The sequence below is a fragment of the Rissa tridactyla genome, chromosome 5, assembly GCF_028500815.1.
Source record: "Rissa tridactyla isolate bRisTri1 chromosome 5, bRisTri1.patW.cur.20221130, whole genome shotgun sequence".
Classification (NCBI taxonomy): domain Eukaryota; kingdom Metazoa; phylum Chordata; class Aves; order Charadriiformes; family Laridae; genus Rissa; species Rissa tridactyla.
The window spans coordinates 31,383,669-31,527,847 of NC_071470.1; the positions used below are offsets into that span (position 1 = coordinate 31,383,669).

The 144,179-nt window shown below is 39.5% G+C and overlaps 3 protein-coding genes across 29 annotated transcripts; 1 reads left to right on the forward strand and 2 right to left on the reverse strand.

Moving 5' to 3' along the window:
- The first annotated feature begins 2,433 nt into the window (after positions 1–2,433).
- MFSD10 (major facilitator superfamily domain containing 10) lies at positions 2,434–29,591 on the forward strand. 2 transcript variants are annotated; one of them, XM_054201880.1, is made up of 13 exons: positions 2,434–2,701; positions 5,216–5,405; positions 6,623–6,719; positions 11,431–11,534; positions 12,535–12,693; positions 14,498–14,686; positions 19,169–19,277; positions 20,297–20,408; positions 21,814–21,922; positions 24,062–24,152; positions 25,937–25,984; positions 27,427–27,516; positions 28,753–29,591. In XM_054201880.1, the coding sequence occupies exons 2-13, from the start codon at positions 5,235–5,237 to the stop codon at positions 28,857–28,859; spliced, it is 1,386 nt and encodes a 461-aa protein (XP_054057855.1). In that variant the 5' UTR covers positions 2,434–2,701; positions 5,216–5,234; the 3' UTR covers positions 28,860–29,591. The 2 variants fall into 2 exon arrangements, with proteins under 2 accessions (XP_054057855.1, XP_054057856.1); XM_054201881.1 differs by lacking the exon at positions 2,434–2,701 and adding an exon at positions 2,820–3,066.
- A 2,106-nt stretch (positions 29,592–31,697) lies between these two features.
- On the reverse strand, positions 31,698–95,627 carry ADD1 (adducin 1). Of its 17 annotated transcripts, none has more exons than XM_054201850.1 (18): positions 95,410–95,547; positions 74,949–75,048; positions 62,644–62,856; positions 61,213–61,375; positions 59,955–60,106; positions 56,681–56,761; positions 54,886–55,035; positions 53,746–53,889; positions 53,522–53,620; positions 52,961–53,137; positions 50,830–51,174; positions 47,694–47,795; positions 45,796–45,885; positions 44,829–44,921; positions 38,918–39,074; positions 37,630–38,004; positions 36,730–36,825; positions 31,698–32,412 (listed from the first exon to the last, which is right to left on the reverse strand). In XM_054201850.1, the coding sequence occupies exons 3-18, from the start codon at positions 62,836–62,838 to the stop codon at positions 32,060–32,062; spliced, it is 2,772 nt and encodes a 923-aa protein (XP_054057825.1). In that variant the 5' UTR covers positions 62,839–62,856; positions 74,949–75,048; positions 95,410–95,547; the 3' UTR covers positions 31,698–32,059. The 17 variants fall into 17 exon arrangements, with proteins under 17 accessions (XP_054057825.1, XP_054057826.1, XP_054057827.1 ...); XM_054201855.1 differs by lacking the exon at positions 74,949–75,048 and adding an exon at positions 35,934–35,967 and having other exon boundaries at positions 32,272–32,412; positions 95,410–95,552; XM_054201851.1 differs by lacking the exons at positions 74,949–75,048; positions 95,410–95,547 and adding an exon at positions 95,575–95,627.
- Positions 95,628–100,472: 4,845 nt separating this feature from the next.
- On the reverse strand, positions 100,473–141,814 carry SH3BP2 (SH3 domain binding protein 2). Of its 10 annotated transcripts, XM_054201871.1 has the most exons (16): positions 141,663–141,786; positions 130,184–130,277; positions 125,254–125,311; positions 122,988–123,067; positions 114,596–114,735; positions 113,400–113,502; positions 110,865–110,982; positions 110,174–110,244; positions 109,684–109,772; positions 107,633–107,698; positions 106,458–107,046; positions 105,235–105,343; positions 104,838–104,893; positions 104,338–104,419; positions 104,032–104,091; positions 100,473–103,562 (listed from the first exon to the last, which is right to left on the reverse strand). In XM_054201871.1, exons 4-16 carry the CDS (start codon positions 123,038–123,040, stop codon positions 103,425–103,427), a joined length of 1,674 nt encoding a protein of 557 aa, XP_054057846.1. In that variant the 5' UTR covers positions 123,041–123,067; positions 125,254–125,311; positions 130,184–130,277; positions 141,663–141,786; the 3' UTR covers positions 100,473–103,424. The 10 variants fall into 10 exon arrangements, with proteins under 10 accessions (XP_054057846.1, XP_054057845.1, XP_054057847.1 ...); XM_054201870.1 differs by lacking the exon at positions 130,184–130,277 and having other exon boundaries at positions 141,663–141,814; XM_054201872.1 differs by lacking the exons at positions 130,184–130,277; positions 141,663–141,786 and adding an exon at positions 141,346–141,627.
- Between the last annotated feature and the right edge of the window lie 2,365 nt (positions 141,815–144,179).

The window sequence follows — 144,179 nt, forward strand, 5'->3', positions numbered from 1 at the left end:
TCAAGTCATGAGACACAAAAAAGGAAAATTTCCATTTTGCCTTTAGTTCAGCTGGCAGTTCAAGCTAACTTATCTGTCAACATCAGCTATCCCAGAGAATAGCTACCCTGAATATGAATACTGTAAAGAATAGGGTGAGAATAAAACTGTTCAGCTAGAATTACCTTATATATGACAGCATGAAAACCTTTCTTATCAGTTTGGTCTTTTAGTTGTCAGCTGAAAGCTGGTGTGCAGTTTGATATTCTTAGTTGTGCCTTGCAGAAGTTATCATCTACCGTGGTGTTACCGTTTTCTGTGTTAAGCCATCACTTTTTGCCTTCAGCTTCTGTTGTGTGGAGGTTCGGAGGCTGCTCCTCAGCTCAGCAGGTAGAGTTTATTGTGAAGCAAAAATGGATCTCCTATGGCTCTGTTGGGCAGAGGCTGGTGTCTCCAGCAGTGCAGCCTGTTCAGCTGTAGGAACTGGTGGGGCTGCTTTCCTAAATATTATATTTGTATATATAAAACACGTGCCTTCTGGGCACATCTGGAAAATGTAAACAAAAGCTATGACATAAAACATTTGGCAGCTTTATCACAATGGCATTATTCATAATCTGAGACTGAGAGGTGCTATTTATTCAGGGGGCCAAAACCTTCCTGCAAGATGTGCTCCTTTTGGTCTCTGATGCGAGTTTGTCACCTAAGCTAAACAGGTACATTCTTTGTTTATGAGAAGGTGCAAAGGAGTTTAGCAGTCCCCCGAGACTGCAATGTTAAGAAGGGTGTTCACTGACATGAGGATCATGTCTACTTCTGATCTTCCCCATTTTGTCAGTTGTTACAAGACAAAAGGCTTAACAAAGTTTTTAAGTCCCCAAGTGTATTGGCTATGCCAACTTGTATAGTTAAAATGTCTGGTTATTTTTAAGGGGGGAGTGCGTGTTGGTTTGTTTGGTTTTTTTTCAGTAAACTTGGTCTGGTGTGGATAACTAAAATTTTCCATGCAGTCTGAACACTGCACTGAATACAGACTAAAATGAAGACCCTGTATGGCATTAAATCCTTTAAAATATTAATGTTTGGGTTAATACTATTGCTGTTTAGCAACAGAGCAGAAAAATAAAAGCCAGAGTGGAATAGGTGTTACTTGAATAAAAAAAAAAAAAACAAAAAAAAAAAAAAAAAACCAAAAACAAGACTGACATAAGAAAAAAATTATGTTAATAAAAGTAGTCTAAATACCAAATTTAAGTTATTGTCTGTCAAACCTGTGAGGCTTTGGACTGGCTGTCCAGTGGGGAAGGGTGGGCAGTGACCTATCTTGTTCTAGAAACAGCGCAATGTGTTCTCATGCAGGATTGTATGATATGGTTGACTGCAGTAACACAATTGGGCTCAGTGATGTGCAAAAGCTTTAGGCTGGTAAGTTTAACAACAGGAAGAGCTGGATTTTTTTAATTTTATTTTTTTTTTAACGCATCTGAGTTCAGATGGTGCCTGGTCAGTTATATGCAATGATTCAGAGCCAAAAGAGTATATCTACCTATATTTTCCAGACATTAAATGATTATTCATGCTTATCTGGAGCACCTTGAAGCAGAAGCTTGCCTCCAAGTCAACAGCAATCCTTGTGTAGATCGAGGTTCAGAGTATGAACCATATCTACCGCATTTCTTTTTTCACAACAGATTGGGTATGTGAAATGCCCAGGTAAACAAGCTGCTCGCTGTTTAATCTAACTGGCAGGTTAATCCTGATGTTATGCTTGGATAAGCTGCTCCAAATGTAATCGCTTGGGGAATCCGTGACAGAGATGTCACTGTTGAGTGAAAGGCTCTCATCCAGGTGTTAATAAATCCACACCACCCCCAGGACTCTATTACCTTGAAGGGAACCAGAAGCCCTTTCAACAACTTATGTATCGGCTTTAAACACTTTATTGGCAGATCCTTATGTATTTCAGACGATGAAGGCACATGTGCCTATTCCACTTGTGACCATATACTCACATTTTAATTAGGCAGCTTGGACACCTGGAGAACGATACTGGAGGGTGCTATCAATATCAAATTATTCCATGTTCTCTGTGTTAAAAAACTTAAGTCTTTCCAGGGAGCAGTTTGTTTCAGGAACAGTCGCCATCTTCTGCAACTACCTTTTTCTGTTTGTCAGATACCAGGAAACTTCCATTTAGTGAAGCTGCTGCTCTCTGCTGCTGTAATGGGGCTGTGCGGCAACTAACAAAAGAACGTCCTTCTCTTTTTGGAACTAAAAAATCCTTAAGGCAAGAGGGAACTGCTGTGGTTTGAGGTACGAGATACCCAGTTAAACTGTTAATTTACGAGGACCGAGGCTATTTTGACAAGGCCCCTTCCCTCAGCCCGGGTTTCAAGACCCTCTCGGCGGCCGGGCCCTGCCTGGCCGCTCCCTCAGCCCCCAGCCGCGGCGCTTCCCGCCCGCCGCGCTGAGGGGAGCCGGCCCGGCCAACGCCATCTCGCTCACAAGGCGGGCTCCCTCCGGCTCCCAGCCCGGCGGCGCCCGGTACGGGGCCAGCAGAGCTGCTCCATCGCCAGCCGGAAGAGGAAGGCCGACGGGGCGCTGTGGAGGGCCGGGGAGGAGCTGCCGCCGCCCGCAGCGTCCCCAAGGGAGGGGCTCTTGGCAAGGCGGAGGGGACCCACCCGCGCACCCGGCGGGCCCGGCCAGCCCCCCCTGAGGAGCGGTAGGTGGCCCCGATCGGGGCAGGCTCTGCCGGCGGCGTGGGAGGGCGGGCGGAGGAGCGGGTCTGGGCCGGGCAGGGCGCGCATCAGCAGGGCTGCGGGTCCCCGGGTGTCCGCCCCGGCGGCGGAGGGTGCCTGGCGGCGGGGACAGCGGGTCCTGTCCGCCGACACCACATCTCTCCGGGGCTGGCCCTTTCCCGCTCGGCAGCCTCTCGGTCCTCTGGGATTTGGCTGCTGTGGGAAATTGTGCTTTTTCGGTTTGGTTGGGTGGTTAGTTTTTTTTTAGCCCTCCGATTGAAACTTCTGCTCTTGACCCGAATCGGGACTTTGTTAAGGAGCCAGAGGAGCCTTCCCGAGGCTTAGCAAGGTAAAGGCGGGCCTAGGACATTTCGGAGAGGGGGTGAGGAAAGGGGCGGTAGGGAAACACCAGAAGGATGAAATTCTTCCTGCTGGCTGATGACAAATCTCTGTGCGTTAGGGCAGGGCCAGCTTGGCGGCTGATCCCTTCCTGAGAGGTACAGCCTCAAACCCCGTCCCGGACGGAGCTCGAAGGCAGAAGCGATAAGACACAGATGGGGAGTCCTGAGGGGATGGCTGGGACACAGGTGTCCAGGGAAACAACTTCCCTAAACTGAAAATCCAACCCCCTCGCCCCCCTTTCAAACATGTCTCATAGAAATCAAATGTCATGGTAGAGGTGAAGTGTTTTGTTTTTGCTGATGGGATGCCAGGGCCTGTAAAATGTTTGGTGGTTTCCTGCCTAGCAAAAAACATGGAGAGGTTTGAACAACAAAACTGATGGAGCACAAAGGCAGAAACATTTCGTACCTGGGGATATTGCGTAAGCCAAGAGCAGAGCTGAATGAAAGGTCAGTGCTAGCATCAATAGGTTCAAGCTGCACGCCAGCTGAAATGGCCCTGAGGGTAAGGTGTAAAGGATGTTACCCTGTGTAAATAATCCTAAAATAAAGTTCAGCTTGGTCATGCAATTCAGTGGATGAACAAACAAATTGGGAGGAAAAACAAGATAGAATCTCCTACAATGAACCTATCCCTCAACTCTTGGCTGGATAGACTTAGGGCCACGGAGGATTTGTCTAAAGGAATGGTTGTTTTGGCTCCAGATGCTCTTATACATTTGGGTAAACAAATAGTGCTAAATATTTGTAGCAGTGATGACTTACTATTTTAAATAAAAGGATCCTGAACTTAACCAAACTGCTCTGTTCACTAGCAGATTTAAGAGTGTTATGCCAGGAGTTTAATAAATGCATTGCAGGTGGCCCCCTTCCACGTTTACTTCATAGTGTTTGAATTTTAATAATGCTTCAGTGCTAGTAAACAGAATCCACATGTAAAGAAATGTCACAATATTTATTTCTGAGCATAACAAAGGCTTATGATCTTCAGTAAGTGTAACATGAAGTTATATGCACCGGTGCCCTGTATACATAATACGGTATGTCTTGTCTGGAATAGAATTTATACTAAGAATTGCTCAGTGTTTTCAATCTTGACTTATCAAAGTCAATGGGTATTTTGGTACTGATTGACTTTGGATGAAATTCTGTCTCCTTTTTTTACTATTCTAGTGCAACAAACGTTCAGGGATTTTTGCAGTAGAAGGGACTGCAAATTTGTTTTATGATTGAGATACACTGTAATGTTTTACAAGTCTGAAGTTTGCAGTTTCATTATTTATGTATTCCTCCTTGATTTTGAGAACTGTTGAAACGGAGGTTTTTTTCAGGATACGCAATGATTTCTTTATTTGTTAAATACTGAACGGGATATGGCCTGCCTCCATCTTGAAGACAGTTTTGGAGGATTATCAAAGTTGATAGTTCTGATATTTCTGACAAACTAAAACGCTGCCTTAATCACTTGGTGCCACAACTCATATAGCCTATCAATGGCTGTCATCTAGAGAAAGAAAACAATTTTTCAGATTTCAAAATTTTATTGTGGTGTTTCTTGAGTTGCTGTTGCTCTCCAGGATTTATCTTGAAGACAGCATTCCTACAATAGTTAGGAAGTCTGCCTTTTTTTTTTTTTTTAATTGTTATTGCTTTAGTCATTTCTAGTATACGCCGAAGGCATAAATAACCTATTAGCTACTTGAATGTGGATATTCAAAACAAGAGTGCCCTTTCTTATCTATTTTATTGTAATGCTGAGTTGAAAACATTTGGGAAAGTTGTATTAGCATTGCTCACGTGTTAACAACTTTAAATGCTCTTTAGTTCAGTGTTTTATTTGGGATGCTCCTATAATAGAGTTTGTTATCTTATTGCCCTTGTAGCCTGTTCTTGACACGAGCAAACTTGGTGCTGAGCTAATAACCAAGACTAGACAGTTGACATTCCTGTTTCCTTGAAAACCAGGTGGCTTAATATAGCCATAGCTTATATTTATTTTTATGAAGTCTGTAGAGAGCAAGAATGAATCAGCAAGATACTCTTAGGAAAGGCCTGCAAAATGCTTCCTGTTGACTGGATGTAAATGTAACTTTTTAGAACCAGAGCACCTGGGAACATGGCCCTGAGAGAGAGAGAAACCAGCAGCAGCTCCATCAATGACAAGCAAGAACAGAACTGCAGTCGTGTTATTACAATTGTTTTCCTGGCACTCTTCATCGACTTGTTGGGATTCGCTCTCATCTTGCCACTGTTTCCTTCTATCCTTGATTATTACGGCCAGACTCAGGTAAGCAGAGAAAGTCAGCCTGCTGAAAATGTTAGGTATGAGAGCTTTAGGGAAGGATGGAAGAAAAATCCCTTGCCTTGGGGCAAACCAAATAGCTGTAGGCAGAATAATAATATCCAGCCTATTTAAATGGTTCATGGGCTGAATTTGTTTGTGAACCTGCATGAGACTCTTCCCTCTTGCTTTTTCATTAAAATGAGGGATTTGTTTTGGGGAAAATTCAGGTATTTCTTAGGGGCTAGTCCTTGTTATTACCAGTGCATTTGTGACCTACACTGATGTCACTGGTGAGACAGAGTAAAGACAATCCATAATGGATCTGTGTACTGGGGTTTATCTAAGAACTAAAGAGATAAGAGCTTTAACCCTACTTGAATCTTTCACACACTCTCTTGGTCCCGCCCCCAGCATCATGTTCACTAGGTCTCAACTTCCATTCTTAGCAGGGAGCTGGCTGCTGGTCTGGGAACACAGGGCATAAAGTTGTGTTGGCTCCCTGCTGCGCAGCTGCTCACAGTTACTGTTCTCAGGTGTTACTGGACAAGATGAAGATGGTGTCAGGGTTGAATTATTTTTGCAGCCCACACCTCTATCTTGCAGACCCTTTCTAACCCCACTCCAACTGCAGCTGTAGCCTTTGTCTTTCTTACAACCCTATCTCTAACCTTGATCATGGGCTCTGATCTCTAGGATCTTCCCACATTTCCAGAGTATTTCCTATAGTCAGGATCTTCACCTTCCTTTCAGGTCCACCTTCTTCTTTTCAAGTCCTCCTCCTCTTTTCAGAAACCATTCATTTTTGCACAACCTTTTCTTTCTGGACCTACAAGCACCTGGTTCTCCCAGTCTAAATAGTGTATGTGCAGATGGATGGAGTGTGTCTCATATTGCTTTATTAATTGAAAGATTCAGGATGTGCTACTTTTGTTTAGTTCAAGTTTTAGCAATTAGCAGGCCTGATGGTTTAAAAAAGTTCAAATTCAGACATTACCCCACCCAAACACATACACCCAATTATCTTCTGGCTGTTAGCCTTCACAGTTTAAGCTATTTTTAGCCTATGACAACTGATCAGCCAGATCATTTTCCTGAGGAGGAGGGAAGGAATCATCTGGCATTACCTCTAGTTCACTAAGCTCTGATGAAAAGAAAAGTCTTTGAAAATAAAACAGAGAAACTGTCTTCCTGCTTCTATTTCCCAGTTATCTGTTTTGCAGGATGGATTCTATTTGTCATTGCAACGCGGTGTAGACTGGTTTGCAGAGATGGTTGGGATGCCACCAGAGCGGAAATACAACAGTGTCCTGTTTGGAGGTATAGAAACTAAACAAACAAGCTAACAGACACCCCCCCCAAAAAAATAATAGTGTGCTGTTTTCAAGTTATTTGCAATGTTGATGTGAGGAATGATGTGATAAATGACCAGAAGTACAAAAAGCATACTTGCCTGTTACTAGATTTAGACTTAAATAACACAGAAAATGTCTCTTACAGTAGGCTGTAAATGATTTTATTTTCACCACACTGATAACAATGGAGAGTTGGACAGCCCCATCTCTGTCATTTGGAAACAACTAGACAAGCAGGAGGAATGAGCCAACAGAAACCTTCTGAAATTCAGTACAGACAAATGCAAAGTCCCGCCACTGGGAAGGAGTAGTCCCTTGCGGTAATACAGTCTGGGCACTGGCTGGTCAGGAGCAGCTCTGGACAGCGCTGGAGGTCCTGGTGAGCAGCAAGCTGAGCATGAACCAGCCCTGGCAGCTAAAGCGCCAACAGCACCTGGGCTGTATGAACAGAAGCAGAGCCAGTAGGTTAGAGGAAGCAATTGTCAACTTCTACTCAGCACTTATTATACCACATCTAGAGCATTGCATCCAGTTTTGGCCTCCCAGTACAAAAGAACATTCGTAAACTGTAACGAGTTCAGCAGAGGGCCAGGAAGACAGAAGGTCTGGGTAGCCTTGGCTTGTTCAGCCTGGAGCTATTAGCATCCTTCCAATACCTATGGGGAGGTTATCAAGATGATAGTGAGGCATTTCACTGGTGCATGGTGAGAGGAGAGACAACGGGCATAAGTAGAAGCAAGGGAGGTTCCTACTAGAAATAAGGAGGAATTTTTTCACAGTGAGGATGGCCAGTAAAACAGATTGCCCAGAGAGGTTTTGTAGTCTCCATCGTCAGAGGCTGTCAAACCCTGACTGGATGAAACCCTGAACAATCTGTTCTGACCTTGTAGCTGACCCTATGATCAGGCGGTTGGAGTAGGTGACTTCCAGAGGTCCCTTTTAACCTGAATTATCCTATGATCTTGCCCAATTTGTTCTACGGATTGTTACAGAAATACAGACCTGCTGTTCCTTATTGTCAGACTGCCAGCTGAGGGTCAGGAGCCTGCTGTGCTAGACCCTGCACAGTCACAGAAATTACTCTCCCTTCACAATTGATCTGCACGTGATTGGAGATCAATCAGTAGGAAACACTGGAATTAGAAGCTTATGAGTTCAAGTCTCACCTTCCTGCTGGGCAGTTATAGTGCAGCACTGCTTCTAAATCTCATTAGGCCTGTTAAAAGCAGGAGAGCTGCTGACTTGCAGGGTCCAGAAGCATTTGCTGTCACAAGGATGCTGGTGTGGGTGAGCTCCAGTGGCGGTAGTGCAGGAAATCCAGCAGCATTTATGTCACGTTACACAGCAGAGGCTTTTTTGTCTCCTTGCAACCTTAAGAGTTGTGAGGAAACTGGGATTTTGGAGTATGAAGGTATGAGGGTGTCTGGGTTAATTTTAATTGGAAATGCCTAGACCCTCTCCTTTTAGTGAGCTGAGGCCTCCCTCAAAATAAGCAAAAGGCTTTTAAACTAAAAAAAAAAACCAAATAAAAAAAGAAAAACTTTATTAGAATATAAGTGTGAATGTATTGTTACTATTTAAAGTAGGTTATGGGAGTTTAACAGACATTAGAAAGTTTATAAACAGTTTTCCTCTTTCCCACAGCATCCTTGCAGGCATGTTGTTGTTTCTGTGCTCATTACTGTCTTTGAATGATAGGAAACGGTTTTCTTTAATCCCTGAGAAACTGCTTTCTGTCTCCTCTAAGGCCTGACTGCATGCCTGCCCCTTGTTCCTTCTCTCTATCTCAGACTCTTTAAACAAGAGTCTGGGAGCTCAGAATTGTGTCCAGCTTGTTGCCTTTCCTTTTAGCTGCTGTGTCCTGTATTCTTGAGAGTACAGTATCCCTTGGCTTGGCTCACTTGCTTTCAAGGGGAAGGAGAAATCTCCCTGCTCCTTCCAGAGGAGCCCAGCTGACTCTTTTGTCCTTTGAAGAAAATACAGCATCTAACTGGAAACATGCAAATAAAATAGACACTGTTTGTCTCAGAAAGGAAGCTGGTATCCCTTGCTGTTTTCTTTCTGGGAGAAAAGTATTGAGAGAAAAATATTTGGAAGCAGTGTTGAGTAGTGATGGGAATGTTCAGTAATTACCTAGCAGCCACAGGCAGTGAGGATGCTGACAAGGTGGCTGAATTAACATGATACCTGTCACATTCAACTCCATCTCTTCTGCTGTCTTTGATGACAGCTTTTCTTAATGAGCCATTTAATTTGCTAAACCAGCAAAAAAATTTTTTTTTTCCTTTTCTTTTTTTCTGGATTATTTTTCTGCCAGACTGAGTTGAGTTAGCTCACTGGAGAGTTGACCAAGGCTGCAGAAGCTGGGGAAGATGAATGAGCCATCTTAGTTGTAGTAGACTCCCGTCTCATTCCATCTTATCTGATTGCACCTTAAATCGTTATAGTAGCAAAGTTCATTATACCAGTGATGTTAAGCAGAGGCCACTGCAGTCTTCCTGCAGTCTGCATTCCTTCATTGCCTTCATCTGCAACAAAGAGCATAGGATTGGAAAGATACTTGCAAGATCATCTTGTTGCTTCTCCCAGTGCAGGATATATTTTGCTCTCTTTCATCTTTGCTTAGACTGCAACCTCCTCAGGGCAGAAACCTTTCTTGCCCTTGCCAAGGCCCTGCAGGCACCAATAGTTAGTTGCAGTGATCAGGCCTTCACCCACACACTTTCTGCCCAGTGATTCAGGAGCTGTATTTCAGCTCAGGCCTGGGCCTTGCCTGAGCTGTATCATAGGTATAGCCTTGCCTCCAGGGCTGTCTCTGGCCCTGCCTCTTGGATCAACCTTGGACCTACATTGCAGGTGTCTTATCTCCTGAATGGACCTACGTCATAGACTTGTTTCTACTCCTTTCTCTGACCCTGTCTCTTGTTGGTCCTGACTGGACTCCCTGGGTGGACCTGATGTATAATTCTTGCCTTGTCTGGGGTTGTCAGTGAACCCTGTTAGCAGCACCCTGCTCTGCACAACCCATCTGGATAGTGTGGGACTGCGCCCTGGTTGGTGAAGGCACTGCTAGTGTTGTGGTCACCCTCAGCTCTTGGCTCGTTCCCCTGTGTGGAACAGCCCTGTCTTTGCTGCTCCCTGGTTATGAAGTTTTTAGCATGTCTGGTGTTTTTACAGTGGTAGAAATACAAGAAGGAAAACTTGTCTCTCTCACATAAACTGCCAGTGTACCAATCTGTAAGATTGTGGCCAGCAGGTCAAGGAAGGTGATTCTACCCCTCTGCTCTACTCTGGTGAGACCCCACCTGGAGTGCTGCATACAGCTCTGGAGTCCCCACCATAAGAAGGACATGGACCTGTTGGCGTAGGTCCAGAGGAGGGTCATGAAGATGATCAGAGGGGTGGAGCACCTCTCCTATGAGCACAGGCTGAGAGAGTTGGGGTTGTTCAGCCTGGAGAAGAGAAGGCTCTGAGGAGACCTTATTGTGGCCCTTCAGTACTTAAAGGGGGCCTACAGGAAAGATGGGGACAGACTTTTTAGTAGGCCCTGTTGCAATAGGACAAGTGGTAATGGTTTTAAACTAAAGGAGGGTAGAGATATATGGAAGAAATGTTTTACCCTGATGGTGGTGAAACACTGGAACGGGTTGTCCAGAGAGTTGGTAGATGCCCCATCCCTGGAAACATTCAAGATCATGTTGGATGGGGCCCTGAGCAATCTGATCTAGTGGAAGATTTCCCTGGTCATTGCAGGAGGGTTGGACTAGATCACCTTTCAAAGTCCTTCCAACCCAAACTATTCTATGATTATTTTTTTTTACACAGTTTTGGGGGCTTTTGAGCTATCCTAAGCAGCTGTTCTCCATAAGGTGTTCAGTATCAATATTCTGCCTTCCTCAGAGTTGATGAGCGTAGAACTTCTGGTCTGTCTCTCCTGTGCCTTTTAAAGCTTTGATAGCTGAATGATCGGAGATGTATAACCCAATTTTTCCTTTAGAGAAAAACTGTGACAGCGAGGCATTTTTTTGCCTGTTTGTTGAGAGTATAGTGCAAATTAATAAGCATGTGAAGCTAGAAATGGCAAGAGAAAAGAGGAATTAAAGATCAGAGAAGCTGGAGGCAGATTTCAAAAGGCTCTTTGAGTCGTTGGAATCGCTCCTACCTCTTAGGGTGCCTCACTAACAGCAGTGCTTATGTCCCTCTTTCAATGATAAGAAGGAAAGAAAAGCTAATTTAGTGTGACAGAATCCGGTTCAAACCATCAAAAAAAAAAAAATCTTAAAAGAACCATGACTATTAAAGCTGCCTTGTATCTGCTTTAAGAACAGAAAATTTATGTAGTCAGGTGGGGAAGCATTGAAGAATCAACACTCCATTATAACCAGTGAGTTTCAACCCCCTTCTCACCAGTGAAACCACCAGTGAATCATCCAGTTTATGCCTGTTACTCTGGTCTGTCTGTATTTGCCACCGCAGTTAAATAACAATGCAAGATCAGTGTTTTGAGGGTGACTTAGTTTCGGAGACAAAGCTGTTTTGCATAACTATTGTTTTACATCTAATTGCGTATTTTTAAAGGATGGGATGAAGTGATAGGTCAGGAACCAGGTTGGCTGTTTTTGTATTTAAGGTAAAGGCAGTAAGTCTAATGATTTTTTTTTTTCTTTTTTTTTCAGGTCTGATTGGCTCAATCTTTTCCATCCTACAGTTTTTCTCCTCTCCCCTCACTGGTGCTGTGTCAGACTGCTTGGGCAGAAGACCTGTCATCTTGATGACAGTGGTATGTGTCTCATGCTGATTTCAGTCATGCCATCTCAATACACAGTTGAAGGCATGATGGTCTTGTGGTTAGCAGAAAGGATTGGGAAATTGAATGTTCCAGGTCTGATGATTGTTGGCTGCTTCTTGCCAAGTCACTTGGCCACACTTCCAAATGCAAATACTTAAGCTGAGCTTCCCAGATCCAGAATTGTACATAGGAGGCACCAAAATACCTGTTGCTGGGATTTTCCAAAATCCCTTTCCCCTGTGTATGGGAGTATTACTTCAGATGTCTGTTTAGAAATGTTAGCCTGTATGTTTTAGTTCACCAAGTTACTAATGAGGGCTGATCGTTTCATGACCGGTTTCATGGAGCCTGGGGATTGGTGATTAGGAAGTGCTGTACAGCAGTGTAAGATGTGTTTCTTAGGAACATTAACATTCCTTAAAAAGTTTTCTCTGTTGCTGGTTAGAGTATGGGGTTCTAATTGCAGGAGCAGTGCAGAGCATGTGCATACGTACATGGTGGAACCTGGCGGCAAATGAAATACAAATCCCCCTATCCTGTAGGCTTGTGGAGAGTGAATTAAATAAGCACACATGCTTACGATTGATTATGAAATTTAAGGGCTAAAACTGTGAATTCTTCTTATTTTGAACTTGTAATTCTCTTGAAGTTGAAAACAAGTGAAGCAGGATGTACAAAAATGGTTTTGAGCCCAGGACTGATTTAGCTCCCTTCGAACTTCCCTTGCTCTTCTAATTTTGTTAGTAATCTCACATTTATATGCAGCTTTTATGGATTTGTTTCTACTTCTTTTATATCACTTGTCCAGGATATGGTGCAGTATTTCAGGCATTTATTACATAGTGGTTTTGACTAACTGTTAAAAAAAAAAAAAAAGCCCACAAAAAAACCCAACCAACCAAACAAAAAATTCAAATGTTTAGCTGGGAAATGTGCAGAAATGAGATCAACTTTGCTCCGCTTTATAAAGAACCCTTTCTTGCTTCTGCAGATGGGTTTGATAACATCATATGCGCTGTGGGCTGCCTCTAGGACTTTCGGCGTTTTTCTTCTCTCCAGGATTGTGGGTGGAATAAGCAAAGGGAATGTCAGCCTCTCCACAGCTATAATTGCTGACTTGAACTCTCCAAAAGCACGGAGCAAGGGCATGGTGAGTTACACGTGTGGGGTATATGTTTGGATTTGCTGGGTAATTTTTAATTGATTTTGGGTGCTCAAAATGGCTTCCTCAGGGATGTAGTCATTGATCAAATGAAAACATGACTTTATATGCTACCTCACTTCTGAAAACATGCCAGATTGTTTTGCTGGTGAGCTCTCAGACTTCACTTATCAATGACTTTTACCTGCAAGTGAAATGCAGATGCCCTAGAGGTGGAAAAACTACCTGTGTAAGTGTTATAACTGTTATTGCTGCCGGTAACTGTAATCCTCATTATAATAGCTTAGAAATCAAAAGGTCTTACGGCACAATTTTGGCAGCTGGAACCCAGTTATAGGAGACCCTGTTTTTCTCACCTTCCCAAACTGTGTAAGCACAGCAGCACTCCACAGCACAGCGTGCCTCTTGACTTTCTTGGGTGCTGCACTGGCTTCGGGATCTGAGCTCAGCGGGTAAAGGATGTGGCATTTGGCTGAGTGAGCAGCAAGTAGTATGAACAGCTGCCCTGTCCTCTTCCAGAAGGCAGTGAACCAGATGGAAACACCCTGCAGGCTGAACTTTGCCTGTGAATTACCAGTTAAATCTTTTATCTTATAAAAACCTTAAGGACACAAACTTCTATTAACAGATTGTTATAAGCCACTATGTGGGACATCTGCTTCTTGGGAGGAGTAAGCTTTAAATTTCACAGGAATAGCTAATGAATTTTCCAAGCAATTTATTATAATCCTGGTGAGCCAAAATATATTTTTATTTATGGGGAGGGATAGCCATACAGCACTAGTAAATAAAATGGGCCAGGGCCTATTTTGAGGGCTTGAGAGCAAGTCACTTAGTACAGCGTGGCTCACATCCGTATGGCTATACTCTCTTCTTTTCAGAGCAGAGTAGGCATGTTCATCTGCTTTCTGGCAAGAGAATTGCGTCTGACTGATGCTATTCCCAAACTGTGATGGGGCATTGCCTGGGAGAGTGCTAGCTGAGCTGGCTGAAACAACACTGCAGACTGTGACATGACAACTAAGTGTGTCCTGGCCTTGTTTAGTGTAGTACTATAGGTATAGTCAAATAGACTCTGGAAAGCAGGAGGATAGTGTCCTGCATATGTGAGTATACACCTCTGAGTGTCTTTTAAAGAAAATTACTTAGATCCTGCACTGTTGTGTTCTTAAGCAATTTCACTGAGGCTGATGGCTCAGATTGGTGCTCTTTTAAGCTCCCATCCAGTGTGTACAGTTTCTACCTCTTTTCTTATGTGCTCATTTCACATTGAGTTAATAAATTCTTTTTAGTACCTGCGCTAAATTCAGGTTGTTCTGGGAAGCCTCTCAGCTTATTTGCTCTGTGAGACAAAAATTCCTAAATACAGAAATTGCCAAAGCATTTTATAAGCTGTAGACATCATGAATTCCTATCATGGTGCTGTCCTCCCGTCTCCAGTTTTACGCTACAAAAGTTTATCCTATGGCTGAAGGATCTGCTGGCTGAGCAGTCCTTGAGGTGAGAATCATTATTTCCTTTCCCAGCTTCCTTTCACTCATAACCAGGTTGCAGTTTGTTCCTGCTACTTTCCTGACTAGACAGAAAATAAAATTGGTTATTTGGAAATAACATTTTTTTCACATTTAACACTTGTTGCTGTGCACTCCCTACATCCTCGGGGTGGTTACATGCTGTACCTGGTTGCATTTCTTTAAGTTAAATGCTGGGAAATCCAAATTGTTCTAGAACTGAGCTACCCGAACAAACTTGTGTCTAAAACTTCATGTCTGTGTTCATTGTGTCACTGCAGGCAATGATTGGTGTTGCTTTCTCCCTTGGTTTTACCCTTGGTCCCATGATCGGAGCTTACCTAGCCATGGAGACAGAGAAAGGAGAAGTCTTCTATCTTCGTTCAGCCTTGTTAGCACTCATGTTTGCTGTGGCTGATTTAATTTTCATCTTCTTCCTACTTCCGGAGACACTTCCCAAAGAAAAACGGGTAAATGTACTATCAATATGAAGATCTACGTTTAATTTGAGAACTGTTGAAATACTGGAAACAATGAAGAAGGGGCTGAGCCAGGATCTCCAGAATTTAGATCATTCCTGGGACTAGGGTTTAATATTATTATTCAGGCTGGTGTCAAATTTGTTGCATGGTGGTCCTGTCTCCTAGCCCAGTCTAATAAGAGAAATTCTTTCTAGCTAACATGTCTGCTTAATTGCTGGTTTTGGTGTGTTAGGTTTAAATTTCTCAAAAGCTAATGGGAGCCTAGGAGGAAAGGGGTGAATTTTAAACTATGATCACAATGACTCCCTGGGGATGAATTTCAGCTAATCATAAAAGTAAATGCATCAGAGACTGGCATTTATTTCATTTAGCCAGTATATATTAGAAATTTTCTTAACTATTTTCTTGTCTTTGCGTGATTGTTTTGAACACTCAGGTAGCAAATGACTCTTATCTCCGAGCTGTGCTGTCTTCCACAGATACAAAATATCTACATGTGCTGAAATGCAGTGACTGTTTGGATTTGTGGGGCCAAACATTTATTAACATTATGATTTAATATTATGTGATCAGACACGGTCCAAGATCTATCTATTAAAAGTCTTTTGGAGCAGTCTCCTTTGGTAGTGTGAGAGAGACTGAATTCAGCACTAGGTATCTGGGTGAAACCTCGATTTGAGGTTTTCAGCTGGATTGGATCTTTCCTATGGTCCCTTGTTTCTAAGCAGCACTCAACCCTTGAAGCATGCCTGGTTTCTGGATAGCCAAACCCATTTGATGCTGAGAATTGTTCAGGAAACTTTTGTCTGCAATGCTCCTGCTGCGGCAAAACTTTAGACTTTCCCTGAGTGTTTCCCAGTAGGTTGTGTATCATGTGAAATTGGTTGCTCATGTTATTTTCCCAAGCGCTACAGCTATTTTATTATTATTTTTTTTTACAACAGCTCTTCCATGTGTCATCTGTTCCCCTTTCCTATTTGGCTGTTTCTAAACATTCCAGATAAAATCCTGTTATTGGTTAGAGCTGCACACTCTGGGGTGGTGGCAACATATTGACGTAGGGGAGTGCTGTAGAGCGAATCTGTATTCTATAAACAATTCCACCTTTGCTGTAGAGCAATAAATGGCTTCAGCGCCTTTTAGGACTGTATGATCACTGCATACCTCCCTCCCCCTTTTATTATCCTCTGGAGAGTTCTTCTGATAAGCTAGTCTGTTAGCCAGCATGACTGAATTTTGGTAAGAAAATAAATGCTCTGGCCCTGCTTTTTGGATCTTTGTCTCTGTGCAGCAGTGGGTATTTTGTGAGATGGATTAATAGGTGCCTCTGAGGGTCAGGTCCCAGTCATGCAAAATACACAGGGTATTTGATTGCTGATGAGATAATGGTTTGTCTGGCATTAGAGCTTCTTGTGATCAGTATCGGTGTCTCCTTTCAGCCTGCATCTGGGGAGTGGCCACATGTGATTTATGTGTTCTAGGGTATTTATAACTTCACTTATTAGGCTGCTTTGTTCTTTTTGTTGGATAATTCTCTCCACTTTCTGAGTGGGAGAAGAGCAGTTTTCTTGGCCTGTGGATGACAGAGGAAAGGCAGGTATGTTGGCTGCCCTTCTGGAACTTGGCTGAACTGAGCTGAAGCAGGTGCTCCTGGAGCATAGGAGTGTATGCATTGGAAGGACAAAGCTGTAGAAAGAGGGGAAATGATAACGATCACCGGCAGGAGGATGTGCCAGTGGCATCAGACATCTGTTTCCTTGAAACATGCTGTGTTCTCATCATATTCTTGTTTTGCTATCAGTCCTCTTGGAGAAGTATTTCACATTCATTCATGTTGGAATTAACTTGTAGAAAGGGGAAGGTGGAGGGGGACAGAGGGAACAAGGATGAGTTTTCATGTAAGGCGAACAGAATTTTTGCTCTCCTTCTTCCCTTTTTTTTTCAAGTGTTCCACAAGTTTTATCAGGTGAAGAGTGACCAGAGAACTGTACCTTTCACCTGTCAGAGACACTGGTCTTATGTGAAGTGGCCAAAACAGCTCCTATTGTGACCTGCTTGGGAGAAGGGAGAAAAGAAAGGTTTCTAGTGGAATCTGTCCCCTTTAAGAGCTTCTGAGTTAATTTTTAGCTAAGCTAGTTATGGGTAAGGCTGCCTTGCTGGAGGGAGGCTCTTACAACTCTTTTTTTTGGTGTCCAGCTAATCATGTAAGGACTATGGATAGGGTATGCAGCATCACTAGCAGACTTACGGAAAAACAAGGCTTTTGCTCTATGCATACTAAACAGTGTCTGATTTGAAGGATAAGGCTGGGTCTTGAAAGGCCCAGGCTGCATTCCTAATTTGGACTGACTCTGTGCCTTTAAGACATGTTACTTAGTCTCTCTGCATTAGAGGAAAACAGAGTAAAAAAAAGACATTGTGAAAAACGTCTACCATTCAGAGTAACTTTTGGGGTGATCATGAAGTAAAATTGAGCGATTTTGGAGTAATTAATCATAAGCATAGAAATTAAATGCAAGTTAGATATTGCAGATTTTGAACCTGCAGAGAATCTGAACTCCATGCAGCTGGTGACATTGACTGAAATTGACAGTTTATACTTTGTTACTTGGGGGTGGTGAAACACTTCTGTCAGTTTCAGGACAATGTTTTCAATATCAATCAGTGGATGAAGTCACTTCTAGGGCAAAGATAGGAGAAATTAAAAGAAATTTACATGCACACACATGTATATTTAAAAGAAATAAATCTAATGCATATGTATATTACATAAAACACTTAATATTTTATACATATACATATATAATTTATATCCTCAGGACCAAACTAAAATCAGCCTTGCTAGCATAAAGCAGCTTGGCACCCTGTCTGACATGGATAATAATTCAAAACAGGTACAAACTACAGGCTATTTATTACCGGCAAACATGCTTGAAGAGAGTTGCCTGTTACCAGATTCTCTGTGCTGTAGTACAAACACCATCATGCCAACAAATGCAGGAACTGAGGATTGCTACAAACCAGCTTCAGGAAATCCTCTTACAGACCTTTTAAAAGCACGAGGAAACTTCTTGGGAGTGTCTGTTTACTCTCTGCAGTAGATGCAGTTAGGAGGAAATAAATATCCCAGTGTGTTCTGTGTGGATCAGCAGCTTTATGGCTTTGTACAAGACCTGCCTGGTATATTGAACTGGTTGCTGTTGTTGGACTAGATGATCCCTAGAGGTCCCTTCCAACTCTGAAAAATTCCATGATTCCGTAATTCCGTTGTGAAACTAGTGGGCTCCAGAGTTCTGCTATCGTACACTCAGAAGCTCTGACTATCAAAACAAGACAGGGGTCACGATAATACCATATTGAAAGTTGATTGGTTTACAGCTTTATTAAATCCAGTCCAGTCAAGTCCTCAGTTTATGCACCGAGATTAAGTTCCACTGATAATTTGACCTTTAATCCCTGCCTTCAAGGGAGTAATAGCACCCTCCCTGTCTGGGAAGAGAAAGTTGTTCATGAGATAAAGTCTGTGCAGTGCTTTGAAGATGTGAAATACTAAGTGTGATTATTCAGGATTCTTGAGTCCATTTTACCTCTTCCTGGGACTGTCATGTAAAGCGACAGTCTAAATTCTCCTACTTTAAAAGGAATTGTTTCCTTAAGAATTTAGACGTTAGTATTTTCTTTAATTTTCTGTACCTTAGAATAAAAAATAAACAAATTAAAAAAATTAAATTTCCCTATAGGTGAAAGAATAAGCATCTCCTAAGCTCCTGTTGTTAAGGAGCAGGGAGAGTACCACTAGATGCATAATTAGGTTGAGATGTACAGAGTACAAGGACCAGAAGTGCTACAAAATAAATTTTCCTCTTCAAAAAGCCACGCAGTGTTGCTGGGCAGAATGTCTCTAGAAATCTTTCTCAAATGTCTCCAAGGAATCTCTCTAAAAATTACATTTTCCTTTTCTTCCCCAGGAGGTGTCACTGGCTGGCTAAAAGAACAACCAGTACCAAAACGGACTGCTGTTTGATGTGCTACACTTACTGTTCTTGGACTTGTAGCACACAAGCAAATCCCCAGCTTCCCATGAACTTGCAGGCAGATGTGCCATTATTTTCCCAGTAAAAGTTTCATTGGACATGAAGGATGATGCAAAAATTGAACCAAATAAAGCCACCTTCGAGGCTGTGGAGAATGAGCCTCTTCTGCTTTTTAAGAACCTAGGGAAGAATCTGTTTTCTGTCTTCGGTGAAAGCTGCTATCAGTGCTCTACCTTCTGGTTGTAGTGCTGGAGCCAGTTCTGTGATCAGAAAGTCTGGGATGTTCTTGGGGGTCACTCACACCCTAGTGCCAGTTGCCTCGTTTCGTCTCAGATAATTTCTGTAGGTGTAGAAGCACATTTGATGGTTACTATCAATTTCTTGCAGTAGGTATTGCATCTGGTTTTTAAATAAACCTCTCTCTTTCTCTGATCAGGTCTCTTCTGTGGTGTCTGGATTTCAGGCAGCAGTTGACTTGCTCAGTCCTTTGGCTTTATTTCAGTTCTCTGCAGTCACCCGAGGAAAGGAGTCCCCTTCAGAGAAGAGTAAGTGTTAGCTGGCATTTTGTATCATTATTGTATGTCTTTTTGTATGTGGCGGTGGTTTCCAAGCTAAAACTTTACTCAAACCATTTCAGAAGCAGCTCTCTGTTCACTCATTTAAAACCCACCTTACTGACTTATGAACAGGGAATTGCAAGTTCCCTTGGCTGCTGGTCCTGTTATTCCCAAAAGAAGGTATGAAACGTTAGTGTTTTGAAAATTTCTGACTTGCTACTTGCTTTTTCTTCAGGCAGTGGCTGCAGCATGGGGTAGGCTGCAGTAAGTGAAATGATTTAAAAAGACAGATCAAGGTATGGGTAAAGGATACGTGAGTTTGCTCATCCAGGCTGCAAACCAGGAAACTTCAGACTAAAATTTTATTTCTCAATTCAGGACTTGGAGATGTAGATTTGAGCTGGCCATTTCTCTACATGAAATTATTTAACCCATAGAAAATAAATCGTGTTTGCCAGGTACACCAACTTATCATTCAGTTCTCCTTACTGCTACATCAGGAATAGAGTAATATTTGCCACTTCGGAGAAAACCTGTTAAACCCTACATTGGCAGAAAAAACAAGTAACGTAATTTGTCATAGACCATTTCTGGCTTAGAAAAAGACATGCTGTGTTTTAGCCAATATCATCCTGTGAGCAGCACCAAGGTATTAGGTGGAATGCAGGTATTGATTAACATAAATAAGCTAAATAAATAAATCCCCATATAGGTGGGGGTGCGAGGCAGAGGGGCTGGACTGGGTGAGTGAGACCAGGGTGATCCTGAGAGAGACTAATCTTTTTGGCTCTCTTCCCCTCATAAGAAGGGAAGTAGTGGGCAGAAGTCATTTTGTGGCACGTCTTGTATGGATATTTAAAATGAGCATCTGAGGTAAGAACTTCTCCCTGTACAGCTGATAAATGTTATACTACTGTTATATTCTCAAGTTATGCTTGAAAAACACCACTGTATTTCTCCCTTTTTTTTCCCCTTCATGTGTGTGTGTTTGTTTTTTGTTTGTTTAGATCTTCAGAATCTCAAAATGTTGGGCCTGGTTTATTTCCTGTACCTCTTCCTGTTTTCTGGCTTGGAGTATACACTGAGTTTTCTCACTCACCAGAGATTCCGGTTCAGCAGGTAGAAGATAAATGTCATATATTTTGTCTAGGCTATTTTCCAAAATCTTGATCTATGGTCTCTTCATTTATTTTCAAGAGAGGCTTTATGAGGTTAGTAAAAACTCAGAAAGCAAAGCTCAGCGATACTTGGGCTTTGTGGGAAGAATTTATGAAAATACAGGCACACTGTTTATCATGAAAGGAAATACTCGTTGAATCTACAACTTCTAATAACTAGAGAAAATCAATACACAAGATTAAATTAAAGCTCTTGAAATATGTATAGCTGGGCTAGTTGTATTGATTATAATAAAACCTTTTCTCTTCTAGTCCAGAAGAGTTCTTCCGTATCAGGACAAATCTTGAAGCTCAAAAAAGGCAAAGGATGGAGGATTAGCTATGTGATTATATTTGCTCATCAAAGTTCTGCATTGCATATGGTGTACGGTCATTACACCATAAAGTTTGATTTCCTTTAGTCAAACACTAGAGAAGAAACAGAACAGAATCCACTAGCAGCGGCTCAGCTTGAAATACTTTTCCTGCCAACTCATAGGAAGATTTCCAGCCAGGAACGTGATCTTGCAGCTTGATTCCTTATGTGTGTCCCTCCCTTTGAGTAATTCTCAGGGGTTTGTCTCATCTTTCCCTGTCTGTCTTTCATTATAGTTTGTGTGCACGTCTAGGAGAGGTTTTCTAGTGTATTAAGTTTGCTTCTGTGCAGTCCTTTCAGAATAGCCACGCAGTGAGATAATACAGCTTTATGGCAACAGTACAGGCCGTGTGACAAACAAGCTTGTTATGGAGGTGAGAACTTTTAGTTGACAATATCCACATAGTTTAGTAGATAAGAGAGGTGAAAGAGAGATTTTAGGAAATATTTAAGGGTGGAGGGAGTGATGTTGCAAGCTTCCCAGTGCAATACATGATCACCATGATGCCCATGTTGTGCCTTGGTGACCTTGGTCAAACTCTGCGTGAATGGTGGCAATGCTTGCGAGAAAGCAAAACACTTGTTCCTTGGAAGCCAACAACTCCTGTTGGCACAGACTTCCATGGCACAGAGTAATTAATGTGTTGACTCTTTGTGGGCCACCTTAGAAACAACTGAACTACATCACAGCAATGGTGATGATTGCAGAGATCAATTCATTTGCTGCTGGCAAATGCTACAATTGGAGATGATTGCAGCATTTCCCAGCAGTGGTCCTATCTCTACGCAAGACCTCAGAGGTTTATCTTCTTGCTGTCTGCCTGCCATGGAAACTAATGTCAGCATATTAGGAACCTTGCACTGCTCATGTGAGCACCAAAAAGCATTTTCTCTCTCTGGTTCAGGAAAGGGTCTACACTGAACCTGTGAATCCCAGGGTGGAATGATCTGTGCGTGACTCCATAATTTGTGTTTTTTGCCTCCCTTCTAGCATGCAGCAGGGCAAGATGTTTTTCTTTATTGGAATAACAATGGCTGTGATCCAGGGAGGTTATGCTCGCCGAATCAAGCCAGGAAATGAAATAAGAGCTGTAAAAAGGGTAAAAAAATATGTAATTTTTTTGTTGTTGTTTTCTCCTACAACTCTGATATGTTAATTTTCAACCTAAAGTGCAACGCAAGGTAGTTGGAGGCTATAACTGTATGTGTCAAATCAAAAGAAATTTATGTCTCATTAATCTAGCTAAATGACTTCTCAAGACCCTGGTTGTTGGGCATTTGTCAGTCTAACTAAACTTTGGAACATCAGAGCCATTTCTTACCATATCAGCTACGATATTATCGAAACTTTGAGTTCTTCATCTATAACTGTGTTAGGGAATGAGAACAGTGTCTGTCCGTGCAAGCTAGCTAAAATACTTGAAGATTATGCTTTGTTTCAGTGATTTCTCTTGCAGTGCAGGCATTGAAACTACTAAAGCTGCTTCAGAGCTGATCTGTGACTCTCTTTCTGGCAAATGATTTTTAGGAACATCGTCGTCAGTCTGGCCATCTCCGTGCTTGACAGGCTTTCCCTAGAATATATTTCACTGGTGGGCAGGGGGAAGTAGATTCTTCCTTGGATTTGTGATCATCAGTATTCCATGTAACAATAGCATGTACCAATGTTCAGACAGAAGTTTCACTGACGAAAGTGTGCATTTCTTTGTTTCGCTTGCCTCTTTCTTCACAGAGATGCTGCTGTACTGGGATGACAGGGAACAGTTCCCTGCAGCTTATACAGCCCTGGGACAAGTACCACATGGCTTGTAATTTACATTTGTGCATGGAACTAAGCAAAGTGGGTTTTGAGTGTTTCTGAACTTTTGTTGGCTGCTTGGTAATAAGTATGCTTAGACTGTAAAAGCCGCCATCAATTTATTATACATTATTTTGAGACCAGTGTGATTTCAATGGTGGCAGGGTAAAAAAGATTACCAAACTGCACTGCATTCCAGTGAATTGACTCGGCTTTTCTTAAAGTTCTTTCTGCTGGTAAAGCCATCTTCACCCTGCTCCCTGGCAGGCAAAAGCTAATGGCACATTTGTTGTGTCACATAGGAAGCATTTCCCTGGGAATAAAAACTCAGGCTGCTGCATTAGTGCTACTTTATCCTCTTATCAGCTTCCTCCACATGCTCTGCCAGCCTGCTGTGTTTGCTGTCACTGCACTGCAGTTTATGCAAACTGTGGTTTGCCCCACTAATTTTTATACTCCTTGCACTCCCCTGCACTGAGAAGTGTAGTTACCTCAAAATACTCTCTTTAGTTGGTGTGGGCTGATCCCTTCTCATAAACACCCGTGTGCGCTACGCAGAGACCCACTGGCCCCGGGGCACTCTTCCTGTGGATGTATGTGGCTTGAGTGGCTTTTGTGGGAGTTATTCTGGAAATTTGTTCATGAGTTTGGATCATATGGCAAATGTGGCTTCTTTTAGCACATGGTGATTACAGTAGCTCGTTTATAACTGAATCTTGACATTGAGACATTTGGTGGGAGTGAACACCCTCTTTTTATGAAACATGCAGCAGATCTTTAGTGATCTGTCTTTTCAGCGACAGCTCTGTATGCGAGGGAGACATCACAGGGGAACTGAAGTCCAGGCTCTTGGGGGAGATGAAGAATGTTCTTTCTCTTTGGGTTTGAATGTCAAATACCATTCCCACCCCATCTTTTTTTTTTTTTGTCTCCAGAAGTATGGGCTCTGAAAGCTAAAGATAACAGTCAATACTGCAGATAAAAAGCAGAGGAGCTGTAGTAGTGTTGCACACAAGCTTTTTGATTTCTTGTGCCAGCTCAGCAGATAGAGTTAAAGCTAGATTTCTGCCTAGTTCAACACAGAACAAGAGAAAAAAATCGCCAAAAAACAGTAGATCATGTGAGAGAGAGAGAGAACTCTGCAAAAATCATCTTTTCCTCAATTGTGGGAAATCAATGGTGGGATAAATCCAGCCTATGTTACAGGTGACTCCAGCCTGCATGTGGTCGGCAATCATGTGATAATGAGAGAGAACAGAAAAGTAAATTGCGCTGATATGTGGCCATCCCGGTGAATTCGAAATTTGTACGTGGGAAGAAAGGGCTTTCTGCTACTAACTTCAATGTAGTCCCACCAGCGGAAGAGAACTGGCAGGACACCTAGAATTAGGCTTTAACAAGCAGGGCTTAAATGTAACCGTGTGACTCATTCATTTTGCAGGCTATTATGGTGCTGATTCCAGCTTTCTTGTTAATTGGATGGGCTGCAAATGTGACCATGCTGAGCGCTGGACTGTTGCTGTACTCTTTCGGTGAGCTATTCACAATGCACTGAAAACTAAGCACAAGTAATTTTTCTTCATAAATTTATTCAGCCCCGTTAAAAAAGATGCACTTCTAATTTCAAACTATAAGTAAAAGAAAGTTGACATTTCCATTTATAAAATACGGAAGAAATAGTGTCTGGGTTTTTTTTCTGATGCTGTTTGTATCGCAGCAAGTTGCCATGGTGATACTGGGAAGCATCCCCAGTGCTCCTGTTGTCCTGTCTCACTGGGGAGCTCTTGAGGGTGGGTTTTTTCCCCCCTCTTACCAGACCTAGAAGCAAAATATTCACTAACTAGCTCAGCTCAGGAAAAGAAGGGAGACAGCATGTCTTTGTATTTCTGTGGTGGCTGCATTATTTCTTAGGCAACAGGCTGAAGAGACCTGTGCGCTCTGAAGCTGAAGGCCGGAGTGTGCGTCCAGGTGGAGCAAGAGTGAGGGTAAATCAGCGTTGCCCTGAACGTGGCATGGGGCTGTGCTGGCTGGACACCGCACTGCGCTCTTGCATTGCAAGCTGCTAGCTCAGGGAGGGTGCAAAAATCCCCTTTTTGATAGGTGCAGATTGTTTTCAAAGATGTTTAGGTGTTTTACGTAAATACTATTCTGACAATTTAAGCTGTTATTCAGGGAAACAATTATGAATGAAATTTTATTGATCTACTGAAGTGCCTATCTGAAAAGAGATTTCAGGTATTCCCAATGCTGCTAACTATTGTTAAGAAGCTTCAAATATGACTAATTACAGAAGCAGACTGCTTCTCTTTTGCACGATACAGCTTGCTTTAAGAGAAAACTGTAAACCACAAAATGCATCTATTTAGTAGCTTGCTTGTCTTAGGGACAGCTGTGTGTTTGACAGGTTTCAAAAATCTACATCTTATCTACAGATTAACTTGGTTTTGAAGCCCGCTGGGTGAGGAGGGGTGAGAGGAGGTACTATTTTTCTCTAACTCAGCTTCTAGGTTAGGAACCTCGCCTTCCTGGGCTCTGTGCCTGGGCAGAAGGCCCCATCTCTTCCCCAGTTAAGCCAGCTAGAAATGCCTCTGGAGGGACTGCTCTTCCCCCCTCTTCCTCCCTCTGCCCCAGGAGTTAGGGCACCTGCAGTTAAGGCAACATGTCTATCATTCCCGCTCTCCAGTTGTCCTTTGCTTCCCAGAAAAGATTCTGCTTTGTATGCTTAAAGTACTTCCTTCTTGGCAGAAAAGGCCCCTGTTCCGGTAAGAAGGCAGTGATTGCTGAACAGCTTTTGGCTTTTGTGTCCAAAAATTTTGTAATCTCTTCTTTTTGGACTTGACTGTCTTATTCCCCAAGACAGAACATAGCTGCCTCTTTCATCCGTGAGCTCGGTAAAGCTGTAGGCACAGGGACAGCGTGATTCTGTGTACAGCCACCTCACTGTCCATTTGAAATATGAGCGAGTCCCTTTCCCTGCTCCACCTGGTGAGACCAAAGCAATTTGGAAAACTACCAGTCCACTGAGCTGACCTATCTGCCCCTTTCCCGTGGGCTCACAGAATGAGAGACGCTGATGTGAAACATCTGCTGGGAGCGCTCGCAGCGCTGGGCTCTTTGCGCAGGTTGGCTTTGAGGGGGCGTTTTCGTTACTGAACGGGATTGAACCTGATGATTCATTGTTGGTGCAGTGCCCCAGAGCTCAGCGTATTTCTCTGCAGCAGTAACGAGTTTGGGCCACATGTTTCTCACTATTGCTCTTGTAACTGTTTTGAGGTCTCTACTCTTGATTGACGGTCTCTTTTATGGATTTTTCCAGCTGCGGCCATTGTTATCCCGTGTTTGTCAGCAGTGGTGTCGGGCTATGGTGAGTGTCTTTCCTGCTTTGAGTGGTAGCCCTTGGCCCTGACCTTAGCTTAGATTTGGCTCCAATACAGAATTGACATCAACTTTAGCAATGCATCAATAGGAACGCTCGTGGCATAGGTCCACCTCAGATTGGAATGTTGTGCCGGTGCCTCTGGCTGCTGCTTGGCTTTATAGAAAGCCTCTTCCCCTGCCAAAGGATTAAGAAGGAAAGCAGAAATGCTGAGTGCTGCAGCGAACTGCTACTCCCTGTGGTGTGTTTGTAACCTGACGCGGTAACTACCCCTGCAGGAGTGAGGCTGAAGTCTAGCAAAGGGCCCTTCCCGGACACTTGTGTGCTGCCCCTTGTCAGCAAAGCCAGTGATCCAGGACTGTATTTACCCCCTGCTCACCTCACACTTTGCTGTGGTGGGAAGCAACCAGCTGTGTGATGCTGGAGGTGCTACAGCCTTCAGCCTCGTCCCTTCTTCAGAGAAAGGGAGCAAAGTGGGGCAGCTGGGGAGAGGAAGACAATATCCCGACCCTGGGAAACACAGTAACATTCTGCAAGGCAGCACAGGAAAATCCAAACTGACTTGTACCTGTTTCTGAAAGCTGTCAGCACTCTGTAATGGGTAGTTTCTGAGCTAACAAACTGCAGTGATCTGTTCAGGGCGGACATCACCGTCACACTTCAGTTCTGTACTGTGTAGCGCAGCTTGTTCCAGTGCGATGGGGAAACTTGAAGCAACCTTATTTCTGGTTACAATTAGAAAGATGGGGAACAGTGGGCAAAGAATTAATATTGTGGGCAAAGGCCACAAACAGCACTGAGCCAGGAAGGGCCTGGGTTCTCTGAAAGAGACACCAGCCATAGCTGACAGCAGTAAAATCATTTCTTCCCATTTCCTTAGAAAACACCTTCCAAGGAACTTTCTAAACATTCTGGGTTTGTGGCACTGGTTGCTACGAAACCTGTAGCTGTGTTGCCATCTGTGGATGACACAGTTTGTTCTTTAGCTTTGGTTCAGCTGGTTGCCAGCACTGCAGTGATTGCTGAGGCAAAAAAGTAAGGCTTTCCTCATTAATGTCACTTGTACGTTGCTCTTATTTAATTTGCTTCCATGCTTCTGTATTTATTATCCACCTGTGCCTCCTCAGCACTTTGGTGTACGATCTAAAGCTTTTTTTTTTTTTTTTTTTTTGGTGGTGGGTTTTTTTTTGGGAGTGGGGAGAGTGCACCACAAGTTGTCCATGGCCAAGCACTTGTGACACGCCCTGGTGTTTTCTCAATGAAGCAGCCGTGTTTATCTTGGTGGAGGGGCCCTAACTACAGCTTGGGCAGTGAGTGTGAAATGGAAGGAGGGGGAGATGCATGTGGGAAGTTCCTCCAAAAGGCCAAGGCTCTGAGCAGTACCACAGTGCTCTGCCCCCACACCGAGTAAGGGCTCTCTCCTCGCGCAGGCTCTGCCAGCCAGAAGGGACGCGTCATGGGGATCCTGAGGAGCCTGGGCGCCCTGGCCAGAGCCCTGGGACCCATCCTCTCCGCTACAGGTGAGTGCCACCTCCTGCTCCTTCCTGCCTTTGCCAACACACAGTGTCGCTCTGGGCCCCCACAACCCGGCTGGGTGGGAAGGGGAAGCGCAGTCCATTTCAGAGTCGTAAAGTTGTCCTTGCAAAAGTAGGTACCCCTGAGAGCTGCACTGGGGCAGGACACAGCCCTTGTTAGCACCAACAGAAGCTTCATGGATGAGTTAAAAAAGTTCCTACGAGCAGAGATCAGTTAGACAGCGGGCAGTGCCTGACTCATCAAAAATTCCAGCTGCAGCATCAAACTAACGGAGCCCCGTGTGTAGCTGTGCGAGCAGAGGGGCACCACAGAGGGTCAGCCCCAGGGTGCAGAGGGAGCCAGAGGCTGACCAGGAGCCCATTAGCCATTTTAAGGAGTAATCGCACCTGCCAAGGGGCAAGCAGGAGTCAGTGAAGGTCTGCAGTGCTGTGGTACCTGGTTCCCTACCTCTCACGAACCTGCATCCCAAGATAATATAAATTAAGTAGGGACAGTCCCTCATGTGCAATAAAGAACCTTTCAGCATTAAAAGCATCTGTAACCTATAAAAGGAGACGAAAGAGCCCACGCTCCACTACTGCCCTGGAGCTCAGGGCGGGTGGTGCCTCATGGCCCTGTCTCTGGCCAAGCCCAGACTGTCCCTAAGGAGCAGGGGGTACCCCCTGCATGGCGTTCAGTGCCCCTGAGCCATTACAGGGTGAAGGGACAGAAAAAGAGGACGCAGACGGGCAGCAAAAGTCAGAGCTCGAACTCAGACCTAATGTTACACCTGAGCAAAGCCAGAGCCCATTTCCTGGGCCCTGGAGTCCTGAGTGTTTCCCATAAGGAGCCAGATACCAGCAGCGAGAGACCTTCAAGAGCAGCACAGAGAGCACCGGGAGCAGCCCTGGAGGAGGTGCTGGGGCAAAGAGTTAAAGAGTTTCCTAGTGGCTAAAGCTGAATGTGTCAATAGGAACATACCCAGTGCCGTATCGGCAAGAACTGAAATACCCTGTTTAAAATAACCACTTTTAACATGCTGTTTCCTTGGACAAGAACCAGGACTGCTATTTGCTACCTCCTCCTTATAGCTTGTGTGCCAGCAAGGCTGCGCGGTGAAAGGAGTAGTTCTGTCTTCCCCAGTTGTACCACCAAGTTGTGGAGAGCAGCAGCTTTGAAGGGCTGTTTACGCAGATGCAAGGACAAGGATACTAACGAGATAAATCTTGTTCCCGTTGCAGTTTACTGGCTGGCAGGGGCAGAGGTTTGCTTCACTGCCTGCGGAGCTTTGTTCCTCGTGCCCTTGCTTTTACTTGGCTCTATAAAGCAGCAGACAAAGGAGGAGTAGGCAGCAACCACCCCACTGTCACTGGCTCCCGAGGACCTCTGCAAGACCGGACTCTTGGCACGCAACTCTGCTGATCACAGGAAGAGGAGGATGTTGTTCTGGAAGGGGATACGCGATGACCATTTGCAGCAACAACAGACAAGGGTTCTTAGGGCCTGCCCCGAGCCGTTATGTTTAAGACGGCTGCCCAGCCAGCTTGGCCAGTTCTGCAAATAGAAAGAAACCCACAAACCAGTTGAGTAAAGATCGTTAAGATCATCAGAGGAGCAGAGATGGGTGTGACAGCAGCAGGGCCCAGTGCAGCCCCCTCAGCATCGTGTGCTGTTGAGCACCGCACAGTGGGGTGCAGAGAGCTCGTCCCTGCTCCCGTCCCTTGGTCACCAGCACACGCCTGACCAAAGCCACTGCCCGACCCCTCTGCCAAGAGGGCGACTGGCAGAGACCAGCTCCACGGGGCAGCTCCACTGGAGCTTCTGTACAACTGTCGCATCCCCACAGCTGCTCAGCAGACCTGGCAAAAGCTGTATCAGCTGCCTTAAAACATGATGATCAAAAACAAAAGCGCAAAGCGTACTACTGGCTTCCTGAGCCTGACCACTGCTTTGGCACGGGGCACTGTTTTTAATATACAATTAAATTTTGAGAGATGTTTTATATTTCTAATGCTATGTGATGTTTTTTGATGACCAAGCACTGTTCTCTTTTGCATTACAAATAAACTGTTACATCATGCACTCGTCCGGTCAGTTACTTGCCCCTCTAAGCCAAACCTGGCTGCTGGGCCCAAACCTCCACGCACAGGGCCAGAAGCCTCCTGCGGGGACCCTCCCAGGGAGGCGCCTGGGGCTCTGGCTCCAGGTGGGGGTGCCCAAGGTGGGGAGAAGGGTGGGGGAAGGACCCTTCTGCTCCCCGGCGACACTCTGGGTAGGGAGCCCCACAGTGGCCAATTTGAGTGTTTTCTGAGAACACATTAAAGCAATCATTAATCAACACATCAATCATTAAAAGAAAGTGGTGCTAATTAAATTCAACAGGCTACAGCTGTAGAATAAAACTGTACACATTTTGAAAGCAGAGCAGGGAAAGGCTTTTTTTTTTTTAAAGAGTTTTATTTGTGAGTAGAACTTAATGATACAAGAAAGAAAGAAAAATACAGGACGTTATTCTGCCCCAAAGGGTGTAACCATACCATACATGACTACATTTCATATTGTAATACAAAGAATTAAAAGAACAAACTACAAAATTAGAAATCAAGAGTCATTGCATATGTGGTCAAGGTAAATGGAGGGACTCCATTAAAGAACTGAAACATAGAGCAATTAGTCATTTCATTACGACCCTGCAATAAAACACAATTTAGCAAAATAAGTACTGTATGCTTCCTAGTGTGCAGAGGACATACAAGGTTAGAGTAGAAGCTGAAAGCCATTGGTGCCATGCACTCCTGCCTGAACGGCGCTGCCCAGGGGCCTCTCCTGCGCAGTGCTGTCCCGCTGCTCCCGTCCCACCCCGCTCCGCAGCAGGGGACATCGCATTTCTCCCTGGAAACGCCTTTCCTCTCGTGAAGCCTCACCGCTCTCCTTCTCCTTCCAGCTGTTTTCCCTTCCCTGCCTGAGAGCAGCCCCGGGTACTGGCACCTCCCAGCCTAACCCAGGCCTTGGGCATCCAGAGCTGCCTCCAGCCGCTCAACCCACCTCTCCTTTGATGCTTTCTGCCGCATGAAGGTAAGGCATTAGTTTTCTGCTAATTTACCAATTGCAATGTTTAATAATTGTCCTAAAAGGTTACATCCATATCCTGGTTTGTTTTACAGACACTTACTGTGAATCAATGGTTTTCCCACCCTGGGTTGTCCGTGTTTTCTGCTGGTAACACCAGAAACGCTCAGACTAGCACCCAGATGCGGTTACCCACCTGCCCTGCTTTTGCCTGGGGTAATTACTACTTTTACACAATTAGTGATAGACAGAAGCATGGCCATAACTGTAAAATAGTGACTTTAGTGGTGAAAGTGATTTTTTCTTTACCATGCTACATATTAAACAAACATTTATAGCAAACTGTGAAAATACACCTTTAAGGTTACTTGGGATTTCTGTACTTTGCCGCTGGCACCACTAACAAAAAATAATTAAAGAAATGCCAGTTTTTGTAAGTGAAGAGAATTAATATAAAAAAGGTTAAACATTCAGTGTAATGCATTTACATTTTTATCAGGGGAAGGAACAAACACAAAAGGCCGCAAACAGGGTTTCTGTGCAGCAGGTTTGTGTGTGCACCCGAGGGATTTTTAAGAGGGTGAAAAAACCCTGTGCGAAGGCCCAAAATCCAACTGCCCCTGCTTCACACCACCAGCCAAAAAACTTGTGAAATACTTCTAATACAGTTCCTTTTCAACCTTTTCTAACAGCCAAATTCCTGTATGACCGATTCTTAGGGAGGCGAGATTCAAAGACAGCTTTCCCTTAAACTGTATTCACTAGAAAAATAAGGTCGGGCTCTTTCAACACATACCATGAGTGGAACGCGCCACAGTTATTTCAGTCCTAGACATCAAAGACGATTTCCAGTGCCAGTTATAAAACCAAAATGAAAAATCCCTTCATTTGGTTACAACAGGCAGAGGGGAGAGAGACAGAGGAAGGAACGGATCGCCGCAAAGCCTGACTAAAACGTGATGGGTAATCGCAAGCTTGTAGAAGTTACATGTCGGTTCACGACTGCATCCCCCCCTCCCCCGCCGTGAAATCACCACTGCAAAAGCCTCCTCTCTAAAAGTCAGTATTGAAGAGGAAATTTACTTGTGACTTGGAAGAGAATATTGGAAAAGAACACTTCTTGTGGTAAGCAATGTGGGTTTTATTTTCAAGCGTGAAATTTTTTTCATTCTTTCACAAAGCAGTGCGGGCTTTAAATTAAAAATCGTAATTCAGTGCCTTCCACGTGGAAGTTGTTTACATTTGATTACAAATTAGGGATCAGATCTGTGGTAGCTGCTGAAAACACAGGATTAGCACCTTTTTGGACATTAGTTTCTGGTTATAACTTTAAACAATCAAGCCGTAAACTTGAGGGGCTGGTTGGATTACTTGCTGCATTCATTTACGCAATAAGACAAAACACTCAGTACGATCTGGTACATTCTAGTGGTTAATGAATTTTAAAATATGACAGTGTTTCTGCAGTGTGTTTGGCCTTTAGGAATCACTCTTCTTTTTGCTCTTCTTCAGGAAGGAAGGAGTGCGAAACTTCTTTTTCTTTTTCGATGGGGACTTCCCTGGAGATTCATCGCTACCTGCATCGGCTGCTGTCCCCTCCTCAGCGGTCGGTGTTACTGGCTCTTCAGCGGGCTGAGACTGGGGTTCCTTATTTTCCACTGCAGGCGATTCCGTTGGGCTTTTGGGCACATCTTCATCGCATCTCCCTTCCTCCTTTCCTAAGGGAGGGAAGCCGAGTGCTTCTGAAGGCTCATCGGGGGTGAGATCTGGGAGGGTTTGCTTGAAAGTTGCAGCGTCACTGTCATCTTTGTAGGTCTGGTCCTGCTGCGTCTCTAGTGGACGGACAGACAAGGTCACAGTTAGTTTAGGTAAGTGTCCCCGGAGCGGGGAAAGCCCAGCACGTTGATGGTGAGCGCACTCTATAAAAAACCTAGCATGTTTACTTTGCATAAAAGCCTTTGTAATAGGTCTGTTCTCATTTAGCTTTGGGCACGGAGATAGAAATAAGGTATTCAAAAGTTTTGCTTATTTTTAAGTTGAATTCCATCACATGGGTGTAAACCGGCAAGAAAGTAACTGCTGAGACTTCTCTTGTGTTTTATTTATAACATTTGCAAGTGACGTGAGATTTTAGTACAGTAAGCAGGAATTAAACCTGCAATTTTCATTGTCATTAAAGAGAGCATCATGAAATTCCCTATCTTGATTTTTTTTTCTTTTGGTGGGATAAAACTAATTGCTGGTTTGTGGTGATGCGATACACACAAACCCATTAACTTCTCAGCTGTTGGCTTGCCAGTTTTTAATTACAATGCTTGCATTTTCATAATACTCTTCCGTGACATCTAAGAGATGCTGCTTCACAATACGATTTCCTATCACAAAGGCTTCAATTCTTTTGCAAGATATGAGTATATATTATGGATTCCTCTAAGTAAAATTCATGTAGATTATCAAATTAAATGAGCTTAGCAGGTTATGCGATACAGCTTTTTTTTTTTTTAAATAAATGTAATGTCATGTCTAACAGCAAAACTCACCCCTATAAAAAGGAACATCAAAAATCTAGTGATAACTTTTATGTCCAAAGGTGAACTTTACCACTACTCCCTCAATTCTAACACTTTCCTCATTCACCACTGTGCTGTAGAGATCGGCTATTTAAAGCTCCTTTTTGTGCATATATATATATATACACATATATATATGTGTGTGTGTGTGTGTATATATCTATATATATATTTAACAACGAGCACTTTTTAAAGTTCCCTGCAACGTTCATCCCTGCACTGCAGCTGAGAAGCGTCTCGTTGGCTGTGTCAAATATATCCCCATTGATGTTACGTAAGGAGGAATTTAGAACAAAATCCAGGCCATGCTCATTATAAGGCACAAAAGAAAGGCAACTATTTTTTCCCCTTTTAAAATCTTGTTCCTTTTAATTTGAATAGACTGAAGGCTTTCACAAGAATTTAAAGAAAATACTTGATACTTTCCAATTTTTCCTATGGAAATGACAATGAGCGTTCTTTTTATTTCTGCCAGAAATTAGTAATCCTCTAATATATTATAGAGGGCTCTGTTCTGTGAGCGCCTCCTACAAAACCCAACGTGTTCTGCCTAAAGCACCAGGAACTTCTAATAGGTTAAATAAACAAAACCACTAGTATTCAGTGCCAAACACTCCGAATGCACAAGTTAGCAGTTGAAAAGTTATGATGCAGGCAGGATTTAAAACAGAGTAACAAAGAGAAAGCAATTATGTACATTATAAGCTGCCTCCTGAAGCTCTAGCTTAGCCCCTATATGTACGTGACACACAAATTTGTAAGAAGCACAACCTACAATTCTTCACCACCGCTACGCTCTTTTGGGATTTCATTTTACTTTTCAGGAATTAACTGAAAGCATTGCTGAGCTCTTCTCCCTGGGATCCAGTGACAGGATGCATGGGAATGGACATTAGGAAGCATTTCTTTACCAAGAGGGTGGTCAAACCCTGGAACAGGCTTCCTAGAGAGATGGTGGATGCCCCAAGCCTGGCGGTGTTTAAGAGGCATTTGGACAATGCCCTTAACAACACGCTTTAAGTTCTGGTCACCCCTGAAGCAGTCGGGCAGTTGGACTGGATGATCCTTGTAGGTCCCTCCCAACTGAAATAGTCTAGTCTATTCATTAGCTGGCCCAATTTTTGGAACCACTAGGCACCCTAGTAGACTGTCAGTCAGGTTTACTATATCTTTTAAAAAGTTTAAAAGAAAGTTTTAAACAAAGTCTTTAAAAAGGGATTAGAAATTCTAAATTTAGAGAATAGGAAGCTACAGGCATTCAAACAGCAGTTGCCAGTTGGCCTAAGCATTGGATAAATATAAATAGTTTTGTAACGCGTTAATCCAGGACTGCTATCCTTCCCAGTTTGTCAAATTACCATCAGCTTTACTAAACGGATTAATGTTATCCTGGAATCAAACAAACATCTGTTTATCTAGCTTGGTAAGGGCAATATTTTACAAGAATTAGGGAGATTTATAAACTCCACATATGGGAAAGAAAGTATACAATATGTAAAAGCCTTGCTATTCTACTTGATGGATTTCAGTAATGTAACTAGGAAGGTTTAAAAATATATCTTGCTGCAAAACCTATTCACAGTTCAAGAACTCAGCAGTACCTCAAAATATCTTTAAGTTTTTTAGAATAATCATGTCTACATCCATGCTCTCCCTTTAATATATACTGTGGCATAAGAGTTTGAAAAGTAACAATACTGGTGTGTGCTTACAATTCACATTATTTATGAAAATAAACGTTTGTGGGTTTGTTTGTTGTTTGTTTTTTTTTCCAACACAAACATGTGGACAAACATACAAACTAGGCTATAACTGAGTTAACACAAAACACTCTTCTGACTTCAGCTACACTTAAATAGAAACAATATGAGGGAAAAAATGTTGAGAAGCGGCTGTATACAGAGAACACTCTCATTCAATGGAACTTCTGCCAACCAAAGCCATCTATGGCATGAACTTCCAGTTCCTCTCTAAAATAAGCTTTGTATGTTTGTCCTGAAAAACTCTATACAACTAGAAGAGTTTGTGGAACACAATTCTCGGTTTAAAAGAATTTTCAGGTTTTAGAACTTCATTAGTAACATCACAGTTGTCTATGACGCAGTTTGACTTTCGTATCTGTGACAAACACACTGACTTTTGGATATAACAGGACATACGAATGGAGGGGGCCAAACATCCTTACTACTTTAAAGTATAATCTGAGGTGGCCCTGCAGATTTAGCTGAAACAGCTGGAGAAGTTGCTGCCACCAAGGACTCGCTGTTATTCCTTGCTTGGAATTTTTATTTCCCTACTGCTGACATATATAACATAGGAGTAGTTCCATATCCACTTCTGTGCAGAAGTGTGCTGGCTAAGTTTAAATCAATGTCACTTTTGCACTGGAATAGATTAGGAACTGCCTTCCTATCTCATTACCAGGTCTGAGTTGTGTAGGCGGCAGCAAAGTGTTGGGGCAGAAACTCCCAGACCTGTTTCAGCTATATCTGAAAGACAACTTCAGACTATTCCTTTTAAAACTGAGGAATCAGACACACGGATATGGAGACACATGATGCCACTTTCACAGTGTCTTTCAAAGGGGGAGCGCATTTTAACATAATATCTGTAACTATCTAGAATTTCATGAAATCAAGAACTAAAGAAATCAGCGTTTCAACTGAAAAAGCCTGCTTTAAGGGGGAAAAAAAAAAAGCAAACCCAACAAAAAATCTTAGTAAACAAGGATGCCAGAGTGAAGCAAAGCACAAAAGCAGGTCAGAGTATGGAATGATACTTACTATGGTAACAGGTACTCTTTAGCATATCCATCTCCTGTTTGTAACGCAGCCACAAGAAGAAAAAAGCACAAGTAGAGAATCTATGCATTCATCACAGCCATTGTGTTAAATTAGAAGAATGGTTGCCACCATTCTTATAGAAAACAGAATGAGATGAAGTAGTGAATGGAAGACTAACGGACAAGTGATATATCCAATGTACAAGGTAAAAGAAACAAGACAAGAATTAGATTACACCTGTTCAAGATTGTTATTTTCTCCTTTTTCGAGGAAATGGTAGATTTTCCCAGTTCTGCTCTCATTTTAGTTAAAACTACTATGTAAGGTGAACAAATAATGATATTTAGATTCAAATTGAGCTGGAAAAAATATTTACTGAGGTGTAATCCAAGTACAATAATGTTTAAGAAATGTGCAATCAGTGAAGGAGATTTACCAAGGCATCTACATTTGTGTCTGGTTCACCATAAGACACGATTTCATTTCATAAGAGCAATTATTTCTTGCAGAAAACGTACAAAAGGCTAAATCAGTTGAGAAACACCAAGAGATGACAAGGCAATTCTGAAGAGATGAGAATTTGTCTTTATATTAATGCACACTTCTTTATTATTGTAAACATAACTCCTCTTACACTCAGTGTGTTCAGTTCAGTGTGGTATATTTTAGGTAGTATAAAAATAAGAAACAAGAAATAATTTACCTTTATTAGATACTAGTTCATATATTTTCATGCGTCAGTCACTAATGATGCAGTTACTGGTTTCCCCCTGGCCCCCAGATCAGAAGAACATACCTTCCTCTATTTTAATCGGCGTACTGGGAGGAGTGCGGGCTGAAGTGGGATCAGGGAGACTTCTCTCTTTCTGTTCCCTGCCATCTTCTGAAGGTTCTGCAGATGTAGACAAAGAGAAATTAAAAAGGCAGACAAAACCTTACAGCATGGTAGAAAACGAAAGCGTCCTTTTGCTCCATGCACACAAGATAGGAATACGTTTTTCTGAATCAAAATTCTGCCAGGATATTAAATGATACCAAAACAAGCAAAAGAAAATTAAGTGATGGTTTTATATTAACAAAACTGTTCAACTCACAGTTCTGCTCTGTGGTGTTGTGTTTTGGGTTTTTTTGTTTGGTTTGTTTGTTGGTTTTGGTTTTTTTTTTCCTTTTCTTCTTAAGAGGGCATGAATGATGTAATTGCTTATGAATTGGTTTATCACGCTGTTCTAAAGAAAACTTCTGAAGAAAAAGGCACATGGAAGCTATAAACAAATATGGGGGAGGGAAATGCTATTAGACCGACACAAGATAACGCTCTTTTGCTTGCTTTGTATTGCTGAAACTTGGGGTCAACAAAATTGCGTCCCAAAAGAAAAGAAGACTGCACAGACAACCAGAGAAACATGCAGTAATTAAATGATTCAAAACAGATTTCACAGTGGTTCGCATATTTGTTATTAGTAAGGAGGGTCCCCCTTGCTTCCAGGTTTAAACAGCCCTAGATCCAAAGGAAAACATTAATAGAGTACACCGTATATCAGGAACAGTATTAAAACACTGTTCCGTACAGTTCACCTAGACAATTAAAAGTGAAATCAGTCCCACAGATGAGAGACAACTGACAGAATCTCCAAACGGTGCAGGTAAAGAGGTTGTTCCTTAGATTGCAAGCCCAACTGTACCGTATTAGTAATACCTGAGGCCTCAGCCAAAAGGTCAGGATCGGACCTTAGTGCTTTGATCACTGCAGTATGAAATTCCTTATGGGAGGACTTCTGCCCATCTGGCTCTTCTCCATTAAGGTGTGTGATGACTTGCTGCATGGTCTGACAAAAAACCCATGCAGCAGCAAACTGAGTGTTATCTAAAGATTTAGACAGTGATGATACGTCACGATCCTGTAAAGTCTTCGTATCTGTTCCTTCAAAGGTTTTGGATCTGCCTTTCAAATCCAGAGATTTTTTATCTGATGTATTTTGCTCACTGATGGTCTGATTTCTAAGCCATGTACTCTGTTCCCCAGCTGGTGTCTGCCTCAGTAACACAGTCTCTCCATATTTTGATATCTTATCTAAGAAGGATGTAGCAATGTTACTGAGAGAATAAACGTACACAGTTACACAGGCATAACAGCAGAGTATCCCACCCCACACAGTCCAGTACTTGATTAGCTGAACACATACACTCTACAATGGCTTTGTCTTACTGTCTTATCAAAATGTCTGCATTGTCTTATCAAAAAGCAGAAGGTGGGAGCACACACTGCAAAAGAAACAGCACTTCTGGTTCCCGCATCATTCAAATTCAAAATCTAACAACAGATAAGTGTTGTAAATATCATCCCTTAAAACTATAGAGCAGTAAAGCAGGACAACCACTTCAGATGCAGCAATGATCTCTTTTTACAGCACGATTCTCTCATAATTCTACGATTATTTAGAAAGTCCGTTTTGCGGGAAGTCCCCGGGATGTGCCATTTCCAAGTAACAACCAAATGTTGTTCTGTATCTTCCCCATTCAATGGATTTCTCAATCCACAATTTTCAGTGAGTGAGAAAACTGCAGTTTTGCTGCTAAAACGCAACACCATTCTCTCACCCAAGACTATCTCTAGCGCTAAAGGAAACAAAGCGGAACAATCCACAATACTTTGCAGTACCTAAAAATTTTCTGACTGATGTTCAAGCTTTCAAATTCCTAATAGCAGCAGTAACTGGCCATACCAAACACCCCAGTTTGTCTACCAGGATAATTTTTAAAATAAGATCTACACATTTTATGGAATACTCCATTAGCACTTAGATCACACATTTTACCTGCATTATGCTTTTTAAATGTTTAATTCACACTGGAAAAAAAAGAAACACAGAAAACTTGAATAATTTATCCACGGCTTTTGAAGGTAACCCACCTTCCAATTAGTAATAAACTTGCTGTTATTATAGAAGTTTCTGTTATTGCAGAAAAAGCACAGAGAAACCAACCTTCTGGTCCCTTCTGCTTTCTTTCTACTTCTTTGCGATATTCTTCCAGTTCTCGATCGGTGAGTTTATTGAAGGGATTTGGTCCTGTTGTGCTCACTATGACTTTTGGTTGATATTCTTTCTCAATTATTGCCTTTGACGCAGTCACCAGTTCTCCCTGACCAAAGAAAATGAAGATACATCTGTAATTGAGCAGTAACTTGCAGAAGCCTGAGAAGTACAGAGGCTACAAAGCAACCAAAAACAAAACAAAAAGATAATCTGAAAAATGCTACATTTATTTTCTTTTCAATTAAAAAAAAAATCTATTACAGAACTATTTCATTATTATTTTTTTAAAATTTAATTGACAGCAGGTTAATATAAAGGAGAAAACAGGTCTCATTAATTACTTGGACAGACACATCAGTGTTTCCACCAGGGAATATCCACCATCAAGCAGTAAATCAAACAGCAGCGGAAGAGTCTAGCTGAATCATATTTGAAGTCACAGAGGTATCAAGTTTCTTTTTCTCCCCACGAAAGAAACAGGATACCAGGCCCAACTGCACGGCAACCTCAGCACAGGATACCTGTCCAAGTTCACAGGACTCAGCTCATATTGCATTTTATTTATGGTTTGGGTTTTGTTTTAGTTTTTTTTTTTTTAGTAAGGGAAAAGCCATTTCTAGTAGCTACTACATAACATCTAACAGATGTTACAGTAAAAAGCCATCTTGTATGTGTTCTGTATACACTAGATTAACACATTATGACAAGCAATTTTTAAGTAATTAAGGTTAACTGTAATCTTACACAAGTTAGCATATTTACATCTATAACATCTGTCATGCAAGCTAGATAAAAAGTTATACAAATAAAACATTAGCAATTCTAAGTACAGTAAAGTCCAATGGACAAGAGCAGCTGCATCAGAGATTCTCTAATGCCAAGATTTTTAATTTTTCTTCTCTAATTAAAGACTAAATCCATTGGCTTTTCATTGCCACGGGTACGGAAGATGCTTGCCTGGTGTGCTGCTGTGTCTTTCAAGTGACTTGTTTAACCATTTGGGTTTTTCATTGTGTACACAGAACTCTACTGACACTAGTTTGGAAATGACTGATGTGTGGTCTGTGCCTTGTGCCATTGTGATACTAGAATTGTCTTTGTTGTTGAAAAGAGGTATTTGAATTCCATTACCAAATAAGTAGGGTTACTGACTGGCCCAAGTAATCTTTCATATTCAAATGTTATTTGTACCAATATTTAAAAGAAAGCATTAGAAAGCAGAGTTCAAAAATAAATAGCACCCGAACAAAGAGACAAACATTCCTTTCAATGCCCATACAGTGAAGATCTCATGCTTGTCCATCAAGTGAAACTGAAGATGAAATTAGACAGAGTACTGTTTTGAATGCTAAGAGCTGCTACGGACAAGTTGTCAGCACCAAAAAGGTGACAGACAAAAATGTCCAGATGGAACACAGACAAGGGCACTTAGATATTTCCAAAAGCCTCATGAGAGATCTCTAGGAATCTGGTCTAGAGCAACCCAGGGAGGTAAGAACAGCTGGTTGTTAGAATCGATGCTGCTCTTCAGGAAGCAAACACCAGCCAGAAGTACTGAAGAACAAGCAGCACAAGTCTCCACTGCAAGATCCTGAAAGGAACTGCAGGAGAGGAAACATCTCTAAGACATTATAGATTGCCTACATTTCTCCATAAAACAAGAGGAACTCTTTTCTCAGATGGAGAATGTCAGTAGAACGTCGAAAGTCTTTTCTCAACTATTTCCATTAAGCAGCAGCTGTTTTAATATCAGAAAACCTCCAATTTGATCGTCATGGCTTTTCTTACAGGATAATGCATTAAAATGTCACAAAACCATCAACTTTCGTACAAATCCTAATTGTTTTGTAGAAAATGTAAACCACTCCCAAAACTACAGGTCCCAGCTTTTAATGATGGCAGCAAATTGGCACCCATGACAATTCTGTATTTCCCTCTCTATCTCTGCCCACCCCTCACACTAAATATGTAGTTTTAACTGAAACTCAGCAGTAAGTAGCAGGGGCTTGTAAAGCGCTGATCTTGGGCAGAGTTTCTAGAGTTTTCTAGGATTACAAAAGTCAACAGAGGAACAAGATGCACAGTGCACACTGGTATCCCTGGAATGTTTAAGAATCTTCGAATCTTGTCTGCAAGTTAAATCCAAAATGACTGGGTAGAACAACTTTCACATGAAATGAAATTTTACTCAATGCCTGTTGATTTAATAATGACAAAGAGCAAGACATGCAGCTTGCGGCAAGATCACTAGCGCACTGGCATTCTGTCTTCTCTTGCTTAACCAGAGTACCTTTGTTAACTACTGGGAATAAAAGCAGCGCATCAAAGCTTATCACATTTACTAAATTAAAAAAAAAAAGCCAAACCAAACCCAAACACACACAAAAAACATACCCACCATCAATGCAAACAGTGTTTTTACTAATTGAGTATCTTTGACCCAAGAGAAATAATATTGAAAAAGATCAGAGGCAACGACAGTAAATGGATTATGTATTACAAAGAAAAAGCACTTGTGTTTTTAGACTGCATAAGCAGAAGAATCACACAAGAGACCAGAAAGGCAAGCTTTTGATCTGATAAAAGCTGTTTCCAGATTAACACATCCAGTTTTGTGCAGTATCAATAATATGGAAGCAGTTCAAAGACCACTAATGAAATTATAAATTAGAGGGACTGACTCTATGGGGAAAACAACAGGAGAGAGTAACAAAATGAAGAGAGTAACACGGGACAGAAGGAAAATGAGCATAAAGGACTAAAAAGAGAGTACAAGACATATTTTAGATTGTTAAACATGACACGAAAGTAGACAAGACTTTGCCGAGATATGAACCTGTCCATGCCACTTGGAGATTCCTATGAACATTCAGAAAAATGGAACAAGAAAATTGGTGTGGAGCTGCTTCAGGTATTAGAGAACCTGTAGAGAGGGAATGAATTCCCATATGAAAGAACGGCACTCTGCTTCAACACAAGATGACACGCAAAAAAACTACTGTTCTAGTGATTTCATCTGGATTATGCTGATACTAGTATTATTTTGATGATGATTCTAGTACTATTGTGATGACCACTTGAAGTTTGATTGCACTTGTAAGCACCTGAATATCAACAACATTTCCTCCACTGTAAGAAAGGATGGATAGATTACGTTCATGGACAGAATATATTTTCACTTCTGAGAATTCTGTAGGGACATACTTCCCCACAAAGATCCAAAGGGAAATTAATTTATACCTAATGATATACAATACAGCTTCATACTAAACTTGCACCTCACATACCCTACAAGGAAATTTTAGATTATCAAGCCTTGTTACAGCTTCTCCACAAAATTTCGCTTTCAGAGAGAAATTCAAAACTGCTATGAGCTAACCATCATTTAACAGGCAAGCACTTCATCTTGTTTCCAGGGATAGATATGAGCAAAACTGGCACTTTATACATGCCAACTTTTCTCTTAATCAGACAGTAGGTTCATAATAATTGTCTAAAGTTAACCATTGCTCTTAATACAATCTGGCACTGAGTGCAGTGCCTTTATCCAAAAACCCCAAGATTCTTAAAGTACTGTTCATGTAGAAGTCACCGTTAAAACACAGTGCCACCTCTGGGGCAGAACTGAGAGGCTCTTCCTGAAGAACAAAGCCACATAATTTCCATTCTAAAGGGAGAGACAGGAAATGGGCGATTCCCATTGTACTTAAAATTCTTGAAAATTCATGTGATTTTTTTTTTATTTTTTTTTTTAAATCACATTGCAAAATGGTCATTGACAAGAATAACCAACATTTCCTCTCATTCAGCCAAGACTGCAGCAGAAGGTTAGTTGACCAAGTCTATAACACGAATAAAATTACATGATGCACAAGGAACTTCTGTTGCAACATGGCCAGGACTCCTCAGAACATGGACAAAGCAAGTGACAAGGCAAAACGGAGTATTTACTACTGCAGCCATAGGCACGGAACACTCAAAGCATTACATGCATACAGTACACAAACAGGAATTTTTTCATCCAAAATAGTGTGCATCAGTATTTGATAGAAATCTCTGTGTTAACTGAAAACATAGCACATTTTAAGCATTGCTGCCATCAGATGGCACTTTTTACTTTAACTGTAATCAAGTGTCAAAGAATTTGTCAGCTGAGAACTTGTAATTATCTGGTACCTAAAAGTCCTTAAGTCCTTGAGGTATAGGTCCCCTTCAAAGTTTTATTCAAAGTTTCATGTGAGGTTTATGTGGGCATCATGAGATTTGCTTGTTGTTCCACAATACATGACTGATTTTGGCATGATCTTCCCAGAAAATTTCTCTGTTTTGTTGTTGTTGCTTGGTTCATTGGGTATTTTTGTGGTGGTTTTGTGTTTTGTTGGTTTTTTGTTGTTTTTTTTTTGGTGGTGGTGGTTTGTGGTTTTTTTACCCCCTAACAGGAAATTATTAAGCATTCAGGTCACAAGCCATATTAAGGTAATAAAAATCATGATATATGCCACTCCTACTGGCATTAACATTGGGATCTAATTTCACACAGTATTTCAGGAGGAAAGCACTTTCATGACTGCACAAAAAGGAAATACATCATTTGGACATCTAAACTCTAATATTATACTAACCAAAATGATATAACCAACAGACCTTTTGTTGGCTCCTTGCCATCTACAAAAATCCATGTAAAATATTTGACTACTTTTATAGAAAGATGATGCTCAAGAATAATACTTGAAAGATACCTTGCACATCATCAATGAAAGAAACTGCCTGTGTTGGCAGCAATGGATGACTATCCATTGAACACTATTATTAAGCAGAGAATAAAAGGCAAGCACTATTTGGATGAATTTGGCTTTGTTCTATTTTTCATCTTAATTCTGGAAATAGGATTTTATTATTTTTCCTTTCAGAATATGGATAAAACAAACTGTAATCTGAAAAACATCATCAAATTCTCAGTATGATACAACTATCTGTAATCTAAACTGGCTCATTACACTACAAAGTGTTGTAAAGTCATGAAATTGGCAACTATGATGTAATTCAAAGTATTCTGGTTTTTGATGGGAAAGCTATTCTGATAATGATATGTTAGGCACAACCTAACTCAAGATTTAAGAATCTTTAAGATAAAATACTGGAGCAGAAGAGACACCGATGCTCATTTACACATTGCGCTCACCTCTAAGAAACTCCAAAACCTGGGAGAGAAATACAGCTAAGGAGAGATTGTTTCCAATGTGCAAACTGTTCCTGTTTACTCGGCCTCAGAGGACTGCCCACCCCAACTCTACACACATCCCTTTAATTTATTCTGTATTTTACGTACATAAGCACAAGCATGATTATATGTTTGAAAGCCAATTGATTTTGGAAGTGTGGGGGGGCATTACTCAGCAACTCCTGTAGATAACCACAGGAAGTTTTAAGGAAACAAGACGTCTAGGATCAAAAGTCAACTGTTGTCAGCATGGCACACTCTGAGCATGTGGATATCTTCGGAATTACACTGATGTACTCAGGCTGAGTTTAAGCTAACTCAAAATGGATCTCAAATTAGAGTAATTCAACACTAATAGCATGCGCAAAGAAACCCACTATATGCAGAACCTAATCAGCACCTTAACACCAAAAGTGTTTCCTCACCAGCTTCTACAGACAAAGAAAAAGATCAAAATCCTTCAAAGATACTTTAGCAGGGTAAAGTAACTGCTTGTATAGTTACGTATACATAATTTGGAGATCCATCTATTTGTCTTTTCTAGCCAAATCATTAACTAACAGAGGGAAAGGGCAGGGTAAGGAAGAGGTAAAATGAAGGGTGAACAACAGTATTTAGAGCAGTATGACAGGGCAGTACCTTTCTAACAGACAGAGATTTAGCGGGACTAAAGGCCTGCTCTGTGAGATCGAGCCCTTCAATAGATTCCGTACAGTCTGAGAGGGGAGCATCCTGCAACAGTAAATTCAGTAAACAGAGCAAACCGAGCCCAGGCTTTAAAACATCAACCAAAAGCATTATGATGCTTGCTAAAAACATGCAAAGAAACAGTAACTGGTAGATAAAATTGCAAATGACAATGAATTGACATGCAACACATTATGACACCGAACATGAATAATGCTATGGTCATGATAAGACTTGCCAAACTTTTAAAAGTATATCAGAAAATACTTATCTGTGGCAGTTAAAGCACTCAGATATATAGAGCTTTAAAGCCATTCGACTATACAGTATACCGTATAGCTCTAATTCTTACTTTACTTTGAGCTATGATTCATAGATTCAAAATCATTTGTATATCCAGATATATTGCTTTTAAGTTTTATTGATGTAAAATAGCTTTTTTTTTCCAAAGTGCTCTTTAAATAAAATACTATGAAGCATGATAAAACATATTTAACACACAACACTACTGCCCCACAGTGAGCCTGCTGTGCCCAGTATTAATACTTCAAGGTACATAAACTTGGAAAACAAACAAACAAAAAGTTGTCACAAAGCCCAACTAGTTTTGAACAAGAATCTAACCCATATAAATAAGCCTTCTGAATTTCATGCATTACATTCAGCAAAAAAAAAAAAAAAAAAAAAACCACAACCACGAAGCATCCTCCACAGACATGCTTGGGCTACATGGCTGAAGCCTCTTAAATTTCTGATCCTGAGCACTCTCGCAAAGACAATGGTGTTACCTCTAAGACTTACCTTATAAACAGTTACTCTCTGCCAATTAAAGAATAATTTTATAGTGATATATTAGGTGAAAGCAGAGGATATCGTAGATTAACTTTAAGCTATAGTTTGAGGCATTTTATACTCTCACCTGTACAAGACTCCTGTCCACAACTACCCCTGAAAGAACCTGTGATTGAGGGCCTGCGGTTTTAATATCTTGTAGATTTTGCTCTCGGATCTGTAAAGGAAGCAGTAGAATACAGTCACATGAACAAGAGAAAAGTTAACCACATTTTCATATTTGAAAAAGGGGTGGGTGAACCTGCCAAAAGGCTGCAACTAGTGTCGACTGCTATGGCCCTACCCATCAAATAAAGCCGTGCCTATAAACTCCACTTGAATATATGTGCTCAGGTTCCTAGCTGTTTCCTCACATTTCTCAGAATTTAGTCTCTAAGTACCACAGCAGGTACGGTCCTCTGCTTTTTAGTACTGGCTCATGGTAAAACGCTACAGATCAGGCAACAGACAACAAGAAAAGTGAGAAGCACAGAAGTCATATTTACGTAAGTCTGTTGTACTTGACCAATCATTTACAGGTTTCTGACACTAGCCTACTGCACCACAGTACCATCTTCCAACAGAACTTACTGTAAAATACTGCACAACATTCAATTTTTGCATGTACTCGGGACCATATTCTCAAAAGGACATATAAATATTTTTCTATGCATAAGCTGACACTGGAGTACTCAAACACATCCCTTCTGTTGCATCCTAAATACCTCCCAGTTCTTTCCATCCGCAAGATGGAAACAAAAAGTGCATATTTAAATCTAGGTATTATTGATTTAAATTAGATATCCTACAGTGGTAAAGAATTCATAACAACCGACTCAAAATTTATTTCTAAAATATTCTGGTTCTTGTTCTAAGATAAATGAAGAAAAAAAGCATACATCCAGAAAGACCTCCACTTTACACTTAAAAAGAACATTCAACTTATATAAATACACATGCATACAAATATAGAAACTCAAGGAATTATTAATACTTCGTATTTCAGAAAGTATGAAGACTGTGCATCATCTGTACTTGTTTCTAGTTTACTACCCTTCTTGTCATAAGGAAAGTATAAAGTTTGAAGTTTTACTTCTTTCCTCTTAGTCGCTTCATTCAAGCTTTTACTACAGCGGTATTTGTGTTTCAAACACCAAGAAACTGCTTGGCAATTTCACCAGATTTCTCATTTCAAGAGATTATTTATTTTACAGTGCCGAGTCAGGAAAAGCAAAAGCTCTGTCAACCTTATATGAATTATTTTAGCAAAAACCAGTATTCCTGCTTTCCTGTGACATAATGCTAACTCCCATATTCCATATGGCCACCGGTCAGAAGTAGCAAAACAATCCAGAACAAGTTAAGTATTAACAAGACACCAGTGCATGTTTTATACTTTAAAAGAAATAAAGCGAAAAAACCCCAATGCATTCAATGCTTTCCTGTTGGCAGATTGTTGACAAGAAGATCTGAAATTCTGGAAAATTAACTGCTTGGTCATCTCAAAAAGATTAACACGCAGTTTCAAAAGCCAAAAAAAAATCTGCATCAATCACAGGATATTACAATATAATAAATAATAATATGGAGAGAGATCCGTAGACTTCTTTGTCTAGGCTACAATTTCAACTGGTGAAACTAAAACAGGAAAACAGGTCACTAATGTAAAACTGTGAACTCAGGGAACAGAATTACTACCATAAACTCAGTGGTGGCTGTTTCAGAAGTATCCAGCAACTGGCCTGACAGTAACAAAATAAAAGACAATGGAAGTCTTCATACAGTGGAAAGTAATACCATCTCTTTCCTAGATGAGTTTAGAATTGTTTCAGTACCTAGTTATAAAGGGGCAGGGCAATACCAGAGCTGTGTTAACTGAACTCCCAAAATTTCACTATAGCAAAGTAAGTTTGTTCATTACAAGTACACAACTTAATTGTAGTGATGACCAAAAAAAAAAAAAGTTATTTTACTACTATTACAAACCTTGTTCCTCATTTCTTGGACCTCCTTTGGATTGGTGTTCAATGGAACAAACAGGTTAGGGACGGCAGAGGTGGCAGTTCTATGTCCATCCTCTTTAGTCCACTGTAATACCAAGAACAGTTGAACAGTCAGAATTGCTGTAATGGCTATGGACACTCAGAGCAGCAAATTTACAGAACAGTTGATCATGCATTATACATAGCAGAGAACTGAACCAATGATTGTATTCTTCTATTCATTCCTAAGAGTATTTAAGTTGCTTTCTCCAGTAATATAAACTGTACGTTCAGATACATTTATAAGTATCAGAATCATTCCATTAAGTCAAGCTAGTAACAACAACAAAAACTAGAAAGCCAGTTAACTTGCAAATAACTTCCACCCTAAATGATGCAATTACTACAGCTATGTGCAATTCGGAGATTATGGAGACTGAAAGGTTTTTTTAAGCTGTTTTTCTGGGCACTTGACCACACTGACAACTGCAGTGTTGCTTGTTTCTAAAAACTCTCTACTTCTCACTTTATGAAGAGATATATTAATACATGAGTAGAAAAACTCCAATATAATTACTTATTTTTAAGGACATTTGTATCAGAAATTTCACAGTGGGTTCATATTTGTTTAAAAAGGACACTATTCCTTACCCAAACAGAAGTACAGCAAGATCTAAGACACGAGCTGTAAAACCCTGTTCCTGCCATTTTCATTTTCTGCACTGGATGTTTTTACAAAATAGCACGAGAGAGACAGAGAGATCATTGATTCAATCCTCCGATACCCAACAAACATCAAAGCAAACTTAAAGCATAAGATGACAGAAGTATGAAGAGCAATGTGATGTCACTAACCAGGTTTAGTGAATGATTCTGTACTGTGAAGCAAGAGTGGGCATCACCAAAGTTTTGCATTAAAACAAGCTACTTCAGCAAAATGTTCTGTTTCCAGAATTAGTTTCTGCACAAATAAACAGCTGTATCAGCACAGCAACCTAGAGGAACAGTTTGGTGATGTCGAATATTTTATAACTCATAGCTTAAAAGGTTACAAAAATATCCCAAACACAAACTTTAAGCGCTTCATGGGTTCTTCATAGAAGGTTGCTTTATTTGATCAGTGCATTTAGTATGGAGCTCTGTTTAATTTGATGCACAACTAACTCTTTATCTTGATATGTTTATTATATGCGGTGTCCTAATTTCCAATTGCTATTGCATAGAAAATGCACCGAACAGTAAAGCAAACCTGTTTATAGAGCAAATGCTATGCGTTTTTTCCTGAGTAACTTCAAGAAACAATAAGATAGCCAGAAACTGTCAAACTTCAAAAAGCAACAAAATTTTAAAATGTTTTGCAACTGTAAAGTAAAAAATGGAATGAACATGGAGCTGTGAAATACTCACTGATGATTATCTTCTCAGATAAAAACTACTCCAGCTTTTTATTAAAGATAGTTTTTAGTCAAAACATATATAAAAACAACCTCATCATAACAAGCTACTTATTCTTTAGGTTAATAACAAGCATTAAAAAAGATTTAATTACACAAACCTGTTATACTGTATGAGATTTTCTATTCCTCCAGTATATCATTAAACAAGACTAGTTTCTGAGCAGGAATTTTGCTTCCATCTTTCACTGATAATTTCAAATATAAAATACTACCCACTTTGTGAGCTAACGTTGAAAAGCACAAACTGCTCCAAACATATGAATAGCTTTAAGCTTTCTTCCAATCAAGGCAAAACTATACTTGAGTTTAGTAAAATCTTGACAGTACAAACAATATACATATATATTAATTTCTTAAACAAAAAAGACCACCACAAAAATACCAGAGATGGAGATCCTGTTTTTTCAGGGCTTTCTACACATTAACGCTATATATTTTAGTATGCACATTGCCTGAGTAATCATTCCATAAAAGCATTCGAACTATAGAGAACTCTGAATGCGTTCAGAGGTGAAGCATAGTTTTGTAGGGGTAAATAAGAATGAAGAGGTGTTCTGGAAAAAAATAATGTGTATTTTTTTCCTTTTCAAGAGCACTAGGTTTATTTTTTTTTAAGACTCACCTGTAACCATACCACTACTATACGTGGTACCTCTACTGAAGTCCTAGTGAACTACTATAGTTGAGCTTGAAGTCAATCGTTACAAAAGCTTCTATGCGTGCAAATCCCTGTCTACATTTTAGGTGCTCTGAATATACCCAAGAAAATATCAAAACCACATTATACACCAGCATCTACTGATCTCCATTTGAAAGCATTTGATACCTTTGCTTTTCAATTAACATATCTTTCAGTGCAAAATTTAACTGTAAGCAGCATTGATAAACAAAAAAAAAAGCACCGGTTGCAGAATCTATCGATTAGTGCCTGCTGATGGCCTGAGCTGCACTTTAGTCATGCCGCACCCAGCTGATATTTTAGGAAAGACTTTCCATTTATGGCCATCTACTTACATGCAACACTACATGCAGAAGGCAGCTGGTTCTGAACACTCAGAGGCTTTGGGGTAGACAAAGGTATAGTAAACAGGACAGGAAAAGGAGCGGAGAAACTAGATAAGAAAAACTGCTTAAGGAAAAAAAATCCAAGACTTAAATACTTTGAAATCAATTCTATCCTCTTGTACATAGTGAGGGTTGCAAAGGGCTTGCAAATTAAGTTGGTATATGTAACAGAGGGTAGAAAAATTTGATTATTTTTATATATACGCATACAAAATTACATTGAATAGTTAGTTTCATTTTTGTTTTAACTGAAAAGCTTTCATGCAGACAGAATTAGTAGTTCCCTAACACAGTTGTCCTTAATTAAACCATTTAAATGCAGAGCCTATTCAGCCAAAACTATGATTCAATCTGTTTGGTCATTAGCTTGAAAAGACAAAAGGAAACCAGAGGCTCCAAAGTCTTAAGCAGTTTTAAGCATTAAGAAGCGAGATGATTTTTACAGCTCACATCTAATCAAAGCCAAATTAAGTGGTTAGTAAAACACATTTAGTTTTTTTATATAAGAAAGAAGAAGAGAATTAGGAGAGTAATCTTTTTCTTCCCAAAGCCTCTAAGTGCCAGCCACCCCAAGTTGCTCTACATCATCTAACTATGAACAGTAAGGTAGGCACAGACCAAGCAGTTGGTAATACAGCTTGGCACGCAGACACCGGACGAGAGAGACTGCAGCAAGGGTTTCACGTGATCGTGTGTAATGTTCGTCCACACCTTAGTCTTCGACTTGGGACTGCTGCCATTCTGCCCTTCTTCAGAAGCATCATCCCCTCGGCCAGAGTTCAGCCACCTTGTCTTCTCTCGCTGCTGTTTCTGAAAACTGTGTCTGAGGGGGGAGCAAGTGCCTGATTCGCCATCACTAGTAAAGGAGTAACCTGTGACACTAGCTGGAATCTCAACATCGCTGTACTTTTTAGATTTCTCTCTCAGAGCAGGGCATCGATACGGATAGCCGGTTCTGTAGCCCTGAAGAAGCAAAGCAGCAAAATTAGTCTCCTATGTCTCCAGGTTTTGATACAAAACATAGGGCAGAGAAAAATATCTCTTTTGCATTCTAAAATCTAGAATTCAACATATTGTATACAAGGGAAAGCTTCAAGAATGCTACTTTTATGTCCATATTCTCTCCTCTCCCTGATCTTCTCTACCTAGGTTGTTTTTCTCTCCTAACTTCCTCTGAATTATAGTTTCCCTTTTTACCTCCTGTAATACGCTAGTCATGTTTTCCCCTGCTTTCTTCCCTATTTTCCTCAGAATTTAACATACAAAAAAGGACATTTAACAGTTTTCTCTAAGAAATTTCCACTAGCAAACTATTTTCAATGTGGCTCAAAGAGAAACTGTGAATAGCTAACCTCCCAAAGCACTCAAATTCTTTATAGATAAAGCTAGATGTAAAGAAACTTCAGTCCTGAGTATGCAGACTTAGCTTTCTTTGCAGTTTCCATGCATTAAGCACTGCTGAGGCATTATCTTGTCTGCTCCTCCATCTTTTAATGATCAAAGCATATCTTGAGTAATTATCCACTGCCTAATGTAGTTACCTATATAATATGTAGCTATGTGTAATAGTAAGGGCCTGTATTGGATGATGGAAGCTCCTTTCTATTCCTATGTTCCTAGCGTGTACAATGCTATTTCCTTTGTGATCCTGCTTCCTGTTTGCAATAAGAAACATAAAACTGATATTCCCTAGAGAAACTGAAATCCAACCGAATCTGCCAAAGGTACCAGTCAGTGATACAGGGATTCCGCTACCCAAAGTTTCATTATTGCTCACTAAAATCTATGAGAATTTTTCTATAGGCTTAAGGTTATAGCTGATCACTTTGTCTGATATGAAAACATTAGATACTCAAATTACTAATGAAGTAGCCTGAATTTTTTTCACTACTACAGATAGGACACTGATCTAAGGGGAAAAATGCCTTAGTTATTTACTACATAGTATACGTGATGGATAGTGTTTTAAGATATTATCATCAGTGTGGATCCTGTCAGGGGCACATGCATCACATGACCATGAAGACCACAGATAGGTCTAAAAGCAAAAAGATTAATTAAATCAAAAATCAGAAGACTATGTCTGATTATTACAGTGACCATATTTTTGGATAAGTTCATTACCAATGTCTATAGTCACCACTTGAAGCCTTGTGACAGGAAAGGTATCATCTTTCCCATTAAAGCTGGACAGCAAACGTTCATAGCTGGTCTTTCATTACAGATAGGATTTTACTGAAACCATCTTATCTGAGGACTTTTATTTATTTATTTGAAGTCTGTCTTTTGAATTCTTCTAGGTTCTAGTCAAGTCATAAAGTCAAATCATGCTGGACCCTGCACCTGACAAAACATTAACACTGTTTTACGCATTTTGGGAGGGGAGGGGATGGGAACAGAGGGGAAGACACAGACTAAGCAGTAGCAAGCACCACAGTACTCTCATTTGGAAGTGCCAAATCACAGAAGGATCCCCCCTCATCTTACCAATAACTACCAGATTACGAATACAGAATTAAATCTGCCACCTGCACAAAGCATTTTGTGTACCTGCTACCTTAAGCATTTTGTGACATTTTTCATGTTGTCTCCTCCTCTGAGGGTCCTTAATCTTTGGGAAAGAACAGCCTGCAGGCTGTATAAACTATCCCAACTACATGCAGCCCATTCTTTACTAACGTCCCTTATTGCAGCTGCTGAATTATTTTATACATTATCATATCATATGAAACAAAAACACCTGTCTTACCAGATTATCAAGCATTCGCATCAGAGCTTCAAATTCCTGTTCGCCAATCTGCCATTTTGGATGGGATACAGTACCCTCACCTGCTGGAGACTCAGGGGAACGAGACTTGGCTTTATACTTTCCAGGATCTAAAAGCACTAAATTGTCAGGTCCGCCTGCACTGGCCAGGGTGCGTACCTTAAAAATAAAAAAGTCATCTTTTAGTTTCTTGAGGGGAGGGAAAAAAAAACAAACCCAAAAATAAAAAAAAATCAGCAAACCAGAAGAAATCTATTTCATTTTAAAGCTAAATAAATTAACATACTTATATAAAGCTTGTCTCAAGGCTTTGAAAATATCTCGATTTTAATAGGCAGTATATATCAAATCAATCGTTCCAATACAGTATTTGAATATTGCTGGCTAAACTGACGTTTTGGATGCTCTCACATAATATAATGATCTCACAGATCACCATGTCAGTTTAGATCAAAAGTTTAACCAGTATAGTGCGCAACTATTAATCTGTTTGAAGGGTAATATAGCAGACTGTATTATTACATAACATAATAAAATTCTTACTTGAATCTCACAGGCAAGCACTAGATTATGAATATAGTAGAAAGCCTCCTCCACAGTCTCTCCAACGGAGACTAAGCCGTGGTTTCTGAGAATAAGGACCTGGAGAGACATTGCAAAGAAAGTTAACAGTGGTAAACAAAGTATTTTCTTGCTCTTGATTAAAGAGCATACCTCCCCCACCCCCACACACATATTTTTCTTTAATTCCAAATGTAAATACTGACCTTGCTTTTAGGCCCCAAATTTTTCTGAATAACCACCTTTTCTTCATCATCCACTAAAATACCATGATAGTCATGATAAGCTACTTCCCCAAGAGAAAGTGCTTCAGGTGAAATTGGCAAGAGACCACACTTCATTGCAGAAACCTGAGAAACATTAAAAAAACTAAGTTAGTTTCTTGCAACAGAAAAAAATGGAAAAAAGAAAATATAATAATGATAAGAATTATTATAAGAACATATTTTTATATATTATTCGTATGTGTCTGTACAGGCACATACATAGAGTAGTCTTCAATCCCATCCCTAAAGCCTCTATTTCTCACAACTTTTGGATTGGATACAAAAGTCACATTGATCCTGTGTCTAACTCAGCGTGGCTGCTTTTACATGATATCAACACCAAGCTGAAAAGACTCAAAGTAAAAAAAAAAAAAATCCAACCCCCAAAATCAAACTGCGTCCTTCATTCCTTTTACTCAGTGATTTTTTAGTTTATTTTTTTTATTTCCTCCAAAAAGAAGAAATTTAGTGACAAAGTTTGACACAGGTAATTCCGCGGCACTGTGGGTAAAGTTAAGAAATATTTTTAAAGACCACTCTGTAATTCACAATTTTAGGAATCTGATCACTTATCCTTAAAATGCTTGTATCAGTGCTGTTAATCACTTAAAAAAATAATTAAAAAGCAAAAAATCAGAATGTGAACTTTGAAATATTGTCACAAGATGACTCTCAGAAAATCCCAAAGAGGTAAAATTGACTTGTAACCAATTTCTCAAATGAGAGGTATTGGAAAAGTTTCAAATATTTAAGAAAGCCTTGATAAATTGTGCTTTACAAAACCAACAAAATATGCTAAACTGTTATGACTCACTGTCAAAAGATATGGTCTTTGTGGTAAAGGACATACTAATATGAAATATGTATTTTCCAATTATAGAGCTCAGTTTACTGTCTGACCACTCACATAACAACCAAATAAGGAGGATCTGATGGATTCACACAGGACCGCGTATTTGAAGGCAGACTTAAAGGCTCTGTTCCCTTCAAAAAGGAGGCAAATCTATGATTAAGGGGGACCCACCTATTTTCCAGCTGGGTGTGGGGGGGGAACAGGACAGTTCTAAAATGTGTGCTTACCGCTGCCCCTGCTGGCGTATGAATATGAACAATGCATTTAACATCAGGTCGAGCTGCATAAATTGCAGAGTGCAAAGTAAAACCAGCTTGGTTTACTCCCAAATTAGTGCTTCCACGATCAACTACATCTCCCTGAATATTGATTTTAACCTGGAAACAAAAAGAATTAGTTTAATAAATAAATCAAAACTGCCAAAAATCTGATTTCATTCAGCATCTACCACTGAAGCTCTAAAACAATATTTTTTTCAGTATTTTAAAAAGTGTCAAAGTGTGCACAATAAGGCTGTAGGTAGGTGACCAGGGCCCCAGCTTGAGATTAAGCTAACTGAAGAGGACATCAGGAGCTACCAGATATGAGACAAGAAATCGCTGCATGTAACAGGTAACGGTGCAAGAAGCTGACAGGAGTTACAGAGAGCGCTGTGACAAATGGCTGCATTTCACAGAGTTATGGTGGAATTATACAAGAAACTTGCAAACTTTACAGATACCTGAAGAGGAGTAATTGGGACCTTTTGGGGAGTAGGTTCTTGAAAGGCCAGCACCTGGGTAATCATACCACTGATACCATGTAAGGCTGAGATTGCCCAGGTAATAATATTATAAATACCAAATTTGGATATGGATGTAGAAAAACTGGAATAAAAGGGAAAAAGCAATTATGCGTGGGTTGTTTATTTGGGAGAGAACAAGATAAGAGAAAATGGAGTTTCAAAGTGGAAAAGGGAAGAACAAGCATAGGAGAACGGGAGAGAAAGGGGCAATAAAGGGCCAGTCGTGTAAGCAGACTGCTAGTCAGCATGCTCATCTGGCTAAACTATGTGCCTTATCACTGTAGCCTATCTTCTTATTAAATCCTGCTGCTATATTTTTTCTGTGTGAACATACTCTCTACTGTGTGTATGTGTACACTTCCCTACCTTCACGCAACCTTCATTCTCAAGGTATTTACATTCCAGATATAAAGATAAAATCAGGACACCTTAAAAAAAACCCACCAAACCAACAACCCAACACACATGAAATATTCCCACAGTGTGGCCCTTACCCTCTTCTAAAAATCTTGTAGTAACAAGAAAGGAAAAGTGTCAGTTTTCTCCGTTCCTTTTCCTATAATTTTTTCAACTAAAATTTTACAGGTGGTTAAGGTGGAGTTATGTAAGAAAGAGCCAACTTTACAGACAGCTGAGGGACTTTCAGGTGTCAAGAGCGACACAAGTTTGAAGTGTTACTACTCTGCATATACTTACCTCACATGTCTGCTAGACATTACTTACCTTACAGAAGCCAGGTGGAAAGAATAGTGTGAAAGTTTCTATTTTGTTTCAACATAAGAGTCAACCACATAACTCAAGTTGCCTTCAGCAGCAGTGTAGACTAGACTGAAGATAAATGCTAAAAACATGCTTCCCACTCCCATATTAAGGAAGATGTGTCTTTAACTGCAGCCATTAGATCTCAAAAATATAATTTATCTACACCCTCAGCTACTTACATCATTAAACAATGGCAACTAAATCAGGTATCTGACACAAAGTCTCAAAACTGTAATTGGTTTGAATCATTTACATCTGAAACGCATACTGTTGCCCTCGACAAGCCTGATTCAACAGGCAGCAGCTTTCAAGAGCATGATGTGATTAGCTTATCCAAATGACCTGGCTCTTCTTTACAAAATCAACTGGAGGACACCTGGTGGTGAACATGTGCAAAGAAATCTCTCTAAGATACCTCAGCTGTAGCAAAACCAACAATGTTCAATAAAACTATTCTAAATATGTAAATTGCTTACCAGACTAGATGCAGTAACTTCACTATAGAGGAGTCCAAATGGTACAATGAGGAAGTGCTCCTGCTCAGAATTTACTCTGGCCTAAGGATAAAACAAGAGTAAAAGTTATTAAGAATATTTTATTAAAGCATACAAGAAGGCCCAAAATCATGAAAGTTACTTTCACTTCCCGAGTATGGAATGGGCAACTATGCCTATAACATATGCAGTATGACTGTCATGCATGCTACCACAGATGATCAACATACAGCACAGTTCATTAACTCATGTTGAACAAAACCAGATTGTAGATACATGCCAGAGTCCTTCAAGATTAGTGGAAGGTAGTAAATCCTTAGATCCTGTGGCAATGACAACTAGACTACTGTGGCTAAAAGTAATCATATCGGGAGAAGGGGGCAGAAAAGTTAACTGTTTTTTTTTATTTGTTTGCTTTTATTTATTTATTTAGAAGAATGAGTTTATACTCCAACTGTACTTCTACCCTTATAAAACAGAAGATATGAAATAGAAGTGCATGAGAAAACACAAGAATTTGGCCCATGGATCTAAAACATCTTGATGCGAGAAGGGCTTCATCACTGATACAGGTGCCACGCGAGACATCTGTGAGCAATACAGCACACTTGTAGGTTTTGTACCAAGTAGCCTGACCTCCACTTATGTTTTCGCTCTTTTGTGTAAATCACACAATCAGGAGTTTATAATGCAAAAATAATTCTGATTTCAAATTACTCATATCTTGGGATGCATCTGCTTGATGTTTAGGTATCTCCCACTGGAGAATTAAAAGGCTTCAAATGTTTTACTGGACACATGAGACAACTCCCTATTTTGCTATTAGTCTATCCAGATTTTGTGGTTTGGTTTTGTTTTTAAATGTTTTAAAAATTTTATTTATTTATGAGTTTTCCATTTCCCCAAGATGCAGCTACTTTATGCTCCCTCATGTCTTCTACTACTTGCAACACTAAAAATATATATATATATATATATACACACACACACACACTTTGATATAGTTCTACTACAGGGGAAAAAAATAATTCTAAAATAAGTAGATGATCAGTCATCCAAAAGCTTCTAGTACAAGTCTAGCTTCCTTTACAACCAGCTGGTAACATGCTATAGCGTAAGAGCCTTAGACTGCACCAGTTAGTTCAAATTAACCTGTAATTTCATGAACCACCAAAATAGATCTCCATTACAGAAGTGTAAATGATCTAGAAATTCTTTTACTTACTTATGCAAGACAATAAGCCGATTATTATTCAAAATGCCCCAAAAGCTAATAAGAAAGCTCAAACATAAGGTAAACAAGCAGCAAGACTCAGAAACCACGTTACTTTAGGATGGATCCAATAAACAGTTCATGCCCTCAAAGCAAACCAAGACTTGGTGAACGATGTGTACCTTCTGTAAACCTGTAATCTCAAATTCTGCCTAACCCTGGAGGCACCCAAATTTACTCTACATTAATGTACTTGACATGAAAGCTCTTGATGCTCTGTTATTCTGCTTCTGCATCAGAACTGCACCAGTCTGAACAACTCCACACACAGCAGGTGTCAGTGATTGACAAGGATCCAAAAAGCAAAGATACTCCACCCAGCTCCCCGATATGCCCAGATTGGCATACGCTCTCATATTCTCACAGCTCCTTTGTCCTCTAACACGCAGGCTTATACCCCTCACAGAAGGCTGTTTTCTCTTCCTTAAGAAGCACACTAGCAGCTTTTAACTTTAATACAATCACCTAGTAATTAGAGCATCCACTCACAAAAATCCTGAAAACCTGAGGTCAAACTCCAGCTCTGCATGAAGTGGTCGTAGGCATTCACCACATTCCAAAGGAATGCCTTACGACCACACTCCTACTTAAGGTATGGGTATACAGAACAAAGACAAGACTATTTTGTAAATGTGACAACCTTGTTCTAGATGAACTTCTGAAGGTAAATTATGTGTTAGTCACCTTTCAGAATGCTACTCAATGGAGGAGTTTGTAAAAGACAGGTGAACTACGACTTGTGATTGCCAGTGACAAACCATTAACCAAGAGCTTCCCAATACCACTCTGCCCATCAAAACTGTCTAAAGTACTTTCAGAATCTCATACTCCAAGTGCTTTGACTGTCTTCCACCTCAGCTGGTATCACCATTATCTAATCTTCCTGTGCTCCCGCCCCACCAAAAGAAAGTAAACTTGAGGGATTCTACCCTAATCACACAAGCTTGCCTCAAATTTACCCTTTTATCTAAAAGCAGAAACATTCCCAGGGCTGAACTTCATGTTGGAAAGCCATCTCCAAGCCCGCTTGCCTAGTAATCTTTTTACCACATTAATGTCCCTTTTACAAAATCAATTCTCCTGTCACGTATGAAAAATCAGGGGGTGGCAGAGCTGTTTACAAGAACCATTATGTTGGATACGTTCCCTTACTAAAAGAATCAAATGATCTAACCAGCATTGCCTTGATCCTATGCCTACCCACATCATTTATCATCTTTATCAGTTCACAGATAATACACCTTGAAATCTCAACAAGCAGTAAAAATAAAATTATCATATTTCCTTCAGATTGCAACTAGAAGAACTGTAAATACATAAAGGACAACCTCTACTATGTAGAAAAAAAAACAATTCAGCTCTGTTAGGAAAACAATTGACTGGGTTGCACACCACAGCTGTGACTTTACTCATACGACTCATGTTGATCACTCTTCTGGCATATAAAACCTCCTTGATTTGACTTCCTTGTCATTATTTTTATGGATGCCAGTGATTACTTAGTCACAAGGAAAATTGTTGGCACACTGCATTAAGCTAAGTAGTTCGTTCATGTTCAGAAATACCATGGCTTCCTTTTCAAAAAGGTTGGTACCCTGAATTATAAAATTCAACTGAATGACTAATAAAAAGATATTTTAGTACTTAGCAAAAAAACTGAGACATGACCTTGCAGAATAATACATACATAGTTATTCAAAGCATTTAAGATACCAAAAGACAGAGTCTTTCAGGAAACTTAATTTCATTATAGGAACTTTCATGTACACTCTCTTAAGACTCTATTAAGGCTATGGTAGCTGACATCCAAGCTGTTCCAGTTCTTATTCTTGAGATGCAATGACAAATCTCTTCACTATTATACAGCTTTCAATACCACTTTGCTCCTCTTCCACACAAAGAGAAAATGACAGATGGGGGAGGGAAGCCATTCTCTTGTACGTTAAAACAATTGGTTCAGTTATCTCTTGATTCAATACTCACTGTTATATGATTGTAAATAAGCTGAGACCAGCCAAAGAGATCTGCTAATCTGTAGAAAGCCGCCAATTTACATCGTAACAACTTCTCCCCTTTCTCATAAGCAATCGAATCGGATCCTCTCAGATCATTCACCGGTGTCACCATGCCAAGACCTGAAAAGCAGAAACGGTAAAAAAACAGGAGGGGAGTTGTGTTCAACATCAGTTAATACTTAACAACATGCACTGCTATTATAGGGATTGTTCTTACTAGTTTATATCAACATATTAACCTAAGAAATGGATATCAAACTTTCATTACTATGATGTCATAATTTATATTACACAAATATAATGGCAGTCTCGGACAAGGTCATTTATCTTCAGTAGATTCAGCATTCGTTTCCTTCCTTAATATTCATTAATGCTAAGCTGACAGTCTGTTCCGTAGCAAATTTTTTTTTCCTCTCTCAAACTAATGATTGTCTGCAAAATACAACTTAACAGAAAAATGTAAACCCAAATATTCCACTTTTTGAGATATATGATTTGGTATTCCTGAAAAGGAGAACTTCACATCTAAAAAGATGCACAAAAGTTCATTTAATTGGGAAAAAATTAAGTACAAGCTAGAGAGAGGAGAATTATGGTAAATAATTACAAATACTGTAGTTCTATAGTTACAGTGCAATTAAAAATGTGGTTAAAAGTAACTGTGATAAAGCAGAACCAGGCTGTTCTACAGTCTAAAGTATAAATTTATTTTGGAGCATAGGCAAGGATTTATGTTATCTGAACACAAAACCTGCGCATACATGCGTTTGCACATTTTGAGTTTTGCTTCCCTTCTTTGTTTTGCCTGCTGATGTTTCTTGTCTACAGCTTCACTTCACAGAATAAAGAAAAATAATTAGTTTCTAAAGAACTTCACTGTTACTAGACTACTAATAAGCATTTAATTTTCCTGCAGACAATCTACATGGTAAACATAAGCGATACTTAAACCTTTAAATTTTTTACCAGTGCTGACTTCTCAGGCTTCCTTTTCAATGAAGATACCATGCTTGAAATAGCTTTTGATATAAATTATATACATGAATCACATTGCATACCGCTGTGGCATTAAGAAACTAATCAATTAGTTTTATGTTTGCAATGTTCCTGTGAGCAGAACAGGATAGCATTTGAACTTCACAGCACTTTTCATTTTATTCACACTGTCTTCATTTCAAGCTTTTCAAAAAAGAGAATTCAACTATTATAAATTAAGGTGCACTCACTCATGTTTAATGCAGCCATTCCGCCTTGTGGTGCTGCAGGGTAGACATTTGGTACGTTTGTTGTCATGAAATCTGCAATCTGCTGTAAAGCCAATAAACCTGTTGGGTTCTTCCCCTTCTTAAACTGTTCCTGGATCATAGATTCCAGTTCTTCACAAAAAGCCTAGCAACAGGACATTGCATATTGTAAAGCATGTTCAAATAACTTCAACCTTTTCATAGACAGCTTCTTTTTAGCACTAAAATGGAAACATCCTATACCTATTCCGAAAACCAGCTCAGGGCAGAATTACTGCAGGCACACTGTTACTTGAAAATGTTGTTCTCTGGAGCTCCAATGATATGAGTCACTTTTTTTTTTGTTTGTGAATGGAAATTCCAGTGTTCTCTCTTCAAGTAACATCAAAACTCAATGAACCTACTAATACGGATTTCTGGAAGAAGGAGCAGGACGTACAATCAACTTTAACACAAAACATGAAAGGAAAACTAGTAGAACCAGAAAAGAGAACAAAAATTATCAAGTGTGGCTCACAGGGAACTAACAGCCAAGGCGGCATTCAGGAACACAGGAAGGAACAGACATTGAATTTTTAAAATATGTTTAAACAAGGCGTTCACTTTTTTTCCGGGTTGTTTTTTTTCTTTTTTGTTTGGTTTGTTTTGGTTTTATCTTTGAAAGGAAGAAAACAAGATTTTTTACTATTGCTGATAGCTGTTGCTTTTGACAAGAACACTGGAATTTGTACTGAAAGAGAAGTATTCCAATCATTAAATGAACCTAAATTGGGTTGAGATTTCATGTGGAAATATTGTAAATATACCACTATATCCCTATTATTAATGAAGTCATGTCACGAAATGTTCCATATCTAAAGTCATCCGTCAGTTATTACAAAAGGAACAAATGTTATGAGAGAAATTTTGTTTTGTGTACTTTCCCCCTGAGGGAAACATCTTTAATATGAAATTTCAATCATTCATAGTTTATTGTTGTGCACCCTTTCAGAAGGAGATATATAAAAATATTTCATATGTCAGAATCATGCATGAAAAGTGAGCACAGGACAGACCTGCCTTGTATAAACTACTCTCAGAAGAGTTACTTAAATTGAGTGTTTAAATGAATATTAAATATATGAAACAAGTGAAAAAATGTGTGACCAGGACTACATGGACAATATGAAAAAATGTTGACGACTACAGAGAGAATTCTGAAAGCAAGACTGAGAAGCTGCTTCACGGCAATAAAAATTCAACCAGATAATGTGAGCAAAAATTAAGCTACAGTTAGGATACTTTAGAAGAAAGGACAACCAGAAAAAAGATCAAATGGATCTAAGATACCACAAATTTCTCCAAATGCACAGGAATATTAAATATAGACGTATTAAATTTATCATTCAAAATTAGAGCATTTTCTTTTCTTACTGGGCTTTGAAGAATCATGGAGACTCTCTTCTTCTGTTCCATCATGTTAAAATCCTGGCGAAGATCAGGTGCCATATTCCTCTCTCTCAAATAATCTGGATTATTTTCATCAACCCGATCAAAATACCTCTCTTTATGAGGGGCTGTTGTTGGAGGTGGTGAAGTCACCACCCCCACACCAGAATCACCATTCATAGCACAGTTTTAAGGTACCTATGAAGAGGGGGCAGAGAAGAGGAATAAATCAATCAACCAAGGAGACAATTAAGAATGTCAAACACGTTTCTTGTCGCAAAGTAACAGTTCAAATCCATCTAAAATTGGCATGGCTTCCCAAACACAGAAACCATGTTTACGCAAGTGAATAGCAATATTTTAGAGGAGAAAAACAATTTTAAAATACAAGATTAGAAAAGTAGGCTAACATATATGCAAATTCAAATATGCTACATACATACAGGCTACACAAAAGTAATACAAGAGTTCCCATTTAAACCACCTCCCATTCTTTAAGACGCCTACACAGCTTGATTTTCAGAAGGATGGAAGTCCTTCAAACCTTCTCACAGACAATGACAGAGAAGTTCAAGACACATGAGGTCTAAACTCGTTGGTTTGGGTGGGGTTTGGTTTTGGTTGGTTGTTTGGGGTTTTTTTTGCTTTTTTTGTTTTACTTAAAAAGTTAAAGCACGCATAAATGAAAAGAATATTACAGAAAACAGGGCATTACACATGTTCATTAATATGAAGAATCAACCCCACTAAAATACGTTCAGATAGTGAACACATTTCTGGAAACAAACTCAGAAATACTGACTCTACAACCTGAGGTGTGCTTTTCACAAATTTATTTATTTTAGGTTCATTCAACAACGTGCACATCACTACATTAGTATGTGGGTTTTGGAATCTGGAAAGCACACACAAAAACACAACTCCCACCCACTGGCCAGGGTTCATTTCAGTTTTATATGTTGTAATCAGCAACTGCATGTATCTACTAGAGAGGCTGAAAACACAGCTGGTATTGCTCATACGTACATCCTTCTTTCACTCTCAAGAATGCCTTTGAGTATCATTATCCCAGTTTTCTGGGCACAATATTATATCCAAAATCCTTTTTAAGACTTTTTAGAAGCCTTCCACTGACAAGCAACTAGTTCAATAAAGCCATCCTTGCAACACCTTGAGAATCAAACTTCTGATTCCTGATCATCTGCCATATCAAATTAAAATTAAGCTTTTTCAGAAAAGATTTATTTTCTTTGCATATTGCATGATTAAACAAAATGTCACTAACACAAACTGCACTGCACTGAACTGTAATAAGAATACTCAACTCTGAATGGCTCACTAGTTCAACAGACTGCAATCAGTTACATTATACACAAAATATGCAAGGTTGAAATCCCTTGCCATTATGACATTTAGCAACTCTACTAAGAAAATGACCCTAGAAAAGCTAGTAGGTCTTTTCCTGGAGGTGGAAGAATAGATAGAGAATACAGTAGCAGAATCTAGCTCAGTAAGGCGAAACAGATTAATTTCAATAAATAATGATTTAGATTCAGGGTTCACATCATAAGGAGAACCCCGATTTAAATAGTCAGTTTCAATATGCATCTTCAGTTTTGCAAGGATTAGTACCATTAAAATCTGCCGATATTATCAAATCATTCCATTCTTTTTGCTATGTAGTAGGAAAGATTGTATGTATCTTCATTTAAGTAATGATTAATCTTCTACATGTTATAATTAGTAATATTTGATATTTGTCTCTATTCTTTTACTATTTTTAGATTTTTCTTAGTGACTCATCTTAAACTGTACTACCTTGTGGATTTTAATTTGATTAGGAATTCACTTGCATATTTATTATCTAAAACCACCTCAGATGTGGATCCACACAGAAAAGGCAAGTTTACATAAATTATTTTGAAATGCAGATTAGGTTAAAATCATTGCAGTGAAGAAAATTATCTGCTTCAAGACTTCAGAATTAGCAGATCTCATCCTCTTTAATTCTTACTATTAGAAAACAAGTTTCAAAACTCAACTGGTTTCTTATTTCAAAATGAAGAAGTCACTGAACTGAACACAAGTAAAAGAAAAGCATTTTCCTTGACTCTGCAGATGAGGATACTACTATCAAAATCTATGTTAGCACTTAAGACACTTGAGTTTCAGATGCTCAGAGATTTCCACCCAGTGAGTTGCTAAATAAACACACAGAGACATCTCTGCACTGTTTAAATTATTTCATTTTAAACCAATCAGTTTAGGCTTTAAAAGTCACAGTTGGATTTTTTCTTTTTTTCCTCCTTTTCTTTAAAGTAAGCACTTATATACATCTGTATTATTATAACTTCTTTTAATTACCAGCTTTCTTCCACCCAGGAAGAAATACAGGGTATTATAGTGAGAAGAAGTAATGCTTTTATCCATGTGGAAAACCTTTTAAGGTATTAAACTTAGAAAGTTTTAAGCAAATGAAGTCATAGCATCTGTCTCCTTTGGCAGCTTCAGATCCCTAACGCGCACCCTCCAAGCTCTCTTCCTCATCACAACCTCCAGCCTGCACTATCCGTCACTTCATACCCCAAAAATGGTTTTGAAGGCCACAACCCCTCTTCTGAGCTCTATTAGCTATCCTGATGCCTCTACATCCAGGTTTTTATTGAAAAATGACAGTTTGCAGGTCTAAACATATGGCTTACTCTCTTAGAATAATAGTTCACTTGGCTCACTCGAAGTCTGAACTTCACCACCCTCTGCTTATCACAAGGAATCAGAGAGCTTAGAAACTGCGCAATGGCAAGCCCACAAATAAAGACAAACCGAATCACTCAAGTAGTTTCAAATTTATAGTGCATTCTGTTGAGTATAACGTGTATTTACTTCAAAGCAAACCATGGGAAAACTATCAAATTCACGCTTACCACTACCAGCAGCAGAGAACAATGGCCTGCTCCTGCCTGCTGAGGCATTCAACTTCCAGAATATATTTAACTATAATGTTGCATCTTGTGTATATGTGCATGTGCAGTCTTAAAGAAAAGTGTATACACATCTACAAAAATAATTTTGCATGTAATTATTTATACTAATTCCATCTTACTTTCAGAACACCAAAAGCTATTTCTAAATGAGTTATATACTTAATTATTTCTCTTCACCGTTTCTTACTCACACTGGAAAGAAGCTGGTCCTTAACAGCCTGCACAGACAACATTACAAAGGAATCACAATGTCTTGCCAAAGTTGTATTAGTCCTTTACCCAAGTACAAGATGGAATTCAAGAAGGTCCTGGGAAGCTATTACTGCAGTGGCAATAATTTCTCAGGAAATCCAGTGTTTAACATTAAGTGATCATTTTATATCTAAGGTTAAATATCCGTTTCATAGCTCAGTTTTGTAGACACCTAAAATTAATGGCATTCCCTTCCGAAGATCTAGTAAATTAACTGTTTTAATGTAATAGTAATTGTTTATTTTAATGACTCTCAACTACTGATGATATGGGTATTGATTTTTGAATTAGAAACAGATGTGTTTGACAACATTTTGCACAAGCCATTGAAATTTATTTATGAGTTTCCTCAGAAGACCTTTTGGGAATAAGACATGAACTCTCCAATAAGAGCTTCAGTAATATGGAAACCAATGAATAAATAAAAGGAATCTGAAGTGTTAAACTGAACACACTCCGAGGAACGGCCAATGGTTCTATAAACGGGAAAATCACACCAAAAAATCACAACAGGCTGCCCAGACAGTAAAAAAAGAAAAAATTAAGACCGTCTTCACACCCACAACTCTTCAGTACGGACAGTTCCTTTCTGATGTAGTGTACTACAGCCCCCAAGATAAACTGTAATGTCAAAGGACTTTTTGCCATGATAAGGGTTTTTATACAAGAGCCTGTTCTAACACAACTGTGCCAGAAAAAGCCACACCCTTAACTGAAAAAGTCGTGGCTGGAAAATGTAAGTGCATGAAAAGCCCTTCTGGCGGAAGCTGCTATTTTCAAATATAAAGAGACAGTCAAAGGGGACAGCATATAATACGGGTGAAGGGGGGCCGGACATAAAATCCAAATCACACCTTACAGTAACTGAAGCAATTAGATCCATTATTCTAATACATATGTACATATAAACACTAGAAATTTCAATAAACCACCACATCAAATGAGAACCACCAAGCCAACTCACAGCATATTGTACTTATCACAGGGCATGTTTATGTGTATGCAAATACTACAAACAGATTGTTCATGAAATGTATGTTTTGTCAGGAAACCAGCTTTATGAAATTTATAGCACATTTACAGATACTGAGCATTGTTTAAAAAAAAATCTGAAATTAGTATTAATATTTCAGGTTACTTTTATCTTTCAAAATCCCCTTTCTCCCCATCCGCTTGTAACCCAAGAGAGTTTCATCACAGAATTCACCTACGTGGAAGCGGCATTACAGAGTTCACTTCAAACAAAAGAAGAAAGTTATAGAACGGGAATGCCATAATATTGTTCATGTTAACATCCAGAAAGAAGAAAAAAAAATAATCTCAATTTTTAAACAGCCTATGTTCCTTAGTACTCAATCTGGAAAGTTGATGATGCACATACAGTCAAATTTAAACAGGTAAAATAGTGAATAATACCCAAAAAGAAACTACAATAACTTAAGGGCACATAAAAAACCATCTTTAAATCTAAAAAAAAAAAAAAAGAAAATAATTTAAAAAAAACATTGAATATGGGCTGGAATCTCATTGTAGTTAACAAACACATTTAAAAATTAAATATTAAACTAATTTCAATGTCTGGAAGTTGGGACAGATCTACATACTTATGCCTTTGGTAGTTTATAGGTTCAGTATTTTTCACCTGAATTAATATTATGGGAATTTTGAGATGATGTAAAATGCCTCACACGTACACAAGCAGGGACCAGCTAACTGCATTTCTTAGAGGAAACTAATTTTTGCAGTCACTTCAAGGTTGGTTTCGTTTTGTTTTGTAATAACTTGTAACAGATTATTTTTCGCTCCTCCACACCCAGAGGAAATTGGTTTTACTAAGGCTGCAGTCGACAGGATTTGACCTAATCTAAAGGCTCACTGCCACCAAAGGACTGAGCACACCTCTTCACACCAATGCAGCTTTAAGTCTGATGAGGCCAATTCAGAATAAAAATACACTCTGAGAAGCAGGAAGGAGGTTGTGTCAAGAAGACAAGTGAACCTACAAGACTTAGAAAAAATTTAAAATACACTGCCAACTTTAAGACAGCACATGCAAAAAACCCAAACCCAAATTTATTTATTTTTTTTAATTTTAGGAGAGGGTTATCTCATCAAAACCTTACAAAAATCAAGTCATTTCAGTGAGGAAAAAAAAACCAAAACAAAACAAAAAACCTGCCCTCTTCCTGGTAGCTTACAATTTCTCTGTACAAAATAACATGCAAGCAAAACATCTGTATGGGACCTTGTGTCAAATTTGTGAAGTAAATGAGCAGTGCATTTCTCAACTGTCGATACAATCCCAGTCCCTAGCAACAAAGATCGAGGTTATCCATTTCCAGAACATATAGCTTCTGAGACCAATTTTGAAAGCAATATAGTAATTTGCTTTGTATCCACTTTTTCCTGACAGTTCTTTCAAAAAGTTATCTTCTCTCACACCAGAACTCTGCCACTAGTTCTAACAGACGTGAAAACAGTTTTGACAAGAAGTTACTGGAGAAGGGATAAGGGGCTAGCAAAACAAATTAAAATAACTTGTTTTCTTTACTGTTGTGCATTCAGCAATTTTTGAGGACTAAAAGTTACCTAAAAGGCTTGTGCAAGTGACAAGTCAGGCAGTGTGCTGGCAGACGGAGGGAAGGGACTATGTCAGATGCAAACAGAAAAGGACAGGGAAAGAACAGAGAAAAAAACCGAGTAATTTTACGGCCCCGGGAAGAGCGTCAGGGGGACTGTGGAAAGCTACAGAGCTGAAATTACTGCATGGGGAAGTCATGAGGTGAGAAGAGGGAGGAAGAGGAAGGGAAAGGGCTGGGCAGCACTGGGGTGGTGCAGCACTGCAGGCATCAAGAAACCCAAGAGCTAACTGAGCTATTGCAAACAGACTGTTTGTGTGAAAACTGAGTTAGTGGGGAGATTGCAAGGAAGAAGAACATCCATCTACAGAAAATAAGGTTTCATTATCACTTTGCATCCGTACCAAAAAAGAAGTTTATACATTTGTACTCTTACCACTTCACTCAATATTCTGGTACTTTCTGTATTTTTTCCAATTTTCCTTTACTTTAAATAACGTTTGCCAAACTTGCTCCTTAAAAAAAATAAATCAATATAACTTTGTAATAGGGAAATTATTTATGATTTGCACTACAATTTCCATCATTTTCACCGAGAACATTTTGGCACCAATGACACTGGATTTGTTCTTGCCATTTCAAATGTTTCCTAGTGAACTTTTAAAAGGAAAAGCTGGCACTATCTTAGGAAGTCTAAGAACAAAGAAAGTAAAGTATGACTGTACTACTTACTAGACAACATACTTAACATCACGAACAATTATATTCTTTTTTAGCAAATGTTCCTAGCTCACGCATCTTCAAAATTTCCTTCGCTCTTTGTTTTCAAACAGGAAGAGACTATTTCATGAACAAGAACAGTTATTTATCTGAATACAGGCACCATCATCTTGCTTAATAACAGAGATGGTGCGAGTTAAATATTGGACTCAAAATATAGAGAAACCAAACAAAGAGTTTATCTGACCAAAAAGCATTGCATTTTTATCTGTAAAATCATGCCTTGGTATTTAAGACGGTAGTTCAAGAAACAAACCACATTAGGGAACAAGGAAAAGAAAAAAAATTAGACTAAATCACAAAAACTTCCTTGAAACCCATCTACTTTGTCCGCAATTATTTCCTATTTTCACCTTCTCTAAAACACTGGAGTCAAGCCTAGCACAGTGGGCTGTGAGGAATCACAAGGTTACACTACAGAAATGGCAAAAATTCATTTGGGCAAACTTGAGGCCTCAAACTGTACAAAACAATGAACATTTATATCAGTTTTTAATACACAGTATTACTTGTCTACTGAAGGTCATCAACACTTCCTATCATATTATTTACAATACTCACATTAAATAAATCTCTTAAATGGTTAAAAGCAAAGAATAAAGCTAGAAACCTGCTTCAAATTAGACCTAAAATTCCAACTACTTATGAACGGCAAGAACCTATGTAACAGAACTGCCAGAACAGCAGCTGCTGTAGGCCTTTTAATAAAAAACAAACCCCAAAAAAACAATACCCCCCAAAAAAACAGCTTGGAAAGTATGTATTTTAAGAAACAAAACTTCAAGTACTTTTGGTAACCTGCTGCTCTGTTAAGAGAACATTTAAGAACCACAGGTAGAGCATGGAGATAACTGTGTCAGGTTGCAAAACAAAGTAATTGTTGTCTAGCTTTACCAAAGCCAAATGAAGCAGGTGATTGTGGAAAGCCAGCATGGATTTACCAAAGGCAAATCATGCCAGACTAACCCAATCACCTTCTACAACAAAAATATATTTTCTGTCAAGATGGGGAAAACAGTGGATGTTGTTTACCTGGACTTCAGCAAAGCATTTGACATCGTTTCCCACAGCCTTCTCCTGGGCAAACTGGAGAGACAGATCAGATGGGTGGTCTGTGAGATGGGCAGGAGGCTGGCTCCCAGGCTGCACTCAGAGAGTGATGATCAATGGTTTTTACTCAGGCTGGCAGCCTGCCACAAGTGTGGTCCCCCCAGGGATCCATACTGGGCCCCACACTGTTCAACATAACCATAAATGAACTGGGCGATAGGACTGAGAGCACAATGACCAAGTTTGCTGATGACATCAAACTAGGTGGTGAGGTGGACACATCAGAAAGGAAAGTCATCTTACAGACAGACCAGGGCAGGCTGGAACAGTGAGCTAGCAAGAACAGTATGGAGTTTAACAGAGATAAGTGCAAGGTCCTGCATCTGGGATGACACAACCAAAGAGACCAGTGCAGGCTGGGATCCATGTGGGTGGGGAGCAGCCTTGCTGAAAGGGACCGGGGGTTATAGTGGACAACACGCTGCACAGGAGTCAGCAGTGCACCACTGCAGCAATCAAAGCTGGTTTGCATCCTGGGTTGCATCCACAAGAGCACTACTAGCAGAGATAAGAGATATGATCATCCCACTTTACCCAGCACTTGTCAGGCCACACCTGGACTGCTGTATCCAGTTCTGGTCTCCACAATTCAAAAAAGACATAGACAGACTTCCAAAGAAAGGCCACGAAGATGATCAAAGGCTGTAGAACCTGCTCTATTAGGAAAGGCTGAAGGAGTTAGGTCCTTTGTCCCTAGACAAGAGAAGGCTCGGAGGGACCTCATCACAGTTTTCCAGTACTTAAAGGGTGACTACAAAGAGGACAGAGTCTCTCTCTTTACAAGGAGACACATGGAGAGGACAAGGGGCAACAGGTACAAGTTGCACCACAAGAGGTTTCATCTTGATATATGAAAGAAATTTTTTTAGACTGAGAACAATCAATCACTGGAACGACTTCCCCAGGGACGTGATGGAGTTCCCATCAATTGGAAGTTTTCAAGACACGACTGTCAAGAGCGTTAGATAATCTCATCTAGGCCCTATTTCCCACAACACATTGGCCTGGATGATCTTTGGAGATCCCTTCCAGATTGGGCTGTTCTATGTAGCATAAACACGTCTAAAATTTAAGCCAGAATTTAGCTGAGCAGATTCAGCTGGAATAGTGTTCAAATACAGCTGTCTAAATTCTGCAGAAGTTTCAATATATATGGCTCAGAATACATAATTCAGTCCTTGCAAACAGAAGGAGAAGCAAGCATTAAAACCACACTAGAAGCCAAGATGCAGAAAGGTAACTTCCTTCCTTTTAATAAACTATTTGGAAGACCAAAAGTATCAAACTTTTAGAAACAGTAATCATTCACCTCCCCTACCCTGACCTGGAAAAGCACTGTATCCCAGAGATCAGACTCCACAGGAAGCTGGGAATGACGCACAAGGAGGGACAAGGTAGCACACTGTACTATTCCTCCCCTCAGCAACTGGCACTGGCCACACTGGAAGGCACGGTTGCAGTCTATGTTCACCACTGGTACCATTTTAAAGCTAAACCCTCTCTTTTATTAATTTATTAATTCATGTTAGAAAGATCAAGTTTCCAGCAAACAGCTCATTCCAATCAAATTAAAAACAGGAAGAAATCCCAATCTAAAAATGGGACCAGGAATAAAATCAAAAAGGAATGACTCTTGAAACCGTTAACTCATATCTCCTATTGACGAGGTCCCTGGTTTCCTCACAGTCCTAGCCTTTTATCTACCCTTTACCTCTCTAGATCATTTCCAGTTTTCATGCTAAGCAGTTTACACTACAAACAACACAACGGCCATTTCTAGCTTCCAAGAATTTGCTACAGACTAACAGTTTCAAACCAATTTATCAACATGAAGATTACCTTGCTTTCACTTCAACTCAGTAACTTAATCTATGTTACTTTCGCTTCTCACATAGCATTTCTGGAAATATTCAGGGCATAAATTAATGGAAGATTAAGGACAGCAATGGCAGAAATCATAATATAAGATGTCACACTGTTCATATAACAGAAAGGAACTCTCTACATAAGTATCTTAAACCACAGACACCTTAAGCTTTTCTTCTGAAACTGTCTAAGAGCCTCACAAATGTATCAGAAAACTTGCACGCAGATGAGAAATCAGGAACTTCACCGGTAACTTTTGCATTTCTCCAGGCAAAATGTGAAAGTATGAATTCTGCAAACTATCATACATTTTTCCTCTTACCAGAGGAGCACCAATGGTCACAGGTGGTAACAGCAGTGGAGACATTTTTCCTTTTCACTACTTTGGTGGCTATTAGCCCCAAAACCAACTCCTTACAGTTCAGTGAAAAACATGGGCTTCAGTGTTATGGTTCACAGCAGTATCATGATTTTCAGATAAATTTATTTTATGAAGTTGCTCCAAAATTGAAACTGAACTAGCTGCATGTTGAACCTGGACCAAAAGAGCCTCCAAAATGAGTCTGTACAATTACATTGCCAAATAAAAATCTGCCAAATACCACAGAAGTTGATTTGTAACTTTATTTTAGAAAGCTAAAATTCCAATTCAAAGAAGCTTCTCAAGTAAAAACCACAGATGTAATTATTATGTAATTAATAGGGTAATATCACAAAATCCAATTTAACACAGCTAATGCAAAGGAGTATAACTGGAAACAAAAATTAAGCCAGAATTACTCAGTGCTGAAAAGGCAAGATTAGAACTGAATTCAGGAGCTGTAAAAGATCACTATGTAGGAATTGCAAAGATTATGCCGTAGCCAGATGGTCTACTGTAAGCACGAAATAAAACAAAGAATATCAAGTAGCAAAATTATCTTCCCTAATTTTGAAAGAACCTCTACTGCAATATTATTTCTGGTCCTCATGTACATACTTCAAGAGACATGAAATATCAGAGCTCAAGGAAGGGCTACAAAAATGACCCAGCGGGTAGAAGACTAACTTGTAGGGATTAGTAGCTTGATCTGCTCATTTAATCAGAAAGGTTAACCGGTCATTGAGGTTAAGGGGCCTTTCAGTCCTGCTAACAAAAGTATGGAGAGATTTAACACTTGGGAGTGAACATCAGACACATTTGCCCTTGAACAGAGATGGAAGTTTCCAAACCATATACACACAATACTGAGTCAGTAACTTCGCTTTGGAAAACCTTTATAAAATGCAAGTTTTAATCCAACTTCCAGAATACCTTCTACTATCTCTCTGCACTGAGACCAGAGTCCCATCTGCTTCCGAAATCTATGAACCAGCCCTTCCTTCTTAGGCTTTCAGAAAATACATTCCCAGATGCACAATATGCTCGTGTTATCTGCAGCTTCCAAAGCACTTCTTTCTATTCTAGCACTTTTTTTTTTTTTTTTTTTTTTTTTTTTTTTAAATAGCACTTTCCTCTGCTGGTAGGTTGGTGACAGCTGGAGACTGAATGTCAGAGAGAAGGCACAAGTACAAGAGAGAGTACCAAAAATTCTCCTTAATCCTTCTCCTGCCTCAGGTCAAACTGATCAGACTTGCAATTAGGACAAATTTTCCCTCAGATCAGGTACGAAATCTCTTACTATTTTTTAATGAACTTCTGCAGCAAGAAGCGTAAATCTCCTATCCGAATCATTCAGGTATACCTTACCTGAGACATTTCAGTGACAAAAACTACTTAAGTTCCCAAATACCTTAGTTTGTCTCATTGGCTTCTTCAATGCATTCAGCAGTTTAGTCCACTGAAACTGAATTGCTTTGGTTAATGTTTTTTTGAAGTTAAGTTTAACAGCCTGTAGAATAAAAAGCGTTGCGCTAGGGAAGTCCTCTCTCTCTGCCTTATTGACAAAACTATAAAATTAGTTGAACAGAAAACACTGGTAACAAGTATTTTTTCCAGCCTGCTTTATTGCTACTTTGAATTTTGTCACTGATGTCACAGAGACTCAGCTACACACACCACTCAGTACTACACAAGAATGAGTCAAGCCACTAATTTTCATTTTCATCCTCTAATTGTGCAGAAAGTATCTGACGCCAAGACAATGTAAAATTCAAATATTTTTCCTCTATTAATATTCATGGATGGTGGCGCCAGTACCAGAAAACAAAAGTACATTTATTTTTGCCATCAGGGTCATGGGTCCATAGAAATAACGAGGTTTAACCCAAATACTGCTTATTTTTAGGTTTCTGTGAACCCACATGCACTTCCCAAGCCTCATGCCAAACACGCCAATAAGCCACTGCCCTCAGATTTTTGAACACAGGTCAAATCAGATCACCAGCTTTCCAAGGGCAGGGCCCCAGATTTATCCAACAAGTATTTAGAAAGCTTGAGACAAACTGATCAGCATGTCTGACCCAAAAATGAAAACTGGCCTTAAACTGAAGTTATAAAAGCTGCTAGACTTTTAATTCCAACACCAGATTTGTGGAAAACACAAATGCATACATCAGTTTCTCAAAGAAAGAGACAAAACTGACCAAAGCACAATAAGATGTTTAATTTGCCAGTGTAATAAATCTGATAAGAAAATTTCACATATATGCACTTGATATCAGATTTTCTTGGAAAAAACACACAGTGCCCTGGAAGGAAAGTCATCTGCCTGTGTAAGCACACAGAGGTGGCACTTACCCAAGAAGAGTCTATTGCTGCTCCACAAAATAGCAAGTTCAGGGAGACACACAGCGGTTGCACCAATGGCTTTAGACAGGAATGAGAACTAGGTCAGGACCTGCAATCGAGGACAAGGTTTTACCACTGTCCATCATAAACCTGGGGATGCTTCTGACACATGAGGTCAAGAGGAAGAGCACACAGTGCAGGCTCTTCCCCACAGCAGCAGAGAGGCTGTAGCGCTGCATGAGAACTGTGGAGTTCATAAGCAGCTTTACCAGAAGGCAGAAGACTCCAGAGCTCATTTGAATGCAGGACACTGTACAAGTTGCAAGTTGTCTTAAAGGAAAGTTACACTCATGTTCTAGGTGCAAAGACAAGAGCAAAGAGAAGCTTTCTTCTTTCCTCAAGATTTTCTTTTGACCTCTAGGTTCAGCAAAACATGCAAAATGAACAAGGGCCCTCCACTATGCAGTACGACTGCAGTAGCACTATTTCATTTTTCCTATAAGGTTTTAAAAGTAGTATTTTCTGATGGCACTACCTATCCAGTGCTACTCTTCTTTTTTTAAATAAAGGAGAGTGAACATTCTAAAGTTAGACATGAAAAATCTACCTTTATTGAAATATTTGTTAGGGTTTTCAAAAAGGTTATACCAGATCAGTGCCTGGGGGGGGGGAAAAAAAAAAAACAAACAAGCAAAACCACCCCACTCACATACCCAATGCTATCACAGATATGAAAACCCGAAAACCTTATGTTTAAAATTTAAATTATCTTTAATGTTCACCACTGTTGAAGCCACTCAGAACCTATGCTTTCGAAAAGCACTGTGAGTAACAAAAGTTCTGCAAAGGACAGAAGAAACGAAAACTAATTTTTGAACAGGAACACAGATACTTCCCTGATGCTTTAAAAATGCAAGAAACGACAGCAACTTTTAAGTATTCGCATCTAAAATATTAAAAGGATCAACTGAAATGCAGCAGTGCATAGGCGAAGTCGCCCCATTTTGGCTAGGATCCAGTTCTTTTCGTGTAGACTGAATAGCGAGGGATGAGATTTCTGAAATGTGATGGCAATGAACAAAACAATGTCATTTAACCCTTTGAAGTATTCTACAAAAATAACTTCTTCCAGAATAGTTGGCTGACATTTAGTATCTGTTTATTTATGGGGGAGAGAAAAGTAGTTAGACTTCTTCCCTCAGTTACACAGAGAGTGAAAACACTGCCCTAGACTTGTTACAGCTAGGATTTCACTTTATGCAAGCAGGAGAGCTATTTTATGGGTTTGGTTGTTGTTGGGTTTTTTTAAAGTTAATTCAAGTTAAACTCAGAAAACATCTCTCATCCTAGAATGGAGACTCTCTGTCGAGTTACTCATTTGGGTACTACCCGCTGGAACAGAAGACTCCCTGGAGCAAACCCTTAAACTGATCGGATACAACAAAACAAAGATCAGTTAATTTTAGTTTTAAACATAATTGCACTGACAATGTTAGAGCAAATTTAAATGCACTGTATTCCAAAGGTTCGAGTCAGCCACAGAAATTATAACAGACTGTAAAGGACAACTCCACACTCTACAGTCTGAGCATATGAACCCCACAGATCAGTAACAGTGAAGGTGGCATGCCCACAATCCCTTCAAATTGCCTATGGACATGTATGACCAAAGACACAAGGCACTGCTTCTCAGTCTCGCTTCTAGTATGGAAAAGACCATACCTAAAGAAAAATTTTCCATTTACGATTACTGTTCATTAAGAGGCCAAAACAGGAATGTTTAAAGAGGGGAGTAGGAAAAGATTCTGTAGGGTTTTTAACCACAAGACATCTAAATGTGGAGACTAGACTTACTGGAGTTAAATGAGTAAACAGATATTTTATTTTTTATCAAGGAAGTCTACTAAGAAACTGAAATTCTAAAAAGTCAAGCACAATCAAGCACATGAATTATCAGATTCTGCTTTACAATTTATTCTGATTGTGTAAACAGAGCTTAGGGATTTAGAAGAGTTCTGCAAAAAGGACCGCAAAATCGCAATACTCTAGTTCAGCTTCTTCATTCACGAGAAATTATTAAAACTTACTAACAGCTCTTACACATCCTGTTTTGGAGATCAGATATTCTTATTGAAGCAATGGCAATCTAGAAGTGCATAAGCGTATCAGGTTTACTTTCCAGGCTGAAATAAAGTAATTGTATGTTCCTTACACATTACAATAAGGAACAGTGTCACTAATGTTAGGTTGTACTAAATTATATCTATTTTTCTTATGCTTAGATATCCCATTCATAAACTCTTCTTGTGTTGTTCTGAGCTCCTGCTCTGAGGTACACAGCCTTAGAAAAAAAAAAAAATATCTAACTTGCTTATCCATCAACAGCAATAATTAGTTTTCAGATAATTTGACACCATCACCCCTTTTTTCTTTTTTTTTTAAAGAGCTTATACTTCATTATGCAATTTTTACCTGAATCAGAGGTACACTAAAACTGGTTTTTTTATACAATATCCATTTTTGTTGATGGATTTGTTAGGCAATGACATCATAAATCTTAAGTATGCTCTGGCAGCATTTGTTGCTACTCAAAATTACGTAACAATAAAATTCAAGAATTCTGTGAATTTCTTCATGCGTTTCAGGAAATGTTAAAGTTATAAGCAATTAGTGTAGCTGCTCCAAAAGATTACAGAATCAAAAAAGAAGGATGAAGAGGCTAAGTAACAGTGTGTGCCACCACTTTGTAACAGAGCCACAGGAGAACTTAATGTTTCTTGATGAATTCGCGATTAATATACCTAAAACTTTGGAGATCTTAGAGCAAATGCCCCACAAGAAAAAATCCTGCATTACTATGAGACTGGGTGGTTGAGATTTTTGAGATGGAACTAACCTGAATATTCATGACTGGATGCATGAATTCAGACATTATTTTCTGGCAGAGAATCCAAGTAACTCAGAAATTGCTACAGCGATTAGAGAGTGTGTAGGCATTATGCTGGAACCAGCAAGTTTGATATGTAAGCAGCACAAATGCTGTTGATGGGTGTGTTACCAGTTTAAGATAGAAGAGAGCGAACTAAAGTACATAAATGAGGTACAGGCTAATATGAAGACTGGAAATTTCAAGTAGGCTTGAATCAGGCTAATGAAGGCAGTGGAGATGTTGAATTTTTCATTAATTTCTCGTTCACTTTCAGATGAGGCTTTTCTAGGTGGCAACCCCAGTTCGTTTATAGCACTTCCCAGTTTTAATGGGGGAGGGTGGGAAGGACAGAAATCTGGATAAGTTATGAGACCAATTTAGTCTCTTGACACAGTAAAATAGGACAGAATTTAAAAAGCCTGTATGCAGAAGGAAACAAATATCTGAAGAATGCAAGCCTAAGAATTAATTTTGACATAAACCTTCCATATGAGATTTTATACTGCACTTGCACATAAAACCAGCTTTGAAATCCGAGCCTCATATACGTATCATCATTCTGCTTTCAAATTAGACAGCTAACAGCCAGGCTTACTCAAATTCAAAAAACTCCCTTATATGCTGGTTAATCAAGCATTTTTAAGTCCTTCAGGTAGATGAAAAATTGCAGGAAGACAAAGTGGTTTACATCATCCTTTATCCACCCTACACTGAAAATTTCTGGACAGTGTTTAAAAATACATGCCCTATATAATGGATATTAACACTTCTATGAAGATAGTGACAGTAAGATGAAGTTCATCCCATTACACAGTTCCAAAATCCAAAAGCATTCTCTTTTCTATCTCTCAGAATGCTCTTGAGAACTTTAGTCTACAGATTAAAGATATAAACTGTGGATAAAAGTCTTACTGAAACTAATTTTCCTCTACTAGATTGTTGTTTGTTCCACGTTAGGAAACAGTATGTCAAGAAATCCCCATGAATTCTATTTTAGGAGAACCCATTTCTGCTTTTCTTTTTCCCCAGGGGAGCGTGAATGCAATCCGCACCCCAAAATTATGCAGTCATGTTTCCTACTTCTGGGTAAACCTCAAGGGTCAAGCACACCCACACTGCAACAGATGAAACACCATGAGAAAACCATTTCCCTGATCACGCTGTCTCCCTTGTCAGGCAAGTATTGCACAACTGAATATGGCTGCATAAATTAACCTTATGCAAACCCATGACTTATGTTCCAGCTGAGATTTTCATTGTTTCCACCTGACAGTGGCAAAAAGATATTTACTTTGCTCTATAGGGTTTCAGAATTACATTTGGGAAGAAAATGCAGCAGTCCAGTCTCTCCACTCACTCTAAATTATGCAACCAGTGTTCAATGGCCCTTTTAGTGAAGTTACTTTCAGAAACACAAACACAATTTGCTACAGTAGCCCAGATGTAAACATTTCAGGAATCGTGGCCACTCTCACGCTTTCTACTAGGTCTATTTCTCAATTTCTTAACTAGGACCATCCTAGTCTCCAGACAGTTATGTTATTCAAATGAAGATGCATAGAATGGTTTAGGTGGGAAGGGACCTTAAAGATCATCTAGTTCCAACCACAATTCAACAGAATAAAAAAGAATGCACAAAACACAGAAGGCCGTGCACAAACCATGGAATTCAGATTCTGTTTGCACTGCAGGAGGACAAGGGCTAACCCAAGCAAGACGCTTGCTCAGTTACTAGAATGGGTGTAGAGCCCCATGCACCACAGTCTAGTTAATTGACAGAACAGCCCATGCTCTGCTCTGCTGTTACAAAGTAGGCCTGTTCATAAGGCTGCCTTCACTAAAGGGGCTAAATTGGCTGCATTTACGTTATGCCTCTGGTTCCAGCCATCCAGCCTGAGACCCTAGGGGACAGACAGCAGCTCTCTCTCCTGCTTTTCCACACATCCAGCTTTGAAAAAACAATCCCAAGCACCCAAGTCCTCTCTCAAGGTTCATCCCCAAACATTAGGTGAAGACAAAGGAGCACACCTGCCCTGAACAGCCAGAGTATCTGAAGGTCCCGTCCCAACAGTTTCACATGGCTTAGTGTTTTACAAAACTAAACTAAAACCATTATTAAAACCAAAAGAACAAAACTGAAACCATGCTTCTGGGCATTCTGCACTTACTGAATTAAATCCCAATGTAAAACATGGAAGGCTTCTGTTCTACACACCCCCGTGCTGTCAGATTAAACTGAACACTATCCATCCATAAAGACTAACATCTTTAGGCAGGGATTATCTTAGTTGACAAATATTTGAAGATTAATAGTAAAAAAAACAATGTTTCTAGACATCTGTCATTATCGGTTGTCTAAAAACAACTCCACTGACTATCATATTATCTTTATTATCGATTTTTACTTGGATCTCTATCCAAGCAACTCCTATCCATGGACATAACGTCCTCCATCTTTCAACATCACCACCACCAATAGCTAGAAAACTTGTAAAAACACAGTACACCTGCTTATGTTTGCCTAGTAGTAACCAGAGACCTTTCCCTACTTTGTTCTAAAAAAAAAAAAAAAAAAAAAATCACAACTACCCAGTACAGTGCTTATAATCCCAGAAACAGAAATTTAAGTTAAAATAATGAAAATCAAGGATACATAGTCGTGTAAAATCAGTTGGAGTCAGACAGAATCTTGAATAACCCACACGGCACTGCCAAAGTACTTTTATTCCTGATTCATGCTGTAAAACAAACTCTTTCTAGAAACCCTACTGCCACTATTTTATTGCTGAAACACATATGTACAGTTCTTTCAAGTTCATTGAAAGGCTACTGGCATCAGAAATTGCAAAACACAGTGATATGCACGCAGTACTCAAAGCCAGGATTCTAAACCCAGCTTTTGCAGTGTTTTCCCAAACAGCATGCAGTTGGATACGTGCCAGCAGTTTCTGCTCATGTGAAGTCCAACCGATCTCAACAAAACCTTAGAAGTTGGTAAGCAGCTCTCCAAGGAGACGGGCAAACCAACTGTGAAAACAATAATCACTTGCATTAGAGCTGTATTGTGGTATTTGTTCTTACAACAGTATTATTTCCTATGTAGAAACATCTACTCTTTAAGTCTTTGTTTCCATATTTTCTAAGCGTATCATGCTTTCTTGGGAGCACGGTATTATTTTCAAACTCTTCCTTGACAGTTACTCTCACATTGTGCCTGCAACATTGCTGAGCCTACACAACTGTTTGGTCTTGCTGTGAAATACGGTAGGTAATCTGTAAACAAGCCCCCCCCATCCGAACCTGCAATCAGATCTGTTCAACAGAAGCTCCTGCTCTCAAGGGATTTCAATACAATCTAACACGTCCACATACTTAAAAATACATTAGGCCATAAGCAATTCGCACTTTGTTGGAGTTGTTCAGTAACAAAGCATCCAATGAAGCTTAGGAAATCCAACAGAAATCCTACAAAAATGTATTCTGTAGGATCATGGGATAAAATACATTTACAGTTCTGTTTTTAAAATTAAAATGTTACCTTTCTATGCATATCCAGGCACCAATGTATTCTATCGTGTTTCTCTCTAAAGTCCCTCCACAAGATGTATACAATCTATATAGCCATTCAACTTCAGCTACCCTGGAGCCAGGAATTCATAGCTTCAGATTGGTTTGTTGTTTTGGTTTTGGTTTGTTTGGGTTTTTTTAAACCAAAACAAGTCTGACGATTGTAATGCTCGAATATTAAGCATGATGCTTATTTAATCAACCACCCCACTGTCATAAGGAAGATATTCTGTAGTATTCTCTTTTGCATATAAAGAGTTTCTGTAGCTGCCAGAGTAAAAACCATTTGGGGATTTTACAAGCAAATGCCAAAACTTTGTCTAAAAAGGGGAAAAACTGCCAAACTCAGTCAAACTAGTGGTTTAACTCTTCAAGTATGCTGATTAACCATGGCCAGCATGCGGTTTTAAGAACAGTATAACACACACATACTCATTTGCAGTGACTTATTGATTTATGCTTTACACCATGGAAAAAATTACATACGTTTCAACATTCCTTCTACAACAGATAGAGAATGTGTAATCTCACTTTACACTGTGCTAAACTCTTGACCGTAATAATACCTCATAGCAGTAAGTCCCATGGGCTAATACAGAATGTGACTTTTTAAAAACAGTGTTTTAAACATATTATGTGTAAAAAAATCCTAGAGATATCCTCCATGTAATGTAATCCAGATTTTTGAAACTGTTTCTGGCCTTACACTATCAATTTATTTTTCTGTTCTACTTCAATTTATTTTTCTCTTCTGTCTTCTCTAAACTAAACCAACCTCAACTTTCCCTCCCGCCTCATACTTCCCCACTATTTTCTTTCCTGTTAGTACCAGACCTTACTATAGAATTTCAGAGATCTATCAGCTAACAACAAACAGGAAACACCAGATGGTTTTATGAAGATGTTCAATGACACACAATAGCAATATAACCCACTATCTTAAATTATTCTTACTTATGAGTCTGTTATCAGCTTTATCCCTGATCTTTATGTTATCCTCAAGTTCCTTGCTCTCCTCCAGCCTCAAGTAATCTATGCAAGACTGTTACAGCAAATTTAATTTGTTTCATTTTTCTAGATCTTTAATAATATAGGAAGAAATTAATGGTAACAAAATCTGAATAGCCCGTTATCTAGTCATTGTACTGTTTCTCCTTGTTGCAAATTTGTTCTGTGCAGATGCTACTGTCTGCACCAACTATTTGGGTCTGCACCTTATATATTAGGTCTGCACCTTAACATTTTTTCACAGGGAAACTAATCTAATCCAACCAGTCTTGGAAAGGATATACACTCACTCTTCTTTGGGGGGAAGGGGGAAGTAAGGTTTTTCTGATTTATCCTCCAAAGATCAAACTGCATGTCAACACGCACCTTCACTTTATAAGACAGTTTAGTTTATGAGGCACAACGCCAGCATGAAAAATATACCTCTAAGAACATTTATCAAAGAAAAGTGTGTCACCAGCTAACACAATGCAGTATTTAAAAAAAAATAATTTAAGAGACATGACTCTTATATGAAATAAGAAACAAAAATGCCAGATCTGAATATGCTACTGACAATAGAAATTATTCCAACTTTGACTGCATACCTTTCAGAACTAGCTATACCATAGGCCACACCTGCAAGAGATACTACTCTAGACAATGTAATAAAAGAGTATTTCAATTTAAGGCAACGGAGCAATATTCATCTTCAATTTCACTGGCTAATTTAATTAAAAATAATATATCTAAAAATGCATATAAAGCCAGAAAGCTTTTTCTTCTCTCCAATGTTTAACAGCATATTTTCAGTTAACAAACAAATTACCTGGTTCACCAGAAGGAGGAAACTGATAAGCTGCCAGTGTCATATTCATAAAGCAAATTAGAAAAAACAAAAATGCTTGGCTTTTCAGTAATTACTTCTATTATTTCAATAACATTATTTAATCTAACACTTTTTCAGTTACCGTGACAAATCCTATATGGTCTAGTTGAAAAACATACTTTAAGAACAAAAAGGTCAAGATAATAAACTTTTACAGTTTTCTTACTGCCCATACATTCTTTCGAAATACCAGTATTCCTAAATATATTCTCATAGCAAGAGCTTTAAGATGACATCTGCTAAGTCATCCACGCTTTGGAGACCGTTGCCAAACAGTTTGAGACTGAAATTGGATATTCTTTTTCTTTTATTACATGAGACTGTCTCTAGTTAACACATATTAAACAGTAAGTGACAAGACAGAATGTCTAAATAATAAAGCTGATTAAATACTATTTAGTCAATATTCATATAATAGTGAACACTTCCACAAGCTCTGAAGTATTAACTATTCTTTATCAGCTTTCTAAATTATAACCGCCAAACACTTTTCCTTAAAAAATCCATTTTGTGATGTAAGTTAGCCAACATTAACACTTACACAGATGCAAAGTGCCAGTTAAGTCTTTGATGTTATGCCTGTGTATTTACCATTCATATTAATCATTATGTGTCAATACAGCAATTTAATGGAATAAGATCTAGTTCTCAGGCTTTTGCATTAGTTCTGAAAGCATTAATATACTGTTAAACTTGTGAATAAAGAAAACACATCCGATTTAAAGCACACAGATAAAGCTAGACACTGCTTTGGCAATTATTTATACCTAAAATCAACAGGAAATTCAACTAACAGTTGAAGGGAAGTCAATAATACACATTAAGCAGAGTCAGGAAGGAACCTTTCAAACATCATTAAATTTCTATCCCATCCTAACCAAACTACTTTCCATGCTTGAACTTCCTTCTAAAAACAAAGATTTCTAGATGAACATTTACAAAAAAACAAGAGTAAGGCAGGCAGAGTTAAAGAATAGAAAAATATAAATCAAATACTCTATTTCTGCCTGCATTTCTGTTTGTATAAAAAAACATATCCAGCAACTTACACTACTGATACAGATGAAACAATTGCACAAATGAGTGTTTACAAGTTCCCTCCTGTGTCTGAAATACCTCAGCAGGAATTAAAGCATGATTTAAAATGTCATAACAATTGAACAAATTAGAAAAATATTGTAACCTCAGGCAACATTAATTCCCCAATTTGCCAATTAGTGTCTTTCTGTCAGGGAGAAGGCAGTAGAATCCTTTTCTTTGTCTATTCTCCTTTAAAACCATCAATCTTCTATTATGAAGAAATATGGAAGCGTCTCTCATTAGTACAAACACAAGCACAATGCTTCCTCAAAAAATTACACTCCAAGCTTATTAGATGGACAGAGTCTTAGGGCAAGATATAGGAACAGTAGTGCAATACATAACAACATGGTATACAGAGTTTTCATTGGATCAACCCTTCAGCTTGCACCAATTCTTTTTTTTAAACAACTCAAAGGAGAATTCTCAGAGAAATATGAACACAATGACGTAGTATGTATGTGTTGTGGGCAGCTTCCTTCAATCACACAGGACTGCACAAGAAGAAAACAATACAAGGCTCATTATTCAATCTGTTAAATTATTCTGTGTTGATATGGGGTTTCTTAATGCAAAAGATAATATATATATATCCACTACATAAGATACAATGTAGCTTATTATATAAAACAGTATTTAAAACATCCTACTCATCTAACATTTATTATCCTTTGATATAAGCATTTACATACCTCAGAATGCCAACTGGTCTATTTGTCCAAGAAACAGACCACCTACGTACCTACTGGTCTCAGGACAGTATCTGGTCAAGTTACTGTATAATATTTGACTAACAAGACAGGAATCATGGGAACAAACACACATTCTGGGTCAAGGAGTTCAAATCCCAAGGTACTGTGGAAAACTACATTGCATCCCCTCCTCCCCCTTATATAAGCTAACCAGCTCCATCTTAAATACAGTCTTATTCCACTACTCCTAAGGGAAAGCTGTTGCAGACTTCTATGCCTCCGTTGCTTAGGAACCATCTTTTCTAATTTCCAGACTAGGTTTATTCTTGGATAGTTTATACCCATTTGTTCTCATACCTCAAACTTAAGCTCTTTTTTACCCACCTGTGTTCTTTCACTCATATTTTCACAAAGAGCAACCTCTTTCATGCTTTGTTTTCCCAGATCAAACAAAACACTCAAAGTACCCCTCAGGGAGCAAATTCTCCATTCCCTTAGTCATTCTAGGAATCAGTCCTGTACCTCTTCCAGTCTGAATGCCCTTTTTACTTATGAATTAGGAATTAGACACAATATTCCAGATAAGCTTTCACCCATACCAGGAAAACTCAATACCACTTTACTTCTTCAAAGGAAAATATTGTTATCCTAATTCTTTTCACAGTTGCTAACTTTGATATGTTGGTCATCCTTAACTGTTATAAGAACATCTTCACTTTTTTAATGCTATTAATTATGACTCCTTTTTCTACTGTTCATGTCCTAAGGTCTCAACTTCATTCTGTGCAAAACCTTCTTTTGCATTGATGATACACATATCCTCTACAATAAGTCAGGTATCTTATAAAAACAGCCATTAGATTTCTCTGACAAAATCTTCCTCTGTCAAGAGCTGTGTCACGTCATACTCCATTTTCCTCTTACCTCCATGTATAATAACTTCTCTTTCTGAGTTTTAACAAATCCCTAAATATTAAGGTCACACTAATGATGGAGTAACTATCCCAAACCACCTTCTTCCTCTAAACATAGTGACTAATTTTGCTGCTCACCAGCCATCCGATACCCTTCTGCCTTGACATTTAATAACAATTCTTGCCTTTAATTGCACAGACCACCAACTTCAAAATTCCAGAGTACACACTATGTAGTCCCACTGATCTGCACCCTGTAAGTTTTACTTTATGGAAATAATTTTTATAATCTCACTTCAGTAAGACCTATTTGCCAGTCTGTGCATGTTCAAAACTGTCTTCATTGGAAATTAAGGCAAACTTTTCATGCAGTCTTTCTCCTGTATCTAAACTACTTTTAGTCTTAATTCATTGTCTCCATGCTTCCTTTGACAAAACACGTGGTCAGTCTTTTTCAGGTTCCCTGCTTACTCCTGATGCTCCTCTTCAATTTGCTATTAACCTTGTCAGATCTTGCATCTCCACTACTTTTGTATATCAAAAAAAAAAATCAAAGTTTGGTAAGAGCACAAATATTTTATACAGTTGCCAGAATTATCTGCATTTACTGCTGTATCAGAAGATCAGCCATGCCAGAAGTAGCTAAAAGCACCTTATTGAATAAACCGTGAATATTGCTGTGAAACTGGAATTGCAAGAACCCTTGGATGCTAAACTAAGCCATAGCCTTTGCAATTTGAATGTTCATTTCGATAATTACAATGATTAACAGCTTTTCATGACATTCTGAGAGATGTTTGGGTCTTTTTTTTTTTGCTTTAGTTGGGCCTTTGTTTGCTTATTTTTCTCCCTAAATGATGTATGCCTAAAACATGACTAAAAAGATTAATGCCACAAGGTCTCGCCAGAGCTAGAAAAAGAAAAGGAAAGCTAAGGGTGCTTAATTTCAGCTTTACCTCAGATGTTACATCCAAATTATTAAAAAAAAAAAAAAAAGAAAGAAAAAAAGCAATAACAAGACCTATATTATCAATATTTTGGTTTTAGAACACACTGCACAGCTATTACAAAACTTACTTGAAGGAAAAAAAAGGCTGCAAAAACAAAGTTCAAATTTAGGATCACTATAGCAACAGAGAGGAGGGAGGGGAAAATTACCAGATTACTCTCTCAGATCATCAAATCCTTGAAAGAATAAATTTAGATTTGAGCTTCAGTCAAATGAACTGAATTTATCCTATTAATTAATGATTAATATATCAAATTAAGGATTAAATTAAACAACCAAAAACTGCAGTACAAGAAGTAAAGTAGCAAATACAAAGTTTCAGACTGAATGTCCTCACCTTTTTCTTCTACCATTGAATATTTGGTATCACAACAGGACTTCAAACCAATAACTGAAAACAAATACAGTATTATTTAGGAAAGTATCTAGTCCTGATTAAAGGTCTGCAAAGAAAGAGGCACTTAAAATCTCCCTTATTCTTAATTGACTCCAGTACACTACTGAAAATGTGCAATAATGTGCACCCATTTGACTTGGAGATGCAATGAATTTCCAAAAATATAGTTCAGTTATTATAGAACTAACATATTTCAGCAACATATATGAACATAGTAATGACCTAATGCCCTGAAAACCAGATAATGCATAAATAAGCTTAAACTCTTTAAAAAGGTGACATCACGAAAAACAAACTCAGGATCCCCTAAGTAACTAATTACTCACATCTCTTTTCATTATGCAACCTTTAGCATTCTTTGAATTTTGGGTTATTTTAATAAATGCTTAAAAATTATTAGCATAACGGACACTATTCCAGTATCAATAAATATCACACTTACGTTAATGACCAGAAAAAGAGCAAGAAAAATTGCAGACTCAGTCTTTTTGGGAGATCTGCTATTTTAATACTTTAGCCCACTCACATTAGATAGGATCCCAAACCCATTAAACGTGCAGCTGAAGTCGCAAATGGAGCTACAAAGGTTTATTTTTGACATTGTTAGCTTTGCTTGAGGCATGAAGGGGTGTCTCCCCACTTTAGTGGTAAGTATTGACCCATAAAGACTCTAAGCCTCAGGCAACTTTTCCACCAGACAGAATGTTCAATTAATAAAGCTGCCCTCATAATTTGCGAGACTGCCTAAGTCCAGCTTTTCTGGCTGACATTCATATTTTAACCATGCTTCCCAGCCTTCTGTTCACCGTTTCTGCCTTTTGTTGACCAGCTGCCAAAATGCTCTTTATTTTCTGGTGGCTGGGCAGGACAAAGGACAGTTTGAGAGACTACCTTCCTCCAATTTGTGCAGCAAACTAACTGTGCAGCAAACTGCTCACTGTGTTCTCTGTTCTTGGCTCCTCCTCAAGTTGCTGCAGTGAGGGAAAACTGGAGAATACTGGAAGGACTACCATTCCATAACTGTGAAGCAAGGGTACAGGACTCTTAACTGAGATTTCCTTGTCCCTAAATCAACATCTCCATTAACAGACTGGAACTGAGTCAAAGCAAGTGTCCCAGATCAACAATAAACACTACGGCAGATCCAGAAGCAGTCATTCCACCTGCCAAAATCCTTACCCTATGCTACAATCGCAAACATCCTCTCTTTCCAGAAGAGAGGCAAGAAGCTCCATTTAAGAGGATCCACGTAATTCAGTATCATCAAGATTAGCGCAGGTTCTAACGTAGATTGAAATAAAGTGTGAAAAACACACAGGAAGATATTCAGTTCCAAGTAGCAGCAATCAAAGAGAACAACAGGATGGTCCTCTCCGAGTCCAAGGCATGAAAGTCCACCACCTTTCCTTGACACATAAAAGACATAACAGCTTTCCTTTAGATGAAGTTTTACCTCCCTCTCCATCCAAACCACGTATGATTCACTTGCTTTGGGAAAGATCTAAAGAATTTACCAACTTTTTACCTAAACTGCTACATAAGCAAACAGGAAAAAAAAAAAAGATTAATTTCCTATTTACAGTTGAGATCTAAGCAAACATCTAGAGGTCACTAATAATTTATTTTTCCTGACCATTAATAGATTCCAAAATAATTTAATATTGTACTGCAAATGTTCAACATAACCAAATCAATTTTTACTGTATATTTCTGGCCACCAACACTTTATGAAAAATAACTTACAAAAATGAACACCATTTGCCTGACATCTTCAGTCTTAATTCATTCATAAAGATATAAAGTTGTTCTGAAATGCTTCCAAGTTATCAGTTATAACCAAAATTACCAGAATACCTTTGAAAACTCACCATCCACTAATTTGCACTTTAAGTCCAAGATGGAGGGAAAAAAAAACCCCACACCTTGCTGTACATGCTAGTAGACTTGAAAATGATATCCACAACAAGGAAAGGAAATTTGCTTTGGAATCAAAATAGAATCTTGTGCTTTACACTGAATCTGTTATTCAAATCGTATCGAAGTGACATTTAAAAATGAAGCAATACTTTAGTTGTGTAGAATTTTACCTGACAATTGTGAAAAACTTTTCAGTAACTGAAAGCACCTAGAGAAAGATGACAGAAATAACGAAACATGACTTCCTATCAACTGAAGTCTCCTATGCTTCCCTATTGACCTTTTTTTATCCCAAGTCCTCATGTTCCCCTCTACATCTTGCACAAGTCGATCCTTGCTCCTCACTTCACCTTAGCACTGGTCCACCCAGGTTGGACATGCAAGTGGCAAAACACACTACAACTGGTTCGGAGGTACCCATATCCTGACTGTCAGGCAGGCGTGTAATGGCTACACAGCTCCTGCTGCTCAAAACAAATCAGGAGCCATGCCCCTCTCTTAGTGTGGGCATGAGTTTAGGGCTTAGATTATCACATTACTGGCAGAAACGGTGTGTGTTTGAAGTCACCATTTTCCTGTTAAATTCAGCTGAACATAACTAATTGGTTCAGAAGTTTAAGAGAAAAAGAAAACGAGCCCCTTCAACTTCGGAATACTTTCAGCTCTGTTGATTCAAGATTAATATGCAAAGCTATGTTAGACAAGACTTTTTGGAGAAAAACATCCAAGGATACTGCACCTCTCAGTTAATGCACAACAGCAGCAATGTCTTATTTTGCTGAATTTTAGTTGGAATGGATGTTTCACATGCATACATACTTCATAGATTTTCAGCAATATTTTGTAGTGACAATACCTAAAGAAATTGTTTCATCTGTTAAAAGAAAACTAAACTCAAAGTATGCCCTATTCTTCACCTGCAATGTCACAATGCAGGAACAGTAACTTTATGTACAGTAGTATATAACAAAAATAAAAAGACACCAAACAAACAAAAAACCCCAAACAAACAAAACAAAAAAAACAACAACCACACACACACAAAAAAAACACCAAAAAAACACAGAAGACAATCTTCATGGGCCAAGGTTTTCTCAGATACTTGCTGGTTTAATCTGGCGTTAGCTATATTAAAGCTGAAATAGTGTATCAGACCTCTCAAGATTCAAGATCTAAAACGAGACAGAAAGAAAAAGCATACAAAGCACCACAACAAGAATTTGAAATTTGTACATACAAAACAAAAACAACCCCAAAATAAACTAAAATAAGTTTCTATGGCTGCAAGTCAAATTACAATTTTTACTCCAAAATTGCTTTTACATATTTACTGATTCCAACCAAAACCCTAGAAGATCTTAGGTATAGTAATTTGATTTTCCCCTAATCTTCGGTGCATAAATGTACTGCAACTTAACATTTATCTACTCATTTGATGTGCAAGTATCAAAGATACCGTAAAGTGTTACTGATTAACTGCATTTACTGCTCACTGTTTCCATGACCCCTTTTCAGCAATTCAGTTAGGTGTATGGAAGAAGTAAATCTCAAAACTCTGAAATATTTTACTCCTTTCAGATTTCATGAGTCAAGATCTGAAAACCACATAACATAACGTGTAAAAATCAATAATTTTAAAAGACAAAACTGAATATGGTAGTCAATTAAAAATGCAAAAGATATTTGATTAGTCTAAAGAGCATGGAAACCCCAAATCTCAGTTTTAAAGAGTAGCTCTTAGTAGTTCTGGAGCCAAATTGAAATGCGCTTTCATGTACATTGATTTTTAATTAATCTGCAGGAAAAACCACTAAAATAGTGATAGCGAAAAACTTTTTCGATGCCCCGCTTGCTAACACAACTGATCTGAGGTTGAAAGGTTGATCTTTCACTGAAAAATAACTGTACCCAACAGAGCAGCCAGAGATCATTTCTCAAAATGCAATCTAACAAGCAAGGTCAAAAGGAGAAAGTTAGGAAGGTGCTGAAGTTGTTACTCCTGTTTGGCTACACCTTCAAGGACGATATTTTCATTTTCTTCTTAACGGTCAAAGAATCAATCCAGCAAAGCCAGCAAGCATACCTGCCGGTCAGCCAGCTTAACTGGTAGTAGTTACGCAAATCCATCTCTATGCTAAAACTTAATTTGCCCTGAAATGAAGAACAGTTAGACTTTAAAATTCCCCAGAGTAGCACTAGTACTCATGTTCAAGACCAGGACAGTTAGTTAGAATGTTAAACCGCAGCTCTCATGACAAATGAAACCATCTCAGCTTATACGTGGACTTGAAAAAGCAGTAGTTCTAAAAAGAGTGTTCTTCCTGGAGTCTCTGCCCTTACAACTTTTGCAACTACTAACCACTAAAATTTCTGAACTGACAAGACCACGGTAAACAACATCCTCTGATTGGTGAGGAAAGAAACCAATTATTTGCTTCAATTTGACTAAAGATTATCAAGATTATTCTCAATAAACAACAGATGCTGAGATGGTAACAGATGTTATCAGAAAGTTATGTTGAACATTCCATTAAATTACTACAGAAACCTATTATTGTACACACAATACTTTAAAATGATAGGAAAAGAAACCATAGAAAAGGGTAATTTTAAAGTAAAAACTATCACAGATCAAAATGTCTGTATAACTAGTACTTTTAAAGCATTACTGCCTCTAATGAAAAGAAGCTTTGCTGAGTAAATAAACTGGTTTACATTATTCACACTTTACACCTTTCTTTACCAACACATTTGTACAGCTACTGTTCTCAGCCCTACCAAAAAGGAGTATTTTTGAAGAAAAATGCTGAATAAGTGGCAAGACTAGGTAATTTTTCCTATTCCCCTGAGAAAGCCAATTAAATCATACGAATGAAAATTGCAAAACTCAGGAAATCTAGGAACTTCTACTGTTTTTAAAAAATACACACTTTTGAATCTGTTAATATAGAAGATCTATAATTTAACAGCAGAGTTTTAGACAGGTTCCTCAGCAGATGTCAAATGACTTGCACAACAGAATCAGCACTTTAAACTTATATTCATATCTGCTCACAATCGCTTCTTAAATATAAAGCACCTATCGCTCTAAAAGTGTCTAAGAAATATTTAGTTACAGTATTAATTACTAATACAGTGCTATTTCAGAGATTGCTTTCTGCCATGCAGCATGGTCCAAGAGTAAATTCTAATTTAAAAGCCATAAAAATCAGAAATTTAGCATTATTTTTTACTTCGTGTCGTCATGCCTCAGGCGTCCTCACTGAACAACAGAAGCGACACTTCTCTGATATGCTCTCCTTCATAAAAGTAGCAGGCAAGTTTTGTTACTATGAATTTTTCCCTCAAAGCAGGACTGGCTCATTTGCATAGCAAGTTTGGGATTTACAAATTACTCACTATTCACCACTGCTACAGTTCTTAAATAATTAAGAAAACTATTTCTACAACTCAGAAAAGCAGTGGGTACAAGATTTACTTCCTAGCTTCTGCAGAGTGAGAAAGCACTTGTCACATAGAGTTGTATGCCTACCAGCAACCAACACGCTAAGCATTCTTCTCCTAGTTTGAAAACTCCAGTTGCAATACTTTGTTCTATTTATTAACAAAATTAGCTACTTCAAAATTCAGCTTTTTCCTCTTATAGCAAGTCACAGAACGTTGGGTGAAGAGATTTGTTAAAAGCACTTCATGCTGCGAAGCTACCCTTCAAAAACTGACACTTGAATGGGGCGGAAGTAGCTTTATCCTTGCTCCTGTGAAAGTCTCTCAGTGCTCAAATGGGTTTGTCCACATAATCTCATCAAATGATCCAATTCCGTACATGCAAAATAACATTTAATATTGATGGTGAATTTCAAAGAACAAGAACAGAGTCAAGTCATTTTCTGTTGGAGACATCTAAAAAGAGCTGTCACAGAAAAATACTGATTCAGTAAACAACCTTCTTCACTCCACAGCATTAGTGAACCATAATCTAATGAACTTACTGGCACAACATGCTAGCAAAAGCGCTCATTTCAGATGAAGCACAAACATTCAAGTTTCTCACACCATTTTATAATAGTCAATCACAAAAAGAAAACACTCAGGGAACACAACACTTTTTGGCTAAAAAGCACTATCGTCAGCGTGGAACCTCATTTAGAAAACATAACTCCAGCAAAACTGTGAGATACTTAAACATGCACACAAAGTAATGCACATATTATCTTGCTACAGTGAAGATGTAAAAACTTGCAATTTCCTCTTCCTCATAACTCTCCTAAGAAAATCACCAAGTTTAATTTGCATAATTGAGGCAAACGACATAGAATGTTATGTTTACTTAAGACTATTTTTACACAATCACATCAAATCTGCTCACTGAATATAAATAAATGCTAGAGCCACCTGCTCCAGAAGTCCAGTCCATAGCTGCATTTTTTCTCACTTATACAGCTCTAAAGAGAATATTTCATTATTGAGGTACAGAATTGTTACATTGATCAATTTAATAAAGAAAAATGGAAGCCTACTTTAGAAATAATTTGTATTTCTTTATTTTTAAAACAAATTATTTTGTTCCATAAAAAAGAACGAATTTGCAGCAGTTAAGAACTGACAAGTATTCTGTTAGCACATTCAGTCACATCACAAGAACCCAGACCCGTAAATAGCCTGTGTGCATGGAGATACCTGTAGCTTTCAGCAAAGCATACAGAAACAATTTAGCAGTAGCTGCATTTGAGAACTTACAAGCCGAGTGTTGTAAAGCTCCATATAAAGACATAAGCCACCATGCAAAACCAGAATACTTTTGGTATGTATTATGATCTATAGCAACTTTCCAGAAAGCAGAGAATAAAACAAAACCAGCAATAAGCTTTCACCATCAAGCTACAGCAGTAGCTCATGAAAGATTTAAACCAAGTGCTGTTCCTAGCCCCCTGTCTCAGTACAACCATAGATATTTTTCCAGCTTGACTGGATTTTCCCCCTCCCTAATTGCTAGTTTTAACTAAAGCCAACACAGATTAAGGAACAACCTTAAATGCAGCATAGAGACTGTGCAGTAATTACGTGCAGAAAGACGCTACGTTTTGTATCAAAAGCAGACACTGGAAATACTAAAATATAGATACCCCTTCCAGCAGCGGAAACAAAACAACTGCCCGTCTACTGCTGCTGCTGGTACCCTGCCAATCAATAACACCGCACAAACGCATCACATCGCCTCCTTCATTCCTACGTCCTCTGCGGACGATTATTTGGACACTCTAATGCCTGCATTTTGCCAAGCACAACCGGCAGGTCACCTCGCAGTCTAGAAGAAGGGGCAGGAGAAGCAGAAGGGCGGTGCGGGAAGACGCCTGCAAGACGCATCGCTTGGGTGCAAAGGAGACTGAAACGCCGAGCGGCCGCTTCCTGCGGCGGCGGGAGCATCCCACCTCGCTGGCCGCGGTGGGCACGGGCAGAGGGATCGCCTCTCCTGAGAGAGGGCTGACAGGAACCTGCCCCTCCAGCCCTTCGCCGCCCCCGCGGCTCAGCGCCCACCGCCCCATCCCAGCCAGCGGCTAGAGACCACCGCCCTCTGCCCCCCACCACCCCAGGGACCCGAAACCCGCCCTCCCCGCCCCAGCCCCTCACCGCGGCCACCCTGCGAGCAGCGGGCGGCTGTTTTTTCCGCACACACCCCCCTCCCACCCGCTGCCTGTTTTCAAGGCAGAGACAACACCTCCCCTCTCCTCCCCTCCTCTCCCCCTCGCCGCCCCGGGCTGAATAAGCCGGTTCCAGCGTCTGCGCCCCCGCCTCGCCTCCCCCCCTTCCCTTCCTCGCAGCGCCCGCGCCCCTCTGCAGCGCCCGCCTCCCCCTCACAGCCTGCCCGCCGCCAACGGCTGCGCACCCGCCCCCGAGGACCGTTAACGGCTGCGCCCCCCTGCCGCGCGCGCCCCCCGCATTCGTGTGTGTGTGTGTGTGCGCGCGCCCCCCGCATTTTTGTGTGTGTGTGTGTGTGTGTGTGTGTGTGTGTGTGTCCCCGCCCCGGGCCGTTGCCGGCGCCCCCTGCGTCTCCCGCCGCCACCCCCGTCGCCCTTCGCAGTAGCGCTCACCCGAAGCCAGATGAGAAAGGGCGGCCGGAGGAAGCGGGAAAGAAAGGGCCGCTGCAGACGGTCCCCCCCGCCGAGGCTGTCGCCGTCGCCGCTGGCCCCACCACCGCGCTCCGCCTCCCGCCGCTCCCGCCTCCCCCACCGCCACCGAGCTGCCCCAGCCCCCACCTGACAGGGTGCGGCTTCCCCCGGCCGCAGGCCAATAACCGCGCTGCCCATTGGAGGGCGCACGCCTGGCGACTAAGCGGCTCTCCCATTGGCCGGCGGTCAGGCGTAGGGGGGGGAAGGAATGGCGGCGGCTGAGGAAGCGGGTTACCTCAGCCGCGGCCGCGCTCGGCGGGTCGTGGGGCTCCGGGCCATTCCTGAACGAGCGGGCAGAGGCTAAGAAGAGCCCCCCGGCGCGGGGAAGGCGTTTCTTGTGGAACCGGATCCCTTCGGAGAGGAGCAGCGTGTCGTCTGGGAAGCTTATCGCGCAGCAGGCTGAGAGATAGGGACAGAAATCAAGCAATTGCCAGGGAAGCGTTCCGATAAAGGGTTCTCTAACGCGCGGCCGTGGCGGTATCTAATCGCTGGAAGCTCAAAGCAGGTCAAGATCGATCCAGAAGCGCAGATACCCAGTGAGCGGAATCAAACTTGAGAACTGTGGCGGTGAGGGTTAGAGACGTCTGTCCAAACCGAAGGTATTTAAGGCAGTCGAGTATCCTCCGGGTGTTAAATGTCAGTCTCATGAGAAGTTGTATACTTGATTCAGGAAGCGTGCAGATAGGAATCCTGTGTACAAGTGATAAAATCTGATTAGCTCTTTATACATCATCCCTCTAGATCTTCTAAGTCTTTTGAAGAGCTCTGTGGCTAGTATAACCCCACTGTTTGTTAGTCACTGCAAATAAAGCACCAACTGTAAAGTTAACTTGTTCTGGTAGCTATCTTTATTTTTTGTACATTTTTATTGTCATTTCTATATCATTTCAAGACTGCTGCCTTACCCTTCTTTTTGGAAACTGTTGTATAGAATAGTGTCTGCCTCAGGTCAAATGAAGAGTTAGGAGTCTGGGAACATGCTTTCAGAAATACTAAACTCTTCTCCTCTGTTATCTGTATCCCCCACCTCCAAGTAATCCATACGACAAGAAGAAAAATAAGACTCCTGTAGCAGAACCTGATGGGTGCCTTCAGGTGCCATAAAACATCTCTCCCTTGGAATATAGGAGGAATCTAGTTTGCTCCAACCACCTTCGCCAAGCAAACATACTCCACTTACCTAGTTTACGCTTTCTGGCAATTAATCTTCATTTGTTCACTGTTCAGAATGGAAAACCAGGCCCTAGAGATATACATAACCTTATATGTCAATTCATCCATCAGAAATGGTGGTTCAGTTGTCAAGTGATAACACAGAATGATTATGGCACATGTGACAAGACAACACTACTGGATGTAGATCTGCCTAATCAAACATGTCCCACAATAGGACATGTATTAGTGTAATTACTAATAATTACCAAATAATGTTTGAATTTTTTTTTGTAAGAACTGTTCTGTAAGCCTAAAACATTAAAGTCACTTCACCTGTCTAATGGTGAACCCCATTAAACCCAGTGGATGTGTTTACATACCAGATAGCATACTTTTGTCCTTGTTCAAAGTCTAATCAAGGAGATCTGCAGGTGCTCTGCACCTGCAAGGTCCAGCCACCTGCCTTGCACATTGTCTTCCTCTTGAGTAGGCAACAGTAGATGACTGTCAAAACTCTCCATCATCTTGGCACCCCATTTACCTCTCTTTCCCTTCCTCACCATAGCATTCAACATATAAAGCTCTCTTTCTTCTTGTCTGGTAAATGGGAGAATGGATCCATGTTAAAACTAACTCAGCAAAGAAATACTGCTTTGTTTTAAAAGGAATGATTTTCCTCTCCAGCTCAGTGCTTGGCTGTAAGACCAACAGTGCCAAGAAAGAGGGGGACATTGAGGACAGCAGCAGTGCCCAGGGACTGGGGGAGAGCAGGGTCATTTCTTCCACAAGCAGTGCTGGCTTAAAGTGTTTGTATAACTAGCAGGTGCTGTGTCACAAGCAGCTTATGCTGATCAAAGGGTGTATTTTATCATCACGCCTGTTCGCTCTAACAGTGAAATGCTGCAGAAGAGTGCTGTTCCTTTACCCCTCTCTTCTGCTGTCCTACCCTGTGACTTGCCCAAGGTCACAAGTTCCCGCTGTCCCCTTCCAGCATTCCCCCCACCCCTTGCATCATGTCCCATAATCGTGAGAGCAGAAAAGATATTGTTTCACCTGAGTAAGTAATCTGATGGGAAAATCGGGGGTGAGGGAGGGGGCGAAGCCTGCTTTCTGCTGAATCAGCACACTCAAAACAACTCACTCTGCAGCCCGAGACTGCTACAGCTGATGCATGACGGTTTTAATCTTGCCTGTTCAGTTTTTGGCCTGACCAGATTCCTGAACCGCCTCTACCCAGCTGCAGGAACGGCACTGCTGGTGCAAAGGCAAAGGTAGGATTACATGGGTAGAAACATAAGGGAGGGCACATACATACTAAAGCGGTACACAGTGCTGCAGAAATGCGGCAAAGACAATCTGAAAAAGCACTTCTGCATTATTTAAGACATGAAGAACTTGCCTGTCTGTGGTAATTCTTACCAGCTGGGTTCACAGCATTACAGCTACAACAAAAGGTACAATATGAATCCATGCAGTATTTTTCAGACTGTGGTATCTGACCCTTTTAAGATCTTTACACTGCTGGCGAGGGTCTAAGAAAATGACCAAGACAAGCTTGTTGCCAGGAAGCTTGCACTTGCTGCATGTGTCCTGGAGAATGGTTACTGGCCCTTCACAAAGCAGAAGAATACCACCACCTCCCCACGAGAGGTGTCAGAACACGGTATTGTTTAAGCGGAACAGACATTCCCATCGCTGCCTCATCCACAGTAAGCTGTACTCCTTAGGAGGCTCAAGCATCAGCAGCACTGGAATCAACACGCATCAGTCTCAAATAAAAAAGTCAATGCGAATGTATTCATTTACAAATTATTTTAGTTTGGCTTTACTGGGTATCAGAAAAATACTACTGTACAATTATTTTTATGCAACTGACCTCTTTACCTGGCATTAGCACTCCTCAATGATCATTTACAGCTACCTGTGAGAAGCACAGTGCTAGGCTGACGTCACAGATCTGGCATCAGGAGATTTATTTTTTCCTTTATATAGGATGCACTCATCCCACGTAAGCAGTTCCACGTCAGTTTTCTTACCTGTAAACTGGGAGTGACAGTATCAAAATAGATCTTTCCCTCTTGGCCTCCCAGAACCGTTCTGACAGTCTGTTGAGTGGGCAGGACTTGCTTCCCTACTGTCATCATTCATTTTCATCTCACGCAGACCTTTTACTCCACTTCTCCAACAAAGTTCTGGTTCCTCTAAATAAAATAATGCCAGCACGTGAATTCTCTGCTAGTTTTGCCACGGGCCTTCAAAAACAGAGTCTTAGTATTGCAACTTCCTTGTCAGGTGCCAGCAAAGTAAAAGCCAGTCCCTAATGAGTCACACCAGACTTGGAGCAGCGGGAAGGGGTGCACAGAGACACACAAATCATCTTGGGGTACAAAATAACCCAAGAGCAGCCCTACAGATGAAAAGCTCGTGAGGGATTGTTTTTGAAATCATTGAACATAAATGCCTTTTTAAAAATGATGTAATGGGTTATCTTAATTTCAGCTGTCTATAAACAGCATTAATAATATCTCATGGCTTATGCGTAGTATTACTGAAGTCACTCAGTGTAGGTAAGGTACTAAGAAATACTATTACAAGCTTTATTTTTGTCCCAGCTGCAATCATATTCATCGCAGAAGGAAGCTGCTTTTTTGAATTTTACTGATTTATGTAAGGATTTGAAAATAGTATGTAGAAGGAGGTACAGGTGAGGGATAGTGATGACTGTCCTGTAATTAAGATACAGGAATGGAAGCCCCAGAGGAATAGATTTTGGGTCTGGCTATGCTACAAAACTTGCTATGTACCCTAAGCCCACTGAACTTAATCACTTCATCCAGTTTTAAAGTGAGCTCAAATGCTATCCACTCTAAAAGTTTTAGTAGCATTTATTGTTTGGTATTTTTGTACTTGAGTATTCTTTTGTACTTACATTTATTGTAAAAGAACTATGAGCTCTTCTGTTTAAGGGGTTGTAATCACAGTCATCTCAAGCACTCCCCTTGCTAAAAAACCCACCTCCTTGACTTCAAGGAGTTGACTATTTAGTAAAATAGAAACTATTGCAACATCATGTGATTTGCTTGCTGCTAGGTAAAGTATTTAATGTTCACAATTCTTTAATGCTTCATGAGGTAGGTAATTTAGGTGGTGCTCAGATGGCCATTATGTAAATTCCACCTCAAAGTATATCTTAAGAATAATTTAGACGCAGAAATATAAAATGCAATTAATTTCATTCTCATCTAGGTTAAAAGACATTCAGATGAGTAATTTTGCTAAATAACATTGCTGCTTATGTGAGAAAGATGAGCGAAAAGATGTCCTAAGTTTCAAAGACCTGGCCCACCAAGTTTCCACCTGAAGTTAAGCTTTTATCTCTAGCTTTTGTCTGAAGTCACGTCAGATTGATTTCTACCCAAACGACTTCTACACACATGCTTAGCAGTTACATTCCTGTTGCTTGAACCCTGCGTGGAACAGGCTGACCAGCAGATGTCCCCAAATTCAAAATAATCACAGTTAAAGCTTCAGGAAATCTTTACAGCCCTTTTGAACTTTACAAAGCGTGAAGCACCAGAGGCCATGAATACCCTCGCTGCTTATTGGCATTCTTGTAAAAACGGAAGTTCTGAACTAGGCAATACCTGACTGCTGACACAAAGCACCTTTTTTGTCATAAAAAGTAAACTGATATCCAGACAATTTTTCTATGATACACTCCCTATTGATTGACAGTCCCTTGTTGAAATTTTTATTTTCAAAAGCATTCTAATTTCCCCTCCCCCCCCCTTAGAAGAGCAATCCCCCCCCAAACATCACGTGTAACACTTTTTCTTGGAAGTTTAGATACAAGACTTTTTCCAAACTAGCATCAATTATTTTTGACTTGGGTATTACCAAACTGACAAACTGCTTTTTTTTTGGCATACCAAATACTGCTTTTACACTTCTCTCTATACCACCTACCTTGAATTCTGGAGACGTCAGAGATGTAAGTCTATGAGGTTGTATGCGTACCGTACTTCGTACTAACCTGCAGATGGGAACCTACCAGCTTACACCGACGTCTCTGAGCAGAAGGGCTATTAGGTGCTGGGAAACTGGAAGGTCCTCTTTTCTCAAGCAAGCTGCTGAAGAACGCCTTTGGAGACCTGGCTTTCTTGCTCAAACGTTCCTGTTCCTCCGAGATGCCTTTTTTTTTTTATTATTTATTATGGTCGTACTTGTGTTTTTGTGTCCATAGATAAAATGAATGCTTCAGTTCTCAACCCTGCACTCAGGAAACTTTGAAGTAAATGGAAAATAGGTAATTTCCACCCCCAGCCACACTGTCTGATGACCAGAATGCCCAATTGCTGATACTGTTGCTTACATGAAGATTTGCTTCTTAAGCGGGCTAAAAACTAATTCCTCAAACTTCACGGTTAGAAGAATCAAGCACTATTTAACACAACTACAAACAAAAGCATTAAAACACACAAACATGAAGTTAAAGACGACGGCACAAAATTAGGTGAACCAGCATTGAAAGTTTATCCAATTTAGAAATATATACATTTATATAAAAAAGGAAATCAATATAAAAATCTACATATTTGCAAATCTTGTATTACACAGGGTAAAGACAGTGTTATGTTTTATATCTATTGGATTACATATTTTTACAGTTTAAAAATCTTAAGAGTATACGGTTGCAAAAAAAAATTAAATATCTGAATAGAGCCCCAAAGATAGCATACTGTAGGTATGACTGTCATGACACAATGAAGTCAATTATTCCGACAGAGAAATATTTACTCTGTAAACAGTATGTGTAAATACTGCAAGAAAGTAGAGCTTGCTCTGATATACATATATCTATACACCAAAAACACATTTTTAAATGCTTTGTTGGCTGAGCCTTCTTTACAAAGTGGATCATATCAGGGTAGTGAACCACAGGGATACTCATTTAAAATAAAAGGAATTAGAAACTTAAAATATCCAATATTCAACAGAACCTGACGTTTAATTACTGCATATTCCTTATGCACATAAACCCTACTCCAGTGGGAAGAGAGATCAAAAGACTGATACTGTGTATGTCGTTGTCTCTTGCAAAAGATAGAGGCAGTGTTTCTTGCCTATATTCCTACGTATGGTCCTAATATTGCATCTCTTTATTAAGGAAAATCCCTTAGGGATTAAATCCTGGTTTACTGTTTACAGAAACAGAAAATTCTTACTCTGTAATGGTTTTGTTTATGTTTTTAAAGTTATAACCACCTAATTGTAACAAGATTAAAGCCGACACATATAAACTTTGAAAAAGTAACAGAAAAAAAAAAAATGAAGTTTATAGATACAGATTCAGACTGATAGAAGCTAGATACCTTCTCCTGTTTCAGGAGTGACAGGATTTTTTTTTTTTTTTAATTGTTTTTACAAGTCTTGTAAACATTATTAGAGCTATGAGACCATTATAGCAGTACTTTTAAATCAACAAAGTTACTTAACAGGTCATTAAAATAAATTTCTCCTCTTTATTAAAGCTTAGGAACAGGGTAATTTTGGCATAAATATCAAGCCCTTGGTTTTAGGATACCCGTCCCCAAAATATTAGGGAACAAATATTACAAGCACCCTGCTCATGCCTATCACTGATAGTGCTGATAGTATGTTAAAAACAGATTTTATTTTGCTTGCAACTGCAAACTGAGTAGTGATTTTAATAATGGAAAAATCCATGTTGAATTACAAGAAGTGGACCAGGGCAGTATGTTTTGCCCTAGAACAGAACAGAATGCAATGGGCTGACAACCTCATCCTAAGAGACTGACCACAAAGATTTATGGAGCGATAGTAGCATCACACTCATGGCTTCAGGGTTTTTTGTGTGTTTTGTTTTAAAGAACCTTTGATGATGGCAATGTGAGAGAAAACTGCTAGTCAGAATTTGGGGTACTCAGAAGACTCCCTCCCTTCCCCCTTAAGATTAAGTAGTCCTTTCTCTTTTCCCATACCCATTAAAAATACTAGTGGCACCTACCCTTCCAGTTCAAAACTAAGTAACAGGGCTCCCGTGAAAGCCAAGTCAATATTATTGCATGCCTATCTGAAGTGCATGTCATTAAGTAATATGTGGGATGCCACAACCGTATCAGTTGGCCAGTACTCTGATGTTAATTACTGCAGACATCGTAATCAGAAGTAACATTTATGTATGAGGTGGCTTAACAAAAAAGCCATATTTCCTAATCATCTTTACCTATAGTAAACCAAATTATTCGCACATAAGTCTTCAATATTTACAAGTCAACTGTACAAGTAATACAAAAACCTCTCAGTTAAGCACCAGTGCTGACTTAAGGAGTAATATCTTCAAGTCAGAGTATTAGTATTCCCTGTCACAAGCGGACTCTGATTTTGGAAGTTTCTCTTTTCTGTATTGGTTGTATTCAGACCACTTCTTTGTTCACGTCCATCTTCCACTTTCCAAGGATATTAGTAATAGCAGCAGTTTTCTAAAAGGTGTAGGTACCATAGACAGCTTTCACAGCATAATCAGTTCAGATCTTTTTAAAATAAAAGACCATAAAAATCCACTGATCTGGATTGTAAGGTTTTACCAAGAGTTCATTAAGTGGAGTCTATATACAATTCATGGGAGAATAAGTGGTTGAAACAAATACAGTTTCTGTGTGCAAACACTGGGATGTCCAAGAGCGGCAGGAGTCCGCACTTAATTCAAGGGCGGTAGAGAACCCATTTGTCCTAAGTGTCAGTGAATTATGCCAGTCATGTCACCTTGGTTTAGAGTAACCATAAGGACACCGAAGAATCAGGCTGTCGTGACTAGGTAAGACATGAGTGCTATAGTATTCGACCAAACTTCCCATGTTCAAAAACATGATGTCTGAATCCAGGTAAAACTTGCAATCCTGTTGTAGAACAAAAACATACATAATCATTGACAGTAATTTTTCCAAACTCAGTGTTTAAAGAAAATCCCAAACCATCATCATCAGAACTAAGAAGCTCTTTCAAACAATCTACTGCTTTGCAAACTAGTCACACAAGGACAACCAAATTGAACTTGGGAATTTACTATTCCATCCTTTAGGATTTCACTGGAGCTGAAGTTTAGATTTGAACATTTACAGCTAGTTTGTCTGTTGCATGACACAGCAACTAGAAAGCCCAGATCCGAGTACTCAAACTCTCATCCTAGACCAGATATTTCTAAAACAACTATTTTAACTTTCAGGAATGGGAAGACGTTTAGACTTTGACTTATTAGTTCCAATATATACCTATACACATGCACACTTTATACACATATATACACACGAAATTCATTGATATATACATGCACATATATACACATACAGTCATAGCGCAGCTGCTAACCTTTTCAAAGATCCTGTAGTTTCTCACTTTTTCTGCAGATTCATCCCATACAACCAATACCTTGAAGAAGAAAAATGCAACGTATTCAGCCTATGCTAATAAGCTCTAAGTCAATGTATTAAGGAATTAGTTACAATCCAGCCTAAAAAAACCAATCAATCACTGAAGTTACCATAGTGATTGTCTCAGATTTTCTTGCTTTAAGGAAAGAGCACATCTAAATTGTTAAGTACTTTATAATATGTAAGATACAGTATCTCTAAATCAAAAAGGTTTTTGGGGGTAGATTCAGCAATTGCCAGTTACCTTTCCAGGCTTAGTAGATGAGTTCCTAATACAGTACAATCCGTTTTGTGGTTGTCTCCGTGGGCTACTAGCTTTAAATGTCCTAAAAACAATACAGCAATTACATGTGTTAGTAAAATGCCTAGATTCTTAAAATTCTTATGATAAACCTCTATTTCAGTTTCAATAATTCATAGTACATCATAGCTGAAAGAATTTCACTGTTCTAGCATCTGAATCAGCAACACAGCACAGAAGATCTGGCTTTCTGTCCCATCTAGCATCCTGGCAGAACAACCTTCTCCAGATGGAGCAAAATCCCTTTGCAAGTAGCATGCATTTTCAATTGATGCATGAGCACTGAACTAACTCCCTTAAAAAGCAATTGCCATATTAAAGGAATTTAAATACTTTTATTATGTTTTTAAACACAAGCTGTACCTATCAAAATTATCTTTGGACTACTATTCAGTGCAGGTTTTTGCAGGACTTCTAAGCAATGTTTTAAAGTCACATCCTACCTTTCAACTTCGAAGGATTCAGAGGTATTAAGAAATACTGAAGCAGGCAGCCCAACCTGTAAAAAATATGAAGAAAATAAATCACCGTGTAAGTCAATGACAACTCAAAATGCTAGCAACTTTTTATGCAAATAAGCTACAGCCATCAGTATCTGAAATTATTAGTGGTGATTTAATCTTTACTTTATGTTTCTTCCTCCTTTACATCCGATATTAAAATACAGAGTTTATCAAGGCATTCCTTAAAGCTCAAAAAAATTAAAAAAAAAAATAATAATCACACAGCAATGTGTTTTCAGATATTTTTTTCCTGAAATATGCATTTTAAAAGTTCCCTAAACTACACATAAGCAAGAAAAAAATTCTCCTTGAGAACGGCTCATCTGCTTGATCTTACTTTTTCATAGTCATCATCAGAATCATCATCAGGTTGGTTTGGCTTGGAGGGTAGTGCTGGTTTTTCAAATGAGAAGCTTCTAAAACTCTGTCCATCTGGTGGTGATCTCCTGGCAGAAACAGATCAAAAACTGAAGGACATCTCCTCAGGAAAACAGAACAAATATACACAAAACACTAAAGCGATAATAAAACTAGAACTGAAGAGCAACTTTCAGTTTAGCCCCCAAATAACAGATTAATTTAGGTTGCAAGGGGACCTCTAGAGATCATTTAGTCCAAGTTACTGCTCAAAGTAGGTCCAACTAGATCAGGTAGCTCAGGTAGCCACGCCCAGCCAAGTTTTGAGTATCTCTAAGGATGGAGGTTCCACAGCCTCTCCACAGCAACCTGTTTTGATGTTTCACCATCCAACACGGCAAAAAGTTTTTCCTACTATCTAGCTGTAATCTCCCAGGTTGTGACTTCTGCCTGTTGCCTCTTACCTTATCACTGCAGACCTCCAAAGTTGCTCTCCCTTCTCCACCCTACCCATTAAGTAGTCGTAGACAGCAGTGATCTCTCATTAGCCTTCCTATAAAGGCTGAATGAATCCAGTTCTCTCAGTCTCTTCTCACGTATCTGTGCTACAGACCAAACATCTTGCTGGCCTTCCACTGGACTCACGCCAGCGTATCAGTGTCTTTCTTGTACAGTCCTACAGAGTTTATTACTTGTTCTTCAGGGCTGCTAAACAATCCAATGGGCAAAAATATTTTCATCTGACTTACCACCATAACTAGTTCCACATCCCTTACTAAAGCTGACATTAATATAAAATGAAACACATTTCCTCTTTCTACAGAAGCCCAAAACTGTTTTTACGGTTCACTGAGGTTCTGATATTAAGGCTTCTTGTTCACTGCAATCAAAGGCTTTTAAGTGTTTAAAATAGACCTGAAAACAAGTGAACCCAAAATTTTGGTGGTTGGGTTTTTTTTTGTTTGTTGTTTTTTTTTTTTTTTTTTTTTAGTTTATCTACTATTTCTTACTGAACTATTTCAGAAGGTAAACTGATTGCAAAATTTTTAAACAATAAATACAGAGGCAAAAAAGCACAATACTGTAAGGGATGGTGCAGGGAAGAGAAACAGACTTCTCAGATTCATATCGACATATGTTTGTCAACAAGTTAACTAATACACAATGGAAAAATTTAATAGCGCATTGTATTTTCATACTTACTGTAACTGGGGACATGAAGACTTCTCTGGTCTAGGCTTGATTCCAGGGGGCTGGTGGCCTGGCACAGGTGGTTTTGGGAGCACTGGTGGCACAAACAGCCCAGGTTTACCATGTTCTCTTGGCACTTTGGGCTCTGTTGGTTTTTCAGTAAACTGTGACAGCTTGGGTTTACTGCTTGGTAGTGGAGGAGGAGTTCGCAGCGAAAGGTTTAAGGTTTTTAGCTTCTCGCATCCTTCTGGAGTAGGAAGAACTTGAGCTAGAGGCAGGGGCTCTGGAGGCAACGAACAAGATTCTTTGACACACACAGGCTTTTTGAAAGGAGGTAAAGGGGGTACAGGAGGCAGCTGTTCACTTAGTCTCCGGCTTGAGGATTGAATCTTTAGATTAGGTTCAGCTCGGCACTGTAACTGGGGTTCTCTCACATTTAAGTGATCCTCTAGTTTGATATCAGGTAAGCTTCTTTTAGGAGGTGGTGGTGGTACTGGCACAGTAGATTTGCCAGCAAAGGAATTTGCCCTTGATTCTGAGTAGGCAGCTTTTCTGATGTGAGGAACTGGCGGAGGCGGGTAGGCTGGGGGCAGGACCATATCTACAGAAAGAAAACATCAAAAAAACATGACACACTGAGGGGAAATACAGTATGTCAAGAAACAAGACTTTTCAAATTTATTTTCTATGTGATTTAAGATGTTTCATTGGCATCTGGTCTGACAGTACCCAAAATGCTGGATAAACATTCAACTTTCAGCACAATTCTGAATGCTATGTGTAATAAACTCCTGCAATTTTTATTCAGGCATGGCTTATGACAACTTCGTAAAGAGTTTTCCCTTTGCTAAAAATAAAGAAAAAGAGACTACATTAAAAGCATTACCCCTCCTCCAGGCTGATGGCCAGATACAGACCCTTCAGGGAAGGCGGCCTGCAAGAAAACATGCCCTTAAAGGCATGTAACACTTTCTGTAAATTGTTACTGCTGTTACCAGGAACTTTTGACCCTAAATACCTCTCAAGATTAGATATCTGTGCATTACTTCAGTTATTTTACCACCTGCAATGCTTAAGATATGACCAAGCCAAAATAATAATCTGGCATTGTACATGAATGTTGCCTTCACTGGTGGCCTTTCACAGGGATGGGGCCTTTTGCAAAGGGAAAGAAAGAAATCTCATACCATCCTTCACTATGTCAGAAGTATCTGGCTGTAAGTAAGATTCATCCTCTTCCTCCTGGTCATAATCTGCAGATAAAAATCAATGTGTCAGACTCTGATAAGTACTCCTGGAACAAAGAGTCTTGAGTACTTACTGCTTTTTAATAAACAAATATTTTTTCAGTTTTTGTTAGGTTTTGATTGTTTGTTTGTTTTTTTAAAGAGGTGAAAAACATAGTTAAAAATTTTGGTCCACGCCTCTGCTATTTAGAACAGTTTTTCCCTTAAACTTTGATGCCAACTAAGAAAGCCATTGCTTACAACAGTGGGAGATGAATTCGCTGCACATGAAATTTTTTCCATTTTTCAAGTTAAAGTTTACTTTCCGGTAACATTTTCTAGTGTTATAGCCTTCCTGAAAAAAATTCAAATCAGTCGCAGAGACACAACTACATAGAAGCACTGGCAAAACCAGCTAGAAGAAAATAATCCCCAAAATCTAACCCTAACACAGAAACATTGATGATTTTGCAATACAGAAGCTTAAGCAAGCCTAGTGATCTACAAAACAATTAATTCTTTTGCCTCGCTCTGGCAACAACAACAAAAAACAAATGCACCACAACAAATGGCTTAAATGGTTTCAATGTTGTCTTTAACCCTAAGGCAGAATAATCAAGACATGAAAAACACGCTACTTCTAGGCAGTCATTTCTCAGAATTGACTATGATAGGAGCCTCAAGGACAATATGCATTATTTCCCCAGATAAATGGATTTTAAAAAAAAAAGGTAAGAATATCTGATAAAAATCATTTAGCTCTTCTAATTTTCCTAACTTAAACTCATGCTAGGCCTCTTAACATAATTTGTATTGCATACAACCCTTCCCTCCCATAAACACAGAAGTACTAAACTACAATCCTACACAAAATGCTGATGAGTCTGTTTTCCTCTGCTTTGCAGCAATTGAACCGGATTTCCTAAAAAGACTCACTCCTGCCTTTTTGTCCTAGTCAGGAAAAATAGTCAGGAATTTCCTTTCAGGAAATGAGAGTACTTGCTCCAATCAACCCTGCCGTTAGAAATCTGAAAGGGCAGATGGGAAATGGCCTAGTAAAGGAACTATGTTGAACCGTGAGGATTTTACTAACACATCTCTTCAATACGAAGTCAGTTGCTGAAATATGTTGTGAATGCCTATCTGACAGGCTTCCTGTAATGTCCTCGCTTCTAATTAAAAAAAATAAATACACTCAGCCCAAACCATTTACTGTGAAACAGCTACAGCAACAAACAGGTATTAAACTTTGAATAAAAAAGGCTATGCTAAGAATGAGATTTTTAGAGCCTTACTTTAAAAAGCTACTCAGTTTGAAAGTCATTGAAGAATGTTAGCCTATGCATTTTACATAGGCCCATCCTATGCCTGTCGCAAGATCTTCCTGAACTGGAGGGATGATCAGTTCTGTTTCATACTAAACAGACCACAACACAGAGGCAAAAACATCCCAGTGTGGGTGACTGCTTGTTTTGCAGGACAGCTGAATTAATTTCGCAGTCTAGATAGGAGGTAACTAGCTCCACAATGTTTTACTGCATTGTCTCCACATGTTTTCAGAACATACTTTTATGTGACTAATATTCCATTATTATAATTATATTAAATTATTGTGAATAATATTCAATCATCATATAAAGACCACTTTGTATTTCCACAATATGACCTATGGACATACTCAAAAGTTTTATCTTTTTTGCGAGATCTACAAACTTTTCGACATGCAGTCTTCATAAAAGTTTTAAATAGTATTATTAGAGTGTCAAGATACCTCCTTGAAAGATCTGAATTTCTTTAGTTATCGTTTATTTTTATGACTGGTTTATGGCACACAGTATCTGCTTCTGATTTAAAATTACAACTACACACCTTGTAAAAACAAGAATTTATAGTGCAAAATGGATCAGTTTGATTAAGCTACAGGAATAGTTCCTGCAGAATCCAGAAGAAATAAGTAAGCAAATTAATAAGTAAATAAATAAGTCTTATTTAGCAGTGTCTAAATTTGTCACCTTCATTATCTGCTGAATGATGAGAATACTTGATATCAATGGGACGTTCTACTGAGCCATAGAAACTGTCTGCATCAGAACCAGAGTCACTGCAAAAGAAAAGACAGAGTACCTTCTGCATCACTGTGCTATGTGTCTCGGGACAGTAAACATGTCTGTTAGCAGGACTGTACCACTGGAAAGCAAGGCTGGAAAAGCAAAAGCAATCTATTCCTATTTCCCAAATAACAGCAAGGTATGTTGCTGCTGTCACTTTGAAGTGTTTATTTCTTTTACACAAAGCTGACATTTAAAGTTCTCTTAGTAAAAAGATTTATTTTTGTCTTGGTATTATTTAAACTATGTATTAGGAAGGCCTTTCACTCTTTGACCTTACTGCACCTGTTTTTATTTAACAGTAAATTGCTTGTAGGTGCAAAGGGCCTAAAGCACTATTGCCAAGAACTGGTGCAAAAGGGATAAAAAGCAAATAGAAATTAAGGGTTGATACCTGAATTCTGTTATTGTTTCTTTCTTCTCATGGTAGTGATCAATTTCCCTCCTCAGGGATAGCATCCAATTCTAAATAAGAATAAAAATACAGAATTCAACACATCCATCTTTAAATCATTAAACAAAGATGCACAGTGTCTGTCCTCTGTAAGAGCAGAGTATCTGTGCAAGGAACCTTGAAACATTGCAAGAAACATTGAAATAGTATTTATCCATGACTTGATACATGCATCGAGAGGATTTACCAGTCAAAATGTTTTGACTATCTAAAATGCTATAAGAACATGTTAAAATATTAAAATTGCAGTTTGCGAATTTCAAGCTGTTATTTCTAAAGCCAGGTACTTGTTCATAGTATGTTTATGGGCGAGACATTTCACTGAAGAGTATTCATACTTCATCAAAGGTTTAACATACAAATATTTGTTCCTTGGCTAAAAATAAACTGAGCAATATGGAGAAACACATGCTATCTAGTAGGTCACTTACAGCCATTCCCTAAATTACAAGTTGAACTAACTCTAAATTAATAGTTAAAACTTCAGATGTGATTTTCAGAGGAGTCCAAAGAACTAGGTATACAAATTTCAGTGACAGCTACACATCCAGTTCGTTTAGATTTTAGGGAAGTCCAAGATTCGCTTTCTGCTTCAAGGAAAATTGTATTGCAAAAAGAAGAAGAAAGTTACCTTTCTTTCATCTTCAGAAGAAGCTGAAAAAAACCACGTCCTGTGCTTCTTGCTAATGTGAACTAACTTGAAAGGAAACACATTGCTTGATGTTGTCTCCTCAGCTGCCCGCATAACCCTGAGAAGAAGAACAACCAATACATAAAAAGCTTAACTCTGCTCTGCAAGTCATAAAGCTCTGACAGAAAGCAGTTTTACCGGCCAGTTTTGCCTTAACAAAAACAACCCCCAAGCCCAGGAAAACACCATCAAAATTCCCAGATGTGGGGGACTGAAGTCGCAGAAAGGACATTAAAGTGGTAGAAAGGACAATGCAAGAGCGCTGACAGTAGAAAAAGCGCTATTAAACCATGAGCTAAACTTATAAATGGATGTTTTCACCTGTTCAATAGTTTTAATGAATTGTATTAATTCACAAGCTTCACACCATGGCAAGAAGTACGTGGGGTGTCTGTGATCCTTATTTTAGAAAGGCACAGAGTAGAAATCAAAACACAGGTTGTCCATGAAAATAAATGAGAACTAACATTAAAAGTTAATTTAATTTTTCCACTTCTCCCTTATAAAAAACTTTCTTGCACTTTATTATTTTAAAACATGCATAACAACCTCTTTCACAAACTGCATTAGATACCTTTCTTTTGATTTTTCCCCCCAGAGGAGTCTCAAATGAGGAAATTCCTTACACACACAAAAATTTGGTTGTAAATGCTCGCTATAAGGCTTTGGAACAAATAAGGAGACTAAAATCTGAGACTGTGAGTTATCTAAAAGTAACATTTCTAAGATTTACTCAGCATAAACCGAAGAGAAATCTAGTTGAAGCTTTTACAATCATTATTGGGGCTTTCTTTCTTGTTCCTGAACTTTTAAACTCACCGATTTCCTTATATAATACAGTATTTCCATAAATCCTTAATATTTAGGGAAGGTGGTTTGTAAACGTAGGAAAAAATATTATCAGAGACATTTGACATTTGGTTAGGTACCTAACCAAAATAACATTGTTTTGGCCTTTCAATACTTAAAGGGTGCTCATAAGAAAGTTGGGGACAGATGGGGGCCTGCTGTGATAGGACAAGGGGTAATGGTTTTAAACTAAAAGAGGAGAAATTTAGGATGTAAGGACGAAGGTTTTTTACAGTGAGGGTGGTGAAACACTGGCACAGGTTGCCCAGAGAGGTGGTAGATGCCCCATCCCTGGAAACACTCAAGGTCAGGCTGGACGGGGCTGTGAGCAACCTGATCTCATTGAAGATGTCCCTGCTCTTTGCAGAGGGGTTGGACTAGATGACCTTTAGAGGTTCTTTCCAGCCTAATCTATTCTAGGAAAAAGAAAAAATATCTAATAAACATCCTCAAGCTGCCATTAAGAACCGTGTCAACTGCAAAAATATTTCAGAATTAGAAACTGCATCTTTTTTAGAACCCCAGTCGTACTTTTAAGATGGAGGTTGTAGTTTTCTGCATCTGCCCAGTCCAAAACAAAGCCACAAAAGGAACTCTAAGTTATTTTACTAATGTAAGGCTTAAAAGGATGTTAATGTGGGAAATACCCATGGTACAGCTGGGAGGGACACTAGCAATAGGCATCACTATACATTTTGAGTCACTAGTGACCACAGCACTTCCTCATCTCCTGTCCACTCTTAACACATAAAGGCTATTGAATGCAAACTGCAAAATAAAAGTCAAGGGAAGCCTTAGAGTGACTTGGTTTTAGAACTGCATACCTATAAAATAGGCCATTGTTGTGGTCAGTTAGAAAGCTCTCACATTCTAATAACAGATATTCCAAAACTCTGAGAACATTATGCAGTTCAAGAATAACATTTACAAATACAATAAAATAGCAGTGCAGACCAATTATGTGATAGTACTCTACATTCGCTTTCTTATTAGTTCTTTCTTAGCATCAATTACAACAGCAATTTCTTAAAGTTAGGTTGGACTTCTATTAGTAGGCCTTGAACGTATACTGCACTCAGTCAAATTCTGATAGTACTGGTTAACTCGAAAGCCATTATTTTTGTCTTCGACTTAAAAAAGCAAACATCAAGATTTATAACTTGTAGCAAAATGTCTTGACATTTTGCACATGCATTCTCTCATTTATCACTCCTGTAGTTGATTTGATTTTGACACTAATTAGCGTTACTGAGTCAGCAACTCCATAAATATTCCTTTGTAGTTTTGTGAGGATCATTGAAATCACCAGAGAACAAAGATCGTTTTTCTGACAGAATCCACATGTATCTGCCTGTGCAAAGTCTTCATTAAGTCAGTAACAAGAGTAAGCCCATTGCAATTTATCATCTTTTCTGGTTAAATTACAAAAGATGAAGGCTACACATCTGCAAAGCACAGGAAACATCATCTATACAATTTGAAAGGAATACATATCTTAGAATCTGAGATCAGCACTTAACCCAAACAACAGATGTAGCTGAGTTTAACTTAGTTGGAAATGAAAACCACAGCCCCCTGAATTACATAAAAGGAGCTCAGGTGTTAAGTAAGTTCTTTGGCACTCACCTGTTGTAACCATTCAAAGAAAATGCACCTTGTGGAGATGCAGATGTGCTGCTCTTAAAATAGTAAATACATCCCTCATGGATAATCACAAATCTTAATGGCCCTGAAAAGACAAAGACAACAAGTGAGCAAAATAAATCCAAAGGCAAAATAAATCCAAAGGTTAACAAGAACCTGTTAACTTGGGCAGAATTATTGTTTAAGGTTTTAGTAATCATTATATAAGAGCACAAACTAGTTAAGTGAGAGCTTGTTGATCACCAGCCACATGGTGAAGCCGTCCATTCAGAGTGTTTCAGGACTAAGAGTAGTATTTGCTTCCCTCAAATGAGGCAGTTGATCTGATAACTTCAAAAGAAGCATAAGAGATTGCAGGTCTGATCCCACCTGTGCTGCTTTACAGAGGAATAAACTAATGTGAGAATGCAACCTAAAACAATATGGGAGAAAGGTAGCCACAGGCTACAAATACATATTTATGTCCATCCCAAAACCACGATGGTACTTCCCTCTCTTCTATCATCTCAAATACATAAAGCTGCCAATAAAATCTTTTATTTTCTTTTTTTTTTTTTAAAGGGGCCAACATTCCTTCCTTTATCAAAGGCAGTAATCTTTGTCCTTAACTATGTAAGTATAGTTTAGTTATAAACAGGGAACAGCAAATGAATAGCATATAAACAAACTTAAAATCCGAAGTTTTCTCCACGTAAATAGATTCTATTCCAGAAGAAATTACTGGTTTTAAGAACAGCCTAATGTTGGCAGTGAGAAAATTTCCATTTCACAACAGCAATAGGAGATGGGGATATTTTTTCCAGTACAGAATAAGCAATTGGGGAAAAAACTGAGAACTAATTTCTTTCAGAAAAGATTCTTTTAAATTGATACATATCCTGGGAATCTATTTCTTTATTTACTTGTGAAGGACTAGACAAGAGGTTTAACCAAGTAAAAGAAAATCAACCACAACATTTATCATCTAAGATTTACAGTTCCAAAAAAACTAAAGGAAATTCTTTCAATAAATATATTATCATGTCTTTCATACATATATTCCAATAAAATTGTAATCTATTGCAGACAAAGTAAGTGGAAGAACTTTAAATAAGTAGTATGCTAACATGAAATGTGTTAATGGCCCCAAAGGCAAGCATTTAAAACATTTAATATAGTTAATACCTCATTCAACTTACACTTCAAGATCTGCAGCTGGGTGCCTCCTTTTTTATGAAGATAACCTGATTTGGTCACTCCTCCAGGCATTGTCAAAAGGTTTTGTGCTCCAATTGCCTTCATTGGGACTGGCCAGACCTGCTCCTGCGAGGCCATTGTTCTGCAATGTAGAATAATTAAAAACAGTTTAATATTTTTATTTTACTTTAAGGAAGGAGTACCGAGAAACAAAGCTTGTTTCCTTAAACAAGTCTTCCAAACAACTAACATGGTTCAGCAGTCAAGTATGTAGCACAGACAGGGTGTTCATAGATTCCAGGAAGTTTGTAACGTATAAAAAAACATGGTGCAAAAAGTCCCGAATTATTTTTATACAGCTCTCAGGAGTGATTGACAGTTGTTGATACAAATTATTCATGCCATGCTCCACTGAGTATTTTTGCAGTTACCACTTTTTCTGCTGTCATCTTAAACAGGTTACCAAGAAAATTAGTTTCTTAGTAGTAGTTTTTTCTGTCTGATATATATGGAAATTCTAACCATTGAAATGGTCTGTTATCCTCAGGTGTAGGGCTAGAGAGCTTTGCTGTTAAGAGGCAAACTAACTTCAGTAAATTAGTTTCTGATAAAGGAATGATGGTTTAGAACTGAAAAGCTTTTAGTGGACCGAAATCCAATGGATCCTGTTTGCTTCTCCCTTCCCCAAAAGGGACAATAATGGAAGTCAATAGTGTAGCTCAGTACAGGAAACCAAGAGCCTACAGCACAACCCACCTACCCCAGCACGAGTCTCTCCAGCCTCAGATGGCAACTTGAAATACCCATACTGAAAAGAATAAGTAAGTGATAGAGTTTTGTTGAGGGATTAACTGCAGCAGTGGAGTACATATCTGTTGCATATGTGTTCGGAAAAACAGAAATGCAAGTCAGTTGATCTTTCAGTGGATCAGCTTAGGATTTAGATCTAACTGCTTGCCCTTTGCTGATGATGCACATTTGGGAAGGGGTGGAAATGACTAACATTTTCTACCATGAGAGTTTAAATTCAATTAAAGACTCTAGGCAACCTAGAAAATCTAATCACAAATATTAGGTTTTAGAGTGTTATAAAACACTAGTGTTTAGTGTTATAAAACAGGCACAAGCAGAGAAGATAGGATCTAAGGCCCTAGAAAGGTTCTCACAGCAGACACTGCAAGGTACCACGGTTCCCAGTTTTCCACCAGGACCTTCCTGCCCACCAAAGGTAAATTACTTCCGTTGTATTCTGCTGTATCCTTCCTTCTGCTATTTCCTCTGTGTTCTTATTACATGATTGAGATCTTTCCAATCTGAGTTGTTCCTTCCTCCTCCTCTCCCACAATGAAATTTCTAGCAACAGTAATATGTTAACAGGTCCAAGAAGTGGCTACACACAGATATTTTAAGCCTTTAAGAATTAAAAAAAAATAGTAAGAAAAGTAACTTCCCCCCCCAAAAAAAAGGAGGCGGGGGGGGAAAGGATCCTTCAAATTATTTCTCCGCATCTTGCAGAAAAGTCAAAGTGAGGGAAATGGAGACCGTTAACCAGCTGGCTGCTAACACCAAACCACACTGCAGTACTGCTAAGCATGATTTCCTTGAAATGACTGCAAAGGCAGGCCCTGGGCTAAATTTTTATTTTAAGAACAGGCACATCGACATTCAAACACTAGAAATTAATCCATTATTAAGGTATTCAAGTCTGTTTCTAGCTACATTCAGGAAAAAGATTAAGTAAAAACAGAACCTTTTTATTAAGACAAATATACTCTGATTTCAGTTTTCTTGATCAATCTCTAACATTAGTCTCAATACCATCCAACAATTTCAGATTCATCATGGGTCTTCAAATCCTGTGTCATTTTACTACAAAAAACAGAACAAGAAAGGACTTAAGCACCTAGCCTTTGATGTGAAACTCTTTTAATACTGTATTTAGGTTGAAAACATATCAGAATAGGCAGAGTTAAATGTCTCAGAGAGGTTATCCAAAACAATCATCAGGCTGAGATTTCCAGGAAGCCAATGACAAACACTGGGGACAAGGGTATCCCGCCCTAGGTCAATACAGAAAACAGAAATATTTGACTAGGTCATGTTGGCCTTCTGTACAGGAATAGACTAGTTAGACTATTCACTAAAGCATGCCTGGATGGGGCACTTTCTCCTCCCCCTGAAAAGCCAGAATATCAGGGAGACAGAAAAATAGACAAGTTAAGTAAGTCATGGAAGGAGAGGAGCTGGGGGGGGAGGGGGGGGAAATCCAGTTTTACAGTGTGATGACTACAGGATTTAACTGAGGGGGAAGGAGAGTATCAGGTTCTGCTTCCTCTATTCACGATCATTTCTTACTTTTGACGACTCAGAAAACAGTCCTGAGAACAGAGACCAAGCCTCAGAACTTCCCCATCCCAGCAAAGTAAATAAAAGGGCATTTGGCTGAACTCCATGCAACCCAGTACACATTATATGAGCTTAAGAGCCCACCTAATCATACCAAGCTTTTCAATAGATTTAGAGGCTGATATGCCTATTTTCTGGATCTCATTGTGGCTTATAGCACCCCCTATCACATCTGTAGGCTCCTCAAGCACTGTCATTTGCAGACATGTAGGGAGGACTTTGGTATTCTGAATTGAAATGGTTGAGTTCAGCTTCTAAATCCATTTAAGTACTTTCAATCTAGTCCCAAACAGATTTTTCTTCTTTTCTTAACAATACAAAACAATCCTGGAATGACACTACATGCTATTTTGCATCAAGCTGCTGGGACAAAGCTGTCAAAACAATGTAATCACAAGATCTTAATTGTAAGGGTGGGAGGAAGGAAAAATGGATGCTCTTACAAGATTTTTCTGGTCTTAGCATCTACAATATGGTTGCCTTTAGCTCACTGAAATGGTTCCTTCCACTCTTGATATTCTTCTTATAATTTTTTTAATCCATTACATGAAGAACAGATCGATAGCAAGCACTGATGTCACTGTAGAGCCTGTTAGCTTTGTGACCATTAAGAACAGAAAGATATCTCCAAGTTGTTTCTTATGCAGTTACATTCTTGCACTACAAGCCAAAGACCTTACTACACATTCCCATCCCAGGTGAATAAGCATAGTCTCTCCCTTGGAGCTGACAAGGAAGTTAAGAGAAAGGGCCCACTAAGGGCAACCAGAGCCAAGCCCTGCTCTCTTTCCGATGCCAGTCCTCTCTTTCAAAAAGAAGGTGACATTACTCATGCATTGTTTTGTGCAAGCTCCCAGTAATAGCTACACACTTTATTCTTCTTCCCACTCACCAAGGGACTAGATGCATATTTTTAAGTTCTCCACTGAGCCCCAAAATCCATTATCAAGCGGCTCTGGAATCAACCTTCTCCCCCACTGAAACAGCACTGAACTCTGAACCCTCTGAACCAGAAGAGGATGGCAGCAGACAGCGAAAGGCCTTGCATCACTTTATTTCTCAAACGATCCCCACAACAATTCTATGCCTGTGAGGGAGATGATAAGTCTTACAGTGTATTAGGAGAAATGGTGGAACAACAGTTTACAGGACTTGCTTCATCATTCAACAGTACTTTCGGAAGGACAGAACAATACGATTAGCACTCTCGAGCATGGTAACAGAGCTTATACAATTACAACAGTAATTACCTCATACATACAAACTGGTCTGACAGACTAAAAGCCAAATCAATTTGCAGTGTATTTTTAATGTATCAATAAAGTCAGTCCAAGCCTATCATATGAGTACACTTTTCTCAAACACCTATCACAATGAGCTGGTTTTTATTTTAAAGTACCACGAAAACTACAACAGCATGAAAAAATGTGAAAAAACACACCTCATCATGTAATCTAGATAATGCCATTCTGATGCAGAAGTTTCTTCTGAATCATAACAATACTGTTAACAAGCTCAAACTCCAAATGGAGAGCAGACTTCTGCCTATGCAAATGTATACACCTGTGAAGTAATTTTAACCTATTCCCTCAGTCACTGTTTATAGAATAGCTAGATTGGAGGCTACGGCATTACTTTACTGGCTTAAAAGTCCATCCACGGGTGAAAATAAAAAAAATCTGCCACATTAAAAATCTGGATTACATTACAGAAGAAAACTTACCCATTTTGGCCTTAAGAGCTCTTGACGTTCAGCCCAATTAAAGCAAATACAAGCTGATTCAAGTAAGGATTGCATCCTGGAATAGCCATGAGTCCTCAGTTTTTGCTTAACTTCAGCAGAACATATGGCAGATGTAATCATCTCCACATCTTGCAGTATATAGGCTAAAAACACATTACCCTCATCTCTGAAACTACAGCTGCCAAGAGCTATATTAAAATTCTCACTTGTTATAATAATATTTATGGCGTGTCCTGGAGCCCACTTTGGTCATGCTGAAAACAAATAAAAAGCAGCCTCCAAAGTTGCAGTATAAAAATTAAACCTGATTTGAGTTTGTAACAAGTATCTCTATGCCAATTAAGTCTGAACTTTATAAATGCCATAATATCTCATAACTTCTAGTCTTTAAATTCTATTTTGAAAGTAAAACCTAACAAAGCAAGAGGCTAGTTTCCTTCTGAATATGTAACTTACATAAAACATTACATATATAACTTACAGAAATTAATGCATTCCTCATATAATGCAGAGGGAGACTTAAGTTTCAGTCTCTACAAAAGGCTTAACCAAAAATGAGGCAGCATTTCACACAGCAAAACTGTAAAATAAAAGCTTCCCCAATGTGCTCTCAACAGTTCCGAACAAAAACTAGTACTCCAAGTCAACCATCTAAACATTTACCATCTGTTCTTAAAACTGCTTTCTGCAAAGTTTTTGGATCTCTTTTCCATTTATTAAACATTCTCTAGTATTTCTGCAATACTCTTCCATATCTCGCCTACTTCTTTGGTTACACATTCCATTTCTCAATACTTCTAGCAGTCCCTTTCACAATAGTCTCTCAAAAGGATTAATAGCACACTACAAACACTGTAAAGTCAAATAAATTTTACAAGACAGAGAACAGAGAACTAAGCTCAACTGAGACACACTGTTGTAAGTAAGTTTAGTCAGTAACTTGCTTCAACTTCCTTTTCTTTTCTGGCAAACATTTTCAACTAACAGTCGCCTCATCTCTGCCCCCTTCAATTCTTTGCTCTTGAATTTTCTGCATGAGTTAAAAGTATTTGACCCCAGATACAATACTCTACTCTTGGTTTTAGCCTGCTGTTTACCTAAAAGAGAAAAGATGACAAAAATACAAGCCACAAACATGCACTAACCTGGTGACCATGCCTGATCGACACATAGTTTTTCTGCTGACAGTTTCACCGAATGATTGTTTCCTTTGTGATGACCAAGCCATTAATAACTTATGATCCCTCTCAGGCATGACAGGAACATCTCTGCACTTCTCCCCGTTCTGTGTATTATAAGGTTGAGAGTGACTGCAATAGCTGCTGTATGCTCAACACACAAAAGGAAAAGAAACCCTGCCCCAACTGCTTGTGCATCTGCGCTGCGGCCAAAAGGGACGCCTAGGCAATGACTTGTTTCCTTTGTTACTTCCTGTTTCCCCCAGTGTTAGTGGGCAGCAGTATCTTGGTCAGATTTCCCAACTTCCCAGAGAGGTTATAAATCAAACCCTGCATACCTCAAACCTCTGTCAGAGGGAAAGCCAGAAAGCAGAGGGGATTTTCCAGTCCTCACTTGCTTCCTCCTCACCTTTCAATCAACTACTTTTCCTTGGGAGAAAAAGAAAGCAGCCCTTTTCTTCTTACAGTGTACTCAGGCTCTCACACCGGCAGCTTAGAAATGCTGCCTGTGCTTCTGAAGAGCCTGTGCTTCAGGTACTGGAACTGCAACACAGAACTACGATAAATATTTCATCTCTCTTCTCTCCTGTAGCTGGAGCTTGTCCTCCTCTCTTCAACCCAAGAAATTTTGAAAGATTATGCAGCATATACATGCTTTAGAGCAAGTCTTGCCTGTGCATTTGACGCTACGCAAACCATAAAAGACAAAAAAATTTGAATCCAAGAGGCTCACAACACAAGGGCAACTATTCTACAGGACAAGTATCACCAACTGATGATGAATAAATACCATTGTTGTATGCTTATTTTCATCTGGAGCTCTTTAAACAATTCAACTGTTTCACTGACTTTGTCTGGAATTAACTAACACCCTGGAGTAGAAAGTTCAAGTAAGACAAAAACACCCAGCAAGTTTCAGAATGACGGACAAAACCTACATACACGAATATGCCAAGGAAAGCTTACTTCACATATTTTTTTCGTAAAATGGACACGAATTTGTACTCCAAAATAGAAGGCAGAAGTTTCTATATAATGTCTTTTCTCTTTGCAAACTACCCAACAACCAAAGCACAGAAGAAAATAACATTTCAGATACTGGCCATGGCTGTTTCGGCTAGAAATTCAATTGTCTTCACCATAGGGCACCCATTTGCACTCCTTCCATAGCCAGGCTATATAGGAAGGGGAAGCAAACCATAAATATGGTTTATGGAAGCAAACCACAAATAACACCTGTTGTTAGCTAAAAGGATCAGCATATCAACACAAAACCCCAGTGCTATTTAATAAGAATCAATACCCAGTTCTCTCAGTGGCTTAATTAACAGATTTTTCACACAGAAATGACATAGAGGACTATGTTTCAGCAGTTTGTGAATTAAAAATCACTTGCTTTATCTGCTACAATTATCAGTTACCAATCTAGACTTCAAGCATTAACACACAATGCTTTAAGGCAATCTTTCCTCCCCCAGTTATCTTTCCTCCTCTGCTATCTACGCAGACTCTTCTAAGTTTGCATCACCATCTTTGCAATCTGTATCTCTACCTCAGTAATGAAGCTACAACCAAAATGACACCATTTCAGTATATGTAACACTGGAGAAAAAAAAAAAAAATTTGGTTCCTCTTTCCCTGTTCTGGTGTGACACACCTAAGTCTTGGTTTTCCCCTCCAAAATCCACAACTATAGTACCATGCTCTTTGGCCTCAACAGTCTCATTTTAATTATGTCTCATTTATCCAATGCATGTTCCTGAAATACAGCTTTCCCACTTTAACCTTTCTGATGCTGTCCTCTCCCATTCTTCACTTAAGCACTCAGAAATACAGACTTTTTCATTTCAAGTTCCAAGATCCCCTTTTGATTTTTCCGGTGATTTCCAGCACTGCCAGAATGGTCACAGAGTTGGAACAGAAGCCATTTCACACATGCATGCACACAAGCCGGTGTTCCACTGAGGAACAACAACAAAAAAATAAATTAGATGTTTCATAGTTTTGGAAGGATGAAAATTCGGCTTAACTCTCTAGCCCAAACATTAATCAGAAGGGTTGTGTTTCAAAATTGCAAATAAGGAGTCTGAAGAAACAGGAAGTCTTTATGGATTTGATTAACATGTCTGTCAGAGAAGTGAAAGAGTATTAAATTTATCCTTCTTCACAACGCAAAGTTCAGTTTGGCAAAGAACTCTGGTATACGGTTTTCAGACCACTAACCTTCATTTGTCCCCACAAAATCAGTGGTGAGAAGCAGCCTTGCACCAAGCTAGCCTTGGGAGAATTTCAGTCAAAAGGAGTTAACTTCATTTCTTTAACTTTGTGAGATTTCACTCAGATAGCTTTAATAGGAAGAACCAAAGCATCAGAAGCCAACATTTGGATTTCATTCCAGCCCAGTCACTGTCTGAGGAAGTCTGCCAATCATCTCTGCCATTGTTAGGAACAGCTCTTGCTCCCAGTCAAAAGCAGTCCTACTTATCTTTATGTAATGGAAAGCAAGAGCAATAAAATATATCTCTAGCACTATGTGCTGTCCTTGCCAGTAAAAGTTCACTAGTCTAGCTGACGGGTTGAGCTGTGTCTGCAACAAGAGAGCTTCCTCTTGCTACCAATTTACAGGAAACTGCAAGAATGGACTGTAAATAAAAGCAGCACAAGAAGAGCACAGCAATAGGCAAGGCAGAAAAATTAACAAAGCAACAAAAAAAAATTGAAATAGCGTAAAAAACACTTTCCTTGAGTTGCAGCAAGTAGTCAGCTCAGTAGTCAAGTTCCCCTCAGAATAACTTAAGAGTTCATACATTATATATTTCCATAAAAGCCTACAGTATAGTAAGGCATTAAAGAAGGCCACATTCTGTTAGTTTTACTGACTTTAATGAGTTTAAATCATGAGCAGATTATTATGAGTTTTACTATTTTATTAATTCTACCAAACTAGTTTAGTCCAAAGTTTCTAGATCGCAGTGGAAACACATCCACTCTATCGAGAGATGACGTATCTATCAACTGTATACTCCACAACTGCAGGTTGTAAAAGAGCAACTGTAAATTACTCGCCTGAATCCTTCATCTGCTAGATAAGGCAGTCCTGTTAAAGCGTGAATAATCATGCATCAGAATTACTTCTGCTGGGTGACCTGCAGAATAATAATTAAAAAATAATAATAAGTAATCAGGAACAAAGGGGAGAAATGAGGCCAGAATTTCCAAAAATCCTCTTTCAATAACAAAAGTATTCATATTATTTAAATTTCAACTATCATTCCATCATTCAACTTACTTAGGAAGAGCTGAAGAAGCCTTAATAATGTATTTACTTATTTAGTTATATATATTAAAGACAGTAGCTGAAGCCTTGATAACATATACTCAATCTAAATCTGAGAAACACAGGTCGAAAAGCTTCTGAGTTTCTATTTATATCCCACTGCTCTTAAGCTGTGAACATCTATGGACATACTGTCGGCTTGGAACTTCAGAGAAAGAGTGTGTCAATTTTAAAGCAAAGTTGTAACTTTTTTTGGTTGTTTCACAAAACAACTTGGCACAAGTCCTAGAAGATGATACACTAACTTTGATTTTGGGATATCATTAATGTCAGATATTGCTCAAATGTCTATAGACGAAAAGACAGCCACAAAGTATCTGCGGTATAAGCACAGCTTGTAAAAAATCAAGTTACACTGTACAGCTGGAAGAGAAGAACCTTCTGCAAACTCTCAGTATATTATCATTTAACAGACTCTCTTACATCAGCTCACCTTGAAAAATAACCTAAGACTTAATACTGATGTAAATAAGGATTGAATTAAAATCAGTACAGCTATCCTAACATAATTTTCTGTGTTGGCAATTTTGTTATGAGTAGCTTTTCAAGTTAAGTTTATCTACTGAATCAAAATGCTCTTCAAAACCACAAAGGAGCATTCACCCAGCAGGTTAACTATGTGTCAAGTCTACGCCAGTCCCACCATACCAGTAACGCCTGGTATAAGTAACACTTAAAATAGAAGGCAAGTGCTTAAACATTTTTGCTGCTTATTGTGTTTCTTCAAAATAAATTCAAAGACACATTACCGAGGCAAGACTTCCATTTAGTTTATTATTCAAACCAGATGGACAAGCTCTTTGTTCCTTTTAACTGTTACCTATATCCAAGGTCCTTGTAAAAATGACTGTAAATGCAGCTACGGTTATGATTAACTGCTATCTTTCATCAGTGCTTGTAGAACAATTTAAACAAGACCACAGCCAGAAAAAAATCACGTAACTGAGCAGAAGTACAAACATGATTGCCAAAGTCCTATTCCTGCAGGCAGTTGTGCTGCAGGCAGCTGCAAAGGGAGTTCCCCCAAATACACACAGACGCTTAGAGTGGGAGTTTCCACAAATTATTTATTCCCTTGGAAGAAGTTTTTGATTCCAAAATATTAGAGTTGAAACAATTTTGCTGCCAGGCTGGTTTGTGATAAACTGCATACAATTCTATCACTAATGTATTCATAATTGATAATTTAGGAAGCACTGCTGGACCACAGAAATAATTTCTACTTACAGGTCAAAACACCTTTAACCATTTAAGGTGGCAGACCATTGGCATTTAGTAAAAGCAACACCTAAATAAAGGTTCTTAGAAATTTACAAGAGGGAGTCAAATATCCATTACTGATTATAAAGGACATGTGATAGGTACACTTAACCAGCAGACCTCTTGCTATATGAAGTTAAGTCTGTTGTTAGGAAATGTTTTTTTCTGTTTTTGTAGAATTTTACTTAAATCAATTTAAAGAACATCAAGAGTCCAAGTGAAAAAAAGAAGAAAGGTGAAAAACCCACCTTAGAGCCCTACACTTGTGTTCATAATTTTCTACCACTTCTGATATAAAAGCATTTTGGCAAGACATACACATCCATCAGTTCATTGTACATTGTGCTTTTACAAGACTAACGAAACTTAGGTCCAACACTAACTATTATTGTCAGTTAAAAAAGAGTATTTCGTGTAAGTGTATATGCAAGTCAACAGAAAAATTACTGAACATAAGTAATTTTAAAACATTCCTGCATCAAGATATTAAAAACGACAAAAATGCATAAAGCTTATAGATAAAGTCCTTTTGAATGTCTATCAGCAAAAAACTGCAATAAGTAAGTTTTTAAACTCTATTGCTAACCCTGATAACAAACCACTTATTGAATACTAAAGAAATTCAACAAGCCCTGGTTTAGAGGAAGCATTTGGTCATGTCATCTGTGAGCCCTTCAAGCTTGCGTGCCCCTCTTCTGGTGGACTGCAGTAACCTTAATATTTAAAGAAACATACCTTTGCAGGCAAATGGCTGCAGCCAGCACTGAAGAGGAAGTTCAACTTCTGTCAGACCCTGGGAAAACAAAATGAGACAAATATTTCCTATTTTTATTTTGCTTGTAAAGAGACTAGTGATACAATTTAAAGACAAAGTGTAACCGCAAAGACTCACTCTATACTTCACTGCTGTATTACACAGTAGATGGTGCCGGTTTCTTAGTGATGCAGTGAAGCATCTCAGAGTTTGCTCTTCTCATACTTGGAAACTCTGACTAGGAACTAGAATCTCAAATAAGCTAAAGCTAATAACCATGCAAGTGTAATTTATAGAATTAGAAGGCCCAACTTCTAATTGTATTGCCAATGGACAGCCCCCACCTCCAACAACTTCGAAGCTCCTTGTGCTTAAAATCTCATGCACCCAAGTAGGTGTACCAGAAACAAGGTTTCCTTATTCTGATTCCAACGACTGTTCCCTTTTAAACCACATTAGGGACTTCTCTAAAGGATAGGCATAAGAAAGGCGTAAGTATTTCGCCACTCTCACCTCCAACCACCCAAAACACTAAAATCAAAGGACTGAAACAGGTAGGAACAAGGATTAAAATAACCAGGATTTAAGGCTACAGTATTTCATCACTTAGATAAATACTACTTTTTTAAAAAAATAAAAAAAAAAATAAAAGGAGCACATACACTGGAAAGAAGAATCTCTGCAAGTTCATGCTTACTTTCTACAAAAGCTGAATTTAATTGTAACCACCAGATCACATGCAGTTGGTATTTTAGGTCAAGATTTTAATTTTGAAACAAATGTACACTGCAAGGCCGTGCCAGAAAGACAGCAGTACACAAACAATTTAATTTGGAGGACACGAGAGGGAACAGTCATTTCCTATCACTTAACCCTGAAAATATATAAATCACGTGCAAGGGGCTTCTTCTACAAGACAATTTGGACAATGCCATTCGAAATTATCGTTTCTTTTACAGAAATCACTATTTTCTTCAGAAACATGACCAAAAGGAAAAAAAAAACAAAAACGTATTCCTCCTTAGATCCCTCTTGTTTAAATGAACTCCAAAAGCAAGGATTATCCCAACATTGGTCTACGCCTCCAAAGCTGTAGAGCTACGTTCAAAAGTGAGTTCACTTTTGGAGGTCTATTTTCAAGTACAGAAGACATTCATACACAATACTTCATAAGACCTGAAGAATGACATTGTTCTTATTTTACAACACGGATCGCAGTTTGCCTAATCAAATATATTCTGGTATAGTGTCAATGAAGGTTGCAGAAAGGTTTCACGAGAGGTACAAAAACCCCACAACATACTAGAAGAGTAAGAAACACCTGACAGTAAGATAGGCCAAAGGCAAGAAGCTAAAATACAAGTTCTAGATCCTCGCTTTCCATCTGATTTCGACGTCGCTTAACTCTTCTCTTCAAATCATCTCCTTTTCTGACCTGTCTTGAAAGTCAAGACGTATACTCTTACAAAAGCCTTTATAAGGATTAACTCGTTCACACTGGGAAAAAGACTTCAGAAAACTAAAGATAATGAGAATGGATTTAGTGGTACTGCACACGTAAATGAAAACCCTCCCTGGAATGCTCATAGAATAGAATCATAGAGTAGTTTGGGTTGGAAGGGACCTCTAAACATCATCTAGTCCAATGACCCTGCACAAGCAGGGACATCTTCAACTGGATCAGGTTGCTCAGAGCCCCATCCACCCTGACCTTGACTGTTTGCAGAGATGGGGCATCTACCACCTCCCTGAGCAATCTGTTCCAGTGTTTCACCACCCTCATTAAAAAAAATTTGTTCCCTATACCTAGTCTAAATCTTCCCTCTTCTAGTTTAAAGCTATTACCCCTTGTCCTATCCCTGCTAAAAGGCCCTGGTGATCATTAATATTTCAGAGGAGGGGAAAAAAAAAACCCAAATGAAAAATGCTGTAGTGCATCTAGTTTAGTGCACAGTGATTGAGAATATGGGAATACAGAAATCCATCTCAGACTCCAAGATCTCAGACTCTGTCACTTCAAATGACACCAGTAAGCCTCTGAGCTGCAAGAATATTCTGTATCTTTATCCAGTTCTTACACCTCAGATCCGACTCCATGCATCCCATCCCTATTGTCTCATCAAGTTATCAAAAAATAAGAGATAAGAATTTGTAAACTGGAGCATTCACTTTAAAAGATATTTCCGTTTCCTTCCCACTGACTTTTCTTTTTTAACTTAAGACATAATGACTTATTCCAGCTAAAGTTTGAATCTAGAAGCCTGGAATTCTTTTACATACACTCTACAGTCCAGTTCGATTATTTCCCCCCCCTTTTCCCCTCCCTCCCCTCCTTTAATTTTAAGATGCTTCTTGGCATCATGTTAATCTATCTTAGAGAACTTGCTTCTTTCCAAATCCTTTTTTAAACATCTAATAGCATTGTCTATTCTTTCCAGTCTTATGGTCACATCAAAGCTGGTCCAAAGAACATTTGGCTAACTCCTGGCCTCATTGACTTTTCACCTACAAAACTTACCTTTATTTATTACGTGCACTAAAAATAAATAAATATGTAATTGATATCTATACAGTTCTTAAAGGAATGGTATATGTTATAAACTCCAACAACCCTACTAATCTTAGCAACATGAGCTACAAGGAATACATTGCCTTCGTGCACCATTCTTTCTTAAAAATTTTTTTAAAAAGCTATTTCAAAACAGTGCAGCTAGATTGCTTACGGACATGAACTGGTTATGATATAATGGCACTCTTCTTTATGACATCCAAAAACTTATGTTTTGTGCACTGCCTAGAACTAACAGCCATTATCTCCAGGAAGTCCATATAGCATTCTTTCATTTCCAAATTTTGGTACACCATAAAATTCGAGTTTACCCTTACATATGGAGCATATAATGTTTCCAGCAGAAGCTTTTGCAATATTTAGATTATCTTCCTGCTGTACACATCCTAGATATTCTTAAGGCATTCGCTAAAGGTATTCTCTAAATACGAGTCACTTGTTGTACACAATGAAGAGCTGAAGCTGGATTTCACTTGCACAAAGGAAATTGAGGAATTTGGGTCAATGGGATTAGTCTTGTTTCAACCTAAGTAATCAAACCTGACATCTTTGTATAGTAAGTACAACAACAGTTCACCCAGACCCAAGCCAAATGACAGATCATACATATCGCTGCCGCATTGATTGAATCGTGTGTGTTACTGGCACCACAAAATAAAAAGGTCTACAAATGCTGAGCTTAAAGGAAGAAAGTGCATTTCTTCATACTTTAAAAAAAGATAATGGTCTTGTGACATTTTATATAGCATTTGAAACCATACAGACTGATACACTTAACATCCTCTAAAAAACTGCACTTAAAAACATGTGTTTGTAATACACATCTACACTTTGAGATAGTTAGTATCTACAGCCATGAAAAGAACTCTCAGCTTTAGAGGCATGCTAGAAAGTGTTAGAAGTGCATTAGACTCCGAACAAAAAGCCTCCCCTTCCTCCAGAAAGTATCCTCCAGACAATCTCTCAGAGCATTCTGGTTATTTAATGTTAACTAGTAAGCCACTATTTTAATGAAAGACATTTCCCAGATTATGATGGAGTTAGTTTTCAATTTCTGTCATGTACACCTCCATCAGATCAAAACCTAACAGTCCCAATGCTTCAAACTTAAATTTTGCCTACAAAATTTTATAAAATATTTCTAACTTTAACACAGGTTAGCAAAGATTTTGATATAATCACAAAAGCATTCACAGTTTATATGATAAACCAATGGAGATACACCATTGATAGACTAAACATTGTATTTACTCCAAAGAATCATGTTTTAAAAAAGGAAAATCACAAGAAGCAATTTGGTTATTCACCTTGTCTTCTCATGCCAGAGAAATAAAAGCATCCTTATGGTTATCAAAGACACACCCTGAAAAATAGCATGTTTCAGATAAAACTGCAGACTCTTTCCACTTTCTGTTATTCAGGTTATATTCCATCTATATCTGTATACATGATATATGTAGCATAACACGTGGGTATTTATGAATAAAATCCATCCTTTGAAATGAACTACCTTTAACAAGAAGTGGCATACTACTACAGTTTTGATTAACAATGCTAGTTTTGCGTTTATGGCTATTTTGTTTTCCTTGGAAGAACAGACGGCAGCTGTATTACTCCAGCTATAACATGGTGCCAAATTTTTTTTTATTTTACATCCATTTTTATTTGCATCTAAGCAAGACCAAGTATTAAGATATCAGAGCAGTAGTTGCTCCTCTTCCAAAGATCTCATGTGGATTGTCTCCACAAGGAAAAAGAAAAGTAGCAAAAACATTAACTTACACATTCAATAATCTTCAGTGGACCTATTTTTTAAAAGAATAAGTCGAATTGATCAGATTCGTAAGATTATGTATGACATAATAAGACTTCTCTACCTCTTAAGTCCAGATAAGACATTTAAAATTGTAATAACAATTAGTAAACACTTTCCTTGGGTGTTTTTGTTTTTAAATGGGCAACAGGAAAGTAACAACAAAATCAGTGTGCTTCACTTCCATTGCTCCAGTGCTGCTTCCTCTCCTACGCAGTCTAACACAGAACCAGCAGCTGTCATAGATGAGTGCAAGGCCTGCAATAGTTATAGTTTAACTGAATGTGAAAAGATAAGCCTTAAGTCAGAAAGGATAGAGAGAATACTAGAAAGTATTAAGACTAAAGCATACACAATGGATCTTGAAGGAGTTCTTGCTATGTACTGCATACCCTGAAATCTTAAACCTTGAATTTTTTGCTGGTTTGGAATGCTATATAGATTTTCTTTATCATTTTTTTCATTTGATGTTGTTGGAGATACAACTGTTCAGTTAGAAATCACAAGGAATGTATTCTCCAAGACTCACCATCCCTTTTGATATTTTGGCAGTTATACAGAACACCATCCTTAATCCTCTTCATTCTAATACAAGCTCTTTCTTCTTTTTCTAGGTGATGCTGCTGAAATATGCAACATAAAACCATCAAACCTTAGGACATTAGGCTTAAATAGTGATATAGTTTATCTTGGTCTTAGTACAGAATTATTAGGAACACATCAGGCTTGCATTTGCTTTTTGTGTGGACTCATGTCTGAGTATAAGGCCAAGTTCATATGTGGTCTTTACTTGTAAGCTGCTCAAAAACCTAAAAGCCCAACAATAAGAAGAAAACTGGCCAACACCTCTACTGCAACTGGTAAAAAAACAGGACACTTCACAACTTCCAATTTATGTCTGAGGTGCATTTCTTCCACATATCTTCTCAATTAACACAGACCAGCAAGTGCATTTAAAGCAAAATTCTACTACATTTTGCACTTTTCCCTAAACCACTAAACCATGCACTTTTCATCATCATCTCCTTAGGACTACAAAAATGACAGAGAATGAGTAAAATGTGTCAGTCAAATGACTAAGCATGTTGACCAGAATGGTAGAAATGCCACAGGCATAGACCTACTCATCTAATTAATTTGCTCCTTGCTATCTAAAATGGGAAAGAACACTCCAGGACAGAAGGGAATTGTATAAAGTTGCCAAGTGAAGAGTTTCAAGCAAAACGACTTCCATTTGCCACATTTCATAGCAAAGACACTGCTGCAAATCCCTTCTGCTTGTCACTCTCTCAATAAATGAAGCCTGTCAATCAAGTGCCACTTTCCTTGGAGTAAGATCTCCAACTCCGTAAGAGACCGAGCTCCCAGTTCAATAGCCCAGCAATGAGCTTCCTGCTACCAAGTATTAAGTAGCATGATATTGTTGCAGCCCATTAAATCAGAGGTTAGTATATCTTTAGTAATTAACAGATTTGTCACTAATCCCTTGCCACCTGCCAACCCAATTTGCTGGTGAGTTGAATCCCACAGTGCAAGCACACAAGGTGGCACCAGCAGCACTGTGACACCCTTCTCTTACACCGAGATACCCTTCTACCCCCGGCAGCCCTCTTATTCCTCCAGGACCAAAGAGACACAGCATCAGCCAGCTCTGCTGAGCAGAAAAGCTGCCAGTCATCAGGGAGGAGCAGAAACAACTGCTCTCCACTGTGGGAGTAGAGATGCCATGCCACTGTGGCAGCAGAGGCACAGTGCCAATATGGCAGATAGTTTCCAGACTTAATCACTTTGATATCGTTTAGTACTGTGTACATTTGGAAATAGGGTATTCCATCTTATCAGCATTGTTTCCATCATTATTAGAAAGGTTATCTGCACCTCAAAGCTAAAGATGCGAGATTCAGAAAATTCACACATTCCTCTGATAATGCTTCAATTTGCCTCTTCAGACACTTGTATCAGAGGCTTCTTGAACTACAACCATACAACCATCCTCACAACAACTGTGATATTTGCCCAGGGACAGAAATAAGGACAGCGGGGGGAGGGGGAAGTGTGTGTGCAAATAACTCAGTGAGGCTTTGAGTTCAGAGGGGAAAAAGAATTTCACTGGGAGTTCTTCCCGTAACAGCTTCCTACAAATATAATAATTGCCTCTAGTAGCTAGAGAATAGTTAGGCTCTTCTCCTATTGAAACATGAAGTTTCAAGTTGAAACATGAAAAGTACATTTAAAATATTCCTCTTTCCCTTCCAAATTTCCCTCCCTCCCCCACTGCACAGTCAGACATCAAGTATTTATCTAGCATAATTCCAGCAGTCTGACATGCTTAATTTACGCCTGAGTAAGAGCACCCACACAGAGCTTATTGATGGTGGGACTGGAATAGATTTGGGCCAGACTATACATCATCTTATTATTTGAGTTCTCCTAAATCTAGGGTCACAATTCTGTTGCATATAATCCCCTTGGTATTCTTCAAGGTAGTTTTCTTCCTCCAGCTCTTTAGGGGGAAGAGAACCACTACTCTTACAGCAAGACTTGTTTGCCACTGCTGCAATGGGTATTTTGTCTTCTCAGAAAACCCTTTCTGGTCAGTGTTCTGTTGAGTATATTCACTTATTTACAGTCCTAATGCAAGTCTCCAGTTAGAAATCAAAGGTAAGTAGTCTCTCCTACATACCAAACCATGGAGACTGCACAGGACTGGTTGTCCCATGGTCCTACAGGTGGTATGCCCACTTTGACAGCAGAAAGCCTATTTCTCCATACAGTGCGTACAAAAATCTGTATACACAAATCCCACTCCTCCCACTTAAAACTGTGCAGTGCTTTGGAAACATACCTACTTGGCATGATAGTGGAGTCTCATTAACTGACTGAAAAATTACAGCGGAAAGCTTGAATGTTTAAGCCTGACCGATTAAAGGCAATTAACAGCTGCAGATGCTCAGCAGCTGTGCAAGTCAGGTCACTCTTTTGCCTGAACATAGCTGGAAGTGCCTCATTTTGATTAGTCAGCTTTACAGATCAGGGCAGTTCTTGAATCAGCTAATCATAAAGCTTTCATTTGTCAATAGGACCTATAGGCTCATAGCCTAGGTTTCTTTGTGCTAAATTTCTCTCTACATCACTATCAGGACATAAAGTAGAAAAAATGCTAATCCTTACAGGAAGGTACAGAAAACAATGAAAAGGAAGATGACTAGCTCTTACATAGCCCTATGTATCCAAGGTGTACAGCTTTACTAGTATAAGGAAATACCAGAAGCTGACTTCAATACATAGCCTTGGTCAAAACAGTGCGATTATTAGACTTGTCAAAAGGCTTAGGAGCGTGTGTAATGAAAGAAAAATGTTCAGCAGCAGCCTGTACCATCTCTGCAATAAGATCATACCACAGTGCTCTGAGATAAGAGACGCTCCCACTTGAGGAAATAACTGTTTCCCAATTGTAACACACTGAACTTAGTATCTTCAGAATGTATAACAAGTTCCATCTTGGTCTAGGAGAAACAAACAATTATGTGACATGTTGTAATAGAATTACCGTTAAGCAACATCAAGGTAATGATTTACTCTTTTTAGTAGAGTTGTCACAAGATTAGAGACTAATAATTTAAGCCTCTAATTTGGTTGCAGGAACTAGCTCTCAAGGTTAACTACATTCTGGTTTGAATGCCAACCTCAGCACTTGGATACATGCAAGCAACTTCTCCTGAAATTAAGGGGAACTAGGCAGACTTTGAGGTGAAATTTGTAAGGATATGGCATTTAAACTGAAGCTTTTTATTTTATAGAAGAGTTTTAACAAGTTTTACAGATACACCATAGCGAGATTTTCACTAACTTATGTCAGAATATTAAGAAGTATGGTAAGTTTTGTAAAATAATTTAAGAGATCTAATAAAACATGAGATGAAGGACCACGTCAAAGAGATTTTAACTTGGTATAAAATTTAGATGCAGACATTGAAAGGGAACTGCAGATCAAATGTAGTTTCTACTTTGATAGGTTCAACAAGGTATAACCTCAAAAATCATAGTTCATGAGACACTCAAACTCAAAATGAGTTTTGTTTTTTCCCCTCCTCAATAGACTACCTTTTATTTAATAGGAAAATATGCAAATATTTATAAAAATGACCATTTCCACAATGATGATTAATGTCTATCTCTACAGTAGCTGAAGTTAAAAATAGAACGGGGAAACAAAGCTTCCTACAAAACCACTTTTTTTTGGTGTGTCTTACAAGCCACATTTCACCAGACAAGACCGAAGTATTCACAGCATCATCTACTTCCACCTCTCTTCTTCCTTTTTTGTTACTAAGCAGCTATTACATGAAAAATGAAAATGAGTTACACACGCTTTTACACTTACTAAAATCTGTTTCATGATCTGAGATGCTGCCCTGAAGTGCTGCATAAGTAAAGATAAAGACATCTTGGGGACTGATTTCAGCAGAGTAAAGCTCTCCTGAGAGTAAGAAACTCATTTGTCTGGAGAAGAACTGAATGTGAAAGTGGAAACTGACGTGTTAAGTAAGATTCCCCTCCTCCAAGGGTTCTTGGTTCTTATTTTGCGTATCTTTAAATGAAAAACTCAATGCTAGAATAAGATGAAGCTATAGTTATTTAAAGTCACCTCAATTTAAGAGCATTTAGAATTAAGTCTTGCTTTTGTTTAAGGATTAATTATTAAATTGCACAGCACAGGTTCACGGTTCATCTAAATAGAAAGACTGCCAGCTGAACTAGACCTGACCTTATTTCCATCTGTGAAAGCAGAATAACACCAAAAGATGCAGTTCAGCTGGCAGTTCCAGGTTGGCTAACCTGAACAATGAAAAAGTGTGTTTACCCTCAGCAACAATGGAGTTGAGGTCACTGAAGGCAAATCTAATTTCACATTCTTGTTCCTAACAGAAAGGAAACTCATATGTGCAGACCACATTTCTATCACCCAGTATGTTTTTTTTATTTTTTTAACCATACAAGTACTAACGTAGGAATTCTAAATCTTCCTACTTCCTTCGACTATTCTCTCTCCTCTTGTTTATTTGGATACGCTTCAAAATCCTGAGAAATCTTTTGCTTTTAGTCATGTTTCAGTTATGCCTAAATCACCTTTCATGATGAGTCTTGCAGCACACTTCCCATCATCTCTCCCTCTAGTCAACACTTAGACAAACAAAGATCTCTGAGGTAGCAACAGTTCCAGACATGCACACTGGTGCCACTGGACTCTCCCAGCCTTTTCTTTCCAGGTACTGCCAGAAGCAAGAATAAGGAAAATAATTCAAACTCCAAAACACAGGTTATTTTTCTACAGCAAGTTGGGACTAATCACTTAACTGGAACCTGGTAATCAGTGTTAAGTCAAGGTGCTGGAAATTTACAAATTAGCTCTAAGGCAGGAGATGAACTGTTAACATAAAATACTAATAGCCAATGATAAGAATCGGGTCCATCAGTAAACTTACGGTCTAAATATTGCAGCTCCTCCTCTGTTCTAGGTGTGAGTAGCCACTGCCTAGAAGCACTAGTCAGTCAGTGTGGGGTTTAAACTCACTGAAACACTACTGAAACTGATACAGTGCCTGAATCCTAGCATCATTGCAGTACTGCTCCATATACACGGAAAGCATATTGTGGTACTGCTGCACAGCATAGTTAAAAATAATTGGTAAGATAAATAGTTGATGCATCTCCAGTCTTTCTGTCATGCCAGCAATTTTGACAAAGAAATGAGGAAAAAAAAAAACCATGAAAACCCACCATCTCTGCCTGAAGACTCAGGCCACAGACTGTTACCACTTTCATAGGTATGCTGAAAACAGTAAAAAGACAGCAGTACGCTTACTGGATAGGGGCAACAGGGGCAGAGATGGTGAACAAACAAAAGGAAGGTGAACATACTAAAGAAAGGACAACTACCTTGACATAGTGAGTCTCAACCCACATGACAAAAGGCAGCTGCTCCAGTCTGTGAAACAGTTATCTCCTTTACTCGGCAAAAATCATGCTCTACCTATACAGAAACTCATAACTGAATTCAAACTCTGAGATGTGAAATAACTTGATGAACTGTCAATTCTGCAAAAGTGTCCAGAGCCATGCAAGGGCATCCTTGCTTATCACATTTAAGAAGTACTGAATGTGGCCGACTACTAAATTTGAGTCTTGCTTCTTTTAAGGCTACGGCTACTATGCTGAGGTATTTTAGTTTCTGGTTTTTTAAAACAGCATGCTAAACTTCCAATTAGAGGAAAGGCTTAAAACACACAGTACAGGGACAGTGAATAATAAATACTTGCTTAAAATATATATGAGGTCCCTCTCCTTCGGGACCTAATTCGTGACCTTTGCATATTTTTTTGGTTTTCCTGCCAAAAAGAATAGAATTCTAAAATTTTAGGGGTTTGGTGCTCACAAAAGAATTAAATATAACTCAGCATGGCCACCAGATTTAAAAAAAAATAAAATTAAGGCCGATACCTTTCTCAGTTGTTGCTCAAATATGAGTTTCAATATAAATTCCAGTTTCATATTTTGAGGAAACCATCTGGAATTAAAGATTTCCTGTTTGAAGAGCCGTTACAGGTAAGTTCATGATTAAAGGCATAAATCCGCGTTTCTCCTAGTACTCTTATTTATGGCAAAGCTGAAGGGATAATGAAATAAAAGCCTTGGTTAAATATGTTTGGTAACTTTCCTATTTGGGGGTTGTAGTATATTCCCTGCACTGAAACAATCAAGAGTACCAATGAAGAGTTTTACAGCGACATTCACAAGTCCTTTGTACTTGCATGTGTCAGGAGGAGATAATATCATACACATAAGTAAAGTTTAGTTGCAATGTCTACTACATCAAGCCACAACAATCCTAATCTGTTTACATGGACCACTCTAAAGTTTTTGCAAAGTGATCTCAAATCTATTTGCAGGTATTAAGTTTTCCAAATGTTCAGCAAGAGAGTGAAAGCCATTTCCATGCTATAAAAGTCTCCGTAGTCACCTAAATACGTTTGGAATTACCAGGAATTACCACAGTCATCCCTAAGTGCCCACACACTACAATATACAATATCACCACCTATATAAATTAGAGTCAGTCACACTATAAAGACCAGAACCCAAAACTCCTGTCTTCCTGCTCTAACATATCCAAGAAAATGATCTACAATGACAAAACCCAAATCCCATGTTTTTATAAGTCACAGTAGAGTGGTTGCATTTCACTATGGAGAAAGTGTTTACCTTTTAAAAATGTAAGGATACAAAGCTAGCTTGAACTGGGAAGTTCCTTCTTTGACACATTAATACTAGAAGGGTGGGGGAGTTGGGAAGAGGGAAGACAAATACATTCCCAGGAAGACAGAAGAGACCTAAGGAATCAAATGTACCTACTGTTCCATTAGGATAGAAGCATGATCCTGTAAGATCTTGATCATACACCGTTAATGATGTACAGTTTGTCAGTCAATGTTATAACTTCCAGTAAATAAAATAAAAATCCAGGAAGCTTTAATCATAACCAGTTGAACAGCGAGAATTTTCAAATACAAAGAGGATGAAAATAGCAGTTCCCTAAGAGGGTAGATTTAGATTAGATATTAGGAAGAAATTCTTTACTGCAAGGGTGGTGAGGCACTGGAACAGGTTGCCCAGAGAAGCTGTGGATGCCCCATCTCTGGAAGTGTTCAAGGCCAGGCTGGATGGGGCTTTGAGCTGCCTGGTCTAGTGGGAGGTGTCCCTGCCCAGGGCAGGGGGGGTTAGAACTACAAGATATTTATGGTCCCTTCTAACCCAAACCATTCCGTGATTCTTGGAGTTTTACCTGTGTAAAACTCCAACTGAGTTTTTAATCCAGCAAGCAGCTATTCCTAAACTTAGCCAAAGATTTTCTTAATTCACACCAGCTACCTAGCTCAGCTCTTTACAACTCTTTTAGGAGACAGATCCAGAATGCCTACTTTCCATCAAGCTAAAATTTGCCAGAACTGCTTTAGAGAGAGCCCTAGCTACAGATTAGGTGTCCCTGAATTAGTCTAGTTAAAACAGCCTGTGACTGCAGCAGGAAGATACAACAGAAATCCTTACAACAGGCACGCAAGCTGTTCTCTTCTCTGCTCCCAAAAACAAAGTTTGCAGGAGCTGAAGACATAAGTATTGCCAAGATCTGATTTCTGAATGATTGTAATTCCTTCACTGCGCTGTACATCATCTTTAAACATTGTTCTGCCAAAAGATACTCAGATAAGTGTAACCATCACAATAACACCACCTTGGAAGAGATAAGAACTTGGTCATTACTGGAAATGAGCTGGCATGCAAGTAAAATAAATAAGATTATTTCAGTTACGCTGGTATGCTGGGATAGGGGGTGAACAACATTTCTGTCTCTTTCCATAGGAAGTCACGTCTCTGCATTCTTCCCTAACTATTGCCCTGTTTAAAATTCATCCCTTACTTCAGAAAAAATAGTTTTCAGATTCCTGCATGTGTTAAATGAAATGTGGACTCTTCAGCCCCCTTTCTTTTTAACAAAGACATAAGAAATTCAACATAGGATTTTAGGGAGAAGAAGCAAGATTGAAAAAAACCTCCAAACCTTCAGGTCTTGGAGAAATACTGTGGAGACAGCATATTGGCCTTAAAAAGTATGGCGTACTGAGAATTCTGTTATATGGTCTAATCATCTATCCTAAGCAAACAACCTAATGATACATATGCTTGTAACATATAGCATGATAAATAATTCCTTGAAGTTTACAATGATACTCAGCGTAGTTATACTGATCAAAACTTCAGTCCCTTCAATTCTCTCCTCAACACATCCCAAAAGGCGTAACTTGTTTAGAGGTTCTAGCATAAGATGAGTAGAAGAGGAGTTGTTTAATAGAAGAGTTAAAAACAGTCCATAAATATTAGAGGAATAGACAGTGACATATGTACGTGTGATGTAAAAAATGCACATTCCATTTAGTATCATATTTACCGAAACGTATCGTCTCTCTCAGGTTACCTCTGAGGCTGCCTTAAGTCCCTCTGATTTCCAGACTCCCAGATCCTTTCCAGACACTGTTTGTTCCACTACAGTACAGGTTCAAAAGGAAATGTGAAATGCCTTCACGGAATAAGTTTACCTTAAAAAAGGGTCAGAAGAATGCTTAGCTACACAAGAGAGGAACAGTCATCCAGGAGGTTATTTTCTCTCTTCCCTCAGAAATCCCCATCAGAAGACGAAACGCATTGTGGAAGTATCACCGTATCAACCAATACTTTCCATTACAAACAAAACCAATTTACTCTGGAAGTCCCCTGGAAATGTTATGAGTCCTCACCATTGTTTACAAAGCTATCTATCAATTCTGCTGAGAGTCTGAGCTTGTAGGAACTTTCCTGCACGGTCTGACAGAAGTAATAAGCCAAGATCCTGATCCTACAGTAAAACAAACTAACAGTTTTACAAATAATAGGGCTACTTACATCTGCAAGTACTTTTAAGATCAGGCTTAAGCCAGCAACTATTAATTGACACAATACTTGCAGGGCTGCACATTCCAAACAACTTATGAAATTGCTGGATAATGTGATGAAAGCATAAGTTACCCATTGTCTTAACATCTCATGCCAAAGAGACTGGAAGATATACCAACCCTAAGTCAATATTGTCAAGCTGAAACTCATACCCCTCTACTACCGTGACCTTACTGTACTGTCATGCACGGCAATAAATGTACTAACAATCTACGGGCCACCAAATGAAGAGCAAACAATGTAGCCACCAGGGTTTGAGTGTCAAAAGCCCTTTTCCTACAGGTAAAATGGCACATACGTATGTGCCTTTTGGTCATCCATGTTTGAGTTTTAGTGTTGTGAAAAGTAAGTTAAAGTTCTTCATGCATTTCCCTCTCTACTTAGAATCCATTAAAGTGGCTGCTATGTTTGGTTTCCCATCAAAGGGGACTGCTCCATGTCCGCTTAGGTAAGAAATTGAAGGAGGAGACTTTTCACACCCCCTGTTTTGGGTTTAGTGGTTGGTTTGTTTTCTTGTTTGTTTGTTTTTTCACAGGCTAACTAAGTTTTCTAACAACAATAATAGATTGGAAGTCTGGTCTTAGAAGTACAGGGGATTCATCTGTCTGCAGGAGCTTACAGATTCACAGTCAACTGATCAGATCAGCCTCAAACGCAGGAATTCCCACTCAGACAGCCCTGCCTGAGGTGCCTGAAGGAATTTATCTTGGTATATTCATTCTTACTGGTTTGAAAACTTTAAACCTTTTCCAGAACTGGCATCTCTGTATCTCCCTCCTTTATAACTTCAAAAAAAGCTCTTTATTTTCTGGGTGTTTTAGCATGTTTATCATGCTTTGTGGAGAAGTTAATAGAGAGCTGGGAGATTTTAGAACAAAAAAATTACAAACAGGAAACACCATTTAACCCACCGCTAAGCTGACCCAGTACTGACTCCTCAGTAATGGAATATTGGCAAGGGGTATCTATTAATCAGCTCTCTTGCAACAGCAAGATGGCTCCAAAATACAGTAACAGGAAGGGAAAGAAACATGCCTAAAAGAAAAACAGCAAATTAATTCTGCTTTAGTCTGTAGCATGAAAGAGGCATGTGAATGAAATAAACTGCAGAGGCTCCAGCTCTATATTTCCTGTACAAATGCAACTAAAATAAACAGAAGAGGTATATAATTATTCAGATCTGAATTTGGTTCATACCCCCTAAGAAACTAAGAGCAGAATGAAAGTGGAAATTTGGTTTTCACAGTAGGAAACATAGCAGTTTAATGCAACTAATTTCATACAGGAAACTGAAGTCCCGCCTGTGCACCGGCCGGCCGGAGCACCCACACCAGTAGGGAAGGCTCATTGACATCCGTCTGCTAATTAGACAAGGTGCAAGTCCAGTTCAGTCCCACTACTGACTTATTCTTTGCTAGTGTCATCAAGACCCAAGAAAAGAGGTCTCAGCAGATGGAATGGCAGGGGGGGAAACATTCATCCACCTCCTCAATTCACTCTGGATAGCGGTATCCTTAAGTTGCTGCCGATTTGCACTGGTGACTTGTGGGATAAAAAGCTGACAAATTAAACAAACACATGCCAGGTGTCCTTGCTGTCTGCTGGCACAAGACGGACAGTACACTGCTTGCACAGAGCCCACACCCGTAAAAGAACAGGAACTTCAAACCCAGACAGAGGTGAAAGTGTGGCACACACAAGGATGAGGGGGCTTCCAGGGCTGAGGGGGCTTGAAGAAGACAGCAACGCTAAAGAAAATGCTGTCAAAAATGCACTTGTACTCTGTACGTCATCTTTAAATGGTCTTGCCTCCCTCATCCTTTAACATACATCTATATTATCACTGGAAACGTGCTAGGAAATTACTGCTAGTGCTCACGACTCCACACCAAAGCTGCAGCTCAGCATAAGGGCGGAAACAGCACAGCTCCTCCATCTTCTCCTTCTCCTGAAGGAAAGCACCTACACTTCTCCTTTTTTCCCCCTGAAGAGCCTTTCCTTCCCACACGGGCGGACCCACGCCGTCACAACGACCCCGTCCCACCTCCGGCACCGCACGGGAGGCGTCAACACACGGGACGGGACGGGGGGGACACCGGGCACCCTCCCGCTCTTCCCCTTAGGGCGCCGGGAACGGCGCCTTACCCGCAGCGGCGGCGAGGGCTGCCCGGTACCCTGGGACACCGACGGACCGAGGCCGGGGAAGCTTCCAGAAAGCCCTCGCGAGGGAAACCGGCCGCTCCCGAGCGCATCAACGCCCGAGGTGTTCCCCGGCGCTCCGAGGCACCGCGCTGAGCCGGGAGGGGGGGACGCGGACACAGGCGAGGCCTCTTCCCGCCCGCGTTCCCGTTCCCCCCACGGGCTCCCCGTGAGGGAGCGGCTGGCCGGCGTGGAGCGGGCTGGCGGTGGCTGGGGGGGAGCGGGAACGCCCCCGCCTGATCCCGTGAGGAGACGGCGCTTACCTCAGACGCGGCGCGGCTCGGCTCGACTCAGCTCAGCTCCGCCAGCGGCAGCCGCCGCGCCAGCCGCTCATCCCCGCTCCGCAGCCCGGCCGCCGCGCCCAGCGCCCGCCCCTTCCTTCACCTGCCGCGGTGCCTCCCTCACCCACCGCCGCTGGTGGGAGCTGCCGGTAGCCACGGCCGCGCCGTCCCTCCTCGGCCTGCCGGGGGGCGGAGGCCGCCGGGGGAGGGCTGGGCGGGGAGTGGGCCGAGCCGTACGGCGCCGTGCCGAAGCGGCGGCCGTTTGCTCCGGAGAGAGCTGCCGTGCCGTGCCGTGCCGTGCCGTGCCGTGCCGTGCCGTGCCAGGGCCCGGTTGAAAGGCCGTAGGCCCTGCTCGGCTCTGTCAGGGCCATGTGTGCTGAAAAGTCTCGGCGGCCTTATGGGACCTGTTGGCGACGGGCACTGCCTGGGGCCTGTCTAATCATAGAATCACAGAATGACAGAATGGTAGGGGTTGGAAGGGACCTTTGGAGATCATCTAGTCCACCCCTCAGCCACAGCAGGGTCACCTACAGCAGATTGGACAGGAACACATCCAGGCGGGTCTTGAATATCTCCAGGGAAGGAGACTCCACAGTCTCTCCGGGCAGCCTCTTGCAGTCTCCCTTACCCTCAAACTAAACAAGTTTTTCCTCATATTGAGATGGAATTTCCCATGTTCCAGTTTGTGTCTGTTGCCCCTTGTCCTGTCACTGGGCACCACTGAGAAGAGTCTGGTGCCATTCTCTTGACACCCACCCTTTAGAAATTTATAAGCATCAATGAGATCCCCTCCCAGTCTTCTCCAGGCTAAGCAGACCCAGGTCTCCCAGCCTTTCCTCACAAGAGAGTTGCTCCATTCCCTTGATCATCTTTGTAGCCCTCCGCTGGACTCTGCAGGGATAAAAGTCTTGGCCCTGGAGGACATGACTTGGTAGGATCAGGTTTTACCTGCCTGACACCAGGGTCTGCCACAGGTCCCTGCCCGGCAGGCACCAGGGGTGGGGAGAAAGCAGGTTGTAAACATATCTACAAATGGTGAGGATCATTTGCAAGTGTCCCGTGTCCATGGGGAAGTAGGTGGAGGTGCTGCTTTGGGTCTGGCCAGACCGCAGCAGTGTGGCCCTGCTGCTGCAATGGCCAGGTCAGGTCTGGGGAAGGCAGAGGGGTAAGTCGCAGCCTGTCTGATGTGGACACAGGCTGGCTCCCCATGCAAGAGCTGGGGTGCCTCAGTGCCCTACTGCTGTTACCAGGAGCACTGCGGAGTTAGCCTGGGTCCAAAACAGCCTAGAGCCCCACCAGCCATGCTGGCCCCAGGCTGGCAGCACACTGAGACCCTGGGTTGCCTCTAAACTCAACCCTCATTTTATCTAAGTTTTCCCCATATCCATGGTAAATAGACCCTGTTACTCTGAATCTTACCTGTACCCCCAAGAGATGTTAGACAGTTGGAAAGGTATTTTGAAGTGCTCTAAAAGATTGCTTTTAAAATTTGATAAGATGAAGTTCACCTCATTCACTTCATTCTCACATGTTAAATGTTAATTTAAGGTATGCTTTTATTTCATTCGGTATTTGGGATTCTCTTGGGTTTTTGTTTGTTTCTCCATTTGCCTTTTATTACTCCCCAGATTTCTTTTTCTAACTGAAAAAAAAGAAGTGTTTTTTCTAAACAAGGTGAGCAGAAAATTGAAAAATCAAAATGACATTTAAAAATATACAGAAGCAAAATATGAAACAAATCTATCAAAAAGCTATTTAAAATTGCTCAGCAACTTAGAATGCAATTTTTCTTCTTGTAAAAATTGCATACAAAGTAGTATTACTACTGTGAGAGTACTGCTATTAGAGGTAGAAAGTGGTCAGCTTTAATGCCGTTTACTTTTGTAATAAGAATGTAACTGAAAAAGATCACTGAATAAAGCGATATTCCTAAAACATTGATCTTTGCATAATTCTGTAGATTTATTTTTATAAAAAGCAGCAGATTCCTTTGGTGATTAGTCAGCTAATACTTCAATTCAGTTTTAAAGCCTTTAACCTTTACAATGGCATTAGAATAGTTTCTGTGGTAAGAAAATAAGGCGGTGCGCTATTTCCTGTGAATGCCATTTATTGGTACTTTTCTTTGTTGTTCACAGAAATTTGTAGTATGAAGTAGCAAAGAGAACCCCTCTTCTAAATGCAAAAGAGAGTGCTTGGTCTGTGAAGTGAAGCCCTGTGTGTTAAGTACAACAGAGACTAGCAAAAGATGGTTAGGAAATGTGGTTTAGTGATGAGCTTTGATTTGTAACATAAATACAGCGCTGTTAACACCTACTATTGGACTTGAAGGAGTCCCTACGTAACGAAAAAGATCATTTCTGAGGACAAGGGAGTAATTGTGCTGGCAGGGCCTAAGGAAAATGAAGTTGCTTAAACTTTCCCACAATATGTATCTCAGTTGCAGCCAGCAGCAGCCTTTACCCGGGCCTTCGCTTTCTGTTGCACAAAGACTGCCAG

Bases quoted from the DNA above. Each gene is read 5' to 3' on its own strand.
- ADD1 (XM_054201851.1), bottom strand. From the start codon at position 62,838: ATGAATGGTGATTCTGGTGTGGGGGTGGTGACTTCACCACCTCCAACA. The intron at 61,376-62,643 runs GTAAGAAAAGAA...TCCTGTTGCTAG, and splicing joins CCATGATTCTTCAAAGCCCA to GCTTTTTGTGAAGAACTGGA. The intron at 36,826-37,629 runs GTATTACTAATA...CTACATCTGCAG, and splicing joins CCTTTTGGCTGAGGCCTCAG to AACCTTCAGAAGATGGCAGG.
- MFSD10 (XM_054201880.1), top strand. From the start codon at position 5,235: ATGGCCCTGAGAGAGAGAGAAACCAGCAGCAGCTCCATCAATGACAAG. The intron at 21,923-24,061 runs GTAAAAAAATAT...TTCATTTTGCAG, and splicing joins AAATAAGAGCTGTAAAAAGG to GCTATTATGGTGCTGATTCC. The intron at 24,153-25,936 runs GTGAGCTATTCA...GGATTTTTCCAG, and splicing joins ACTGTTGCTGTACTCTTTCG to CTGCGGCCATTGTTATCCCG.
- SH3BP2 (XM_054201867.1), bottom strand. From the start codon at position 119,998: ATGCCTGAGAGGGATCATAAGTTATTAATGGCTTGGTCATCACAAAGG. The intron at 110,245-110,864 runs GTAACTTTCTTC...ATTCTTATTTAG, and splicing joins CTTCTGAAGATGAAAGAAAG to AATTGGATGCTATCCCTGAG. The intron at 105,344-106,457 runs GTAAGTATGAAA...TGTTTCTGCCAG, and splicing joins TCTTCATGTCCCCAGTTACA to GAGATCACCACCAGATGGAC.